General features: G+C 49.1%; 2 protein-coding genes, 1 long non-coding RNA gene and 1 other non-coding gene across 8 annotated transcripts in view; 2 read left to right on the top strand and 2 right to left on the bottom strand.

Annotated features, from left to right (window-relative positions):
- Znf236 (zinc finger protein 236) overlaps nucleotides 1-14096 on the top strand; it is a 106318-nt gene extending 92222 nt beyond the window's left edge. The window contains exons 27-31 of one of the 3 annotated variants that reach the window (XM_085833658.1): nucleotides 221-298; nucleotides 3228-3425; nucleotides 6283-6412; nucleotides 8584-8760; nucleotides 9939-14096. In XM_085833658.1, coding sequence (XP_085689784.1) covers nucleotides 221-298; nucleotides 3228-3425; nucleotides 6283-6412; nucleotides 8584-8760; nucleotides 9939-10060 — 705 coding nt within the window. In that variant the 3' untranslated portion in view covers nucleotides 10061-14096. Of the gene's footprint in view, nucleotides 1-220; nucleotides 353-3227; nucleotides 3426-6282; nucleotides 6413-8583; nucleotides 8761-9938 lie in introns of all 3 variants that reach the window. The other 2 variants (XM_085833657.1, XM_085833659.1) reach the window with 2 other exon arrangements.
- A 15168-nt stretch (nucleotides 14097-29264) lies between these two features.
- On the bottom strand, nucleotides 29265-139990 carry Mbp (myelin basic protein). Of its 3 annotated transcripts, XM_021150283.3 has the most exons (10): nucleotides 139775-139990; nucleotides 114414-114489; nucleotides 93016-93103; nucleotides 60055-60485; nucleotides 53046-53123; nucleotides 41913-42014; nucleotides 39985-40020; nucleotides 39559-39591; nucleotides 36227-36349; nucleotides 29265-30778 (listed from the first exon to the last, which is right to left on the bottom strand). In XM_021150283.3, the coding sequence occupies exons 2-10, from the start codon at nucleotides 114462-114464 to the stop codon at nucleotides 30734-30736; spliced, it is 987 nt and encodes a 328-aa protein (XP_021005942.1). In that variant the 5' UTR covers nucleotides 114465-114489; nucleotides 139775-139990; the 3' UTR covers nucleotides 29265-30733. The 3 variants fall into 3 exon arrangements, with proteins under 3 accessions (XP_021005942.1, XP_029327677.1, XP_029327675.1); XM_029471817.2 differs by lacking the exon at nucleotides 36227-36349; XM_029471815.2 differs by lacking the exon at nucleotides 53046-53123.
- On the bottom strand, nucleotides 116110-116243 carry LOC115029964 (small nucleolar RNA SNORA8). The gene has a single exon (XR_003835516.1). It is a non-coding gene; the product is annotated as a small nucleolar RNA SNORA8 (small nucleolar RNA).
- On the top strand, nucleotides 139891-140434 carry LOC115029866 (uncharacterized). Its single transcript, XR_003835425.2, has 2 exons — nucleotides 139891-140015; nucleotides 140152-140434. It is a non-coding gene; the product is annotated as an uncharacterized LOC115029866 (long non-coding RNA).
- Nucleotides 140435-143422: the final 2988 nt, after the last annotated feature.

Here is a 143422-nt window from a genome sequence, read left to right as displayed (position 1 = left end):
TGCAAGCTTGTGTGTGTGTGGTATTCATGTAGATGTCAGAGAACAACTCTTAAGAGTCAGTTATCTCCTCCTCCTGTGTGGGTCAAACTTAGGCTGTTAGACTTGGTAGCAGATGCCATTACCCACTGAGCCACATTACCAACCCCTAAAGGTCTTTTAAAAAGATGGCATGTCTGATAATGTGAGGAAAACTTCTAAAACAGTCGTCATCTTTTGGCAGGGCCAGCAGTTCCCAGCATTGCTCACGGATCCCTCTCTCTCAGGCCAAGGTGGAGCAGGCTCACCACAAGTCATCTTGGTGAGCCACACCCCACAGTCCTCCTCTGCTGCTGGGGAAGAAATAGCTTACCAGGTATGGCACCTGTGCAGCTCACACTCAGCACCAGGAACAGTGAAAGAGTCCATGTGGGTTGGCCCTAGTGAATGGGGCCAGCCTCTGACAGACCCAGAGCAGAGGTACTGAACTCTGTTGGTCTTGTGGGCTTGGAAAATGGTGGCTCCCAGATTTTGGTCAGTGGTAGGTGTGGCTTAGAGCCATCAGCTTTGATGTGGCCAACAGTGAGCTGATGTACTTTCAAACTGGTGTTTGCTCTCCGCTTCCTGCTCAGTCTTACGGCTCTTTGCTTGTACTAACTAGTTCTTTGGTGTATTTCCTGGAAGCATCTATTGTTTCTTTTATCTCTGCCTGTATCTTTACATGCATGCACATATGTATATATATATATACACACCTGTGTGTGTGTGTGTGTATATATATATATATATATATATATATATATATACACACATATATATACATATATGTATATGTGTATATATATATAAAAAACTTTTTTTCTTATTTGTTTTTGTTTTTGTTTTTGTTTTCCTTTTTGGTTTTCCAAGACAGGGTTTCTCTGTGGACCCTTGGCTATCCAGGAACTCATTCTGTATAGATCAGGCTTTCTTGACTCATGGGAATCCACCTGTCTCTGCCTTCTGAGTGCTGGGATTAAAGGTGTGCACCGCTACCCTGGCTGATTGGTCTTTTTCTTAAAGCACATGTTTTAGGAACCAAAATTGTAGTAAATGATTGTCTGAATGTAGACAAGTGTATAAGCATTTTCTAATACTTTAATGAGTCAGAGCTAAAGAATAGATCGATGTTGACCTCTGACTTTGGGGAGCTTTAAACTTTGCCTGACTCTTGCTAGGAAATGAGACTAGTGTCCTAGTTGTCCACTAGGACAAGGACTTAGTTATTGTCATAAAGAGATTAAATGTCAGTGATACCCAGGAGTTCCCTGATTTTGTTTCCGTGAGAAGAGCTTGTAGCTGCATCTGTGTGTAAGTGTAATTCATCTGTGTCAAAGCCTAGAGCCACCCCAGAGACTCACGGGACAGAGGGAGATAGTGTGGTCCTGCTGGCTCCTGCCTTGCTGCCTCGGTGGAAGGGTACAGAGTAGACGCAGCAGAAGGAAGGAGTAGGGAGGAACTCAGAACTAGCACTCAGGCTTGCCTATCCACCTCAGTGCAGTGTCCCAGGCAGTACTGGAATTGGCTAAGTAGCTAGGGAACAGCCTTGTTCATCCCTCTCGCTGGCTTAGTGACCAGCTGCGTTCACCCCTGGGTCAACAGGACAGAGGGAGCCCAGGGCCCCAGGCGAACAAAGCCAGCTATCCACCACAAATGACAGTTACCATGGCTACCTGGAATGTCACTATCATAGTGTACTCTACCTGATCCCCCAGGGTTTAGAGGGGCTGCCCCAGGAGTCCTTTCCTTAGGGTGCACTGTGGGGTTTCAGCCCAGGCCTGAGTTGCTCACCATGTACCTGGATACCAGCCGCAGCCCTGACTCCTTGGTTATCACCTCAGGGTCCAGTCTCTGTCTGACTTGTCTCGTCACCTGACAAGTTCCTAGTTCCTAATCCAGTGCCAACATCAAGGCGCCCAGTACCACTTCTTGTTTTATGCAGCTAGTAAACTGCTGACCTTTGATCTATGGCTTCTCAGCATTCAGTTTTATATCGCTCCAGTGCTCAGAAAGCCTTGGGTTAAAATTAATTTGAAGTTCCTCTACTCCATTTGAGTATTAAGTACTAATGAAGTGATCTAAATACCAAAAACTTGATCTAGCTTGTGATTCTTTTTTTAAGAATTTAAAATATTAAATGCAAAAATGGGGGAGGGCAGTAAATGTGTACAAGTGAGCAGTTATGAACCATTTTCTTAGTGTACTCATGAGTCTCTCTGCCAGGGCTCTGCCTGCTCTGCCACTGTCAGTGTTTGAGCCCTATCCATGCCTTGAGACCGCTAGGCCCTGAGTGTAGTCTGCTTACTCCTCATCAGTAGACCATAGCAGCAGTGTGTGTAAGGATTCTGAGTCCAGGTCCTAGCAGAGCGCATGGTGAGCAGGTGGTGACTGTTACAGGATTGACAGGTAGGATCTGGCTGTCCTGCGGTCAAATCCTTGAGCAAAAAGCTTATCTTTTCTTTCTCTGTTTCTTGATGGTTCTGGCGCTGCATGTCATTTACTCTATCACCATAGTCTTTTATCTACTGCTGCAGAACCACACTGATATCATTTAGTCCAGGGTTTTCACACCCTTCTCATTGACATGTGCTACATTTTATGTGAGTACCTTAGTGTGTTTGTGTTTTTTCCACTGACATGAGCATTGCATAACACCATCTCTGCGGTATCTTTTCTTCTTTTCTGTCTTTTCTTTACAGTGTTGTGATCCACTCAATATTTTGGTATTTTGAAAAAGTATTCAGCAAACTAGTAATAAAAATGTTGGCAAGTCACATGCATATTTCTTATAATTGTTCCATTAGATCATTACTTATCTCTAAACTGAGGCCCACCATTTTTGTGGGATGCACAGTTTATCTTCTCTGTTTTGCTGGTTTTGTAAATTCTGATGGCATCCCACAAAATTGACTTGGAAAGCTACTCATTAGTTGGGATCCACGGTTCAAGCAAGCTAATTAAACACTATTAATTACTTTTGAGGTTTTTAGTATAGTATATGGAGATCTGAACCACAGCATTTTTATTGTATTTGTATGTTATGTGTGTGCCTTGTGCGTACGTGTGTGTATGTGTTGTGTGTGTGTGTGTGTGTGTGTGTGCAGCAGCACATGGAATATGGTGTGTTAGGCAGCACAGCGCTTACCTTGCTTGCCTGGCAGCCTGCAGTCTACACTCTTGTCATAATCCTCCTTTCTCCTGACTCTCTGCAGGTGGCTGATGTCTCCGCCCAGCTGACCCCTAACAGCCAGCCTGAAAAGGAGGGCCTTTCCCACCAGTGCCTGGACTGTGACCGTGCCTTCTCCTCAGCCGCCGTGCTCATGCACCACAGCAAGGAGGTGCATGGGAAGGAGCGAATCCATGGCTGCCGGGTTTGCAGGAAGGCCTTCAAGCGTGCCACACACCTCAAGGTACACCCTGGGGACAGGGAACAGCCACAGCTGTGAGTCCACAATGCTTCTAACCAAAGTAAAAACTGAGTGACACATGTCTGCTACATTTCTAGAGATGGTGATGTAAATGTGTGTTCCAATTGTCGTAGGCATTGGCTTGTTGGCTGTATATGTATAGATTGCAATTCAAAATAAGTTTTTAATGGAAACTGATGCCAGACTATCATGTCTCACATATCTGTCACACAGACAGAACTGGGAAAAGCTCTCATCATGTTTGAGGCTGTGGGAAAAGAAACTCATGAGGGCTGGCATCCACGGTGTGACAGGACATTCTCCGAGGAAGTACAGGATAACTAACTCCATGTTTACCTTGGGGTACCTGGCAGGGACCGGACCCCCTTTGGCCATGAAGGGTGAACATGTAGGATACCTAGAGCTCTGCAGAGAGGTGGTGGATAGAGGATAGGTATCCCTAGGGAGAGCCTTCCATATATGCACCAGGGATGCAGAACCCTGGGAAGAAATTTCAAGCTAGGGTTCCCCACCTTGTTTGGGGGAGGGAATAGGGGACAAAGTCTCATACAGTCCTGGCTAGCCTGGAACTCTGTGTAGACCAGGCTGGCTTTGAAATCACAGAGACCCACCTGCTTCTGCCTCTCCCAGTGCTGGGATTAAAGGAGTGCATCATCATACAGCCTTTCCTCTTTCCTTTTAAAGGGAGCCCCGTGGACAGCAGGGTAGCAGGACAGAGAGTAGCAAAAGCAGACGGATGTGTAGTGGGAAAGCCTGTGAGATGCTGCTTGACCCTGGCATGGCCGGCACCACCATCATAAAGCCAGTGATGAGAGCCAAGCTGTGCCCTACATGGGGGAATCGCCAACAAGTCACAGTTTGGACATTCTCTGTAATAGCTGAGAGCCCTCCCAGCAGAGCCCACTGTGGCCAAGAGGGAAGAAGTATGTGTCATCCAAGCACACAGAAATATATCCCTGCTGTTCTGAGTCACAGCGATACTGCATGCCAGTGTAGACGGGAGAGATGGCGCACCTGTGACTGTGTGCGAGGATAGTCAGTGACATGGGCTTCCCTGTATGTCCATCTAAACCTGCCCTTGTCGAGCTGTGTCAGTCACATAGATAAGGAGAGCTGCTGTGAGCCTCAGCTGTGGGCTTGCGGTGAGGCTCCAGCAGACTGTGTAGACAGCTTGATGATGCTTCACATTCTCTGTGCACACTCAAGCTCAAAGCTTGTTGTCCTCTTGGAACTTGGACTCTGAGACTCCATTCTCACCAGTATCTTTCCTGTGGGAATTGACCTCACTTCCGATGGTGTTCTGGACATCACCCTATAGACATTTGAGGCTGAGATGTGAGCTGCCCCAAACTCACTCAGCCTAACACAAGGGCTCTTATACACACACATGCACCTTCTTCATTGTCTTTTACACGCACACGCACACACGCACCGTCTCCATGCTCTCCTTCCTTACCTCTTACTCTCATTGAGCGCACTCGGAGGCCTCTGAATGCCGTCTGCTGATGCTCGCCAAGCCTCTGCTTTCACATGGGAGCTCCAGGAACGTGAGCAGCCATGGTTGCGGGTGTAGAAGAAGTTTGTCAGAGTCCTAGGAGGCCTCAGCACTGTGATAAAGAGCAGAGCCACTCTCGCCTGGCCCTCTGACAAGAACTCCCCTGTTTGGGGAGACTCTCAGTTTCCGTGTAGCAAAGCCTGCCTGCTCTGATGAAAGGATGCAGCCTGTCACTGCGTCTTAAAAGCATCAGCTCCAGATAACAGCTCTGATCCTGCACACTCCTGGGGCTATCACAGCAGCCGTCCTCTCTAGAAATGGCCTATGGAGTTACAACATGCTCCTCCTGAATACTGGGTTGTCCCAAATAAGAGGTCCTCCGAAGGCATGGTGTTCACACAGCTACACTTACAGTGTCCGTGTTTCTCAGATGACGTAGGGAAGCATCAGTGTTAGCAGTAGGCACAGCACAGTGTTGGAATTACTGCTCAAGTCTCAGGCTCTGCAGCCTGTCCTAAACTTTCTGACTTTTAGCATCTAGGCTAAAAACAGTTTTCTTATTTCCTGTTTGTCCTTTGAGCTACCTCATAGGCTATGTGGGTGCAGTGATGTTCTTTATAAATCTGAGATGTATGTGCAAACAGTGCCCATGTCTACTTCTGTCTGAATCTGCTTCAAGGGTTAGGGTAGCATAAAGACTCTAGCAGGGTAGTAGTGTGATAACGTTGAAAATAGCCTCAGTGCCAGCCTTCAGAGGACACAGCACAGTAGCTGTCACATTTCTGAGGTCACCAGATCACACAAACGTAGAACAGTGACAGACAGGCTGAGTCACACACCGCCCAGAGTGCAGTTATGGGATGCTGTCAGCAGATGGGAAATGTATCTGTGAATTATGGACTTCTGCACAGGGGAGTTGTGTAATTGGTAGAACAGCTACACGGAGTCACAGGGCTTCTGGGAGAGTTGTCAAAACAGTTCCCATCTTCTTGGACTTTTAGGCCAAGCGTTTGTGAGCTGGCTGTGGGCCTTGGCTTTCAGGTGGACTTATAAAGTGTGGGGACAGAGGCTCCTCACAGAGACCATCAGGCTCCTCGCTGGCGAATGCTGCATGAGGGTGACAGTTTCCCCGAGCCATCACTGTAGCCTGAGGAGGAGAGAGAGTGCCACTTGTGTGGACTCGATTTCTTACCTTTCTGACACTGACGGACTCCAGGTCCTGACATCCCAGTCAGAAGGTCACCCGTGAGGTTGTCCCAAAAGGCGATTCCTTGTCTAGTTCTGTGTCAGAGCTCTCAACTCTAGCAGGGCCTAACGTTGGCTGTTATCTGTGTGTTCTGCCAGGAGCACATGCTGACCCACCAGGCCGGCCCCTCGCTCAGCTCTCAGAAGCCCAGAGTGTTCAAGTGTGACTCCTGCGAAAAGGCATTTGCCAAACCAAGCCAGCTGGAGCGACACAGCCGCATTCACACAGGTAGGGATGAGGTGTGCTACTCGTGTGCTGGGAAGGAGGTCATCGGTGAGAGAAGCAGTGAGGTATATGGATACCCGTGTGCTATGTGACCTGTTGGTTACGGACAGCATCCAGTGTTCCACTTTCTCTAGTTTTTGATCAACTTATACCATTGACTAACTTTTCCACTTGAGATTTGGCAGTTGTTGTGAGCTTGGGAAATGAAGTGTGCCTGTGCTGTGCCCCTCCCTCCATTGGGTTAGGAGGTGGAGGGCACCTCTCCAGCCCTCCAGGCTGCTGTGGTGCTCTGCCTGCTGACAGTTCCAGCCTCTTCTCACAGAGAGAAATGGTCACAGGAATTTTCTCACTGGGGAGGCAGAGGCTGGAGGATAGATACTGTGCCTCACTGCCCAGGCAGCCTAGACTCCTTGACACATTCCAGACAGTAAGAGACTTTGCATTAGAAAGCAAAGAAGCTGGGCATGATGGCTCACAACCTTGATCCAGCACTAGACAGGCAGAGGCTGGTGGATTCTCGTAAGTTTGAGGCCAGCCTTGTCTACATAGCAAGATCCAGGCCAGCAGGATTTCCCTGTCTCAAAAGAAACAAGAGCAAACAGAAAAAATAAAATAAAATAAAACACCAAGACAGTTGGTGACGATTGTCATCAGAGACTGTCATGTCCCTTCCACTCCCAAATGCTTGTGTACTTCTCACATACAAACACACACGTGTTCAGATACACACACAGCATAGGCACGGCTTCCATTTGATTTTTGACGATTGCTTCTGAGTTTTTCATTTTTTCCTCTAGTGGGCACTATGACAACAGCACTGTCCCCTCTAGAGCTGTATGGATGATGGTATTGGACTTTGAACAACATTTTAAAGATCTTTGCCAGGAAAACATTGAACATGACTGTGGTTACCTTATGCCCTCTGAGATGCATGGGGATATACAGTGGTGCCCTGTTGTCTTCTTGGGGTAGAGATACTGCTTGACTGGCAGGGCCCGAGCCCTTAGTACACATCCTGGGAAGGATGTCTGTGTGCAGCTGAACAGTAAGGCGGTCCCTCCTGCCCTGCTGCCTGACTCTGCACAGTCATGCCAGGGCTGCCTGCTGGGATTGCTCTCCCTGCAGCTGTTCTTACCTCTGAGGTAAGATCACTCCTGAGCTGTTTGAAGTCCTGATAAATTAGCTGAGATCTTAAAGCATGCAGGGCTGGGCGAGTACTCTGCTACTTGTTGTCCCAAGGCTGTTGCCGCAGCATCTAATGGATCCCTGCTCACCTCCCAGTGCTCGGGATCATTGGTGCAGCTGGGTTGCTCTGCTCCGTTCCTTGCTTAGTCTTGTGGGGTAGAGTCAGCTACCAGCCCTTTGGTGGGGCGTTCTGGAGAAAAGGCTGTTTCCGACTTGTCTAAAAACTTGACATAGCCTAGCTTCCACGTGTGTGAATTACTCCCAGCTAGATGAATGCTCTGAGAAGCTGTGCAGTTCGCCAGAGCCACCTGTCCTTTCCTCCTCCCCAGAGGCTGCTGAGAAACAGGCTGGAGTCACTGCAGTCAGGTGTGTGTGTTGGGGGGGTTCATCTGCAGTGCATGGCCACTGAAGAGAAGGAATATGGGGCTCTGCTGTTACCCTTGTGGGGAAGGACCCTGACACTACAGCAGGAGGCTGCCATATAGGAACAACTTGCAGGCAAAAGCAAGAAGCCACACCTTACCCAGATGGTTCAGTGATTGGAGGCAGGGCCAGCATAGCTTGCCAAGGGAGACAGTGAGGTCTGGTGGGAAGCTCCCAGCAGACGTCAGGCTTGGCAACTCTCTCAGGTGCTACATTCACTTGAAGGTAATTGAGTGGCATTTTAAATATTATAGAAAATTATACTTTATAATAAGGAGATTTGATATTCTCATGTTCAAATGTCTTTTCCTTGTGTCATATAAAATATATTAAAACATTTTGTTTAAATAATGTGTGTTGTATTTCTGGACGTTACTTTGAGTCTGGGTACCTCTTGAGTCAGGTTTCATTTTTGTCTCAGCATGGCGTGGCTTCACCAGCATGTTGCTTCCTGGCACCGTGGTGGTCTTTCTCAGCACTGAGCTGTCTGGAATGAGTGACATTGTGCTCTGCTAAAGTGTGTGATCTTGAGAAAGGTACTGACTGTGCTTGCACTTTGCATGCAGGGGAGCGGCCATTCCACTGCACTCTGTGTGACAAAGCCTTCAACCAGAAGAGCGCGCTGCAGGTGCACATGAAGAAGCACACGGGCGAGCGGCCCTACCGGTGTGACTACTGCGTCATGGGCTTCACACAGAAGAGCAACATGAAGCTGCACATGAAGCGAGCACACAGCTTTGTGGGTGAGAGACCTGCCCTGAGAAGACACTACTGTGGGACGGTTAGGTCGCTGGGTATTTTCCAAGTGTTCCTTTAGCCCATTTCACAGTAGCCATGCTTCGTGGATCCTATAAGGACTGTACTTTATAGACAAGAGTTGAAGCCTGTGCTGTGCTCCTTTCCCTGGTCCTGTTCCCTACTTCCCCGTTTCTTTCTCCTGAGACAGAGTTGAGGTAAATAGTCCAGGCTGGCTTCCCACTCTCAGTCTTCCTTCCTTAGCCTCCTGAGTCCTGGGCTACAGCCGGCTTCAGGCAGTGCTTCTATAGCACGTGCCTGGCCGCAGGAGCATCATGGCTGGCTGTTTTCAGTCCTTCTGGGGCCCTTTGGTAGCATACAGGTCAGAGGTCACCTGAGTGTCAGCTGGGAGTCTGCACAGAGGCGGGCAGTGTCTGCAGACTGTGTTGGATACCATCGCCTCCATTCTGTCTACTTAGTCCAGGCTACACAGACCCTGCCTTCTCTGTGGCCTCTACGTAATAACGCCATCAGAGTCGGGTTACAGGTTATGAATGGCTGCCTACCCTGCTTGAGGCCCTCTTTTGGACCTTATGGTAACATAGCCGTAGCATTTTATTAAACAGAGTAAATCGTTTAGGCTGGGTTGCACCAGTGGCAGGAGCTATGCAAAACGGTGTGTGACATTAAGATCCAAGTCAAGCCCAATACAGCCGTGTACTGTAGGTTCGTTTTGTCGCAAGATACTAGTCTTGCTTAGTGAAGGTAGTCATCCTCATGTGGTCACTGCAATTGTGTCCAGACATGTCTGCCCAAGGGTAGGATGGCTGTGGCCGTCAGTGGCTGCATGTTGTTAGAAGTGTCTGTGATGCGAGTTTATTACTAGTGGCTCATCACTGGTTGTGGGTTGGCATAGCCCACAGTGTACAAGTGCCCACATCACAGTGGCTCTGACCCACACAAACTACCTTAGGCTTCAGTCCTTGCCTCCTGTATGCATGAGGCCCAGAGTCCCAGGACTGACATCGCAAGGTCAAAGGCGATTTACTTGGCTTGGCTTATTTCACGTCACTGAGACGAGGAGTAGATCAAGCCAGAGGTTTCCCTGTTCCCACGCACTCTTGTTTAAAAGTACACGCTGGCCTGCTTCTGAGATTTGAGGCCTTCTTTCTCTTTGCATCTGCAGGGACCTTGCAGGCAGCCACTGTGGTCCAGGAACAGGATGGGGATGAGCTAAGGACCCTCCACTTGGAGGAAGTGGTGCCGGAGGCAGCGGGTGAATGGCAGACCCTGACCAATGTGTTCTGATGCCGTGGAAAGAGGCCAGAGCATCCTCCATGGAGCTGCACGTGAGGGCTAGAGCCCGCAGAGGCTCTGTTCTGAAACTTCAAGTGGTAGTTAGTACCACACTAATGTTTTAGCTAAAATTATTTGAAGAATCATTGTCATTCAAAGACTCACGGGAAAGCGACTGGGAAATGCACAAATGTAGCGTTGTCATTGCCGACAAATGACAGAGCTGGGCACTGCCATGGGCACTCACCTTCTCATGGCAGTGTGTGTGCGTAGCAGATGAACTGGGTCTGAATATCATTGCGGTGAGATTTGTGTTAGCAAAAGACACATCAACATGGGAAAACACGCGTATGGTAGTGCATGAAGTTCGGAGGCAGTGCTGTCACATGCGGCTGTTTCTCCACTTTTTACTCTGCATTTTGCTAATTAGTAACAATCAGTTCTTTTCTAGCCCGCTCTTAAGTTCACGCAACTGATGCCTTGAGAGACGGCTGGGCCAGCTCTCTCCATCACAGAACCTGACCCCTAGTTCTGTGAACACAGGCGCTGCCTCAGCAGGGCTGTGGAGGGGGCCTGACCTGCAGGCGAGGGCCAGCTGCTCACACAGATGAATCTGTCCGGTCACATGGGTTAGGTCACTGCAGAAGCACAAGCCATACCCTGTATGGACAGTAGCTGTCCCTGTCCACTCAGTAAATGTATCCGTATTTTAAGGCTAAGGACACAGAGCCCTGCGACTGTCCTCACGCGTACGGAGGTGTGTTGTCTCAGGGGACTGTTAGCGTCATCAAGCAGTGCCCCAGGGGACACAGACGCATCCCAAACCAAACCCTCCTGCGCCGAGCAGTGTGCGCTTCAGCATTCCAAAGACAGACGGTTCCCACTTGACAGCAGTCCCTTGACGCTATTTATATGTTCCATATGTAAATACCTGTGTACATAGACAGACACGTGGGCCTCCCTCCGTGTGGCGTGGCTGCGGAGGACGCGTTGTAAATAGAAGCAGTCCTCCTCCTCACAGAGCGCATCTGGGGCCACTCCCCGTGCACCTCAGGCCCGTGTCCTGTTCACTGTTAATAAATGGAGATCTTTTTCACTGTAACAGAAAGCTGGGCTCTATTTTTTTTCTGAAAAAAAATAATTGCCTTTATTTTCTCTCATTGCCTCCTTGGTGTCAGAAGAGAGCAGTTTTATTATGAATGTTATGTGGACTTGTTCACTAGAGTCCTGAAGAGAGACATTTCACTGTTATTTTGAAAGGGCATCTTTTGATTCTGTTCACTTTTGTCATCTGTATATAAGTAATATTGACAGTGACATAAAAACTTTTGTTATGTGAAAATATTTAAGTCAGAGAACTGTTAAATATTATTACTTTTTTCCAAACTGATTTCTGTATTGTATATTTTTTTAAGAAGAAAAAAGCCTTACTTGACTTCTTGTGATACTGGACTTAAAAACCCAAGGCCCCCAAATGTCAGTGTGCACACTGGCTGTGGTAGTGTTTTCAAAAGAATTGTAATTGTGCGAGAGTTTTAAAGTCTCTGCTATCCATGCACTTTTTCTTTTATAATTTTGTATTGAAATATTTTAGAAATATTAATTAATTTTAGTGGACAGGTAGCCCCCACATTGAAATTATCGGATTTAAATTTTTTTGCTCTGTCTGGGTTATTTATTTTCCTCTCAGCATTAAGTGTCATCTCAGGTCATCTGTAAAGAGGCTGGCTACTTCCTGGTTGTGTAGTGAATGCAGGGCGCTGACTGGATATAGTCAGTTACCTATGTAAGTAAGACCTGACCAGGGAAATCTGAAGCCTGCTTTTATTTTGGTTAAAGAAAAGAAAATCTACCAGTAACCCATTTTGTGTCTTTTCTCAATTTATTAGCGAGCGAGCCTGACATGTGTATATTTGATTTTACTTCCTCCCCATCAAAGCTGCTTCCTTACCAACATTCCTTGAGAATACAAGGTTTTGAGAAGATAACTCACTTGAATATTGTGGTTTACAGGTTGATCTCTGTATTTTAAATGTTTGCGATGCTGTTTTAGGAAAGTGGTTTCTAGCCTCATGTGTAACCAGGGTTTTGAGGATAGAGAACTGTATTTTTAGAACTCTATATAACATAAACTGTTTTGAAATAACTAAATGCAAAATGGCATTAGGAAATGTGGTGTATGTGTGGTTTTTGTTTATTTGTTTGTTTTTAATCATGTTTCAGATAGACTAGTTGGGGGAATAAATTTCAATTCAGGTATTTTTAGCAGAAAACAAAAACTGTTATGATATTTCTTTTACCTGTGCGAGGTCCAGAGAATGCACACCCTCTTGGTGTCCCCTTGAAGCACATGGAGCTGACAGCCAGGCATGACCCTTGACAGCAAATCCCGTGCCTGGTGCAGTCTTGACGGTGTCACTCCTTCAGCTCTGCGGAGCCACTCAGTCCTTGGAGGAGGCTCCTGGTTGGGAGAAGAACCGCTAAGCCTATTCCTGAGGCGTGCTGCTGCTGGCTCTAGAATGAGTACAGCTGAGGAGACCGAGGGAGCAGGAGGGTGTGGCGTGCACAGACCCCGCACAGGGCCATAGATAAAGGTGGGCGGGGCTGGGAAAGAAGCCCCTCACAGCCAGTCAGGCGAGAGGTGCTCAGAGAGCAGCCTGAGGAGATGAGGGGGCAGAGTAGCCGGGCTTAGGAGGTTAGAGAGGCTCCTCAGAAGTTGCTTCCATAGTGAGGTACCAAAATGGTAGGCCGTGTGCACCAGAAAATTGTATGCCCCGCACACCATTTATAAGGAAAGCTGAGTTCAGTTCCTCTGAGGTCTCATGAGTACCTGTGAGTTTAGCACATCTGTGTAATCCAGATTTCCGAGAACAGCTTGTGGTACTGTGGGCTGTCTTCTGAGAAGTGTATTCACTTACTAAGACTCATGTTCCAACCTACATGGCTTCACACAAATGTATGTACGTAGTATTTTATAAGGGAGTTACGAATCTGTAGGCCCTCTCTTAGGTTCTGTGCCCAGGGATATCTCATGCCTCCTTGCATAAGGGGTTTCTCTCAAGCCAGTTTCAACCCCCTGCACCCCCCCCCAACACACACACACCCTGTCCCCACACCTCCACGGAGAGTGACCCCAGGGCCTGGAGCTGCTGTGCTGACTCGTGACCCATGTACAAGGCGAAGGTGACCCATAGCCCCTTCTTTTTCTGCCCTTGGTTTATACGCATGGGATGTGGGTAAAATCCGTATCATTTAGAGCAAAGTCTTAAGTGGGTTGCAACACGTATGTGCTTTCAAACACTTGTGACCCCAACATTTGGGAAATGGAGGCAGTCAACCTCTACTTCATAGCATGCTCCAGGCCAGCCTGGGCTACCCCCAAACCAAACCAAAAGCCAAGGAAAATGGAGCTGCACAGGAGCCACCCACAAGAGCCCGATTGGGTCTCACTTGCCCTGGTGTCACTTTTAAACCTTATTCTAGTGAAGTAACTTGAAATCTGGTTGCACCCTCTTTACTGTCTAAAAATTAGAGCTACACAATTCCTGGGAATTACGGCAGTGCACTGACTGGCCACTGCTGCCTTTGACCGGCTCTTCCCATGCGTGCTCACCGTTAGGTGAACATTATATTCCACTCCACACTCTACCTGCACAGGCACTGTGGTCATTTTTTGTATGGACTAAATGGTATAGATCTGTTAGTGTGTCAGGAGCAATAGGCAGTAATCAAAAAATCGTGCTATTTAAATCTTTTCTATGTGTAATGCTTAAGGCATGAAGACTTTTGTATTGAATCAAGATTTGTATATTTGACAGGTTCTAAAATGCCATAGTGATTGTTCTTCAGCCCCACCAAGAAAATTCAAAGTTAATTTTTTAATTTACCGAAAAGTTCTCTTTTTATCTTCAGAATTGTCTCATGGTCTATTTATACATTGGATGATATTTATTTAATCCAGTTTTGTATTAGAAATTGATAGTTATGCCAAAAGCCACTGTGCTGGCTTTTAAAAAACAATAAAAATAGTTTTTGTATTATTTTAAAACTCCCGTATATTTACTTCTTGCGGCCTGGAGTGAGTGGTAGCCATGTGCCCAGCGTGTCTGTAGGGCATGAAGCTGATGCGACTCCCTTGTGGGGTGCACTCTGGTCCTCTGCCGTGGGGATACAGGCGTGATGACAGCGATGGGGAGGCATCATCTGCTGATGTACGTGCCCTGAAGTCTGTGGGGCTCCCTCCTCAGAGGATGCATGAGTGGCCCTCCAGTACCCATGGCTGTGCCTGACTCTACCACTTCCCCAGGCTGCGAGGAGGAACCGATCGTTCCTGCTCCTGCCTGGTTGGGGTCAGGCTGAGCAGCTGAAGGGCCAGATGCAGGGTGGGGAGGAGGGATGCCGAGAAGTGGATCATCCATCCTGCACGCTATTTCTCGTCACACACGATCTCTGCATTTGCCGGGGTGCTAGAGACTTATAACCGATCAGCTGCTGTGGAGCTGTTTCAAGTGCCTTTCTGTGTTGTGAGGTGACCCGAAGGCTGCCTGCCTTGCGGCCTACCATAGAGCGGTACAAAAGCCTCATCTATAGGCTAGGCTGCTCAGGTTACGTCCTGCCCAGGCCTGCCCGCATCCCTGCCCTCAGGTAAAGGGCTTTGCGGTTTGGGAGACTCCACAGGTGCTCCATGGCTACCAGTCCAGGGAGAAAAGCACTGCTCTGGCTCCTTCTCCAGGTTGGGTGGGTTGGGCCGTGGAAGGCAGAGGCAGCCTGAAAGGCTGATGTCCTGACCTTGATGATGGAACCAGAGATCAACCGGGTTCCACGACCAGGTTCTCTGTGGGCACTGTGGGCAGCTTCCCTGGCTCACTCCTGCCCTCTAGGAATTGTGGTAATGGCGTGGGTGCTTAGACTATCCCTTGTCTCAATCCTGGTGGTCTCTTGGCTTTGCTGGGCTGGGGGCTAAAGCTACGGCTGCCACAGGGATAGTGTCAGAATGTAGCAGATCCCCTAGGGCTTACAGATAGCTCTGGCTCCATCCACAGTGAAGCTTTACACAAAAGCTGAGGACTGGCTTCCTCCACGCCATCCAGCTTAGAGCTCCAAATAACCAAAGGTTCCCCCAGGAAAGGCTCATGCGGCATGCAGTACTTGGCCAGGTCATTCTGCTGTCCCATGGCATTCTGGATTGATCAGGATTCTGCTAAAGCTTCAAAGCTCCTCAGAGGGTGAAAGCCACCTTACACTTAACCCTGCAGTCCCAGGTACACAGCAGCCAGCCATCCCTATACCTTCTTTGTTGTTTAAACAGCTCTGGAAACAGTAGGAGCAAGTTTCTCCACACACACATCTTGTCTGTGGGCGGCTTCACAGGCTTGGATTCCATCACCCCGAGAAGATTTAAAAGTGGCATCTGCACTGGGCACCTGCAGTATCTGCACTGGGCATCTACAGGGTTTTTCTCACCTGCTCCCTAGTGCTGCTGCAGAGTGGCAGCTGTGCACACAACACTCCAGTGTGTGTTAGCTGGAGCATAACCAGAGAGTGTGTGTGTTTTGTTCTCGGTAACTGGAATGTGTGAGTGTTCGCTGATTCGCCCGCGAATGAGGACACCACACACGATAGGGTTCTTCTGCAGCAAGCTTTATGCGTCTTGAGAGGGAGAGCATAAGCTTCACAACCGGAGACCCCAGGCAGTCCCAGCCCCTCCTTTTTATAGGAATTCTCCCCGCCTCGGACGTAGCAAGCCATGATTGGCTCAACACTGATCACCCCATCCCTGAGGCGGAGCTGCCCGGGGCGGGGATTTCCAGCGCAGGCGCAAACTAGGTGTTTACTAGTTGGTGCTGAGGAAATGACTCAGCACCGGAAGATTAGCGGCGCCCCACATCTCCCCCTTTTTTGTCTAATAAAACCAACTGGACACCCAATATGAGAGGACGGGAACATTGGCCGAATCCTCTTACTCAGAGATGTAAGAACTATGTCCGCAAGCAACGACTAGGCTTGAGTGGGACCCGAAGTTGCTCCGACCTGTCCCTCTGCCATTTTTTCGAGGAGGGGAAGACTAGGGCAGGAAACCCCCACTAGACGGCATATTCCCCAGGTGGGACGGGGGGACCACCTGTGCGATGCATTGCTCTACAATCCTCTAGGGCTGCTGAAGCTCACCCGCTAAGGCGTGGGCAGCCAGCGACCAGTGGTGCAAATCAATTTTGTTTAAGCGCCGCCAACCATACCTGTGCAGATTGCCCCTGCTCCAGGGCAGCAAGCGCCTGGGATATCATGATTTTGTCTCTATTGTTTTTCTTATATAATTTGCAGATTAACCCTAAGCTAAGTGCCAGTCCAAAGCAGAGGAGGATTCCGAATAAGCCCACCCCCACCCATTCTTTAAAATAAGAGAAGGCTGATGAAATCCAGGACGCGAAGCCTTCAGTCAGGGAAAAATCAAGTCGCGTGGAGTTGATCTCTACTATAGCCATCCGAAGCTCTTGGAGAGTCTGATCAAATTCCATCGACCAATTATTTCTCAGCTGTAAGGACAAATTCTTAGAAAGGTTTGCAGCACGGGTAAAATTTTTAAATTGTATGGAGGTAATACAGAGGCCTGGCAGTTTCATTTCACATCCCAATTGGGCAATTTGCCAAAGAATGTCTATTTGTTCTTGAACCAAGTCTATACGTTGGTTCACCAATAACAGACCCCCTTGTAATTGGGAGTATGCGAAATGCCCCTTATCCATGGCTACAGTGATTGAGGCCGAGAGTTGGTTGATGGTATCGGCCGTTTGTATTGTCCCGCTCAAAGCTAACGCACGAGGCAGTGATCCCCACTGCCGCTAAGGTACCAACTATAACTGCCGATACTCCAAAATCTCTTTTTTCTCTAAACAAGGCCAAAGAGCTGGGCGCCACCACCGGGACCGGAATAAATCGGGGCAAGCGCATTATCAAAGCTAAAGGAAATTTAGTAGCATTCCAGCACATCACATAATAACAGGCATTCTCACTACAATTTAACTGACTAGAATCATGTGAGCTGGTGGAATTACTAACTACCCATAAAAAAGGGGGCCAAACGCATACAGGCACCGGCCCAAAATCCTTAGTCTGTTGGAAGGCCCAGGGGGACTTATCGCCAAATGACTGTGAGCATAATACCCCCTTTCTAATACGTGCTCCTTGCACAAAGCCTATGGGGGTTAAATCTGTGCAACTGCCATTAAGGCCGCACAGCAACCACAAATCAAAAGGGTTGCCGGTGGCCCTGGGGTTATCCAGACCATTGAGTTTTGCAATATGGAATGATCCATTGGCCAGAGGGGGAGAAAAGGTAAAGTGATTCCCAATAGTCCCTGTTCTGCGAGATTGGCAACCGGACCATGGTAAGATTGACAATGTCTCTTCCTTGGTAGAGCAAAAGGGTGCCAATTTGGGTTGTTTAACAAGTTGGATAATGCTTTTAGGCCAAACTGCTATAATTGAAGTTGCATTTGCACACCAGTGGGTTCCATTAGCGGCCCATACATTGGAAATGAGTGTAGAGACCTGTGACAATAACCCAATACAGTAATTTGATGGGTTGCCGCTGATGAAACACAAGCTCCCTTTAAATATAAAGGTTCTATTATCTATTACCCGTTCAGCTTGTGGGTCCCATGGTAAATATGGTAAACCTAAGGTATCTTCGGTCACAAACAAGCGGGGGAATACTTGCGCATCATGTGTCACTGGCATTGGCAGCGGGAACGTCGACATTATTCCCCATCGGAGCTCCTCCCGTTTGGATGTCACTTGCAGGGGCAGGGTGATTCCCAATATCAGCAGGGCGATCTTCATCATCTTGGGGTATTGATCGTGTTAGTCTTTCTGGGACCCAGAATGGATTTTGTTCGTTCTGCGGGAAAACACAAACAGCTCCCCTGGATCTTATTAGAATAGGATCCGGGCCTCTCCATTTGTTGGTTAGGACATCTTTCCATTTTATTAATTCTTTGGGTCTAGTTGGTTCAGAACAATGTCGTTCTGCCGCAGTACGGCCATGTGCATCAAGATTTAAAAAATTGAGGGTGAATAGTGCCAATGACACAGACACTTTTGGCGTACGGGGTATAGCTTCGTCAGCGCCCCCTTTTTGTTTAACAACATAAGATTTAAGGGTCCGATGTGCTCTCTCAACAATGCCTTGACCTTGTGGGTTATATGGGATACCAGTTAGATGCGTTACTCCCATTTGGCGACAAAAGCTTTGAAATTTTTGTGAAGTATAAGCTGGTCCGTTATCAGTTTTAATAAATTTAGGTTGTCCCCAAGCGCTCCAAGCCTCGAGGCAGTGTTGGATCGCATGTGTTGCCTTTTCTCCCACATGGGGAGATGCAAAAATAATGCCAGAGCAGGTATCAACGGACACATGAAGATATTGTAATTTGCCAAAGGAGGGGACATGTGTGACATCCATTTGCCATATTTGTAAAGGCTGAACGCCGCGGGGGTTGATCCCCACATGAGGGAGGGGCAGAAATTCACAGCAATTTTGGCAGCTAGTGACGATGTCACGAGCTTCTTTCCTAGTCAAGGAGAAGCGACGGCGCAACGTTTCTGCCGTTACATGAAAGCGATTGTGGAATCCTTTTGCAGCTTCCACAGAGGATGACAGGGCTGTGGCTATTAATTTGGTGGCTTTGTCTGCCAAGTCATTACCCAGGGACATGGGGCCAGGTAGGCCTGAATGAGCCCTGATATGAGTGATGAAAACTGGGAATTTTCTTTGAAGCAACACTGATTGTATTTCTTGAAAAATTTGTGCTAAAGTGCTAGAGGGTTTGATTACTCCAGCCACCTCCAGCAAGTTTACTGCATTTACTACATAACTAGAATCTGACACAATATTGAGGGGTTCAGAGAAGGTTTTTAATACCTCCAGAACCACTAGACACTCTATTACTTGAGGTGATGCTTCTTTATATTGTTTGGAACATATTTTGCCATTGACCACAAAAGCCCCTACACCATTCTTGGAGCCATCGGTATACACCATGAGCCCTTCCTTAATTGGGTTTCTTACCGTTACATGCGGGAACACAATTGACTGGCTCTGGGCAAAGTGTAGGATCGGGTGTTTGGGATAGTGATTGTCTATGCTTCCAGGGAAAGTTGTAACTAGTATAGCCCAGTCATTGGATGTGGCGGCCAAGGTCTGAACTTGCACAGAGGTATAAGGCACCACCAAGAGGTGGGGGCTACGCCCGAAATGGGTGATGGCTGCTTTATAGCCTCTGAGTGCAAGCTGAGCTATGGCTTCAGGATACCAATGTATTATTTTTGCTGGGGATATATTTGGGTGAACCCATAGCAGGGGCCCATTCTGCCAAAGAACGGCAGTTGGCAAATGGGCAGTTTGTAAGACACACAGACTAAAGGGTTGTGATTCTTCGATACGGAGCAGCTGCGCTTGTGTCAGGGCTATTTCCACCTTTTGTAGGGCCAGATCAGCAGCTGGAGTCAATGTTCGGGGGGACGTGATGTGCGAATCTCCTTCTAAGATATTGAACAAAGATCTTAATTCCGAAGTGGGGATTTTTAAAAAGGGTCTAAGCCAGTTAATGTCCCCCAACAATTTCTGAAAATCATTTAGGGTATGGAGGTGGTCCCTTCTTATCTCTAATTTTTGAGGTATGATGTTATTTGGTGTCACCATTGTACCCAGGAACTGTCCAGTATCTGAAATTTGGACCTTTTCTACAGCTATTTGAAGTCCCCATTGACTCAAAGTTTTAAGTAAAAGGGGGTAGGCCTTTTGAAGCAGGCCAAGGTCCTTGTGGCACAGAAGGATGTCGTCCATATAATGGAGCATGACTAACGAGGGAAATTGATCCCTTACTGGAGAAAGGGCCTCCTGCACATAAAGTTGGCACATAGTAGGGCTGTTGGACATTCCTTGTGGTAAAACCTTCCATTGGTACCTTTTATCGGGTTCCATGTGATTAACAGAGGGTATGGTGAAAGCAAATCTGGGCCTATCTATTGGACATAGAGGTATAGAAAAGAAACAGTCTTTAATATCTATTATAATCAAATTCCAACCCCTGGGCAGGGCGGAGAGCACAGGAAGGCCTCTTTGTACAGGGCCGAACAAATGCATTTGTTCATTAATGGCTCTAAGGTCATGGAGCAACCTCCATTTCCCTGATCTTTTCTTAATAACAAATATGGGAGTATTCCAGGGGGAGGTAGAAGGTTCTATATGATCCAATTTTAGTTGTTCATTTACTAATTGTATTGCGGCCTCCATTTTTTCAGAGGATAGGGGCCATTGAGGGACCCACACCGGGTCCTCTGTTTTCCACGGTATAGGCCGAACCGTCCCCATGGCCCCTAGGAAAAACCCAGTCCTTGTCGGGCTATATTTCCTACTGGTGAAATAGGCTCAATTCCTCCTTGCTCTGACCGTCCTAATCCTTTGCCTGTCCTGTAGCCCATCTTTAGCATCATGTTTTTTGCCTTGTTCAAGCCTTCCCCCAACACAATTTTTTCATTGGACAGGGTTAGGCCCAAATGTTGCATAATGTCTCTCCCCCAAAGGTTTACTGGGAGCGGGAGCACATAAGGTTCAAACTTACCCTTTTGTCCCTCAGGAGCCTTCCAAGTCAAACTCATTGAGCTTATGGCAGGGCATGAATGATATCCCAGGCCTTGTAGAGAGTGGGACGATTTTGTAGTGGGCCAAGCTTTTGGCCACCAGTGCGTGGATATAATACTTTTGTCTGCCCCGGTATCAAGAATACCTTCAAACCTTTTTCCATTTACTTCGAGGCAGAGTTTGGGCCTTTGATTCAGGGATACAACAAGGTAGGCTGAATCAGTTCCTGACGACCCCATCGTTTTGGGACTGGGGCCTGGGGAGCCCTCCCAGAGGGTGTCGGGGAGGAGCAGCAATTGAGCTATCCTATCCCCTGCACTGATGGAAAACACGCCCCTGGGGCTAGAACATAAGACCTGTATTTCGGGGGAATGTAGGTGGTCAACAACCCCAGGATGGACCACTAGGCCCCGTAGGGTGAGTGACCCTCGTCCGAGGATAAGGCCCATGGTCCCAGGGGGCAAAGGTGACATTGGCTCTATAGGTACTGGTTGGATACTCATTTGGGGCATTAGTAGGAGGTCGGAGGCGGCGCGCAGGTCCACCCTTGTGGGTCTTCCTGGGTCGCTTCTTCCGCCATCCCGGAGGTTCTGACAAACCGGTTCCCATATCTTTGAGGGCCCTGGGACCGTGGGCCCAATGACCCGTTTTTTGACACATTGGGAGCAGGAACATTTAATGGAGGCAAAAGCCTTCCCTGTATATCTCGCACTGAGCGACATTGATCTGCTCTATGGTACCCTTTACCACACCTCGTGCAGAGGGTCAAGACCCCCCCTTTCTTTTCTGGGGCTTTGCAATCTCTTTTGAAATGTCCAGGCTTACCACAATTAAAACAGGTCCGTTCACCGGTCTTCTTTTGTGGAGGATGCTTTTGTGCTAACATGATGGCGGCCGCGAGGCCAGTATTGCTAAGTGGACCTCCAAGCTCTCTACACACTCTTAGCCATTCTTGCAACCCTTTTGATTTTCTAGGAGCAATGGCATTCCTGCATTCCTGGGTGGCTTGTTCAAAAATCAGTTGCTCAATAAAGGGTCCTATCCCCTCTGGGTCCCCAAAGATTTTCCCTGCCGCCTCCATCATGCGTGCGACGAAGTCGGCAAAGGGCTCCTGGGGCCCTTGAACAATTTTTGTAAGCTGATTGGTGGTTTCTCCCTTGCGATTAAGTGACTTCCAGGCCCGTATGGCTGTGCTGGAAATCTGGGCGTACGCCCCCCAATGGTAATTAATTTGATCTGCGGCCCACGGGCCTTGGCCTGTTAAAAGGTCAAATGTCCAATCCCGCTGCTCTTGCGTAAGGGCTATTGCGTTGGCCCTGGCCTGGGACTGGGCTGCCTCATGCCACAAGGCTTTCCATTCTATGTATTGTCCCATAGTAGGCAAGGCGGCCTTAACCACCATTTGCCAATCACTAGGTGTCATGGCAGTTTGTGCCATTCTTTCAAGAATCATAATAGTAAAATTAGCATTGGGACCATATTTTCTTACTGATTCTGCAAGATCTTTTATCTGACTATAGTCTACAGGAGCGTAGATTCTCCCCCCTTCTTGTTCATAAACAGGAAACGCTAATTGTAGCTTGCGGAGGATCTTTTGGGGAAAAAAGGAAGTTGTGGATGACCGGGCCTCATAAGGTGGGGGAGCGGAGGGAATGGCGGCAGCCAACAATCTCCTATCCTTAGAGGAGACACCGGACGCGGGCTTACTTGACTTAGGTCGCCCGCCTTCATCTGGGTGATACCTTTCTCCTTTATATCTAACTGCTTCTTCTTCTAACTCGCCCTCTTCCTCCGAGGTCAGTTTACTGTCCTCGGTTTCGGAAGAATCCGAGGTATCTCTTAGGTGGAGGGCAGCCAGTTCTCGGGTCGGATATAACCCGGGCCTGCTGCTCCCCTTCTCTCCCTTTCTGTTTCTCCCGGGAGGTCCTTTTTCACTTCCCTTTTTTGCCTTTTTTACGGTTTTTGTGCGCACACCCATCCTCTCACTACGCTCGGATTCTGACATACCTTCCTGCATAGCTTCTAAAACCTTTTGCCCTTTCCTTCGCTCCTCCTCACAGGCCTCATCTTCAAGACAACTCTTAACTAGTTTCCATATGGCCTTAACTCCCAACCTGAGATCTGAACAGGTTTCTAGATCGTTGCCTAGCTTATTCCATGACAGCAGCGTCAGAGATCCTGACACCGCATACCAGGGAGCTACTCGATCAACTTCCTCGACAAAGCGGCGAAGAACTCTGTCCCCAAGCTTCAGGTCCCTTCTTTTGAGAAGTTCTTTTAATGAAGTTTGTACTGATTGAGAAGCCCCCATGATACTCTAAAGGAGACTGCAGTTTTATGTCTCCGAGATCGTAAGAACTTCAATTTAACACAACCTTCTATGTTCACAAAAGAAGAGGGCTAGGAACCATACAACCAAGGCCACGAGGACGATAATTAAAGCCTCGGGCAATCCCTCCCACGGCCCAGTTAGTTGAAGGGAGTGCGAAAGGGTCAGGTAAAATTCAGGCATACCTTTCCGAGACGTAGTTCCTGCAGTTCTGGACCCTCCCCGTCACCGAGGGATCTCCGAAGGTGCTCGCGATGTTCTTCTGTTCTTCGTTTTCCCGGGATTTCGGCACCAGATGTGAGTGTTCGCTGATTCGCCCGCGAATGAGGACACCACACACGATAGGGTTCTTCTGCAGCAAGCTTTATGCGTCTTGAGAGGGAGAGCATAAGCTTCACAACCGGAGACCCCAGGCAGTCCCAGCCCCTCCTTTTTATAGGAATTCTCCCCGCCTCGGACGTAGCAAGCCATGATTGGCTCAACACTGATCACCCCATCCCTGAGGCGGAGCTGCCCGGGGCGGGGATTTCCAGCGCAGGCGCAAACTAGGTGTTTACTAGTTGGTGCTGAGGAAATGACTCAGCACCGGAAGATTAGCGGCGCCCCACAGGAATGTTTCCAGTTTGGGTATGTAGAGTGGGTTATCTCAGACCAGAGGCTGCGGTTCCCCCTACCCTGACAGGTGGGTCCCCCGAAAGAAAGCATCCTCTCTCTCCCACACTCGTTTTCTCCTCGGCTGATGTTGCTTGAGCCTCTGCTTCACTCCCCTGAGCTGCTGTAGCTGCCGTAGCTGCTTCTAGTGAGATGTTCCCAGAAGCCCGGATTTCTACCACCAGGAGCTCTCCCTCGTAGCTTTTTATTTCCTGAGCACTTTTCTCTGGCACAGTCAGTTTGTTCTTTCCCAGCCCTGGGCTCTCAGCCTTGCTCCTAGAAGACAGTTATTTAGTAACACTGGTAGGTATGCTCACTATTTTCTATTGGTATGTGTGTATGCATGTGTGTGTGTTTATGTGTGTGTGCATGTGTGTGCCGTGCTCCCAGGCTTTTTTTTTTTTAAGATGTATTTATTTTATGCATGTGAGTCCACTGTAGCTGTTTTCAGACACACCAGAAGAGGGCATCGGATCCCATTACAGATGGTTGTGAGCCACCATGTGGTTGCTGGGAATTGAACTCAGGACCTGAGCCATCTTTCCAGCCCTACATTTCCCTTCTTACCATTTAAATGTAACTGCTTCATCCAGGTACCCCTAGTTCTAGACAGCACTACACAACTCCCCTAGCCCACCCCCCTTCCATATCTGCTTCCCCTCTGTCACAAGGAAGTACAAGACCAACCTACCACCTGTAGTCCCTCTAGGTGTCCTCGGCCAGCAGCCTGGGTCACAACCCTACTCTAGGCCCTCTTGCCAAGGCCATATCTGGCCATCACAGCTCTCTAGAAAAGGTAGAAAAGGGTTACCCTTTTAACCACCTTATTTCCCAGTGACTCTTAAGGGACTAAGTGCCACGCAGCCTTTACTGACTGCAGTCACAACTTTGTTTGGTTGAGTGATAGTTGAAAGTGTCTCCAAGGAGCCTTGGAGGCTCATGGCCAGCTCTAGCGGCAGGAGAATTGTCCAGAAGGTCAGCAAACACCTGTTAGAGGACAGGTGGCAGCAGTGGCAACCGTGCCCCTCCCCCATCGCCATTTGGACCTCAGAGGGTAGAAGGGACCAGTGCTGAGCAAGCTTGACAGGAGCTACGCAGAGCTGCAGGAGTATTCAGCAGATACTCATGGTCTGCAAGTGAAAGCGAGTCCCAGCATTTGTATGATAGTTCACAATGGAGGGCAGTCCAGTGGAGAGGAGATGGGAGAGTGGGGTCCCTCCCCTGCCTCATAGATACCTGGTGAGCATGCATAGCCTTCTGATCTTGGCCTCTGACTTACACCGTAAACACTGGTGTAGACCGTATGGCCAACAAGCCACGTATCCTTGGCTGCACATACTGATTGGTCATTCTTACCTAATATCACGTCATTTGCCATTCCAGTGACTGTTCAAGGTCTGCAACAGGCAAATCCCAATATCAAGATGAGGCATCGGTACTGTAGAGTCTTAGAGCCCAGTGTGGGGTTGAGGAGAATAAGAAATACTTGGGTAAAAATAAACATGCATCATTACGGCTGAACGCTGCTGTTCATGCCTTGAAGTGTTAACTACCACCGTTACTATGATTATGAGACAGATGGGGCCAGCATGGGCACTGGGCAGGAGTTAAGAGCCACTAAAATAATTATTGTCGATGGAGTTCTTAAATTTGTATATTAAATGTCGTGTGTGTGTGTGTGTGTGTGTGTGTGTGTGTGTGTGTGTGTGTGTAAACACACTGTGTAGAAGTCAGAGTGCAAATTTCAGTTTGTTTTACTCTTCCACTATGGAGTCCCAGGGGTCCAGCCAGATTGTCCTGCAGGGTAGCAATCACTTTTACCTGCTGTGTCATGTCCCCAGCTCAATAATGAGTTGCTATTGTAAGCATTTCTTCTGACATTCATTTCCCTACAAACAGTGAAGACATTGGGGGATGGGCTAACTTGAGTACCTAATTAGTTCCTGTCCCAGCTACTTTGACTAATGGGACTGCCAGTTAAATGACCAACAGGACTATCTTTATGCTAGCACCAGTCAGAAGGCTTCATGGTGATGACATCTAACGGCCCCAGTTCCTGTACGTATATCCTCAGCTGGGCTGTTTGAAGCAGTTCAAACCAGACTTTTGGCTCTGAGGAGCCTAGATGAACCTCCTTTGACACAGCAATCAGCCCCAGCTATGCCGGAAGAGCAACACCGCCCCTGGTGGTCGAGCCGGGGAATAGCTTCATTGGTACTGCGTGAGTGGTCAAACCTCCACCTTTGTGATTGGAGCTAAGCAGAGCCCCAATCCTGGCTGGCTGTTGAGGACTGGGGAATCCTGCCTTCTTACACTCACACAAGTCCAATACGTGTTTCTCTCATATTCTTGGATGTGTGGTCTTCCACTGGGGCGTGGTCAACTCACCAGAAGCAGCACTCTCAAAGAAAACTGGCTCTCCCTTTCTTAGCAGCTACCACTAGACTAGGGCTGGGAAACCTCACACCACCTTTCTCCATACCCAGGTTTTGTCTGGCTTGCGTGTGTGCAGGCTTGTGTTTCTATCCATAGATGAGTGCATCTCTCAACCCATCAGAGAAGCTTCTCTTTGCAGCTGATGGCATCTTGGTGTGGTTTCTCTTCCTGTGATAAAACACCATGTGTAGTCATATTTCTCACAATCTACTTTAATAAAGGTTCAACTTCCTCTCTAGCCCTCCACCCACCAGAAGTTCTGGAGTCCACCAAAAGACCCAAACTCACAAAGATCACAGAGACCTACATTGCTGCAAACCGCAAGGTTTTTTTTTTTTATTCCAATGCAATTCCCTCCTCAGCACACAGGTAAGAGGAGAGACCCTGAACAAACAAAAAACACACTTTTTATACCTTGTAAGGTACAGATTTAGGCAACAGGGCTAGCTGGCTTATTCTAATTGGTGTAGCAAGTGTAACTCTTTCAGGCATTGGTTGGTTTGCATGGGGTGACTACCTTTGGCCTTGTCCCTCACTCTGCCTGCCCTTATGGTTTTTCTCAGCATTGTTTGGTCAGCCAGCTTCTTTATCTGGCTCTGCACTTGGCCTGCTAGTATAGTTTGTAAAGTCCCTTCAGAGGGTGAAGGGGCTGGGTCGTCTTGAATTTATTTTGTATTCTATAGAAGTAGGTGGAGAAGAAACGTTATTGTGATACAAGGGAAGTGGACGTGTTTAGAAATAGTTCTTTGGGGGTGATTTCAGTCTTCATTATTCAGAAGCTGCATCCAGTCTACTTGGCAGACACCACGCACGAATTAGCAAGGGGCAGTTCAATCCAGAAGAAACCCTCAAGGCTGGCCAGCCTGCCCAAGTATGCAGAAGTAGCAAGAAGCTTCAAGAATCTCACAAGAGGCTCTCTGCCGAGTTTTGTCTATGAAGTCACCACAAGCTTGGCTCAGCAATGCAATGTAAGGTGAACCAATATGTGTGTGTCGTCAGGGAAGACTAGTGAGGTGGGCAAGTCAAACCAACGCTCGAGCTCCTCCTGTTTGTGGGGTCATAGTTACATTCCTTCTAAACATCACACAGCCTTTCACGTGTCTGCTTTAGCAAAACATCCTTTCACCTGTGTGCCCCAGCAAATCATCATCTGACATGACTGACTTTCCAAAGAGACCAGAAGTTTCCTCTTCAACCATGACCAAAAACAGCTCGGGGAGGAAAGGGCCAATTTCACCTTATAACTTACAAGTCCATCATTGAGGGAAGTTAGGAACTTGTAGGCAGGAGCTGGAGCAGAAGCCATGGAGGGGTACTGCTTACTGCCTTGCTCCCTGGGGCCTGCTCAGCCTGATTTCTATCCAGGATCACTTGCCCACAGTAGGGAGAACCCTCCAATATCAATTATTAGTAAAACGCCCTACAGGCTTGCCTACAGGTCAATACTATGGAGGTATTTTCTAAATTAAGATTCTCTTTCCCAAGATATGGTTAGGGTTGTGTCAAGTTGACAAACCCAACCAGCACAGGGTGATGAGTGCAGAGACTAAAAGATGGCAGAATGCTCTGCCCTAAATGGGAGATGGATGTTACATCCCTTTCTCCCGCAGCTCATGGTTCATTGCAGGAGAGATGGCGAGATGGTGGAAAGACTTTAAAATAAAGCCAGGGGTGGTGAGTGACCACAGTGGAGCAGCCACTCCTATGAGGTCACGGAGATTGCGGCAGCAATGCATCTTTAAACAGTGCACACATCTTTGTATTTCCAGATCCTTTATTTGGGAGGATTTTGTTGGCTAAAAAGGACAAGGAGACGAGTGGACATCAGCCTTTTGTTATCTTTGTAAGATTGTAAAAATGTTTTTATGTGTGTGAACACCTGCCTGCATGTATATGTGTGTGTGTGCTTAGCTAGTGTATGCCTGTGTGTATGTGCATCTTGTGTGTGTGTGCCTGCATGTATGCATGTGCATCTTGTGTGAACCTGCATGTATGCATGTGCATCTTGTGTGAACCTGCATGTATGCATGTGCATCTTGTGTGTGCCTGATGCCTGCGGAGGCCAGAAGAAGGTACCAAATTTCCTGGAACTTTAGTCACACACTGTTGTGAACTCCACGTGATTACTGGAAACCAAACCCAGATGCTCTGCACGAGCAGCCAATGCTCTTAATGGCTGACCAGCTCTCTAGCCCCTGGTGGGTTTTTGTTGTCTGTTTTGTTGTTGTTTTTGTTGTTGTTGTGGTGGTGGTGGTGGTAGATGTGTGTGTGTATGTGTGTGTGTGTGTGTGTGTGTTGAGACAGGGTTTTTCTGTGTAACAGTCCTGGCTGTACTGGAACTCGCTTTGTAGATCAGGCTGGTTTCAAACTCACAGAGCTCAACCTCTGCTTCCCCAGCGCTGGGATTAAAGGCATGCATTTTTGAGACAGCGTCTCTTGCTTAGAACTCATTACATAATTTTGGCTGGCCTCAAATTCATGCAATCCTCCTGCCCCCACTTTGTGAGTGCTAGAATTATAGATGTGAGCCCCGAGCCCGACCTGGAGGTTAGGTTTCCCGTCAGTCAGTGGACCCCAGGAACCTGCACTGGCTCCCTGGGTTGGAACAACACGCTCCAGAGAAAGACTGTAATGTTGGCCCATGGCAAGCCTTCCTTCCACAGCTCACAAATCTGATGGTTTTCCATAGCCTGCCTTGGAAGCTCAGAAAGGGGCCAGGAGCTCTCTCAAAACCAACAGGAGAAGAGATTTCGGGTAATCCTTTAGAAAAAAGAAGTCTCATAACCCAAATCAGTGGCAAGAAAAACAAAGGACAAATGGGGGGAGGGGGGCGGAAGAATGGATGACTTAATGCCCGTCGTGGATAAAGTGTGTGGCCTGCTTTTCTGCAGTGTTTCCTAGGACAATGGCTTTGAAAATTGTCCTCAGAGTGACTGAAAATCCTTTTCCTTGTGTGTTGTGGGTCACTGTCCCATGTCACCTCTACTCCATCTTCTTGGCCTCCTCAATGTGCCCCTTGAGGTATTCTCCCAAGGGCACCGTGAAGCAACCTGATGCTCCTGAGGAAGAGCCCTCCACCCTGTGACGAGGCTGTGCTTCACTCGGGCTCACGCCTACAGGCCGGCGTGCAAAATCAGACACCTGGGCAAAGATCATTGCAAGTTTATTATTTTATTTCAATATTCAAGAACAGTAGGTGTTTCTGTCCAGCCATACTGCAGCTGTGCTGTCTGGACGAAGCCATGGGCAAGGTTGTTCAGTCACACTGGAGGGCAAACTCTCCCGTGGGACAATCTCGAGGGATTTTTTTCTGGAAATTTCTTCCCTGCTTTTTCTCTTACCCTCACATTATTGTGGCGATACATTAATCGGTGTTATCTTAAACCCACACTCTACTCAGAGTTAGAACAGATTAACAAGATGCAGTATTGGGCTACATCAACCATCACCTGCCTTCCTAGGGGTGACGGTGCCAGTGTGGGGCTCTTTGGAAGGTCTACAGAAGGCATGCTAAATCAAAAGACATAGTACGTTAGAGGGATAAGGAGGTGTCCATGGACATTATTAGACTGGGGTTCTCAGCGCCTCATCCCTGGAGTGTCGCCCAGGCCAGCCCTGCATCCAGGGCAGCGACTCGATTCAGTGACAGGAACCCCCTTAAAGCTAAGAATGAGTCCTTTCTAGGAGGCAGGGAATGGTTATTTTTCCGCCGAGGTTAGTGTGTACCAATGGGCACTGCCATGGCGAGCTGCCGCTGACCACCCCACCATGAGAAGTGGCCAGAGGGACAGCACGAGGCCACCAGAGAACTCCTGCAGTCCCACTTCCAGATGCGCCATGTCCTTGGACTCTCCCTGGGCTCTGAGAGGAAACAGGGTTCTTAAAAGCACCTGCTCTGGGGAGCCACTGAGGAGAGATGGTGACATTTGGCGGCCACACACATCTCCAGAGTGTCCCCCTAAGTCCCCGTTTCCTGTTGGGGCCATTGCCCAGCCCACTCGCCCCTTTCCTTCCCTCTGTCACGCTCGAAATCAGCTGGTGGGGTGCAGGGGATAGCTGGCCTGGAAGCATCCCCAAGGCCACCCCACTCTGGACTCTCACAGCTGCCCAGCCTGTGCTCACATACCACAAGCCCCCGTTGTATAAGCCACTCCAAGACTGTCTGATCCTGTTAGGAAAAACAAAGCTCTTTAGGGGGAAGAAAACAAAGGAAGGCTGGACCACACAGTCCCCTGCGCCATGCTCTCTGGCTCCTTGGCGGTGTGCCTGTCTATCCGCAGTGCCCACGGAAGCTGGAGGGGTGTGCCTCACCGTGAAAAGTCTAGGGATGGAGTAGGGGTGAACTTGGAAGGGTGTCCGTGCACCTGAACCTCCGGAGTCGAACAAGGTGCACGGGGGAATAAGTCAGGGCTGAGAAGACCCCGAGAAAACTCAATCTTCAAACGAAAAGGGACGAATAGTTTTAACCAGTCGGGGTGCCGTGGGCCTGGCCCCACCGCAATCACGGCTCCACGGGATTAAGAGAGGGTCTGCTCTAACTAGCTAATCCGTGCAAGTAGAATTAAAAGTTTAAGGCAGTTATATTAAGAAGCCGAGGGCAGGATTCGGGAAGGCTGAGCAAGGAGGGCTCTCAGCGTCTCGCCATGGGAGATCCAGAGCGGCTGTCTCTTCCTCCCTGGGAAAAGGAAAAGACAGGAGTTAAGGCACGAGCCTGTGTGGCTGCGGGGCGACACTTCCCCTCCACAGTGCTGGTTCTGTGGTTGTCCAATCACAAGCTGTTCCGGCCAGAAGTGATATCCCAAGGACACAGAATAGTCCCTCGATTTGTCACACCACCTTCAGAAAGCCCTAAGTGGAGTTTGTAGCTTAAGGCAAAGCCCCTTGACTGTGAGTCACAGGGCGTGGCTAGGTCTAAGGCGCCCACAGCTTTGCCTTTGCAGGGAGAATGTTATAGTTTCGTTATCTTGCTCCAAACAAGCTGCTTATTTTCTCCGCTTGAAGACTGAAGGCAGTTTGGGGCTGGGATCACTGTCCACAGTGTGTTCTAGAAAGTGGCTTCAGTGCTGATGAGCATAAGAGCTGCCCCCCACATGGGGAAAGCGCCCTGCCAGTGCTACCAAAAGACACTAGCAGCACACGGGGCGTGTGTGAATGAGGGCATGATAAGGCTCTTGAAACTCTGAATTGATGGGTTTTCTAGAGACCAAGTTTGCAATTAAAAATGAGATGTGCCCAATCAGCTTGAGAGGTAGCACAGCCTACAGCAACAGCAGCGGCGTGGAAACCAGGGAGGCAGGCAGACCTTGGTCACACCTTGGGGGACTTCGCTTCTTTTCCTTCTGTGTTGTTCTTTTTTAATCGTTTGAATTCTTCCCAGCTTCTGTTTCCTATCTTATGTTAAAGATACTACATACATCTTTTAATGAGTTAATTTAGATTGTGAGCCCAGAGATGGAGGCATACACACTGCCGTCCCTCAGTAGAGACCGAGGCAGCACATTCCTAAACACGAGTGTGTAATGTCTCCCCAGCTCAGCCAGACAGCCATATAGCCTCAGAGTATGGAACAAGCCCAGTGGTTTTCACACGGCAGCAGCCGCTCAGGCTGAGGTGAAGCCACTAGGTGCCTTTCTGAGCACCGGTTAGCCCCTTGAGGGACTGCCTTTCAGCAGTGTGACTGAGGTCTAGCTATGAAGTCACCTCTGGGGCGATGTCCTTCTCCAGGATAGGGGCCCTGGCCTCACCCGGAGAGCTGTCTTGCCCTGACCCAGTTTTTTCTATGCGGATCATGGGCAGAGCTATGCCTGGGCCCTGCAGAGCACTGACTTCTTGGGAAGTCTTAGAATCTCTGTTCTAGAAAACACAGTGTACCTGGACTGAAACGCAGGAGTCCAGCCAAGCCTCAGGTGACTTCTTTTTTGAAATATAATGGTAGACACATCAGTGCTGTTTTCTAGTAGCTGCTGAGCACCTGCCTGGAGCACCTGCCTGGAGCACCCGCCTGGAGCACCCGCCTGGAGCACAGGCCCTTCCACCTGATGTCCTGCTTGTACTCACAGCCAACCTTGAGTACACGCTTATTTTATATGATAATCAAAGATCAGAGAAGTTGAGTCATCTTCCCAAGGTCAGCCAGCAGAGGGAAGCAAGGGCTAGAGCCAGCAAGGTGGGCACCCACCGTTGCTTCCATTTTCTTTCATGCCTTTTGTCTCTCGTGCCACTTGCTCTGTCTTTGGTGGGCGTTAGGCCCCATAACTGATAAACCTGTGCTCACCAGGTACAGGTTGATTTAAACGTGTACCTGCGATGTGAAGTGAGCACTCTCTGCTGGATACCTTTGTCCCCATGAGACCCTACAACCTCATGGGGACACTACAAGAGGTAAAGGGTCCTTTTATCCACCTAGAAATAAGACGTGGGTCCCAAAGACACAGAGAGCCACTGATTTGCTCCAGCCCAGGTGCTAACTGCCACACTGAACTAGCGAATCAGAACCCTTCCCTCAGAACCGGCTGCTAAGAGTTTAAAAACAAAAACAAACAAACAAAAAACAAAACAAAACAAACAAAAAAAAAGCAGACAAGCAGGAAGCGGTTTGCGTAGAGTGGTGTTAAGAGCCAGGGAGCCCTTTGAGCTCTTCCCGCCTGGTCACGCAGCCTGTCAGCCCACATGAGCTATCTAGGTAACACGATTTAATTATATAGCCACACACACTGGAAATCATCAAAGCTTCCTTGGTCTACATAGAAATTTAAAGCAATTTACAAAACTGTTTACAGAAAGAAGACCAGGTGTTGAGCCTATTTCAGAAATGTGAGTCTCACACACTCCTGAGGCCAGCACACAAGTCACATAAGTGGAGCTGTGGGGACTGTCCCATCTCCTGAGCATCCTTTAGGCACCACCCAGGGTCATACATATTCCCTCGGAGCAGGGCCCTGTCTCCTGGGTGGAAGGAGGCACTGAGCAATCCAAGCCTCACACACCAGGTTGATTCTGCCACACACCACGTGCCTGAGGTTTCTGAGCCAAGGGTGAGGTTATGCAGAGGGATGGACTGGGGCTTCCCAGGTGGGTGTCGTTGCCGAGGCAACTGCTAGCATCTGGAGCAGGAAGGTCTAGGAAATCCAAGACCAGGATGGCAGTGAGGTTATTCAGCACCGGTGACCCCTGGCTGCATTCAGAGGTCACTGGAGAAGATGTCTTCCCACGCCCTCTCCTACAGCCTTCAGAACCTAGGCAGTTGGCCGAAACGAGTGTTAACGTGAAGGTCTGGGGTAGAACTCATTTTTTACTTTGATCTACCTTGGGTAGCGCCTACACTTTGCCTTGGCACAGAAAGCAGGTGGTCACTCGCTTGCTTTCTGCTCACATACCCGGGTGTGAGGCTTTCTCCCTGACTGTCTTAGGTGTGTGGTTCTCACTGCACATGACACTGCGCAGTCCATATGCCCTGCCCTGTCTGGGCTCTGCGGATGCTCATGTAGGATGCAGAAGCCTGTGTCGCCTGCTCTCTGTGTGTGATGACCATGGGCACACCCTACTAGTAAATGCCTGCAATGGAAGGCCCAGGGGGGATTAACTCCATGAGCCTGTGTTACAGACCCAAGCAGTCACAAACCATGAAACCTTGATGCAGTGGTTCTCTTAGGAAGCATATACCTCAGATCCGAGCCTCTGCACAACCCAATGTCAGCCATGACCTGAGAAACGGCTCCAGGACAGAGCTTGTCCCCTCATTCTTATCAGAAACAAAGGCACTAGAATCTGAAGTATGAGAATTCCCCTTTCCAAGTAAGCAGCCCCCTCAGGTGCCAAACATGAGAGGTGGACTACGAATCCAGCAAGGCGTCTCCCATTCACCACCCAAGGTCGGTCTGTGGGAACGATGCAGCTGGTGCGGATGCTACAAGATGGGCATCAAGAGTGCACAGATTCTCACACTGTCCCTTGAACCATCAGCCACCTCTGCTTGGATCCCATCCAACAAGAATATTAATCTTTCATCCAAGAAAGAAGCAAGAACTGGGGGTGGTGGCGCCACGGTAGGTGGCACCTTAAGGTTCACGCCTGCAGTGGGGGCTCTGGTTCACAGGCCTCTGTAGTCCAGGTTGTTCATCTTTGCCTCAGAAAAGAAGCTGGCTGCAGAGAGCAGAGAATAGCTGACTGTGAGTGAGTTTGCTATCTGTGATGTCAGAGCCCAGACACAGGTCTCCTCGCTCAGACGGAGTGAGCAAAAATGGTAGCTTTGAATGTCATACTAGGAAGCAAGGGGACTTCTTAGATAATGCCAGGCCAGTCAGGAGCCATGGACTCAAGGATGACAAATGCCACAGAGCCTTAAGTTAGCATGGAAGCCACCTCTAATGGCTGCCAGTAATGACACTGATGAGCCTCACCCTGCCTCTCTCCAGCCTAGAAGCTTCTGTGAGATAGATTCATAACTGGAGAATCAGCCATGTGACTATATTCCTGGATCTTTATAAACAAAAAGAGTTCTGTCTGTATCATCTAGCCCAGAGACTCCGTAACCCAGTTGCTGCTTTTCTGTCTCTGCCAGCCAGACAACTGTCACCCTGACACCTGACTGCAAGTCTCATCTGCCACCATGTCCCCAGGATCAGGGTCAGAGTCAGAGCTCTGTTTCTGGGGGGTTGACTCCTTCTCTCCTCCTGGCCCAGCATGTCAAGGGCGACTCAGCTGGTCTCTGTCTCCTAGAACCCTCTGAGGCCTTCTTCACATGCTGTTCCTACACGTGTATGCTAGCTCCTCTTCTGTATCTTAGCAAGTGTCACATCTCTGCTTTAGAGATACAACCACCCCATTCCCTCCATGCTGAGCATGGCACCATAGTCTCAAGGGGTGTTGGTCCTGCCTGCCAGGCCTCTAGGCCTCCAGCTCCTTCCATGAAGGAAGCTATGGCCCATAGTATCCTGGATGTCCCGACAGTGGTCACTGTGGCCATTGGGGATGTGGAGTGCTGCATAATTGCCAAGGTGGGAGGGACTTTGATCTATATGAATACACTGTCTTTGTCTTCAGACACCCCAGAAGAGGGCATCATATCTTATTACAGATGGTTGTGAGCCACCATGTAGTTTCTGGGAATTGAACTCAGGACCTCTGGAAGATCAGCAATTGCTCTTAACCACTGAGCCATCTCTCCAGCCCAAGGGGAGCTTTTATTAGGGGAAAATCTGGGACTTGGTTCAAAGTCAAAACCTAACCTGGGTATTCATGTTCCTCCGAGATAGACCTCATCTTTGGGGTTCCCTGGGAAGGGAACACAGGGCATCTCTGAGCTCCGGTCATCACTTTGACCTTTTTAGAGCTACATTGTGAAGTTTTCTACACCAGGCCGGCACTGCTCTATAAAGGTGCCATTTGGCTTGTGCTGGAGTCGCAGTCCCTTCCATGCCTGCCGTGTGCCCCACCACCAGCTCACCAGACCTGAGGTAAGTGGGCACATCATCCCCTTACACCATGGATAAGGAAACCACGTCTCAGAGAGGTCAGGAGCTGAGGCCACAGGACCAACAACAACAACAACAAAAATGACCCTGACATCTATCACTGGGTCTGTATGATTCTAGCACCTATGCAGCTAATTGCAGGCCTCTTCCTGGGCTTTTTCTGGGTCCCTTTTGAGTGATTTTAGTGAGGCCCCCACTCAGGGGGTTCCCCTCAGCTCCTTCTACATACAGGTGCCATTCATTCTCACCTAGGCCCTTGACTTATATCTCTAGGGAGAGAAGAGACACAGTATGGGCTTACAGTGAGGCCCAGAGAATGCCTGTGTGTAGCATGACAGCATCGTTTGAAAAGACTCTTGGCTTCACATTAAGTTCCTAAGATACCCAGAAGGAAGACAGAACTATGTTGGCTAAGAGCAAAGGAGGGAAGGTAAGTTGTGAGTGAAGACGGTCACTGAACCCTTGGCTAAGTTCAGCTCGGGATTCTGGAATTCGTCTTTCTGCTAACACTCTTCCTGATCCCTGGCATTCCCCTGGGAACACGGTTTTGCCTGGAGGAGTGGGGCACAGTGAACAGAGAGCACGGCTCCAGGCCCCCACTTCCCGCAGAGGTGCCCAGGTGTTTCCCCGTGGTAGGAATGTTACATTACCAGCTTAAAGATTTTGGAAAGCGTGCCCTGGGCGTCGTAGGCCCCCTTGAATCCCTTGTGAGCCGATTTATAGTCGGAAGCTCTGCCTCCGTAGCCAAATCCTGGCTTCTGCCCCTCGGCCCCCTGCAAGAAAAGACCAGAGCTCAGTGTCTGCTCGTGGCTGCCACCAGGGACTATCCAGGAGGACATTAGCCACCAGGTGGCATCGGCGAATCATTCGGGAGCAAGAGCAGCACGGAGTTCTGATGGAGAGGGGCTGTAGAAGTGCCAGTCCCCAAGTCTATCCGTGGGTGTTGCTGGAGAACAAAGGGCCTGGGCCAGGGATGCTGAATATTCTAGGGCACAAGCGCCCAACTTTACAGACAGCTGCAGAGATCCATGCCAGGGCATCCTTGTGAGAGAAAGGCAAGCATCTCTCAAATTCCCACCAAGGGCCTCCACCCTCATCAGCAGAGGAAGCACACCAAAGGTGCTGGAGCCCAGGGGCCAGGAGTGTCACCCTCTGCCTGGCCCTTAAGTTTTTCTTTGCTGGTCTTTCACAGCTCAGATTCTGCCTAGCCATGCTGTGTGCCCCAGAGGAAGAGAAGGAGGAAGAAGAGGAGGAAGAAGAGGAGGAGGAGGAAGAGGAGGAAGAAGAGGAGGAAGAAGAAGAGGAGGAGGAAGAGGAAGAGGAGGAGAAGGAAGAGGGGAAGGAGGAAGAGAAGGAAGAAGACAAGGAGGAAGAGGAGGAGGAAGAGAAGGAGGAAGAGGAGGAGGAGGAGGAGGAGGAGGAGGAGGAGGAAAATTTACCTTTCCTAAAGTAAAAGACAGATTTCCCAGTCTTTGGTCCAGGGCAGCCTCTCAATGGTGGCCATGGTGGGACCTAGATTCGGGTTCTTATCTGGTGCCTTGGGCAATAGACAGCGAGGCCTGGGATGTAAGACTCTCTGGGTCCCAGTGCTGGCTTAACTACAAAGGATGCTCTCAGTAACCCTGAGCGATGACACTGGCATTCTGGGTAAGGTCTTCATCAAGCCTCAGTGTGAAGTTCAGCAGGCTGACCCTCACAGGGCCCCGCCCCAAGGGCAGGGCACAAGACTTTGTTTGACAAGGAAATGGGAAAACAGCTGTCACTACTAACAGCTCCAGCATCAGGACCAGCCACCAGCCTGAGCTGCACCTAGCACCCTCAATGTTCCGTGCTGACTCACAGCAAGCTTTACGCAAGTCGGATGTTGAGAAGCAACCTAGCCACCTACCATCTAAGACGCGCTGAGGGCAGGATTAAGACACTTCCAGGCACTTCCACATACCTGGCCTCCTCGAGCAAGATGGAAGTTAGACCCTGGCCATATGAGCCAACGTTCTCCCCTGATTCCAGCTACTTACATCATTCCCTCTCTTTTGCCTGTGTTCGGGCAGAGGTCCCTGGCTGTCAGGAGGCTGTTTCAGTTTTAGGTGTTCTGTTGGGGTAGGAGCAAGGACACGAGGGGGACAAGGTCTAAGCTGAACGTGTGCTTGGGGCAGACAGAGCTACCCATGCATCCTGGGGGTTTCTTGGACACAGAGACTCCCGGATACCACAGAGAAGGGTTGTGGCACTTGGGGAGTGTGACATCAAGCAGTCAGGCAGCCAAGTGGCAGAAACAGGCGTCTCTGGATGAACTCTGGCCCCCAGAGCATGGCTTTTCTTCCAAACCAAGAATTTCTGAGACCTGAACAGCTCAACTTTCAGATCAACACTGTGGGACTTTCCTAGTCGATTTCGCCTTGGAAAACAGACAGTATCAAGACATATTCAACAGAGTTTTGAGAGAATAAGAAGGAGTTTCTGGAAGTCCAGACAAGAAGGCCATCCTGAAAAGAGGCGATGAAAACCCGAAGGAACTTGGGACCAAGAGAGACCCAAGGAGGCCCTGTGATACCCAAACTAGAGATTGCAGAGAGAGAGACACCAAGACCTTGCCTGTACGCCAGTGGGCAAAAGGGCTTCTCCTCCTCCTCCTCTCACAGTGTTTCCACAATGCCCTGACAACCCACGCCTAAGACATACAGTAGCTAAAATAAGAATTTTGGATAAAAAGAGGTGCTGTTCTTCATATCATCCTTATCCCTCCTGGCACAGAAAGTTAAAGACAGAAAGAGGCCATGGGTGGGGGCTGTGTGGGGGCTGGGTAGACATCTTGTTGTCACCAGTTCCGAAGATTTGACGTGTGAGAAAAACATAGGTACATTTACATCAAGTGGTTCACAGCTCAGTATGAGGACATCTGGGAATGGTCCAGGAGTTCCACAAACTTCCTCTTTCAAGCAATCCTTTCTCTTATATCTTTTCCTCTGTTTGACTTATTTTTACTTTCTGAGACAGGCCAACTCTGTTGCCCCACAGTCACTTTGCTCTTTCAGCAATCCCCCTGCCTCTGCCTACTGAATACTGGCATTATAGATGTGTGCCCCATGCTTGACCCTATCTTCTACCTACTGTTGTTTCTACTGTCCCTCTTCTCTCTCTCTCTCTCTCTCCCTCCCTCCCTCCCTCCTCCCTGCCCCTCACCTCTTCTCTTGTGTGTTGTTTGGTTGGCACAGATGGGTTCTGTACCACACTGCTCCCATAGATAAGACAACCTCTCACCCCACCCCACCTCTGGCTAACAGGCTGGTGTGTGTGCATCTGTGTAGCTCTGCAAATTACAGCTGTTTAACAATGAAGAGAAAGAACCATATCTAGTATTTGCTAGCATCAGGGATCAATACACTTGATTAGGACAAATCAGTAAGCATTTTAAGCTGGCGTAGACATGAAAACTTGCAAATATTTAGAAGCCAAGCTGTTCGACCAGTTAAAACCATCATCGGAACTTTGATCTTGTGTCTAAAACCCTAAAACCCTTACGGAATCTTTCTTGGAGGTTTAGTGGATCTGTGTTAGATGCCACTAACACACAAACAAAACCCCAGATCTTCTGGATTAACAGGTAGAAGGGTTATTGGAGATGGAACAAGAGTTTAGCATCATTATTCTGCATCAGCAGAACTGTCGTAAGGGGTGGGCAGCAGTGTATTTTGGTCTGCTGAGCCTTCTTGCAATATGGCCCTTCCTTGGGAAGGATCTCAGAACACTTGTGGGGAGGAGGTACAGGGCTCTGCAGTGCCCGGGATTCAGCCTGGCAGCAATCCACAGTGAAAGGCTTCCTGTTTGCCTGGAATAGAAAACAGCCTGCCAAGCATGGTGGGCGAGCTGGGCTGGGTAGGACAGAAAAAGCAAGTGTTAAGCAACTGAAAGAACTTAGAAGTCAGTGGTGTGCGCGGGCTGCAGGGGATGAGGAAGCAGAGGAGACGCAGACATCACCTACCCAGCTAAATCTGCTGAGGGACAGGCCTCTCCCCTGTGAGGAAGAGAAAGAAACAGTGACGACAGAAACATTGATGTGGTGATCGCCCGGGACAAAGTCCTGAAACCAACAGGAACAACCAGGTGGCATTCCTCCCCCCAAGAGAAACAGGCTCCCTCAAATGCACCACATTCAGGGATTGCCAGGCCTGCCCAAAGCTTCAAGGCCAGGATGTGAATCCCAGCTCAGGGGAACACTGCCTGGAAGCACTGGCCGTGGACGCAGAACTAGAGACCTGCTGCATCTTTGTCCCAGTGGGAGCCTCTGGGAGCAAGACTTGGGCAGATTCAGGGAGCCTTGAGCCCAGTTCCGTTTGGAACACATTTTGGGATTTCAGGATAATCATATGAATGAACTCTTGATGAATCAAAACATCGAAGGCCTTACCTTCCCTTGGGATGGAGGTGGTGTTCGAGGTGTCACCTGGAAGACAGAGAGGGGTGGGCTGCAGTGACTCACTTTCTTGTAGGAAGCCCCACGTTCTCCCAGAGGGTCCCACATGACATACTTCATGTCCACAGACATGGCTCCAATCTACCAGGCATCAGAAGCTAGCACATGCCTCTATATCATGCCCTTCCTGGGGCTGGAAATGGCACAGCTACTGATGCTCAGTTTCAATATGATGCCCCATTTAAAAAAAAAAATCTCGTGTCTGTGTGTGGGCATTAGTGTACAGACATCCATGGAGGCCAGCAGCCACGTTGGGGCTGAAGCTGTAGGCAGTTGAGCCACCAGCATGACTGGTGGGAATGGAACCCTGGTCCTTTGCAAGAGTGGTGTTCTGGCTAGTTTTATGTCAACCTGATGCAAGACAGAATCATTTATAGTGTATTTTCTTAATTAATGATTGGTGTGAGAGAGCCCAGGCCATTATGGTTGTTTGAATGAGAGTGGCCCCCACAGGCTCGTATATGTGAATGTTTAGTGGCTAGTTGGTGGAACCATTAGGAGGTGTGGCCTTGTTGGAAGAGGTGTGGCACTTGGGTGGGCCATTCCCACTCATTGCTCTATCCATCCATCTATCCATCTATCATCTATCATATCTTTATCTATCTATCGATCTATCTATCTATCTATCTATCTATCTATCTATCTATCTATCTATCTATCCATCTATCTATCATGCATCTATCTATCCATCCATTTATCCATCTATCATCTATCTATCATATCTATCAATCATCTATCACATCTATCAATCTATCTACCTATTATATCTATTTATCTATCATCTATCTATTATATCTTCCTATCTATCATCTATCTATCATATCTTCCTATCTATCATCTATCTATCATATCTTCCTATCTATCTATCTATCTATCTATCTATCTATCTATCTATCATCTCTACCTCTCTAACTCTGTATCTATCTATCTCTATTGATCACTTATCTGTGTATCCTCCTATCTCTGCCTCATGGTTGTGTCTGAAGATGGGATTTCTCAGCGACTGCCCCAGCACCATGCTCCCCACCATGATGGCCACTGATTCACCCTTTGAGCCCCAAATAACCTTTCTTCCATTCGTTGCCTTGGTCATGGTGTCTTGCCACCACAATAGAGAAGTAACTAAGTCATTTATTTTGTGGAAGAGTTTAGATGTACACAGAAATTGTAACGAAGTCACACATTTCCCCTGTACCCATAGGGCACTCCCACACATCTGCTCAGCTTCTGCTGTTTTAGCACCAGCATTAACGTGATTTGCTTGTACTAAGTGATAAACAAACATTGGGGCATTATCATCATTGTCCATCATCATCATCATCATCACTACCATCATCAGCACCATCATCAGCACCACCATCTTAACCATAATCACCATCACCATCATCATCACCATCATCATCATCTGGATACATCAAGGTTCACTCTATGTGGCACGCATCCTATGTGTATTAACAAATATCATGTGTCTTATGTTACAATGCCGTGCAGATCAGTTCTGTTGGCCTAACGCACCCTGCATTTCTCTGTTCATTCCCCAGCCCTCCTGGGCAACTCTGACTCCCACCATTTTCATTTCTCAAGGTTATAAAGTCTATATTTTTAATTAAGCACCTACTAGCTGTCTGATTTCAGGAATACTAAATTCTTATTACAATATACAGGTTTTTAAAAGCATGGCAGATGCACCCACGCGTGTCCTTTAGGACCTGGGATGACCCAGGTCCTCCTGAGGTTGGTGTCCCTCAGGCCAGTGGCACCCTGAGAAGGATCCATGGATGTTAGGTGTGAGCTAAGACCTCTTTTGGATCCACAACCTTTCCCTTGATGATTTCTTGGTTCCCCTGTGCACAGTCACTTACAATGTTCTTGAAGAAATGGACTACTGGGTTTTCATCTTGGGTCCGGCCGTGCTGCGACTTCTGGGGCAGGGAGCCATAGTGGGTAGTTCTTGTGTGTGAGTCCTGAAAGAGAGAAGCGAGCAGTTGAGGATGGAGAGGGCTTAGGTGGGCCACGTCTGCCCTTCTGAGGAAGGTGAGTCTCTACTCCATGCCTCCTGGGGATTTGGAAGCTGCTGGTGCGCCACCAAACACCTGAGTCCGGGGCGGGGCTTAGTGGAGCATGCGTAGTGCATAACCACAGCTTGCTGGGTGGCTACTCTCTATTTCTCAAGCCATCACTGGCAGAGGGAGTCTGTTCATTCGCTTTGGGGCTGTGCACTATGAGCTAGCCTCGTCACCTCGTGTCACCGGGGTTCTGAGTCTGTCGACAGAGGACTATCACGTTCCCATCTTGAGTCAGATGGAAGTAACACCTGCTCTGAGCGTCCATCTGGGCCGAGGAGTCATAACCCACAGAACCAGAGGGCTCTAGGCCAGTGAATATGGCCAATAAGATACTCTAGCAAGCACATGGCCAGTGATTTACCTCAAGTGAGAGCAAGCTTGGAGGGGAGACTGAAATAGCTCTGCTTTCGCCTGATGCTGTCCTCCTGGCTGTCACTCTCTACCTGTGTTCGACACAGGGGACGTGCACAGAGCCACAGAAACTGTCTACGACTAACCCGGAATCTTTGGAAAGACGCTGTGAGGGGATTTCACAACGTCACCGTCCTCAGAGAGGAACAGACAGGGAGTTCTGGAAGAGATCACACAGGTTTCATTGTTTCTCCCTCTTTTGCTCCCAGCACTCAGAGTCAACCTTGTGCTGATTCTGAGGAACCTCAGCCAAACAGCCTCAAGGACAACAGGAGTGATATGCATAGCCTGTCTGCAGGGGTCACAGCCATGTGTCTGGGATGGCAATCCAGTCATTTGAAGCATCCTGTCTCTCTGGGCTCGGGTTGGGAGAATCCGCTGGGGAGTTTGCCACCTAGAAAGGCAAGAGCTGCTTCTCGAGAGCTTGAGAGGCCCTACGGCTGTATGTAATGGGCGTGGCTCTGTGGTGAGAACTGGAGCTGCACCGGTGCCATTTGCCTAGCACTTGGCTTTCTTCCGGGTCGGCTATATCATGATCCTCGTGATGAACTAAGCAGCTAACATAGCTTTACCCTCTGCGTTGTATGTCCTGAGGCTGTGGACAAATGGCTACTCCATGTAGGAAGTGATCCTAGCTGTGGGTTTGATCTCTCCCCATCACCCCGACGCTGTTCACCCACTTCCTACATCACAGACCTTTGACATAGTTCTTGCCCTCCTCCTCCTCCTCTCTCTATTGTGCAGGGACCAAAGCTCACTGTTTCCCAGGGACCACATTCTAAATCTGCTCACTCTTCCAGGCCAAACTCCGCCTCCCCTGACCCACTCCAGTGGGCCAGAGGGACTTTGTAAATGGCTTCCTTTTCTTCCTCTCCTCTCCCATTCTTTCTCCTCTGACAGTGAGCTCACATCCTGAAAAACTCTCAAGGGCGGCGCCTCTTCACTTCCCACATGCCCAGTGGCCTGCCTTGGTTACAGAATGGCATTTGCTCTGCCTCGGCTGCTGTGAGGAGCCAGACCTTCCCAGACTGCCATACGAATGCTCTGTGGTCTCCTTGTCAGCTGCCTCTTGGCAACGCCATAGCTGTGGAGCATCAGCTTGGAGAACCCTCTGGTTAATGTGGGTACCAGGAGACTGACTATCCTTCTAGGCACATCCCGTCAGCCCTCAACAGTAAATCTGACCCCATTAAAGCTTGACACAGCACGGAACACTGTTATGCATGAACTGACAAGTTGTGGACTGGGAGAAAATATTGCAAATCACATATGAAAAAGAAAGACTCAAACATAAAATATGTTTTAAAAGAACAGCTAAATCGTCAAAGCTCAGAAGTAAGAAAGAGACATGGGGAAAAAAAAATCAGCACGACAGCTGCTCAATAGCAACAGCCATGAAGATCCTGCAAACAGGCTCCATGAGATGATGCTATTACCACCTATTCAGATAGCTAAGAAAATACGATAATAACAAGTGTTAGCTAGGACAGGGAGCAACTAGAACTCTCCCATGCACTGCAATGGGAGTACAAAATCCTGCAGTCACCAGGAAAAACAACTTGGCAGTTTCCTACAGCACTGATTATGTGTTTATGGTATGACCCTCCAGTCCCGTTTCATGCTTTGAAGAATGAAAGAGAAATGCTATATCTTTGAAAATAATTTTTGCATGAATATATTGGGTGAACATATATCTTTTTGAAGGAAAACAATTTAAATCTTAGATGAAAAACTTACATTCACTTGAAGCCTGCACTTGAAGGTTTGTAGAACTTTTTAATCCCTGCAAACTACAAGAGACTCAGATGTTCTTCATCAAGAGAATCAGCATAGCCCGACAGTGCTCATTCAATGGAATCCTTCTTAGCAATAAGATTAACGTTTTGAAAATGTAATAAGACACCTCTACGTCACGCTGCATGGAAGAAGCCATTCAAAAAGATTTCATATAGACTATTTTTTATGTGTATTCTTGAAAGGCCTATCCTATGGGAAGGGAGACTAGAGCAGCGGTGGCTGTAGTTAGGAGATGAAAGAAAGGGGGGGTTGTGTACACAAAGAAGGGGTGGTCTTAGGTTGGTATATATTTGTGGTAGTAGTTATACAAGTTTATAAATTGGTCAATACATATAGAACTCGAAACAGAGCGAGTCTACTTTGTTATATATTAGTTTATAAAAACAAAGCAAGCCCATTTGACATGGTTTATGACTGCACAGCATGCAGTCATTGGAACCATTACACTGTTTTGTGAGTTTCCCCACCAGAACCTTTGTGAGAAGGCAGCCCGAGCCTTGCTTCCACCCAGGAACTTTTCTTATAGGTCACTTTTGCTCAGTTAGTTACAATGGCTTACTCCACATTCCCTGTAGACATGGATATTCCAGATTTTCTGAGTGTCTACCAGAGGACACTGGTGATGGGCAAGGTTGCCTACAGTCTTGTGAGCTGGTATCTTTGGGGGGAAGGGCTTTCATCTTGTAGCTTTTTATCAGTTATATGCAGGTATGTATCTGGCAGATAAAACCTTGCTGTGCTCTTGGTTAAGCAAAGAGCCCACAGTGGGGGTTTTAGTGCTGTTCCTCAAGAGCACAGTCTGTCTATGCTGAGCATATCTACGGTAGATCATCGCTCTTGTAGGTTACTAACAGCCATTGTAACCACGTCAGTTCTCCACCAGCAAGAAGGGCCACAGAGCAAAGGCCGTGGTTGCTGGCCTGCCAATGACTACTGGAATCTGAGTGGGCTGGTGGTCTTGCCATCTGGCCCCCCTGATGCCAAGGCCTGGCCAGTGAACCCCATGGTTGTGTTTGGAGCCGAACATTTGGTACAAGTGATGGTCTGCAAATATAATCATGTTTTCAGAAATAAAAAGTTCAATTGTTTCGAAAATGGTGTATACTTACAGGAAGGTGTTTCATACATGGCAGTTCTGCCATGGGTCAGCCAAGGCTGCAAAGGGCTTTAAAGGAGCTCCTATCACACAGCCTTCTCTTTGTCTATTTTTTCTCTTTTCCTAGTGTTACGTCAGGAACCTCATTTTGTGTCAGTACAGCTTTGTATTAATAAGCAAAGATGGCAAACTTTTGCGGCGACATAAAGTAAAATTATGATGAATCGTTCTATAACTATGGAAGGCAACCCTGGCCAACCACATCATCGATTTCTAAGATCCATTCTTTCTCCATTAGCCTCTTTGCACTATTTTTGAAAAATTCCAGTTTCCTTCAGTGGGAAACAGTGCCCACCACCAGCAGGAGGCGCTCAGAGGCTCTCTGCAGAGGTCCGGAAAGGAATTTTTCCAACCTCACCAGCAGGGGGCGCTCAGACATGCTCTCTGCAGAGGTCCGGAAAGGGATTTTCATGTTTTCCAACCTCTTGTAGGTTGGAAGGTTGGGGATGGCTAAGCTTGGAAGTTCTATCAGAGGCCAGTGGTCATCAGACTGGGCGTCTGCTTGTTCTGCGGAAGACAGGCTGCTTCCTAAGAGCGGCCTGGGACACATCATGAGCTTTAACAATAGCCGTTTCACAAGGAAGTGGGGCCTGGGGTTTCATGGTTAAGCAAAATAAAGAGATTCTACTTCTTTATTTCTGGCCCGAGAAGGGTTCCCCTTGCCTGGGATCCAGACCAGCTTTACCCAGGTTTTTTAGAGTTATACTTTCTTCTTTCTCCTGTCTCCAAGCAGATTTGTGTAAACAATGAAAAACAACTGCTGACTCACGTTTAAGCAGGAGGTGCTATGTCCCCTCACTGACGCCAAACCCTTCACCCAGCTCTACTGCCCTCCTCCGCTTCATTTGTAGGGCGACACTGAGAGGCTAAAGCCTTCCCGCCGAGGCCCCGAGGAGTCCAGGCCCAGTGCTGGAGACAAGGCAGCGCGAACCAGGTAGACTGGGTGTGGAGAGCGTGGGAGGACCACGTGATTAGTGACAGCCACAGGAGGCTGCTGGTCTGTTATACAGCAGGCGGTAAGATGCGGGAGAAGAATCGAGTTTAAAATCATGGGTTTCACCCATTCATTTCAAGGTTTGCAGATGTTAGGTTCTGAAGCCGTGGGCCAGAAAGAAATTGTTTATATCTGAGGGAAAGAACTGAACAGATAGATGGAGCCCACTGGGCTTGGGAAATCCTAATTAAGTAGGACTTGAAAATGCAGTCGCAGGTAAGGTTAAAGACAGGATTTCCCGTCATGCCATCATCACTGAAAACGTTTCATTTCCATGGAATTAAAATGTAGGACCCTGCCAATTTCCATCGAAGAAAACACCAGGCCTCGACCCCAGCAGGTAGGAACAGTCTGCTCTGCTTATGGGAGGCAAAAATCAAACCAAGTTATCTTTTGATGCCTGTTCCTTTCTTTCCTTTACATTTAATTTTGAGCCCTGGTTCCCACAGACGCTGGGCAAACCCTGTTCCTTCACCTAGCATCACAGACTGTTGCACACATCTCAGCCACACGGTGGCGTCAGGACACTGTAGTCAGCACTCTTACTAGAGCAAACTGGAGCGAGTACTTAACTGTCTTAATTGAACTCAGGGGCTGCTCTGTATGGGCAGGTGGCAGCTCCCACCTTGAGATACACTTTTTCAGAACAGCCCCCAGAGTGAGTTCAGATTTGATACTATGTTTTCTCCTCTGCGCAGGTGAAAGTGGAAGCATACGTCTCCTCTCATCTGCACTCCCCCGAGTCTGACACCCACAGAGCCTCTCTCTGGTAGGACTGGCCTCTGCTGCTTCTTTGAGCTTTTGTGTTCGTTCATGCTCTCCATGCCTTGGAAATCTTGTGAACAGCTCTCCTCATTAACACAGCTTCCAGGGGAAGAAGGCCACAGATAGTTCCCTTCTCTCATGGTCTGATTGTCACATCTGTTTCCCGCTTGGGAGCCAGTGGCAGGGTCAACAGCCAATCTATCTGTGAACCATTTCAGGGAGAGGTCATGGCTGAAATGAGTGCCGACATGTTTGACAATGGTCTCAGGACGGTGACAGAACATGTCCACAGTGGAGGCCATCTTTCCTGACTTCTGACTCCCCATTCTCTGGCCACCCAGATGTTGTGGCTGCTTCAGGACGCATCTCTCTCAGCACTGGATGCCCCAGTTCTGGTCTGGTCTCCACGTCCACAGAAGAGACTATGATATCATTTGTGATCAAGCTGCTTGGAATAATCTCAGGAGAAGGTGTTATCTCTTTTTTTTTTCCCCCCTAGCAAAATCCATGCATTTTAAATTCTGCCATCAGGGCTGATGTGCGGCTTCCCTCCTGTTTTAGTTCTTTGCCGGGCATCGGTGGGACAGAACATGTAGGCATCACAGTCACTGATGCCGATGACCGATAAGAGAGACCCTCTTTCTTCATGGCCAGCCGGGCAGCATACTTGTGGCTTTTTCTACTTTCTGGACAGGTATGGATAGATGGAGGCTTCAGGCTGCCCCCTAACTTCACTGTGTTGTATTTGCCCTCAGACATGGCAAGGCAGGGATGGTATCTGCTCTGGAGATAGCCTGGGACCACCGGCGTCCATCTTTGTGTCCCTGGTGGAAGGGGGGTGCTTTGCCACACATTTTAGTGTTGGGTTCCTTAGCGTTTGACCTGCAGCCACGTGTGAAGGGAAAGTTACCATGACACTGCTGCAATGTTGGGGTACCAGTTCCTTCATGTTGTTCCAGGACCCGAAGGACAAAGATCCCTTGGCTGCCTCTGACAACTTTGTGCCCTCTTCTTTGGCAGTGTAACAGTTAACTTCAGAATCCTCTGGATTTCTCGCTCCTTGGATGTGCACTTGAAACAGCTTTGATGATGATGACGATGATGAGAGAGAGAGAGAGAGAGAGAGAGAGAGAGAGCAATGCCAACAAAGCACTTCTAGTGTTAACCGGATGGTCTCCAGGCCTGGGTCTTCCTGGTTTCAGAGGGTCTACGCTGATGCCAGCTTCCACATCTCTCCTGGACAGTGGGTCCCCAGAAGAGCAGTGGCCCTGTGGCATCTGCAGGAAGTCACAGACCTGGCCGTGCTGCCTCTCAGCTTTGAGTAGGCCAGCAGCTAGGTGGCACCTCGCCCCAGCATCCTTCAGTTCCTGCGCCTTTGTCCCCGTTTCCTTGTAAACATGGTGGGAGGTGGGGTAGGTATTGGTCTTAATATTCCCTTTCTTTACAGTTTCTAAGTACCTGTCGCTTTCAATATGTCCAACATGTAACAGTTCATACAAATAGCAAACAGAGGTCACAGAAAAAGCACGGAGCAAACACTGATGCTATGTGGCATTTATCTTTGGGGATAGGGTCATGCTATATAGCCCCAGCTAGTCTTGAATCTGTGATCCCCCTTCACTTACCTAGAGCTGGACGGCAGGAAGCACCTGGTTTTGTGGCTTTGGATCTTTGTGTGTAGGCAGAGTGGAGGGTGGGGTCTGGGAAGGTTTCTTTGCAAGAACAGTGAGGCAACTACAGGCTTTCCAGCAAGCAAAGGCCTTGGGCTCAGCAGCAGGATGGGGTGCATACCGCACCACAAGCTGGGCACTCAGGCAGGCAGTTGGCCTCCTGCCCTGGTCAGCGCTTGCCCCAGAGAGAGAGACACCATGAGCAGCCACAAACTCCATCCAAATCTTACCCAGAGTCATGTGTGGAGCAACCAGGAGGAAACTGGATTCCTCAAACAGTCCAGGCAGCTCCTAGCGCTACTTGTGTGGGGGTAGCCCCTCTGTGTGGACAGGGACCAGGCTCTGCAAGCTACACTTCCTGTGGGTGGAAGATCTAGGAAGCCTAGCACCCGCTGAGGCTCTGCCTTTTAGAGGGAAGGATCCAGAGGTCTTAGGATCCTCTCCTGAAGACAGACCAGTGGGCAATGTTTGTTGAATCTTTTGCTTAACGAAGCCTCTCATTTAACAACGGAGGAAACAAACTCCATAACAGAAAGGAAACTGCCCCAGAGCTGTAGCAGCACAGGGTAGGTGGCTTGAGCCTCTGGGCCTTCAGGTCAAGCACTGCACTCTGGGGCTGCTTAGGTGTTTCTAGAGCAGGTTGGAAATGAACTACACAGAGATGAGACTGCCCATGTCGCATCACGATGCCTGGTCCGAGCATACACCTCTTCCTTGCTTGATTAGCACAAAGCTCTCTCTGGATACCTAACAGGCCTCTCTCTCTGGTCGCAACAGCTTCACAAGTGAACAAGTCTGATTCAGTGAAGGCCATAGCCCTGGAACATTCCATGGCAGACTGGTAGGATGAGACCTAACCCTCAGGCCTTTGCCTCTCACTCTGTGACAGACGATTCCAGAACCCTAGAGCTGATGGGTGTGATGCACTGTGGGCCTTTTGGAAAACCTCTGGGGTTATTTACAGTGGTGATGGGGTATCCTGCCAGGGTGGCAAGGAGCTGAGAAGACTCCAAAGGAAACAGTGGAGGTGGCTATTCCTGTCCACCGCTCCCTCAGGGTTCCTGCCAAGCCACACACGGAGGAATCAGGAGGCTGTCCTTGTGGTTAGGGTCTCCTTACCTCCTAGCTTTGCTCATCATGTTCCCTTCAGCAGAGCATGCTGCCTGCCTGGTACCAGTCCATGGTAGGCTCGAGCCTAGCAAGCCACGATGCAGGAAGGGGGACCAGGGCTGCCCACGTGGGATACACGAGACCTGTCTCTGCATTTCTTGCTTCTCACCCTGAGCTTGGCACCTGTTCCCACTTGGGAACTTTTGTGTTTTATTCCCAAAGGCTCTTCTCTTCGCCTCCAGCTCCTTCCTTTTTGCCCCTCAGGCTCCGAAGAGCAAGACTTCCCTGAGAAAATGACTGGGTCTCTTAGAACAGATGAATGCTTAGTGGGAGGCCTAGTGCTTGAGGGGGCCATTAGCAGTGCTAGGGTCAGCTCCTTCCGTGTGAGCTCTTTCACAGAAGGCGGGTCTTTGTTACAGAACCTGCGGGTGTTTTAGCAAACAGGGAGGAGGAGAAGGAGGGGGAAGGGGGAGAGGGAGGGAAATGGGAACACATAGTAGCATGTTTGTATACCTGCCTCTCTACAGACACAGACAGAGAGGTGCCTTTTAAAAGAGCATAATAAGTAGTGTGTTCCACTGCTAAAGAGAGTGGAAGCAGCACGCTGGGCCACTCAGAGCCAGGACGGCCAGCTTAGCAGTGGTCACAGTATCCTCTGAGTTTTGACTCAGAGTCAAAAGTCAAGTGTCTTATATTTCTGTTTTCCCTCACAGTAGACAAGCAAGCATTACTCGTGACACCTAATAACTGCTGTCTATTTTCCTTTGGTCCTAATGTATGTTCAAGCCAGTTAATTCAAACCCTGTTTGAATTAAAATGGAATTCACAAGTAATAGATGCCAAGAATGTCACGCTGGGAACCCGTAGCATGTTCTAGCATCCGGGGAGAGAGTTTCCACTTCCTGACGCAGCAGTTCTGAACCCTCCTAATGCTGCGACCTTTTAACACCATTCCTCATGGTGAACTGATCCCCAGCCATAATTTCCTCGCTACTTCATAACTGTAATTTTGCTACTGGTATGAATCATAATGTAAATGTCTGATATGCAGGACATTTGATATATGAAAGGGTCACTTGACCCTCCCAAAGGGGTTGGAACCCACTGGTTGAGAAACAACCTAAAGTTTAGGATGTTCTAATGTTAAATTGCTATCCAGGCTGTGGCCTCCACCCAATGGCTTTATCTCCCTGAGAAGACCGTTGATCTGAAGCCATTAGAATACATGCACAGAAAACTTAAAATATATGCATTTGGGATGAAGATGTAGAGAATAGGAGGGGCTGGGTTCTTTCTGCTAAGTAAATTCTAAAGGAGAAAAAGCAAATAGTCTGTTGATGGTTCCTTGCTGTGGGAACCCCCTGGGTTCCAGTCAGAATCTTCATTCTCTATGCATAGGGTCTACCTTCTGTAGCAGAGGGTCTCAAGTCTGGAGCAGGGGGTAGGGTAGGTGGTGTCAGCGTCATTCAGATGAGCCAATGCTCTACGGTTTGGTTCAGTCATCTAGCCCTGTGTACCACAAGCCCCTTATTCCCCTTAGGTGAAGCACCTGCCATTGTTATAGCACTCACACGTGTTGCACTAGCAGCATGCTAAGTCTTGGAGCAGTGGGGCCTGGGGCCAGGTGCTTGCTGGGCAGGTGCTGTTGCCCAAGATGTTTCCCGGTTCAGGAAAGACAAGTGGATGCAGGACCCAGCAGGTCCTAGCAGGTCCCAGCAGGTCCCAGCAGGTCCCAGGAAAGATGAATGCTGGAGGCACAGGGCACCCTCAGAAACTACTCCGGGGAAGTACCCAGAGAAAACTGAGCAGTGGTCTGCCCACACACCCTGCATGGGGCTTCCAGTCAGTCTTATCACTTAAGAGACATCTCAATGCCCCCCAGGGCTCCCAGTACTGCCTATGTCTGCAGTCACACATCTGCCACGGCCCCAGGCTAGACTAACCTTGCTTTCCTCTGTTGCCTTCTCAGCCCTGGCCCCAGACTGGCCATCTTAGAGGCCAGTGGGAATGCTCCTCATTCTTCACGACGCTATGGCAAGGCATGGGACTGTAACCTCCTCAAGTACCCGCTACTTGCCCCCCAGGTCACCTACCTCAAGCTGAGTTCCCGTGCAAGCGTCTGACCCAGGAAGTCCAAAGCCTAGGGTTATGGGCACCCTTCCTGCTGCCCGCCTTGATTGCTGTGGCTCCCTTTTAATACCTTGCAGAAGAATTGTGTGGTCCCCCTGATCCCTAAGCATCCTTCTTCCTGATAGGTGCTCCGTGGAGCACGGAGAATGGTCTACGACTTAGTTTTTTAACCTTTCACCGGCTGCCTTTGAAAAAGGCAGGCATCAAGACTCACACGGCATGTGCCTCTGTGTGACACAGTCACTGAGAGACAGGCTCTGTGTGGTGACATTCAGCTTACATTAGGAGCAGTCCCAACTGTGCTTGACTGAAGGATCTCCTCATCTCTGCCCTCCCCAGCTTCATCCACAGTCTGTTAATGTGGTGGTTTCCATCCTGGGAAGTGAGGGCAGATCCCAACCATGTTATCTATGACACACTCAGAGGGACAGATGGCTGTGGACTGGGCTTAAGGACACTTGCTATTTGAGTTAAACCAAGGTGACAGCTGGAGTGCTTGACATCTGTAGGAGCTTGCTGTAAAAGCAGGCAGGGAACATGGGCAAGCAATGCCTTGCAAGGCTGGTCCTTCCTGGCCTGTCCTCTTGGTGGCTTTTCAACATTCATGGTATCATAGAAGGCCACACCACAAGCCTACAGCTTGTTCCCTTTATGGTGACCTGACAGCTCTGTCCTGTCCTTTGAGACTTTCACACCGCAGACAGGCTCCCTACCTCGGGGCTTTCTTTCCTATCTTGGTTTGGACTCACAGATACCCTACAAACATGTTGAACCCCCAAGACACAGTGAGCCCCTGAAAGAGTTGCCTGTCCTAATGACCCTCTCAAAGGCCCACAGTGCTGACAACATCTCACACCAGGTAACCCTTGGCTGGTGGGCCAGCAGCCGCCACTTACCTTGTACATGTGGCACAGCCCAGGACGGCTGCGGGCATGAGAGGGCAGAGGGCTCCGGCTCTGCTTTAGCCAGGGTACCTGCCGAGGAGGACAGAGTGGGCCGGGTGAGTCCCGCGTGGGCACTGCCTGCAGAGCCAGCCCCACAGTCCTCCGCACATCTCTAGGATCAGTGTAGCCGACCCCCAGCAGGCAAAGAAATGCTTTCCTGTCTGGTGCTGTGGAGGCGTTTGGGGACCTACTATGGAACTGCAATGGAATCATTTCGATTTACTCTGCCTTTTATTTGCAGGCCTTTTCCTTACTGGCAAATGTGGTGGCTTTTGTGCTGGATTTCCAAGTAGGAATCAGCAGTGGGTGGCACACGCTCACCTTCTCAAGGCTTCTACAGAGTATAGGGAGCCGATTTCAGAAGCTGCAGTGCTCAGGGTCACTCCTGAGGACATTTTCTAGCCCAAATTCTTGCTGGTGAAGCTCAGGGACTCCATTTGCATAGGTGCTTGCTTATTCCCCAGCACGGGTCATGTTACCCCCAACTGTACCGCTGTGCTTCTCGTGATGTGGAGTTTACTCCTGACTTAGAATCTCCTATAAGCTATGAGAGCGTGTGCAGACATCCGAAGTTCAAGGAAGCGTCAAGAGAACAGAATCAGAGCACCCAGACAAATGGCCCTCAGGAGGCGACACTTTTTGCCTGTTCACAGCGAAATAATCAGGAGAGATGCAGGGAGTGAAAGACAAGGAGTGGGAGAAATGGAAGGAGAGAAAAACGGGGGAGGGGCAAGAGAAGAACAGGAAGGGGCGAATGAAGAACAGGGATGGGCAAGAGAAGAAAGAGGGAGGAGCGGTGAGAGAAGAACAGGGAGGGGCGAGGGAAGAACGGGATCGGGTGAGAGAGAGAGAAGAACAGGGAGCTTATAGTGGTCAGCCAAGAGAGTCCATCCCTCCAGGATGTTCCAGACTCTTGTTTTGTTACCGATGAATGGCCTTTTTAACCGTGGGCTGAGTGTCCTGCAAGGTGACTATGAGCCACAGAAGTACCACTGAAAGTCAACACCGCAGGGGTGAGAGTAGAAAGTCAGAGGTGACCCGTGCTCAGCAGTCTGTCTCATAGCCAAGAGTCCTCACCCATGTAAGAGAGGCATCTTCTATACTAGCAAGAAATCCTGGTGGATTTCTTAAGTCTCCTGTACTGGGAGCTGAGAGAGGGAGCAACTGAGTATTCCTGTTAGAGCAAACCTCCTCAGGCAGACATGGCTGTCCCCATGAAGAGAGATCCCTCAACTGAGCCAGGGAGGGTGACTGGGCAAGCCTGGGCTACACAGAAGATGAAGGAGCAACTGAGCCAGTGAGGGTGACTGAGCAAGTCCAGGCTACACATTTATGCAAAAGATAAGGGTGCAACTTCAGTCAGTGCCCCCTTTGTGGCCCATGGGGACAACTTTCTCCATGAGTGTCGGTCCCTGTGAGCTCCTCCACAGCCCTGCCAGGCCTGACATCTACATACAGGGTGGAGCAAAATCATGGTTCTAAGAAAGTATGACCTAGTGACACTTACAGAAGTGTGATCTGTACCCTGATGTCACCACTCCCACACAGGGTTAAAGAATGGTGAGCATTCTCATGGCTGTGCAAGTTCACAAGGGTCTGAGGTGACAGAATTACAATGGCTCCCACTGACAGGTGCCCAAGCCTGAGACAACCTGCAGGTTGGAAGGGGTGACAGGGGCGGGGCAAGAACAGCCCTTAGGGAGATACAGAGGCGCTGAGCCACTTTTAGGGGTTCCCTTGGGACACTTCCGGCTATCTGAGCTGCTGCTCTCTGCTTTTTTCTATTTGTAAACAAATAAACAAAATAGAGACTGTGACAAAAGACACAACAGAGAAACAACAACAACAACAACAACAACACAAAACAACCTTAACAACAACAACAAAACATTAAGCCACGGTTTGATGGGAATGTCCAGTCATTCTTCAGTACTAAGCTAATATCTTGGCACCTCAGTGACTTTCAGCATGAGCTCAAAGAGGGACTGTTTCCCCTAGGCTGATCTGTTCTTCAGAGGTCAAGCTGTACTTTCCCTCAACCAGTCAGAACCGCTTGTCACCAGCTGGCTAATCTCTGCCACCCCCACCTCCCTGGAAAGGAGCACCAATGATCAGGAAATAGGCCCCTTAAAGAGGAATGGGTTTAAAAGGCGGAGATGCTACACAGACCACATTCAAATTCACTCAGTTTTAGTTTTATCTCTTACTTGTCTTCCTTCTAGGCCTTCTAGCTTCCTCCAGCATCACCCTGAAGAGGAGTCTGCCTGCCTCTCAGTTCAGCGGGAGGAGCCTTGTCGCCCTTTGAACACACCCTCCCTGGGGAGCCCAGGGGTGGGGGGGCCCTGGTGCTTGTGATGGCTAATGCTGATTGCTGACCTGATACAATCTAGAATCACCAAAGAGACAGGCCTCTGGGCTTATAAGGGATTTTCTCGATAAGATTAATTGAGATGATAAGATCCACCCTATTGAGGTTCGCTGGGCTGGGGTTCTGTTCTGAATACAAAAGAGAAGTCCCTGATTCTGTCTGGACTGCAGTGTCACCAGCTGCCTCAGGCTCCCTCAGCTGAGACGTGCTAGCTGAAATATCTCTTCCTTCAGCCAGCTGCTTTACTCAGGATTTTTATCACAGCAACAGAAGAGTGAGATACTCAGTAACTATTTGCTGGGAGCCCTGGGCCGGTTCCTTTGTGCCCGCTCACACATCCCTTAGCATCCACTGGATACTTCTTAAACACACACAAGGACCATGCCTATGGGAAGGGAAAGAGTTAGATGCTACAGTGCCGTGATGAGAGACCACCCTGAGTCTGTGGTAGAGACAGAGGACTCAGGACTGTGCCGTTTCAGAAGAGGCAAGAACTTGAGTGCCAGACTTACCTGTAGGTGTTTCTCAAAGCCACGGAAACGCCAGTCACACGGTGCCATTAGGAAAATAAAAATACAACTTAAAAAGTCCATGTGCAATTAGTACACCATCTTTGGTCTGTTACAATGTTTAATGAGTGCATACAAAAGCAGATGTACATTTATTTATCTTATGCTGAAGTTTACAACAAAATTGAATTATAGTACAACCACCTAAGGGGATCGACATTAGATACAAACACAAGTTACAAACATTCCCACATTTACAGAGGGTGCAACGCCCATCACATTCCTATTCCAGTGTCAGTGGATGGCTGTGCCGACCGACTGAGGCAGCAGAAAGGCAGAGTTAGACACCAGGGACCCAGAACTGACCAAGTGAGGCTACTCTGATTCACATGAGAAATCTCAAAAGTGTGAACGTGGACACAGATGTTAGTGTGTCCATCCCAGGCTGACTCTTTCCAGAGAGTCTCTGGGAAACTCTTGCCAAGTGGACTGGAGGCAGGGAATGGTGTGTGGGTCCCTAGTTCTCTTTGCTTCTGCCTGGATCCCTGAGTTCTCTCTTATCTGAAGGCAATGACAATGACGGTGGCACTAGACTGGAACCCTGGGAGTACTACTTGGGCACTTCCACTGTGTCCTTCATGTGACCTTTAATGTCACCTTTCACAGGATGGATGGCAAGTTTATCTGGAGCCTTCTGTTGCCACATTAACAGTGAAGACAAAACTAACTGTAGAACGGAGATGCATCTAACAAAACTTAGGATGCCATGGGACAGTATCAGGAAAAAAGATGTTCTAGCTAATTTACAAGATCACCTAGGACTTAGTGGCAGGAAGCATCTTAAACCCATCCTGTCAAAATTAGAGGCGGAGCGGCCATCTGAAGACTGACTGAAATGCCGGCTCTAACGGGTTAGAAACGGAGATCTCAGGTAAAATAAATAGAGGCAAACAGATACAGGTGAAGAGCGTCTCTCCCATCCCGGGAGAATGGAAGAATGTTTTCTTGTGGCCCCTGTGTTGTCTGGATGTGACACTACATGATCAGCCTAGGTCCTCCGTGGGATGCTACTTGCTCTGGGTGGGAAGAGGAACCTTCCTATGATTTGTGTTCTGAGACGCTGGCTGGTGGCCTGGGGACTGTCCCGGGACTGGGCAAGAGGTAATGGGCTCGGAGCAGGTGTCTTTTTTCTTTTCCCCAAAGCCATAGCCTCACAGCCTCATAAGGCCTGGGCATTCTACGGGCTGGGAGACCCATTCCTTGGAGGCCACAGCACAGCCTCCCTTTCTTCCCAAGGAGCATGCGCACAGTAAATGAACTTCCCAAGGAGCATGTGCACAGCGAAAAGCCCTTGGAAGAATATGCCTTCTCAGAGCATTCTTCATGGGCTGCCTTTGAATGCCAGCCCAGAAAACGCACAAAGGCTGGGTGTTGTCCCCACATTCTGGGAGCTGGGGGTGGTGGCTCTGCATGGCACGGAGGCACCACGTGCCCGGGGAGGGAGGATGCAGGAGACAACATGACCAGAAGTCCCACTGCAGGGTGAGGGAGGGGGTTCAGAGTCTCCCAGGTTCTATTTGGAGATCCTTTTCCACATGGGTGGGTCACATAGCCACATCTCCAGGTGGCAGGTGCTGGCCCTACCAGAGCACCCTGCAGTGGTGTTAGATGCACATCTTAGAATGACATCAAGGGTGCTGGCTTTTGCCAAAAGGGATGCTAGCTAGCCTTTGGACTCTCTTCTTTGCAACTTTCTTCAGAGATGGTTGTGGTTGCTGGGAATTGAACTCAGGACCTCTGGAAGAGCAGTCAGTGCTCTTAAACCACTGAGCCACCTCTCCAGCCTTTGCGACTTTCTTAAAGACCTTTGCAGTATAGGAAAACAAGCCCTGCTCCTCCCCATCTATAAACATTAAAATACATACAGAAACAAATCCTGCTGACAGCTCATAGCAGTAACTGCCCCTAACTGCTTCTATGATGATTGATTTATAGCCGGGTGTAGAGTGAGTTAAGCCTCCACCGGCCAGTGTTAAACAACCAAGGACCTACAATCAAAGAGGCTTGAACACCATGACCTGACCCCTGCTGTGTGCCTGGCCAGGGAGCTTCCAGCAGAAGGAGGTACCTTTGCCTATGCTTGGAACAAGCTTCAGGAGGGCAGAGGGGAACAGCAACAAAAACTCTGTATGGAAATGCCGTAACTCTATTTCTGCATGCGAATTTAAAAAACTAATAAACAACGAGACCATAAGGACCACACGTGCAAACGCCGAGGGACTTTTTTGGTACGAAGGTTGTTCATTTAAATAATCCTTCATATTCAAAAAACACAGCAATGGTGCAAAAAAAAAATCGACACCTTAAGTTTCAAAAAATCCCAATTATTTAAAAATTTTCATATATATATATATACATACATGTATGTATATATATATATATATATATATATATATATATATATATAGTATTTGGACTGCTTTTGAGTTTTGAATTTCTTCTTTTAAGAATTGGAAAAGAATGTGATTTGAAAGCAGTGGAGGGAAGGAAAGGCACATCTGTCCACTCTGGGAGAGCCATGGAGCAACACATGAACACACTATGGTATTTCAACTTGAACCATGGCCACAAAACTGGCTCTAGACCCTGTGCCTTCTGGCGACTTCATCTTTCCTGCCCAGTTTAGGTCCTGTTCCTTCGGCTGCCTGGACTGGATGTGGCTGTGTGCATGTGTGGGCTTGGTTATACAGATGGACCTCAGGGGGCAGTCAGGAGCCTCCAGATCTCAAGCGCCTCCCTCGAGATGAGGGCTTGAAAGCCACTACAATGTAAATCGGCCCTGGAAACAAGGTTGATGGATCAGGCTGAAGGCGATACCACTAAGTACAGACTGTGCAGGAATCTGGGGCAGCTTGAATTCTGTTAGCAAGTAAGACACATCCAGTGTTAGTGACAAGTAGCGGTGACATCCAAGGCGAGGGCCAGACTGCTGCTAAGACACCAAGGGGGCTCTGGTGGCCACGGGGCAGGAGAGCTGTCATTAGGTCCAGCAGTTCACAACCATCCCCACTCTCAAAGGTGTGGCTGGAGACTACAGCATTTTCAAAACTGCACTGCCAAAGGCCCTAGAGCCATGGAGGGGCCTCTGCCCTACACCTCAGTCAAAAGCCTCTTGCGTTCTCCAGAGCTTTGACAACAGACACAACTTACAGGCAGAAAAGTTGCCCAGACTGAGAGGGTACTCAAAGACCAGGGCTTGTTTTAATGTCCCATCCACATCTCTCCCAAGAGTTGCTCAGCTATCCAACAGAGAGATGGAAAAATGCCATACACTTACAAGGTGGCAGCCACCTGACAGACAAACCCTGAACCACGGGCTCATGCGTAGCCCACCCCAGATGTTGCCCTTGGAAACTGGACCATCTGCACAATTTTATCTTCTCATACATTTTAATACACAGGGCATTTGCTTTTGAAACATCATGAAACACAAGTTATATTTAAATTAACGGAATCAAACAATTTTTTTTTTGTCATGAACATTCATTCATTCATCCCCACACCCACCAAACTACATAAGACAAAGAGGAAAGTTTGCTGGAGGTGCAGAGGTGGCAGACCTCCTTGCCTCAATTGGACCATTGTTTCACAGCGGCAAGCATAGCAGCCTGTACCCAGCAGAGAATGTGCACAGATGAGGTTCGAAACCGGAAGCACTGTGCAGCGGTGGGATCTGCTGAAGCCCCAGGCATAGGGCATGTATACCTAAGAACCCATAGGCTCAATGCTACATCCTGGGTGCCTCAAAAGTTAGGATGCAGAAGGCACTGCATTCCTGAGTGACACCCAATCGCAGTCCCTTGTGAGAAGGGCAAAGGGAGCAAAACAAGTAGAAATTGGCTAAGTGGCAACCACGCCCACTCCACGCCCAATCCCCCAGGCCATCAGCACTGTCCGATCAGGGCTAGTATCTCAGACACAGGGACATGGTTGCTCTGCGATGGTGACTGGCCCAGTTCCACCTGCCCACCTCTCCTTCCTTTCCGCATTTAAACCCACAGCTTCTCTACGGCTCGGAGCTCACCTTGCCAGAGCCCCGCTTGGGCGCACCCCTGTCACCGCTAAAGAAGCGCCCGATGGAGTCAAGGATGCCCGTGTCTCTGTGCCTTGGGAGGAAGCCATGCCTGGCATGGTCCATGGTACTTGCTGTGGCCAGGTACTTGGATCGCTGTGAGGGTCTCTTCTGTGATGCCATCACATCCAGGCCTCCGGAAGCTGCTGTGGGGTCTTCTTGGATGGTCTGAAGCTCATCGGACTCTGAGGGCCTGTCTTTGAAGGTGTTGTCCTCCCTTCCCGGGGCATCTCGGGAAAAGAGGCGGATCAAGTGGGGGCGGTTCCCTGGGTCAGCTGGGTGGGCGCCTTGCCAGTTATTCTTTGGGTCTGCTGTGTGCTTGGAGTCTGTCACCGCCGTGTCCTCAGCCGAGGTCCCATTGTTCTGGATCGCATCTGCCTCCCCTGCAACAACAATGAGATATGAATGTGGGCCTGTGCGAGGCCTAGAGGGGGACAAAGCCGCTTTCTTCCTGGGGTCTTGAACTAGCTGTCTCCTATAAAACGCACAGATACCCGCGGGGCCCAAGGAGCCTCATAGCACGTTAGATTGCCCCAACCAGAGGGAGCTAACGTGGATTGAGCTTGCTTGGTATACATGGCTCAGGGGCCAATCTTCAGGTTCTCATTAAAAGAACCACCCCAGAGGGCGATGGCCTGAGAGCCCACAGCGCTCAAGCCAAAGCCTTTCCTAAGTTGCTCACTGTACCAGAGAGCCCCGCAGGCTAGGTATCTTGTGGGTTGTCTCTGGTTTAAAAGGCCACCAGTGCACAAGCCCCAGATGTGAATCGGTCGGTCGTTTGACAAAAGGTGCTTTTAGTGTTCTCAGTGGAGAATAGGACTTCCCACATCTTTCTGCAGCTTACAGTCCAGGGAAGCAGGGCACTGAGCAATCCCTCTCCCGGATTCCGCTGGAGGCCTCTGGCTCGGAGACGTGCTTACTCGGGGCATTTGGATCTGGCTCCTCTGTAAGCCGCAGTAACCCGACTGCTTCACGTGGGACATGAGCACTTCACAACCAAGCACACGGGAAACGCAACGCTTTCCTCACCAATGGCAGCAAGTCCATTCCCTCTCAGCTTCGTGTGAGGTTTAAAGGGATATAATTTAACCCCTTCTTCCAGCTCTATTACTGACCTGTAGAAATACGGCTAGCTCACACTTCCCTTATCCTCTTTCTATTGACAACCCTTCCAGTCTATCACCCATCCATCATCCGTTCACCTTATCAATCCATCCCTCTTCTGTCTATTCTAACCATCCATCCACCTACCACCCATCTGTCCACCCAGTGGTATTTACCTGACATCAATCATCTACCCACTTCTTTATCCACCCCCACCTTGTTCATCTGCCCAGCGATCTATGCACCCATGCACGAGACTATGCATGCATGCATCCTACTACGCACTGCCGTTCCTCCATCTACCCTCCCACCCCCCACCCCCCAGCCCCGTCGATGACTTAGTGATTAGAGGGGATGCATTTTCTCTAAGTGTTAAAGCCACGGTGAGGAATAAGATCTGGTCCCTTTTCTCTCAAAGCTTACATTCTAGTGGGGGAAGTTGGATGAAGAAAATGTGAGCTAAGAATTGAATGCCCCTCCCCCAACTGATATTTTCATATCCTATCCCCCTCTCTCTGCCCGTGTCTGTGACTTTAACTGGAAATAGAGTCTTTGCAGATGTGATCCAGTGAGGACGGGCTCATGGCTAGTGGGGGTGGGTGCAATCCTGAAGCTAGGGATCTGGTGAGAGAGGGAAACTGAGACCCAGAGGCCTGGTACTGGAGAAGGAATGTGATAGGCGGAGGAGAGTCAGAGATGCAACCACAGCCACAGGACACCAAGGAATGCTGCTGGCACCACCTGCATGTAGGAGCCATAGCATGGACTCTTGAAGCTTGTGGCTCCCAGACAGCTTAATTCTGGGTTCCTGACCTCCACAGCTGTGTCACTGGACCCCACAGTGCAGCAACACATCAGTCAGGTAGCCTGTGTGTGTGCGCTCTCTCATCAGGAGGCTATGAAGACAGACGGGAGGTGAGCGGCCCACAAGAGGGCCCTTGGGAGGTTATCCCTGCAGATGGACAGTCTAGAGCCAGAGGAAAGAGGCTGGACTGACAGAGCAGACACATCCTGGAGGCCTAAGCAGGAAGGAGCTCCAGGTCCTGAGCCGCACTGTCCTGGGACATGGAATCCAGCAGGCAGAGGGATGGAAGGCAAAATGGGGGACATTGTCTGTTGGTTTTGGAAAGGGCAGAGGTCAGCCCAAGTTGCGAGAGGGCTGGTCCAGGGAAGATCCTAAGAGTGGATGAGCGAAGAGATTTGGGTAGCTCAAGATTTCAGACCCTAGAGACCCTCACAGGACATGGTGCCTGGGTCAAGATGAGGGGACAGGCAGTCCCACGGACTGTCCAGGTTTATACTCTGGGGAGGCTGAGAGAAGGAAGAAGTGAAACCAAGGTGGCTGTGGCAGACACTTCCCTTTAAGGTGTTTTCTGGTAACTGTCAGAGCATCGTGAGCACCCCAGTTTCCATGGCTTATCAGAACTGCCCACAGGGCCTGGACAACTCCACTGGCAGCCCTGGTACATCACCGTGAGGATGGAGCCCAACTCATCAAGAAGCAGATGTGACCACGGTTGGGTGGGGGGGGGGCTACATCCCATCCAATAGCAAACTCGCAGCCACATATGTACAATGCCATTTGCTAAGTCACGACTTGGTGTTTTGTCCTTGGAGTATCAGGGAGAGGGGCTGTCCCTCAGACGTCCTGCCTGGTGAGGATAGAGATTCCAGATGTCCCCAAAGAAGGTGTTCAACCCAGGCACCCTGTGTGTGCACTGACTACCTCTCAAGGAGGTGCACAAGAGCCTGTCAGCTGTCTCTCCATTCACCTCACAGGGCCCAGCTGGCCAGCAGGACTTCCAGAGATAGATGGCCTCGGGCCTGGTGAGGGACCCCACTGCCTTGATGAATAACTTCTGTAAGCTGGATCATATGAACACACTAATGGGAAGAAGATCAATAAGGTTTCACTCTGAACAGTCCCCGTGAGGGTCTTTGTTTGTGTTGAGATGTGACGGCTGAAGTTCATCACCAACGCGCAGAGTCACCTAGGAGATGACTAGAATCACCTAGGAGACGACTAGAATCACCTAGGAGACGGGTAGACTCACAAGTAGAATCACCTAGGAGACAATTAGTATCACCTAGGAGACAATTAGTATCACCTAGGAGACCGTTAGTATCACCCAGGAGATGAGCCTGTGGGCCTGTGTGTAGTTTCTAGATGAGGTTAACTGCAGAGGGAAGATGCGCCCTGGGATGTGAGTGGCAAGGTTCCATCAGCCAGGAGCCTGGAATGAATACACCGGAGAGAGTAAGCCAAGCAGGGCCCCCTCTCTTTGTGTCTCTGTCTCTGTCTGTCTGTCTCCCTCTCTCTGTCTCTCTCTCTTTGTGTCTCTGTCTGTCTTCCTTTCTCTGTCTCTCTGTCTCATCTCTCTGTTTCTTTCTTTGTGTCTCTCTGTCTCTTTCACTCTGTCTCTCTCTCTGTTTCCTGACTGTGAGTGTGGTATGGCCGGCAGCCTTGCTCTTACAGCTAGCTTCTCTTACTATGACTGTACCTTCCAAGTGTGGCCCAGAATAAACCCTCTCCTCCTTAAGTTCCCTGGGCTGGGTATTTAGTCTGAGCCACAAGAAAACTAAGCACTGCAGAAAGTGATCTGGGACATCCTGGGTTTTTAAACAATTCCGGAAGAGGTACAACACCTCGTGAGAATCTACTCTCTTGCCGCTCACGATCCTTAAAATCTTGGTGCTGGTAACCAGGACAAGTCTGCAGCAGGGGTCACCTGGCTGGGGTATCTCTGCTTCTCAGGATTCACACTTGTCAAAATCTTGGTGGGTAACGAGACAGTCTTGTTGGAGGGCTCTCCTGTTGGCTTTCAGCAGCTGCTCTTTGGGGCCAGCATATGTGGCACATGACTCATACCAGGCACTTATAGACTTGGTAAGGGTCAGACTCTCATGTGTACACTCACAGAGGTAGACAGCACACCATGAGAAGTGTGGTACAGCCTTCATGCTTCCCCATCCGTGCTTTGTGTCACATGCTCACACAGAAGGAGCTGCCATACACGACGACTATAGCTATAGCTGCTTACAGGACCAGGGTGACACTGTGCTGGCTTCCTGCTTCCAATGTCCCAGGTGATGGAGAAAAAAAAAAAGGAACATATATAAAACGTCTCCTGGTTGGAAACCCCAGAAGACCTCCGACTCCAGTTGGCTGTCTTATTTCTCAGTGTTATTGTTCTAAGGTTTCTAGGGTAAGCTGAAGTGACCTGGTACTCCACAGCTGCCGGGGCTCACATGGGCTCCTTTAGTCAGATACTGTGTGTGTTCACATGGATGCCAGGCTGCTGGCTCTGGAATGGCTGATGTGAGGCCCAAGGCAGGTCGTGCCCTTGGTGTGTGCATATTAACAGATGTTTGCATAAATACAACACCCACACCCCAGAGGCTTCCAAACTCATCAAAACCGTGTAGGTCTTTAAACTGACCTACAAACGACATCGACGACTGTCGGTAAAGCACAGTCTTATTCCAAAGCTGCACCGCAAACTCATCTTGCAGTATAAATATTTGCTGGTGACAAGGGACTAGGCACCCTCAACTCTGGGAACCAGGATGGCTGTGGTCTCCTTCAGGCCTCTATTGGGTGATGTGTGCCATCATGACGGGTAATGTGGAAATAGGGCCACTCAGTTCAGGGTGTCTAAGGAAAGGGCAAGACCGAGTGGGCGGAGATGTTTGCTGGCACGGTTCCTCATGGCCACTGTCTGGGCTCAACAGGACCCTGTCACTGTACAGTGCTGGAAAGGCACACGTGGCACTCTGAGGTGCTGTGGAGAGGTGGAGTTTGCAGGGATACAGTGCTGACTTTCAGGTGGAGGCCGGGCAGGAACGCCTAGGAGCCTGGTTCTGGAGTTGCGCTATAAATTCTGTAGCTGTCAGAAATGAACGCAGATGAGGAGAGAAGACAACAGCTATACTGTGAGGAATTAAACGCATTAACAAAACACAAGCGCATCTGAATACTAATATTTTTACAACAGTTGGGCTTTGTGTCCTTTGAATACAGTTATTTGTGAGATACAGAGAGGCCTCTGTGTCTCCAAAGTGGCTCCTCCCTTCCTGCAAGAAGTGTGGTAAGGAGTCTAAATCTGCCACCCACGGCCTGCCCTGCGGTGGGATGCACACAGGAACGCTGCCTTGGTCAAGTGAAGCCCGGAGGCCTCCCATTCAGACCTCATTTACAGAAGGGATCTGTGTCATCCTTAGTGACACGCCCACATCTCATCTTACCAAAATGGGCACAGAGAAGATTTCTAAAAGACTTCAGGCTACAGCTAAGCCCTAGAAAGCGTAGGTCAGAAGACAGCCTGGCCATCAGAGGGGTGAAAGGGAAATACTCTTCTGAGGCAACCAGGGTTGCCAGGGACTTGAAGTAGCTCTCGGAGCACAGAGACGCACAGGGCCTTGACATCTGAGGTGGTTTTTACTATTTAAAGATCTCTGGGGCCATGACTCCAGGAGGCTCATCTTTTGCTGAGTTGACCAGCTAAACATCACAGTAGCCCATCTTCTATGTGTCCTTGGCTTTCTGTCCAGTTATCTCCATGTTCAGGGTTCTATTGTGCCCATAACTCTTCTTCAGGGTCTTTTCCGTGTGATGACAGCCACGGATCTCTTCCTTTTCTTCTTCCTTCTCTCCCATTTCTCCCTCTACCCTTTCTTCATCCTCTTCTCCCTCCTCCCCATTTCTCCTCCTGTTCTTTGCATCTCACTCCCACACCCTGTGTCAGAGTTTTTGTCCTATTGATGTATCCCTCAGGACTTACCACAGGAGTCCACCATGTACCAACTTACTGAGTGATCGAGGGCTATGTCAGCACTAGGCTGGCAGCTCCTGGGTCCTCTCCTCTCCTCTGTATCCTCCACACAGAGGACAGGCTCCTCCACCTGCTTTTCCTCTTGTTCCTCACCAGGACACCACATGGGCCACATGTGAGACTTCGCACCAAAGCCCATTGTGGCCAGCCTACCCCTCATGTCTTCAGACGGCCATGCTTGTCTGGATGTTACTTCTTTGTGGTCAGTGAGCAGTTCAGGGTTACTTCTCACTGTTCCTCTGACTATTATTATTACTATTTTATTATTATTTTTATGTTAAAAAGCTTTGTGTGGGTGTTTATGATGTGTGTGGGTGTTTGTCAGGCATAGCATGTCTCTGGGTGTGTGTGTGGAGAGAATCTTGGATGGTGGCTCTCACCTTCTACCTTGAGACAGGGTCTTTTGCTGACTGCTTTCTACACCAGGTTAGCAGGCTTTGGGGGTTCTCCAGACCTCACCCTCCATCCCTCCACGGGGCCCTTACACGCTGTTTCAGATTAGGCTATGCTATTATGTCAGGCTTTCTGTGTGCTCTGAGCTACTGAATTCAAGCCATAACCAGCACCTTATCTATGAAGCCATTTCCCCAACTCCAAGTCCTTTATCTTTGAGACAAAGTTTCTCTATGTAGTTCTAGCTTAGAATTTATGATTCTGAATTGCTGGGGTTACAGATTCACATCATCATATCCAGCCAACGGGTCCTTTTGAAGTGTGGATTTCTCTCAAAGGTTGAAACTCTCTAAACTCACCATTGACTGGGTCTGCTTTAGAAATCAACACCAATTTTGTAGTCAACACAATCAGTTATGTAAATCAACATCAATTACGTAATCCTTTGTGGCTATGCAGAAGGCTTCGTAGATATAATCATTCATGAGGGCTCCCAAGTACCAAGATAATTAATTCAGCACCAGAGCTTCATGAAAAACAAACCATTGCATGGTGCTGGAGTTTGACAAGTCCTCAGCCTGCATGTGGGAGGTGGTCTGTTATATGCAAAGCAGAACATGGGAGTAACAGAGAGCAGACATCTTTACACAGCTATATGCTCCTTCTGGGGGTCTCCAGAGGCCCATAGGGGTCGCCTCTGGGGCTGACCTTGTCCTCCTGCCCACAAACTGTCCTTGGTAAGTCACTGAGTTGAAATGTGCGACACCATGCTGTACTTGCAAACGGCACGGCAGGGCCACCAGTCTCATCTGGAATGTCTAAGGTCCTCCAGCGTCTGTCGGCTGCAGTTCAGCATGAGGGTCTGTCGCACTCACGGTCATCCTCAGATAACACTGTTGTCTCCAGTCAGTCAGGGGTTTAGTGAGTGCTCCATCTGCTCTATCTGTCACATCCATCAAAACCACAACCCACAAACAGCTGTTTGCTTTCTCAGACACCCCAAACGTCCTTCCAGATATCTTCTCAGGGCCGACAGTCTGGACTCTCACTCTAAGGAAATGTGGGAGGTGAAAAAGTGTAAACACAAACATGGGGTTCTGGGTTCCCAGAGGATGAGTTTAGAAGCCGGGGACATAGGAGGAGGGTGTGCATTCTCCTTCCCCCATCACTTCTGGAAAGGCAGATTCTGCTCCGTGGCTCCGTGCACAAGCACAGGTGAAGGAAACCTGAATGGTAGGCAATGTGGGTATGGGATACCACATGGAAGACCTTGGACAGGATCGGCTGCCTTTGGAGCCCAATGCCTTTGCCCAACGAGGGCTGCTTCATCTGGTTATGTTCATCACAGGGTCACAATCAACAGCTGGATTCCATGGGACGGTTGAAGTGATTTTGGCATCTGGCCTAGGACCACTTCAGGAAGTATGGTCAAATTACAGCCGGCTATCTAAACACGCCTGAGCATGCCACTTTAGAACTAACTGTTCAGACCAGTTCCTACTTGCTAACTAAAATTAGGGATGCATTTCCTGCGAAATCTGTAACACGGAGACTGTGTCACTATCTGCTTGAGATTTGGTTTCTGAACTCGTGGTTTAAAGCATGTGCCTTCCTTTCATGTTTTTGGTCAGGTGACATGCTAAGGATCCCTACTGTGCGGTGCACATCAGCATACAGGCCTTTGCCAGCCTTCTCTTACCTGACCCTCTGCCTCAGCATAGGAAGAACAATGAGAATCTGTACCCCAGCCCCTCCCCAAGCCCGTCCGTGTGTGTGGCCACTTGGCTGCAGTGGAAGTAGTCCTGGGGTCTTCTTGAGGTCTTTTGAATTTTCTTTATAGGTGAGAAATACTTGGGAGGTAGAGATGGTCTCAGGCAAAGAAAAGTTAGCTAAGATTTTAGCTGCTTTCAAAACACCAGACACTGTTTTTGTGGCCCCAGGAAAACATACACACATGTCTGTCTGTCTGTCTGTCTGTCTCTCTGTGCTGGGATACAGGACATTAATGTGGAGGATACAGGACACCAACGATGTGAGGGAAGCCAGGACAACTTCCTCTGGGGTCCCTCTAAAGCTCAATTGTTTGCTCCAATCTGTGGGAATTTTAGTTGCAGCAGCTGTACAGACAAGCAGATAAATCTGGAGACTGCCAGTCTGGCCAGCTTGGGAGAGGCTGCTCAGAGCTCTCTAGCCAAGAAGATGCGTGGCTCAGTGTCTCCCTATCCATTAAGTGTGGGTGGGTTGGTGCGAGGGTGCCGGCTGCGAGGCTGGCAGGTGATTTACAGGGGTAGGGACCTACAGGGTCTATCCCCTTGGGATATGGATACAGCAGACCTGGGCAGCAGGACTCTTGGATACTGTCACCAGATGAAGGAGGAGGTCTGGGGCCAGGGCAGGGTTAAGCCTCAGTCACTGGCACCCAGCCATTGATGGAAACCATGAGGTATGTGGTTTGGGGCAAGCTGCAGGCACACAAATACCCCAGATCTAACCTGGCTCCTACCAGGAGAAGAGGGGAGTGGGGACCCCTATAGGCCCTTAACCACTTGACCTACTTGAGAGGCAGCCTAGGCCTGCAGAGGAGCTATGGAATCTGGAAGTGTGGGCCCGGCTAGAGAGGACCTTCCTTGTTCATGGAATACTTCTGCCGCTGGCAGCCTGGGCCTGGGGTCACCTGGGAGGGCCCAGGAAACAAAAAGGCCCATGGTGTAGCCTGTGGACTTGCTATGACAGAAATTCTGCATCTATGAAAGGCATGTGGCTGCCGGCCAGGCTGCCCGCGGCGATAGCTTCAAGGACTTCCACAAACGAATCTTGTCAACCCACCCACCACACACCGAATGCCTCTTTTGTGTGCTCGGAACATATAGTTTTTATGTACTCTAAATAGCTCACTCAGGGACCCTCCCACATCGAGAAAGGGGTCAGAATAACGAGAGAGCCTCAGGCAAGCGCTGGACCGTATTTCTCCCAGCCTACCCACATACTTGGCCGGCCTGAGTCTTGCTGAGTAAGAGGTTCCTTTGCACAAGGAGGGTCAGAGCCACCATCCAGCCACCCTGCTGCAGCCAGTGTAGACATGAGTGGTAAAATGGAGCCCCATATTCACACAGTTTCTCCTAATATGGGTGACACAGCAGCTCTGTACTAGTACGCAGATACAGAGCAGTGCCCCCTCCCCCCCACCCCAGCAAAAGCTGTGTCCCAGGTAGCCCACAGCTGAAGGCGATTCCCAGATCTTGTCAGCATTTTACAGAGCCAGTTCACAGCACACACCAGTAGAAAATTCAACTGAATGTGAACATATGAGCCAGGGGTCTGGAATAAGCCGGAGCTGAGTTCTCAGCTCCACTACCTACAACAAGTGATTTCATGTCTTTAAGGCTTGGCGACCTCATCTGCAAAACTGCCTGAGTATCCAGGGCTTCCTCATAGTCTTGTTTTGATAAGTCATTAGAGCATTAGGTCATAAAAATTCTTATCCTTATTATGTATTTACCCCATCTACCACTTATCCACTCCACTCATCTGTCCATCTATCTGCCCATCCATCCATCCATCCATCCATCCATCCATCCATCCATCCACCACTATCATCTATCTATCTATCTGCCTATTATTCATCCATTATCTATCTTTCCCATCCATCCATTCATCCATCCATCCATCACTGTCTATCAATCTATCTACCATCTGTCTATCATTCATTATCTATTTTTCCCATCCATCCATCCATCCACCACTGTCTGTCTGTCTATCTATATACCTATCTATAATCTGCCTATCATCCATTATCTTTCCCATCCATCCATCCATCCACTGTCTATCTATCCTTCATCCATTATCTATCTCCCCATGCATCCATTCGCTAGCCTACCACCTAATCTATGCACACACACACTGCTTGGCCCACCACGTGGCCACACTTTTACATCTTCTTTTTCTTTGCCTTATCAAGTGTCATTACTTTTACATCTCCAAAATCTACCAAAAGTTCTGGTTTTTAGTCCCACAGAAAGACTGAGCCCTGGATTGTGTGGCCCCAGGATAGCATCCGGTCTGAGATGGCATCCCAACCCCTATCCCTAGGCTCCAAAGGTTCTTTTGTCTTCCGTGTCCTACTTATGACCCATCACCACTATCCCGGTAGTCACTGTCACCATAAATAAAAGTACAATCCTAGTCCACATCCTTCTTCAACTGTCTTCTATGCTGGACTGAAGAGACTTCTTTTGTCAGGCTCCAGGCACCCACTTCCCCCATGACTGTGCATCATTCGACTTCCTTCAAGGAAGTCAAGAGATCCAGTACATACCTCTGTTCCCCTACCTTCATTAGGACATACAGTGCTACCCTAGGGTGACAGCACCCCCAGAACCACGCTTGTCCACCAGTCAATGTGACTTTGGAAATAGGGTCTGAGAAGATGTTATCAGGGAAAGAGGAACTTTCACTGGATTCGGATGGACGCCAGTCAAATGGGTGTTTCCTTGTGAGATGAAAGAAACTCCTGCACAAAGAAGGGACCACTACGGACCCTAGGCAACATCAACTGCAACCATAAGTCCAGGGACGCCATGTGTTGTCAGCAACACCAGAAGTTGGAGGTGACCAGGACTCACTCCATTCAGCCCTCCAGACTCCTGGGAGGCTGTGGCTTGTGAGCATATGAATCTGGACTTGCAACTCAGTGCTGTCCTGACTACGTGCCTGCTACTTGTGGGCCCTACTGAGAGCTCCAAGGAGCTAAGAGGTTCCTGACCAACAGTCTCCCAGTTTCCACTGACAGAGCCCGTGGTATGGGCCTTGTCACCCTTCCTTCCTCGTTACTCCTCATCACCACTGATGTCAGTCATCTGCCTCGCACTGAAACGATGCTGGGGACAGGGAGCTTCAGCAGGTCTCCTCTGAGTGCCATGCCAGCACTCACGCTGGCTCCCCCTTCTTAACCTTTCCCTGCTCCCTCCTGTTAAGTCCTTCTCTGTGGGACATGGGCTCTTCCTTGCTCAGGCCTCTCCATCTCACATCAGGCTTCAGGGGACTTCTGCTTCTACATCTGCTGCCCTCCATGGCTGTGTCCCACGCCTCCCATGTCCTTGCTCTCCCAGCATTCCCTGCTCCACTTCCTGCAGTGCTGGGCCACTGCGTGCAGTGAGAAGCTAATCTTTCCCGTGTAGTTCTGTACTGTACTACATTGTATTACTGTAGTTCATTAATTTGTTCAGGCTGGCTTTGAACTCACTCTGCAGTGCAAGGAAGCCTTGAACCTGCCTCAACCATCTTCCTTCCTGCTCTCTGGCTAAGTGGTAGGAAGATGATTCTGCATCCCCAGGCCCCTCAGAGGTTCTGAGGTGCAAGGGACTCTGAGTTGAAGGACTCATTTCCCTTGTTTATCTGTCTGGGCATTGTTCTCCCAGGTGATGATCAGCTGAGGACAGGCGGCATGGAGCCACAGCTTCAGTGAGATGGAACTGTGCACGTGGCTGTCTTCTCTTCCTCAGACTCCGGTGTTGTTTGTTAGACTTCACTCATCCGACCTATGAGGCCTGTCCTATGGGCACCCTCAGGGTCTGTGTTTTGTCTGCTTGCTCACACACATCATTACCCCGAGTCCTTTAGAAGTTTGTTCCCCTCTCTTACTGGAGTGGTGTGCAAATAGTAAGTAGATGCTCACTAAATACTGAGCAAGTGAGATGGTCACTGTCGTCATAAGTTTTTTTTCTGCAGAGTATTTCAACAAGTGCTTCTGTCAGTGACAGACACCCAGCATGGATGTCTTCATTGGGGATCAGCTCTGATACAATAGGAAATGAGGGAGCAGGGCCACCAGAAGAAGGAAGGGCTGTTGCCTTTACCACTGTAAGTAGACCCTGAGTCTGCTTTGTAGACCCTTGGGGCTGGATCCTCCTGAGACAGGCACCGATAGCAAAGAGGCCCCAGTGAGGTAAGGCAAGAAGCCAAGCTCTGTGAGGTCACAGATCCATCGACTCTGGCGTGAGCTAACTGAGGTACACCTAGGTCTACAGTAAGTTTCTGAGAAAGAATATCTGACAGCAAGAGGCCTAGAATAAACAGGTGTTAGGGCAGCACCACTGCATGAGCACAGCTCAGGAATCCCTGCAGAATGCTATGGCCTCTAATGCTTATCTTTTAAAATCCAGTTGTAGCTGGTCTTTGCTACATTGTGGGTTCTTCTTTCTCCCATCCTTTCTCCCTCCAGTTTTACCTCCATCACTAGATACCTTGTTTCTTCTTTGAGCAGGACTACTAACAAACCACATCCAACTCCCCTTGAACGACCACCAACCACCACCAATGCCTCTCAGGGCCCTAGCATTTGTATACTGTCTGGAAAGTTCCCAGAATTCCAAATGTCACACAGTCACAGACACTATCTGCTGTTGGCAAAACCCTGCCTCCGCTAGAGCACGAAGCGAATCGCAGTCAGCTACTGTGGACAATCTGAAGCAGCCCCACACCTGGGACTAAAATGAAAGCAACATTCTTATACTGTTTCTGTGATTTTTAAAGAAATCAAAGTCCCAGAACTCTCACTACACCCAGTGTTGGAGATAAGACCTGGGGCCTCAAGCATGAGGAGAGGCAAGCGCTCAAACACTGGGCTTCATTGCTGCTGTACCGGACTGTACTGTACTGTATTATACTATATTATATTTCATTAATTTGTTCAGGCTGGCTTTGAACTCACTCTGCAGGGTAAGTAAGCCTCGACTCTGCTTCAATGGCCTTCCTTCCTTAACCTCTTGTAGCTGGCCTTACACATGCATGACTCCAAACACAGCTTTGATATTTTGTGCCAGAAAATACTCACCTCCCCTCTCCCTGAACCACTGTATTGGTGAAGAATTTGCTAGAACAAGCTCTTTCCAGGGGCTGAAGCATCTGTCCTGTTGACAAAGCACCTAGTAGAAGGAAGACAGCAACAGGGCAGCCCCTCCCCCTCATTTCTCATTAGGTCAGTCAGCAAGGGCACCGGACTCCCCGGTGACAGGTGTACCCTGTCCTGCACCACACCTGGCCCAGACCTCTGTTTACTGAGCTTAGAAGCTAAGAATGAACTCTGCCTTCTTCAATGACTAAACAAGTAAAAGAGCATTTGTGACCTGTAAAAAGCACGGGGCGCACAGTTTCCAGCCCTTATAAACAGAAGCCGATTGGACCGGTCATAGCTGTTTTGTCCTAGGGCTGTCTGCTGTGGTTGTGCTCCTGTGGCAGAGCTGAACAAGACAGCTGATGGTGATACCCTGTTCAGTGTCTCCAGGCACAGGACAGTTGCCTTTGTGCCTGTAGGAAATGTCAACCACCACACAGAATGTCAGTAGCTGGAGGCCAACACCACCCTGGAATACACACTCAGGATTTCTAGTGTAAGATGCCAAGAGGAGAAGCCATTGATACTGTTCAAACTTTGTGGCTTTGGGGTGTAGCCTAGTTGGTACAGTGTTTGCCCACCATGCATGAAGCCCTTAGTGTGATCCTCAACACTACATCAACCACATGTGGTGGCACACTCCTGAAGTCCTAGTCCTTGGAGCTGAAGGCAAGAGGATCAGAAGTTCAAAGTCAGCCTATCTACATAAGGGGCCCTAAGTCAGACTGAGCTAACTGTGGGGGATACTGGAGAGAGAGAGAGAGAGAGAGAGAGAGAGAGAGAGAGAGAGAGAGAGACAGAGACAGAGACAGAGACAGAGAGACAGAGACAGAGAGAGAGACAGAGAGAGAGAGACAGAGACAGAGACAGAGACAGAGACATCCATACATACATACATACAGTCACTTGACAAGTGAGGTACTCTTAAAGATGTGGTTGATTTTCATTTTAATTTTATAAGTTAAATTAATGACAATTATTTCTGAATCAGAAGATGAATGTGTGATTATCTTAGTCTGTGCTCTGACATAACTCATATTTAATTCCCACCCCCAGGGTCACTGGAGAGCCTTAGAAGGGCCCAGGGGAGGTGGAATAGCTCCCAAACCCAGGAGGGAATGAGGAGAGGCAGGGAAGGAGGGAAGCAGGGCAGAACCTCACGGAGCTGAGAGCCACAAAGAGTCCTTTTCACAAAGGCGTTGCTTATGTTTATTCCAAACTATTTTCTCTAGTGGTTTCCCAAAATGAAGTTTGAATAGCCAACAAACATAAACAATGTTCAACATCCTTAGTCATCAGAGAAATGCAGATCAAAAGTGCTTCGCTAGAGCAGCCAGCATCAAGAATACAAACAACAACAAACTTGATGCTGACTGCTGAGGTAGAGAAGCTTGGGCTGTGGCGTGTGGTGGTGGGGATGCAAGCCAGCCCTGTCACTATGGAAACCAGTGTGTGTGTGTGTGTGTGTGTGTGTGTGTGGTGGGGGTCCTTACAAACTGGACGTAGAGCTGCCACGACTCAGGAACGCCACCCCTAGAGGTGTGTGTGGTGGGGGGGGGGTCCTTACAAACTGGACGTAGAGCTGCCATGACTCAGGAATGCCACCCCTAGAGAGGTGTGTGTGTGTGTGTGTGTGTGTGTGTGTGTGTGTGTGTGTGTGAGAGAGAGAGAGAGAGAGAGAGAGAGAGTGTATGAATGTGTGTGTGGATGTGTGTGTGTGGATGTGTGTGTGTGTGAGTGTGTGTGTAATGTACCACAGATGAGCTTGTGTGTTGACACTTACTGCCTCACTATTTCTAGTAGCTGAGTTATGGGAGCAGCCTAGGTCCATTGACAGATGATTGATGAAAGAAAACATGTTATATATGCACAATGGAATTTTAGGTATTAAAGAGAATGAAATTATGTTACTTGCTAGAAAATGGGTATAATTGACGATCATATTACTAAAAAAGCAGACAAGACAGATATTGAATGTTTTTCTCAATTTTAGACTATGTATGTATGTATGTATCAAGTATTTTTATCTATGTTTCTATGTATATATGTATCTCAGTATGTATTATGTATGTATCTATCTCTGTATCTATCTATCTCATATTTTTATCTATGTATCTACCTCTGTATCTATCTCTGTATCTATATATGTATCTCAGTATGTATTATGTATCTCTGTATCTATCTCTGTATCTATCTCTGTATCTATCTCTGTATCTATCTCTGTATCTATCTCTGTATCTATCTCTGTATCTATCTCTGTATCTATCTCTGTATCTATCTCTGTATCTATCTCTGTATCTATCTCTGTATCTATCTCTGTATCTATCTATCTATCTGCCCATCCATCTACCCATCCATCTCTCCATATAAAATGAATGACGTGAAAGTACAAGAGGGACTGGGGAGAGGAAGGAGGCCAGTGAGGAAAGCAAGTAGGAGAAGGGGGATGGGGATGAGTGTGGTCAAAGAGAACAGCATGTTTGAAAGAAATTGTTTTTATGAAAGCCAGAGCCATGTACAATGAATGCACACTAAGGGGAGGAGAGAGAGAGAGAGAGAGAGAGAGAGAGAGAGAGAGGGAGAGAGAGAAGAGAAGAGAAGAGAAGAGAAGAGGAGAGGAGAGAAGAGGGGAGAGGAGAGGAATCAGACAGGAATCCAGAGAAAGGGGAGCTAAGAGCCTTCTAGAGAGTATAGAGCCTTCCAGAGAGTATAGAGCAGACAAGGCTGCCACTTTGCAGGGGTCTCTAAAGGGTTTTTTTATTTTTAATTTTATTATATGCCTATCTAGCATTTCCCACGATTGTCCAGACCTCTGGGAGGAGTAGGAGGCTGGTGTCTTCTCCTGCCTTTCATCAGATGGACACATTCCAGAAACCGTGATCTCGATCTCCCAAAGGCTTTGGTTCTGCCTGCTGGGTGATGAAGCGAGAGAAGCCACAGTGATTCAGCCAGACCGGCTTCCCTACCTTCCCTCCTAGTAAACAGAACCGACTCCAGCCACCCCATTTCTTAAAGCAGCCATGGTATTCTGTATATAGCTAGAGATTTCTTTAATCATTTGTAAATATGAAAAAAAATCCCAGTCAGCATTGATTAGCACTTTCACAAAGTGTGGGCTCGCCACATAAAACAAAATGGAGGCACTTAGGACCGGGCATTTCTGAGTTATTTTTAGGTCCTTCTGGGGGACAGTAGCAGATCTGTGTGCAGCACTTACTGTGCCTGGATACCACAGGGACAATGGTGTCAAATGTCTGGCAGAGCACAGAGATCAGGCCCTACACAATGCTGTCTTTCAGTTCCACAATTCACCATCAAGGGAGCGCCCCATGGTGTCAGCCCCGTGTCAGCTGGTGTTAGCCCCTGCTGGGTTTTAAGGATAAAAATAGTCCCTTCAAGTGAGTGAAGAGTTGGTGAAAGTTTTGAAAACCTTTGGGCAATAGAACAGGCCTTTTCCAGATTCTAAAGCCAGACAATTAGTGGAATGCTTTCTCAGACCCTGGTTACAAAATGGCCTCAGGCAAAGCCTGGTCCAGTTCTTGACTGTTGGTGTTCACACAAGGTGTGAGTGAGTGTGTGTGTGTGTTGTGTATATGTTCTCTGTGTGTGAATGGTGTGTATGTGTATGCAGTGTGTATGTATGTGGTGTGGTATGTTTGTGTGCATGGTTAAGTGTGTACACGGTGTGTATGTGCACGTGGTGTGTGTATGTATATGTGAGTGGTGTCTATGTGTGTGCATGTGTGCGTGTACATGCATGTGGTGTATGTGTGTTTGTGTGTTTTGTGTAGGTGAGTGTGTGTGTGTATGTGCATGTGGTATGTGTGTGTGTGTGCATGGTGTGTATCTGTTTGGTATGTGGTGGTGGTGGTGGTGGTGTGTGTGTGTGTGTGTGTGTGTGTGCATGTGTGCACACCTGTATGTGTAGGTGCTTTGGCCTGTGCATGTCCTGACACCGTTCTACAAGCGCGTTTTCGCCTTAGTTTTTGAGAGAGGGTCTGTCACTGGAATTGGTGCACACCACCTCTGCTGGGTTGTCTGCAGGGCCGGGGTCCACTGGCTTTGTCAGTGCTGCGGTTAGAGGTGTGAGCGGCCATGCCTGGCTTTTTCTATGGTGCTGGGGAGTCATGCTAAGGGTCTCATGTTCTCAGAGCAGGCACCTGACTCACTGAGCCCCCTCACTAGCCCTAGAACGCGCCCAAACTGTTAACAGTGCTGCTTTCTCTTTAGTTAGACATCCTGAGGCAACTCCCCTGTCCCAGTCCCATTCAGCCACCACAGACACCAACATGGAGAAACAGAAACTACCCCCAGTCTTCAGCAAACGCAGCCAAACACATTTTAGATTACGTGTGAGAACTCTGACCACACCACAGTGACACTTGCAGGGAGCCATCTTCATCTCGTGTGAGCCTTGCATCAGTTGATAGTTACACAGGAAATGAACACAGGTAGTTATTCAATGCCTCTAGGTTATGAAAATGAACCCCCTCTAGGGCTCTCCACCAATGAGGTGGAACTGGCTTCCACAACTCTTTCTGAGGCCTTTCCCGATCTCATCAGAAACGTCTGGTGTGGTCTCCCGAGCGCCTGGCTTATGTCCCAGGGTCCTGGTCACTGTGGGTCTGAACAGTATGACTAAGAGTGGTCATTTCTTGGGATGCTTGGACAATACCTATACTAAATTAAGACTGCGTCTCTCCCTGGTGGCTTGACAGCAAGCTCAGGGCCCAGGCTGGGGCTGCCCTTCTCTTCTGTGATCACGCAGGTCGGTGTTACTATTAATGCAGGGCTCCCATGGGCCAGACAACCCCTTCTTACTTGAATCTCTGCCTATGTCCAAGTGTGTATAAGAATGTACCAGTAGGTGGTAGCTTACTTGGGATAAGGCTTTGATCTTTGTGACTGCTCTGTGAATTGGGATGGATTGGGTTCTTGCTCTGGGTGGCTTGTGACATTTGCTCAGTGTGCTCCATGGTATTGACCTCTGTACTGAGTGGCAGGCATTAGATTATCTGTCACCAGATCCTCACGGGGGTCCAGAATGGACAGAGCACAGCGTGTAGAACAGCCAGGAGCCTGTGCACATCCACAGCTTGAATGCAGTGTAAGGCACACTTCTTCCCACCTGCACGCAGGGAGGGACACCACACCCCTGCTTTGCGTGGTCCAGCACCTTTCCCTGACCACCTTCTGCCATGGCCTGAGCCGCCGCCACCTCCTCCTCCTCCTCCTCCTCCTCCTTCTCCTCTTCCTCCTCCTCCTCCTGTTCCTCCTCCTCCTCCCCCTCCTCCTCCTCCTCTGGCACTCCAGCCTGCATTCTACACCCTCGGTTCTGCCGCTTGCTCATGCTCATCTCTCCTGCCGTTCTCTCCACGGTGTGAGCTCCTGCTGCTGCCACCCACCACACCATCTGTACAGCATCCCTGCTCCATCAGATCCAGAGATGGTGGCATTGCCATTTCTGACTGCTTGCTGGGAAATCCTTGGAGGAGGTCTGTTTTGCAAGTCCATCATCAAGCAGACTGAGAACAGGGCAGTCAGCAAGGAGTACGACTGGCACCAGAGACAGCACAGAGCTCCAGCTTCCTCAGGGACCTGGGAAGGGACTCATGTAACCAGTGCTCACAGTGATGGCCAAAGGCTCAAAGACAGGCTTCCTAAAGCGCTGTTCCGGAGTCTTGACCTGCCACCTTGGTCCATCCTGAACCAGCACGGTTGGTCTGTGTCCAAAGCTGCCCCTCATCTCCTGTGGACCAGGCAGCTGTGTCTGAAGCTGCCATCTTTCTCTCCTTGGCATCTACATTTGGGCCAAAGGCACTTTCCTGAGCAGACAGCTACAGAGTACTGGGGAGGATTCTCTCAGGACACCTGTCATGTTGTCTCCTGTCACCTTCCTGTCTCTCCACTGCCCGCTCCCTGAGGGGGGTTTCAACTGGCAGCTATGGAATTAGAGCGGGGTGGAGGGGGGCCTTCTCACTATGCTTTGGGGCAGCTGGGACGGTGGTGACATTCTTAGCCCTGGAAAATTTAAATGCTGTCTCACAGTCTCTCTGGAAGCCAGGACCTCTCTCACTATGAAGCACTCTCCCTTCCCTCCTTCATGGAGGAGAGGTTTCCAGATGACAAGGAGTGCTCCATCTAGCATAGGTCCCTGACTGAGATCTCTGCACAAAACCAGGTGAGTGGAATCCCCTAACCACTGGGAGCCAGGAGACCTCTGACCCCAGGAAGCACTAGGCTTCCTTCCTGCCTGCCACAGGCCCACCCACGTGAGGGACTTTGGAGAGTGGGTTTAGCAGCCACCTAATTACAAAGGAGAGACGCACAGGTAAAGCCAGAATGACTCATCCCTGCCCCTCCGAGAGGGCAAAGGAAAGAAGGTGGCCAAAGATCACACCATTTACACAACTGTGCAGAGCATGCAATCTCTTCAACGTAGTCAGTCAGCAGCTTTGCGGCTGCAGTGGCTGAAGCTGGTGTGGGACGGTGACCATAAACACTCTGAGCTCTCTTGCTGGGGAGATGGAGTGCTCTAAAAATAAAAGCGATTAAATTTCGACTTCACTGTTCTGTTACGTCAGTTGACCATTTCAACAAGCCGGAAATAAATCGGAACATAAAAGAGGACGCGAGTTGATGGGTGTGTGCAACTCCAAGAACCGCAGGCGTAATTAATATTTCATACGAACAGGACACAGACTGCGCATCCTTTGCACATCCAGTGAGTCACGCACGTGCTACACGGTAAAGATGTCAGACCTCTGCGTCTTCAGAGGAAAGTTCTGTCCCCAGACTGCAACTGTATTACATACATATTTCATCAACAACCATTAACTAAAGGGTTAGAAATAGACTAATGTTCTGCACTCTGGCCACTGAGCAGGGCTGGGAAGAGCCAGGCAGATGGGCAGCTTCAGGGAGAATCAGATGGCAGGATGCCTCCTGTCCTGCTCCACTGCCTCCCACACTGCTCCCCATATCTGCCTCCTGTTCTTTGACTTGGGTTCCTGGTTCACCTCTGCCTTGAAGTCCCCCCCACCCCAGAAGCTGGAGAACATGTTTCCTGTTTCTGCTACATCCTGGAGGAGTTCTGAGCATTACTCAGACTTAAAAACAGGAACGTTGCAACAGGAAGTGGTTAGATTCATGATCAGGGAGGCAGAGGTGGGTAAAAAATCAGATCTTGTTAACAGATGGTCCCTGTCTGTGGACACTATCATCTCCATTTTACTGATATGAAACTGGAGGTTTACGGGGTCATCAGTGAAATATTTGGTTTATATTTCTACAGTGGAGCTGGAATCTTTACCCGGGAGAAAGATAACCTCTATGCTTGGTGGGAAGTCATGGCTGATGCAAACAAGCCTTCTAGAAGTATCTGCAGAATGAATGCATTTTGTATCTTTTCTTAGTATGTAGTGAAGATGAAGGCTGTGTGAGACAGTCTGCTCAATAGCTGCACTTTTCTCTGGCCTGGATTACTTTACTAGAAAAGGCATCGGTGCTAAGAGTGCATCTGTATAATGGCCAGTGGACAACCTTGGACATTGGTCCCTGGTTTGGGAAACAGAGGTCACCAGGCAGGTTGGACTGGGCAGCTGGTGAGCCCCGGGGATTCTCATGCCGTCTCTCCCCTCGAGCACTGGGGTTGCAAGTATGAACCACTGTGACCGACTGTTTTCCACAAGCGTTCTGGAGATCAGATCGAGGTCCTTGGGCTTGTGAGGTGAATGCTTTACCAATGGAGCCAGCTTCCCAGACCTCAGGTTCAGTTTTATCCCACATTCTTACACAATTAGTTCAAAGGCCTCCTGAGGTGTTTTGAGAGAACAGCAAGGAAGACTTGCCTCAGTGGTCTGGAAGGAATCCTCTGCCTCGTTGCAGATGCTCTGCTTGGATTTAAAAGAGAGATGCTGCTTGCTGTAAGTCCATCTGTTTGGATCACTACTGCTGGCTGCGTGTAACTTACTTCTGCATTGGCCCCTGGTAACTAGGAGCCAGCTTAAACTCGCCAAGCAGAGTGTGCTACTGATACTGTGGAAGCAAGCGCTGTTTAATTTGGGGCTGAGTGTTGAGTGCATCGTGGTCTTCAAAGAGTAAAAACCAAACAGCAGACATCACAGGGCTTCCCTGAGCGTCCACCCTCACACCCCTGTTCATCTCATGACTTTAAGAAGTTCCTGATCCAAACACATGACCGTCTCATGGAAAATCCCCCGACTAATGAATTACTGACTCCCTGGGCTGAGGGACAAAGGCACTCGTGCCCTGACCCTCCAGGATCTTGCTGCACAGAGAAAGTTGCAGAGACAGGAAAGAAGCTGAGTGTGCTGGTACAGCCTGTCATCACTGCTTCCAGGAGACACAGGCACAGGCGCACCAGGAGTTTGAGGCTAGCCTGGTCTACACAGTCACACATCATCCTGATAAAGGAAGAAAGGAAGAGAAAAGGAGAAAGATTTGGGGACCTTGAACACTGAAGAGTGTCAAAATTCTCATTGTAAATGTGAGCTGCCCTGCCTGGCACACGGAAGCTTAGGGCAGCTATGGCTTCCCCTCCACTGATAAAGGGAAAACCTCTGAGGGTGACCGGAGGTCTCACAGGAGAGCTGAGGAAACATGAGGGTCCACTTGGTACCAGATCCACACAGACATCTGTTTATGAGCCAAAGGCTGTTGCGGACGGCCCTTGGTGTCCAAGCTTGGTGTCCTTGGTTCCCAAAGGACCTGGGCCCGCGGCCTCGAGTGTGGCCGAGCAGTTTGAGCTCACTCAACAGATCCCCTCCTTCTGTGCGATCGTGGTCATGATCAGGATGCTCAGAGTGAATATGCACTGGGCCTTTCCACTCTCTACAGGCTCTGCGTTGGAGCCCATGGGCACCTCCTCATCTCCATGTGACCCTGGATAGTTATATACAAGTGCTTGCTCACTTGTGCATGAGCGGGCATGCGTGCGTGTGCATGTGCGCGTGCTCGTGCACACACACACACACACACACACACACACACACACTTGTGCACACAAAGAGAAGAGAAGGGAGGGGGGGGGAGAAGGAGAGACCAAGACAGCCAGAGCTACACAGAAAAACTTTGTTTTAGAAAATGGAGGGGAGAGAGAGGGAGAGGGAGAGGGAGAGGGAGAGGGAGAGGGAGAGGGAGAGGGAGAGGGAGAGGGAGAGGGAGAGGGAGAGGGAGAGGGAGAGGGAGAGGGAGAGGGAGAGGGAGAGGGAGAGGGAGAGGGAGAGGGAGAGGGAGAGGGAGAGGGAGAGGGAGATATCTAAGATGTGATAGGGTCTCTGTATCCCTGAAACAACCAGGCAGACACCCTCTGTACCATTACTCCAGAGGAAAATCTGAGTAACAACTATGGCTGACTCCATATCTATTCTGCACCTCTTTTGCTTTCAGCCACACCCACAGATGTAATGCAGAAGCTTGGCCTACCAGTCAATGCCTTAGAAGACATCTCTACTTCTCCTCACTGCACTGACAAATTCAAAGTCCTTCTACCAGCAGCTACCCACGAACCACCAGAGGGAGGGACGATGAAGCCTCTTTCCCTCTGCCACAGTGGCAGCTGACCTTCCCCGTGCCAGTTAAAGGCCAGTGCCAGTACAGATGATGTCACATCCCTGCAGTGCAGTTTCTAGCCTTGAGTGCGGGTTCCACGGGAACAGCCAGTAGGGCTGGAGGTGGACTGTGTGTGGCACGTGAGTTCACCAGCGCGAGAGTGTGAGTGTGTGCCGGATCCTTTCACTTGGGTGAAAAGCTGCACTCTCTCAGGAAAGAGATGGCGTTGCCACTGATAGGATTTCCTTGGAGGGAAAAACCATTATGGATTTATTTATTAGTACCACCATCTCAAAGACTCCCAGGGAAGTGCTTGCCACTCTTAGTCTAGGGAAACAGCAGGTCCGGGAGGGGACACCTGCTGGGCTGTGCGTTTGGATCTGAATGAAGACCCCAGTTAAGCTTATGGAACTGGAAGGCCCATTCTGTTCACTTCAACGAATTCCAGTGAAAAGTTTTAGCTAGAGGAAAGCCTTAAAAGAGATAATAAAAGAAAAATAAAATTCTCCAAGCTAGGACGAGAGGTGGAGTGCTCTCTCAGCTAAGTTGTAGTTAGTTTGTGAGCAACTGTGGCCACGAATAAGAGTGACCAGTAGGCAGCATAACACTGCATTCTGATTCTAAGGTCTATGCGTCTCAGCAAGTCACCCAGGGTTCATTTGCTGTTAGACGCACCATAGGAACTGCTGCCTAACAGCGGACCTGGCTCCGTTAACAGTTCAATAAGTTAACAGGAGGTCACCTGCCAGGATGACCAGACAACCTAGGTCTCATGGCCGCTCTCATGAGGGACCAGCATCCAGATACATTCTTGGCAGGAATGTGTGACACAGGATGTGCTATAGGGTAGCACCAAGCCTGACTTAGCTACTGAGTGGCTGGAGCTGTGTCCAGGGTCTGTGTCCAGGGCAGGAAGGTTACCGAGAGCTTTCCAAATAAGTGCCAGGTAACCCTCTTCACAGGATACGTGGGAGTGTGTCGGCTTTGGGGAGACGGGCCAAGAGCATGGGACAGGAGAGGGGCAAGGAACACCTGCTGAGTCCCAGGATGGTAAGGCAAACATCTTCCATCTTGACTCATTGTTTCTTCTTCCGTGTGAGATGTTGATGTGAACGTGCCCCTGAGAGAAGAGACACCCATTCCCTTAACGATCCTCCTGGGAAATCAGCAACATCCCCACTCTCACGCTGGCGATGGCCCACACAGTGCATTTGTATAAGCTGAAGGGTTAACTGAAAGAGTGTGAGCTTCTTACAGGACATACCAACTCCCAAGTCCAGTGACAAATTCAGACAAGGGCGAGACAATGTGAAACAGCCCTGTTTACTGTTGAAGACCAAACTCTGGTGTTTCTGAATTAAGATCACACCCAAGACACTTAACATACTCAAGGGGACCCTGGTGCTGGGTACAAGATGTCTGGGATGAGCCTTGTGCAGGGACAGCTCTCAGCATTCCTGGGCTGCAGGCATGACACGTTGCTTCCCAACTGGCCACAGCCCATCACATCTGCTATTTGTGCTTGGGAGACTGTATCCCTCTTTGTTCTCACAACTGCTCCCTGTCCTATTGTGGCTCTGCTGACCCAAAGTGACTCGGGGGCATTTCTAAGGTGGGGCTCTCTAGGGCACTCGAGCACACACACACACACACACACACACACACACACACACATCTGTATGCACATGCTGCACACGTGTACACACTCATAGATAGGTACATGCCAAACCCATGTGTGTGTGCACTGGTTTGCACTCAACATATGTGTACACACCACACATACACACACGATAGCCTAGGCCCTAAGAGATACAGAATGAGGAATTTGGTGGATTTCAGAAGTCTGCAGAGGCTATGCCCAAGGGAGGTGATGTTTGAGAGAGGAGGTGTCAGAGGGAAGCGGGGAGCAGAGAGCAGAGGGTAGAGTTGGGCTGTCCTATCCTGCTCTTAGTATTGAAAAAGCTTCTCCTAGGGCAGGCATGGCATCGTGGCACATGCTTTAATCCCAGCACTTGGGAGGCACAGGCAGGTGGATTTCTGTGAGACTGAGGTCAACCTTGTCGACATAGCAAGTTCTAGGTTAGCCAGGGCCAAGGCTACAGAGAAACCCTGTCTCAGAGAAGAGAAGAGAAGAGAAGAGAAGAGAAGAGAAGAGAAGAGAAGAGAAGAGAAGAGAAGAGAAGAGAAGAGAAGAGAAGAGGAGGGGAGGGGAGGGGAGGGGAGGGGAGGGGAGGGGAGGGGAGGAGCTGCCCTGAAGCCCCACCCTGTTTTGAGATTTAATAGTGCCCACACTGACAGTTATTCTCTGTTTCCCAGGGGTTTATGATCTTGGGCAAGGACCAAGCAACAAATAAGAAGAGGCAGTGCCCACATTCTGTGCCCCTTTTCCTAGTGCCTTGTATGGAGGAGGGGCTGTCTGACACTTCTGGTCAGAGGACCGAGAAGGAAATGATGGATGCCAGCATGCTTGGCGGTAGCTCCTCCAGCTGATGGACCACCCTTCCCATGTCTGTCTTATCAGACACTCTCTGTTCTGCACTCTGAGCCGGAACACAGGAGCATCTGGGGTCCTGAGCCTCTAGGATTGAGGAGTCCTGACAGGTTGTGTCTCAGTTCAGGGCGGGTCATGGAGAAGGGACACTGAGTTGAGACTTGCAGGGGCTCCCCTCATGGATGGATGCTGGTGTTGAGGAGAAGGTTAGCCTGCTTGTACAGTGCCCTCTAGAGGTGCGCTGACACAAGGTCAGGCACCTAGACACAGGCCACTTCCTGTGGTGGAGCTTCAGTGGCTACGAGTGGCTACAGCTTGAGCTGGAGACAGACCGACCATGCAGGGTGTAAGGGTTAAAAGGTCACAGAGGGTTTTCTGGGGAACACCTAGGAGCGCAGACAATGTGTGGCGGGGACAGGGTTCTCACAGGAGGTCCCCTGAAAGCAGAAGTCAGGAAAGTGTGAAGAGGTATTGAAAGATACAACAAGAACCCCAAGAAGTTAGAGGTGCCAAGGAAGATGTCCTATCTTCTGAGAAAAGGCACACGCAGTGAGCCCAGGTAAGAGGTCTTGTGGGCTGCAAACGGCAAGGACTGAGGGGTGAGGATGCCTAAGCCTGTTGATCGTGTGGCTGCTGGGCATAGCTCACATGTCCTAATGTAAGTGTGTGTCTAACCTGGGAGGAGGGCACCGAGTGAATGGGGACAGGGGATGCTGCAGCTTGCCTCTGAGGAGCAGGAGTCAGGAGGTGCCACGTTCATCCATCTCTTGCCCCGTGTGTTACAGCTCGGCCAGGGCAGGGTCTGTGCTGTTTCAGTCTGATCCTTCCCTGCTGTTCTTGGCGTTTCTTTTTGTAGTAGAGGGGTGGGGTGGGGTGGATTTAGTTCAGCAATTCCAGAACAGAAGAAACGCTATCATCTAAGGGATTAAACTGTGGACGAGCCTTATAGGCAGCTGAAGTCACTGAAGCATAAAGGCCATGGGAATCTCTTAAAGAAGTCTTAAAGATTAAAGTCTTAAAGTCACAAACTCAAAGGGCCTATAGGGTTGAGCAGGTCACTCTGATGAGGCCCTGGTGCTGGGCACCAGGCAAACGTGATTACACCAGAAACTGGCTATTTCTGGGTCCTAATGCTTCCAGAGGGCTGGAGTTAGTTCTACGCTCTCAAATTTGACTACCTAGGAGAGTGAGCTGTTTTCAAAGGAATATTAGTCTGGACTGTTGGAGCCTTATAAAACTTCAGTGGTTAAACAGGTCAGAACCTAAAATAGTCTGTCAGATGGTTGGAGTATAGCCTTTAACCCATCAATTAATTTAAATCCTTTAATCTAGTAATTAAGTATACCTATGTAAAGTAATGAAATAAACACAGCACAGTATTTATTTTAAAAATATAGAGAAAAAATAAAGACTGAAAATCCTACATACAGAGTACATTCTCTGGTCTTGGGGAGTTCTGGGCAAGTTCATGCCGACACCAAGACTCCACTTAGAAGTTGGTTAAAATAACACATGATCAAGGGCCCAGATAAAGAGCCCAGAGTAGGGCAGGAGGCGGGAGGGGCCCACACGCATGCAAGAAAGATTTCACACCTGCAAACCCAGCTCAATTTGTCCTCACTAATAAGGCAAATTAGGCAGCTGAGTCAATTAGGATGCCTTGGGGTAAGGGTGCTCTGGGGAGCACCTAGGGACTCCCTCTCAGGAATGGATGCTGAATGTGTAAGAACAGCCCAGCTCTGTCAGCTAGAGAAACGGACTTCCCTCCTCCTCCTCCTCCTCCTCTCCCTCCTCTTCCTCCTCCTCCTCCTCTCCCTCTCCCTCCTCCTCCTCCTCCTCTCCTTCTTCCTCTTCCTCCTCCTCCTCCTTCCCCCTGCCCTCCCCTCCCCCTCCCTTTCCCCCTCCTCTTCTCCTGCTCTGCTCTTTCAGAGGCTTGTCTTCTCTTGGAAGGGATAACTCCCAGTGGACACGCTAGTGGTCAGGTACTTGGTGAAGGCACAGTCCCTTTCTTCCCATCTCTTTGCAAAGGTTTCCTGGCTTCTGCACCTCCTCTTGCTGAGGTGGCCTCTCAACAACAGAATGCTCATCTGCTACTTGAAATGCAACAACAGCAAAAAAAAAAAAAAACAAAAAAAAAAAAACAAACCAACAACAACAACAAAAAAAACCCCACCTGTTTTCCAGCCATAGTATCTGCAAGACTCAAGGTTGCAAATGTTCACAGCGTTTGCCATAGATGACAACTTTATAGGACGTTCTGGGATGCCAGTGACTATACTCGCTGTAACTGCTGTTTAGTTCTTCTCTAGCCCATGAACCATGCAAGATGGGCACATGTCCCCAGCTATGGGTAGTGGAGAGCAGCAGAAATGCCAACGGACCTGCAACAGGCCCAAACATGGCTGAGCTCGGGGTTTGTGATGTGCTTGTCTGTAAGCAGGGTTCTCACTGCCTCTGCCTCCTGAGTATCAGGATTACAAGGGTGTCCACGACAACCAGATTGCCTACCCTCTCTCTCACTGATGCCCTTGCTGTTAGGATGGAAGTGGGCACCTCTGGCAGGAAGTGAACGGGAACAGTATAAAGTGTAAGCTGGCAAGTGAACCAGATAACACCTCTCAGCTTGTAGGCAACCTTCTCTTGTCCTTTGCCTGGGACCTGCCACCCACCTCTAGTTGGACAGGGACTTGAGGAGGCTTCAGCTTCTGGGAGCACTGCCTCCCTAATTCTGGGTTTTATTCTAGCATGGGAGCCTGCATCCCTATCCCATACCCATCCAAGTCCTGGCTCAGCAAGGTCCAGCTTTGTCTGTCCAACTCTCCGTCTTTGGGTCGGATCAGGTCTGTTGACAGACGGCTGAGGCTTTGACAGAAGGTTATCCCAAATAAAGAAGCCAGTCGGCAGGACAGTTTGTGGCCCGTGACCACCATGTAACTGTCATCTCTAATAAAAATGTGAGCTGGAAAATTCTTAGAATTTGTTAAGCGCAACTTTGCATCCTTTAAAATGGCTGTGTACAACTCTGTAACTATAGGGATGGCTATAACTGTACGGGACACACCGGGAAGCATAGCTCTCGGGAGGATGAGGACGGAGGATTGTACTGAGTTCTTGGTTATCCTGGGCAACATAGGAAGATCTTGTCTCAAAACCCAAATAAACAGGGCTGGGAGGATGGCTTAGTGGTTAAGAGCTTGTTGCTCTTGTAGAGGGCCTGAGGTTTGGTTCCCAGCACCTACATGGTGGCTCACAACCATCCATAACTACAGTTCCAGGGGATCCTAGGTCCTCTTCTGATCTCCTCAGGCGCCAGGCGTGCACATGGTGCACATAGATGAATGCAGGCAAATGCCCATGTGCATAAAATAAATAAAAACTAAAACCGCCAGAAACCTAAATAAAGAAATAAATAAAATCAGGAGCTGGCATAGCCACACACTTCTGGCTGTGCACATGTGGACGCTTTACCATTCACAGAGGTTCTGCCCTGCCCCCCTCCTCACATCCGAGGAGCCAAAGAAGCAGGAAGCAAAAATCGCACAGCTCTGCCACATCCCGTGTGACACAAGACATCTGACTTGCCATGTCGTTGGCCACATCTCACACTTAAACCCCAGCACAGCAATCACGGTTGTCATAGCTGCATCTTTATGTGATCTAGACCTCATTGTCTTTGGCTAATCTATTGCTTCCTGTGTGCCGCCTTACTATAGACCGACTCAAGCCGTGGGCAACAGAGACAAGTGCTTGCAAACATTTCTGACGAACATGTTTTCCACCAACACTGAACACCTGCAGGTTCGTCTCCATCACCTGGACCTTCTGGTAACTTTCCATAAGATTTGACCTCACCTGTGTGCCTGACAGACGCATGAACTAGGGCAGCAGTGGAAGGAAGAGGTGACCCTGCTATTCAGCCATCCTTGCCTGGACCACCTGTCAAACCTCCGCAGCTTGCGCACACATCGAGCAGTGTCTGAGTCCTGGACTGTCTAGAAGGAACCAGTCACTCCTGCAGAGCAGTGGCGCCCTCTTCTGGTATATGGTATATATTACTAGAGTTGCTAGTCTTCAGGAGCCACCCTGTTTTGAGAGCTCTGAAGGAAAACGGGTGGGGCCTGTTGCCTTTCTTCTCCACAGCCTTCAAAAGACAGGATGGTTTGTGCAGTGTGGGTGTGTGGCTCAACAAAGTTTAAAACCTGGCCAGCTGAAAAATACTCTGGTTCCTCAAAATGGGGTCAATGGGGTCACCATGGTTCCCTAGGCTACCGTGCTGCAACATTTCCTTCCTCCTATGTATCCAGGCAACCAGGCCTGAGGTGTAACCACAGTGCCGACAGAGGAAGAGGATGGAGAGACTTAACTCTGTGCCTGCTGAGACACTCCCCTGAGACCGAGGCAACCTTTCAGTGGTATTTTACCCGTTAACTAAGGTCTCAAAGCTTGCATGCAGGATTGCCTCTGGACTGCAAGAGGCACTGAGGAAGTGAGGCTGGATTTCGTTCATTGCCTTAGCTTGGGCCTTAGAGCCATCAGAGGTAGCACTTGTGCCCAGTCAACCCTGCCTGCAAACTTCTCTCTGGCTGTCCAGTTCATCCCATCCAAGAGCATTGTTTTAATGGTAATAGTATTTCTCTTCCGACCCCGTGATGTCCAATATCCTAGGGTATGTGCATCCTGTAAGAACGTGCTGGCTACAGGAGACAGGTATCACTAATTTCGACATCCTTCGCCTGTCCTCTGACACAGAAGTGAAACGATATCTGAGAGTTTAGAGATGACCACAGTAGGGCTGCAGTTGACTCCATATTCACAAAACGCAGTGAATTTGTCAAGGGGGCTTGCTTTTCTGGAATGCTATGAGCCCCCTGGACGGCCAGAGAAGCCCTTATGAAGCGGAGGGGGCTGGTTTCATCTGGAACCACTATCAGTTTATAAAGAATTCTCTGATATATTTCCTAGGTCTATGGTCCATGTTCAGGCTGGAGGGATGGCTCAGTATTACAATTAATATGAAGCCCGGCAACCTGAGTTCAATTCCTGGGACCCACATGTTGGGAAAAAGATTCAGCTTCCAAAAATTGCCCTCCTCTGACCTACACCTCTGACCTATACCCACACACACACACACACACACACACACACACACACACCAACCACCAATGAAAACAATAAAACAGCAACAAAACCAAAAAAGCCCCAACCAAACTAAACCAAACAAACAAAACAGAAAAGTCAGCCAGGGTCACTGGAGTTCTTTTCTTCATGTGTCATTTTTCGTCGTTAGCCTGGAACCCGTGTACATCCCAGAGAGGGCCAGGAGGCCAGGTTATCAAGATCAAGGGCAGGGCTTCGGCAGCTCACCGGATCTTTGGTCTGTACTGCTGAGGATTGCTGAGGACTCCTTGGGGCCCAGCCTCCCTGACTCAGGGTTGAGTGAACCTAGGACACATCTGCAGGCAGCAGGTTCCTCACACACCACTGGGCTCTGACTCACCAGTACCGGTATGAGTTGTGCATGCGTGAGGGTGACTCGGATCCTACTGTGTCTACACTGCAAGAGCTCTGAGGTGCCTTCATGCCACAGGCGCGAGTATATCTGTGTCTCAGACCTCAGGAACAAGCACTAGCCACCATGTTGTGGAGAGACCCGCAACTTCTGCACTGCTCTACCTTCAGTCAGGGTGAAGGCGGCTTCAGGGCAGACAGCTTCAGGAATCAGTGTTTATACAGTCAGAGGAGGATGCTCACAGAGGCCTCTTGTAAGACATGGTTTGTGCCTTACATACATTTTGTATGTGTGTACACACACATATACGTATATGCACAATGTTACACAAGGGCTGCTATCATTATAAGTAAACTAAAAATCGGTTCATTGGGACTAATGCCACAGCTCAGTGGTAGAGCAGTCACTTAAACATGTGTTCAACTCCTGAATTCAACCTCTACCATAACAAAATATCATAACGAATACTAAAGATGACACTAAAGAAAATGCAAACTTGAGCATATATATTATGCCTTCCCTTTGGTACCCCTGATACTCCTCTGTGTATATAGATGTGTGTTACTTCTATGGACATACTTAGAAAACACAAGTAAAGGGTCCCAGCAAACACAGTATAGGCAGGCATCAGGCTCTGTGCCATGCCTTGCCCTGAATACTTTAAACTGTATACTTTGCTGTCAGGTAGCCACAACTACTATCTTTTACTTTCCCCTCCACCACTAAAATAAACAAATAAATAAATAAACACCCCACTTCCTAAAGACAGGAATGCCCTCGGAAAATTCCCGTGGAAATGGACACAGCCAAAGAAACGGGAGAGCCCCTCCCCCACTGGCCTGCCAGTCACTGTATTTCCAGCCCCCGGTCATGGTTTTCAGTCCTGGGGGTCACATTGATCTCAGAGGCTTTTCAGCCACAGATATCTGCTCAGGAAGGACAAAGCACAAAAGAAAGACATTTTGAAGAAACCAAATTAATAAGCACGAACAATAACGAGACAGCAGGGTAGATGCTGCTGCCTAGTGGGGTAAAGTGTGAAGAGAGACCTTTGCATGGGTAAGTGGGGGCTAGGGAGTGTGGCTAAGGGCACTGGCTTTGAGTGACCTGGGCCATGATCCCTGCGGTGGCAGGGCCTGGCTGCTGTGTCCTCTTGGGACAGTGGGTTCTTACCATGAAGGCTGGCTCCCAGTTACACTTCCGTTCTCATGTCTTCCTAAGGGAAGACGAGACATAGCGTGCCCCTAGGGCTTTAGATAACCGCACTCCTCAAAAAAATCAGATGTGGGTGCTCTGATAGGAAGAACCAAAACCCGTGTGCAGGGAGGTGTGTGCCCGTGAGGCAGCAGAACGGAGTGTTTCGTAGACCACAGTTATTCCAACAACAGCTGAGTCACTATCTCCAGGCAGCCCAAGTACACAGGCTTTGGCAAGCTCACTTCCCCATCAGCGCGCTTTCAACAATGTGGGGCTTGCTGGTGTTCCCACACACTGGCATGGAGGGAGGGAGACTGCGAGGAACCCGAGGGGTACAGGGAGCAAAAATGAACACAAAAATGGAACAGGGTCCTAGGTCACGTGAGAGAGGGTCTCCCGGAGGGCAGTGATTGCCACACCCCTGCCCAGGCTTGTTTACAAATAAAGACAGAGGTGGAGAGATAGCCCAGTGGGTAGAATGACTGGCTACACACGTGAGTCATGAGTTTGGCTCCCTAGAATCCATGTAGAACCAAGTGCAGCAGTGCACATGTGTAATTCCTGTGCCAAGGGAAGGAGACGGAGGTGGAGACTGCTCTCTGGAAGTTCATAGATGAATTAGCCTGGTGTAAGCAATAGTGAACAAGATACCTTGTTTCATATAAGGCAGGAGGTAAAGACTCACACTCAGGATGTCCTTTGGCTTCCCCACAGGCACTGTGCCACGTGCAAGCTTGTGTTCACATCCGGAAACACGCGTACACAAAGACCAAACAAAACAAAACCAGAAGCAACAACAATAACAAAACCCCACAAAAACATGGATGGACCCAGGCCTCTGAAATACAACTTCCCCAGTAAGAATGCGTGGGCTCACAGTCCAAACATGATCGGGGGCTTTCCCCTTTTAGCTGCTACATACCAAACACATCACTGTCCTCTGAGGCCGTCTGAGAAAGCTTGCCCACGCTTCTCTTCTTTTCAGCCTCTCCTCGGTGAATCTCACCATCCTGAAAAAAATAACACACAAACAAACACAGTTAGACACATTCAGATCCATGTGGTTACATTGTCTTCAGTGGGCGATGGGGCTCAGCTCCGGGGACTCCTTTGCTCTGCCACAGCACTCACATGTGCTCTGGCTCCATCCCTGCAGATGCGTTCACAGGAAAGGGTTTCAGTGTCAGCCTGAGTAGAACATAGTAGCCAAGCAATTCCTGCCTGCAAGCAGACAGGCTGCCTTAGGTCACTCTTAGATTTCAGAGGGCTTACAGAGGCAGACTTGACATAGGACCATATTTCTTTGAATTCAAACTAAGGCTATTCAGAAGCCAATCAGGACTCTGGGGACAGAACCAACACTAACACTCAGTGATGCTTTGCTGTGGTAATAGTTAATCTCAGTCAGGGGTTTCTACCCCACCTTAGAACATTCAGTTCCCAGATAAAAGACACAAACCTTTATATTTATGATGAGCCTTTAAATAAAGCACCAGAGCTGGCCACAGTATCTACCCTCGAAGCTCTCAGTGCCTACTTCCTCATCAATCACGCTGGGGTAGGACTTGCCACGCCCCACCTGGGCTGCTCTTACTTTGACTGGGCAGCCTTCATGGCCATGTTTTCAAGGTTCATCTACCCCATGCCATCTTCTCCTCTCTCCTCCTCCTTCTCTCTCTTCTCCTCTGGTGGAGGTCCTGCCTCAGAGCCCAAGCCTAGGAACTGACACCCCGCCTACCTCTCTTCTGCCCAGTCATAGGCTGTAGGTATGTTTATTCAACCAATAGTTTTAAATTAAGAAGCAAGGTTACATAGCACCCCTTGATGAAGAGTTCCTCATTGGTGAGGAGACCAGACCTTAGGGGCTAGTATTTAGGATTACAATAAGTAGCAAAATACCAAACCTCAACATTGTGTTCCTGAGAGGGAAGGAATAGCCCACGGTGGGAGGGCTGGGCTGCCCCCCACTAGGTGCCTGGTACTCCCCAGGGACTCTATGATGGGAGCAAGGGAACATTTCCTGCCTGCTCTTTGGGCTTCCGCTGAAAATAAAGCATAGTTATGTTTTATTTTATTTTACTTTTTTTTTAATGTGTGTATGCATGGGTGTACATGAGGCCCCCAGGAAGCATCCACCTGGCTCTCTGAGACAGCATCTCTCCCCTGCTGGAAGCTTGCTGATTAAGCTAACTTGGCTGATCAGCAAGCCCTGCGGATCCACTGTCCTCTCTAGCACAGAGATTACAAGCAGACACCACCATTACTTTGCTTAACTTCAAATTACTTTGAGACAAAGTTTCACTCTACAGCTCTGGCTGGACTGGAACTTGCCAGGCAAGTCTTGAGCTTGCGGCCCCTCCCACCTCTGCCCCCTAAGTCAGATCATAGAAGTACACTACCATGAGTGGCTTCTGAGCTTTTGCGTTTGAGTTTAAATGCTTACCGTATAGTTAATTCGTAAATGTAGGGAGCAGCTAGTGTTCTGTTTCCTTATGTGCGTGCAATCACCTCACTGGTTAACTTTAATGTGCCATATTCAGAGAGCATATTGAATTCAGACCCAGCCTGGTGCTGGTGTAGCACTGAATCCTGCCTGCCCCTACTCCAGGCTCCCTGCAGTCCTCAGAGAGTGAGTCCCTGGGCTGCCTGGAGACCCTGCTGTTTGTTTCCAGATGGTGATTTTAGTCATAATTGGTTCTACACCAACTCTGGGTGGCTTCTCACAGCCGCAGCACCTCTGGGCAGGGAAACGTCTGCAGCCAAGAGAACAGGCTGCCACCCTTCCCAGACTCAGCACCCAGGTCCCTGTGTGGTTGTCATCGGCCACCAGTGCACAGCACCTGTCTGCACCAGTGCACAGCACCTGTGCCTCCACACCAGTCTGCACCATTGGTCAGTCCCTCCGTTCCTAAGAGCCTTTAGCCCAGGTCAGATACACAGTTTCATTTTTCTTTCTTCGCATGGGGTCTGTGGGAGGTGGAGCGGCAGGCAGGCAGCAATTGAGATAACAAGCCCCACCGTTCTAGCCTAGGTGTACAACGACTTAGACACTTCTTTGTTATCTTTGTTACCTTAGGCATGGACTTAACCTCTTGACCTCAGTGTCCTTTATTTTCCCCCTCCTTTGCTCTCCCTCTCTCCAGTGCGCCCCCCCCACCTCGCTCTGGCCTATAGGTTATTTGTTTCTCATTACAGATGGTTGTGAGCCACCATGTGGTTCCTGGGATTTGAACTCACGGCGTCTGGAAGAGCAGTCAGTGCTCTTAACCGCTGAGCCATCTCACCAGCCCTCAGTGTCGTTTTCTATGAAGAAGAAATGAATGCTCTATTAAAGGAGATGGAATAGAGGTGGATGCCTTCCAGGTATACCAGCTCCTGGTGCCCGTGGTGCTCTCAGCTTGGCTCCGTGTCTTTTTCTCTTGGTACGTGCATGTGGGATGCTGTTACCTGGCTCCCCTTTCTTGGTGTTCTCTTCCCTTACTCTAGCAGTGCTCTGTGAGGATAACTGGCATCCCTGGGGGCCAGAAAGCAGGTCCAAGAACAGCTCCCACTACCAACAGGCACACAACCCAGTCATCTGTGCACCTTGCCTTCAGAATGCATGGGGCTGCAGCCTAGAGAAGCGAGCACTGCAGAGGCAGAGAAAGGCTCCAGCGTCCTTGGATGTCCCGGGTTGGGCTGTGTATGAGTGATGGCTGGTGAAGCACTGGATATTTCCTGTATCTGGAACACCCCCACCCCACCCCCACAGATCTCTTGGTAGCGGGAGCCCAATCTGATGCCTGCAGAGGAGATAGGATTGACGACTGTGTGGGATTCAGACGTGGAGTCTGCCACTGGTTGTGATAGGAACGTGCATGTACTTGGGGTGGGTGGTGGTCCACAGGCAGTGTGTGTGGGGGATGCTAACATTCCACAGCAGACAGTCCTCATTAATGGAGGACCCAGCTGTAGCATCTATCTGCCTGGCCGTGGATGAGAGTCTCAGCCAGGGATCCCTTAGCAAACAAGTTCTGGGTGCTTACAGCATCAGTTACACGGAGGGTGCCTGTAAGGCTCCCCAAAGCAACTACCGCCAGTGTGGTGTTGTCTATGAGGTTAACCTACATTCTAGAAGCCAAGGCTCGCATGTGCCTGCTGAGGCTGGTGGTAGCAGACGCACGAAGCTTCCGACCCATAATCATATCTGCTATGTGTCTTTCCTCTCTTTTGTTTTTCAACAAACTTTATTCCTAGGGTCTTTGGTATCTATTACCATTCCCAAATCCTCCCCGAGTCTTAGCTGCTCACCTTCACTGCCCTCTATGGGGTTCCCTGTCCCTTAAAACATGTCTGTGTTGTAATTCCTGTCGCCCGGGACTCTGACCTTGTATGGAAACAGGGCCTTCAGAGAGGCGATAAGGCTACGGGTGATTAGTGTGGGCCTAGTCTACTGAGTGGAATCCTTGTCACAGGGAAAGCACACAGCCATGCAGAAGGATGGCCCTGACACAGACAGAAGCCAGGACACAGGAAAGACGACGGGGCATCTAGAACCAGGGAAGGCCGGGAGACACCCGCTCTGGCCTTTCAGAATATCGAACAAACTCCTTAACACTTCATTAAGATCAAAGTCTGGTCATGTAGGTTTCTGATTTATGTGACTGTTGTGGAAGCCAGCTTCAGACAAATGCTGGTCCACACAGCCAAAGATGGTGGAGAGAGGAAAGCAGTGACCTCAGTGCCAAGGATATTCTAGGATTCTAACTTATCAGGAGCCAGTAATCCATCTCATCTCTGAGAAAAACAGGAAAGAGAAACTCCCGTGGCCTTTGACCTTTCCAATGTCAGGGAGCCTTGCATGAGGCCTGAGAGAAGAGACCCGGGGGCTCCCAGCTTCATCCCCACCTTCTTCTTTGTCTTCCTCAGACCTGCTGTCCGTGACGGGCCTTCCTGAGACTCCAGACTGGAGCTGCCAAGCCAGATTTAGGCTGAATGCAGTGGAGGAATCCTGGTGTGACTCAGGACCAGGCACCTAGTGATGTGCTCCGAAGTAATCAGTGTCCAGGCACCTGGGTGACACACCATCCCAGAGGAGGGTCACCTGCCATTCAGTCATTCATCTAGTGGACATAGCCATTAGCATACTGCGTAGGTGCACACGTAGAAACACATACCTGTGTACATACATCCATGCATCCACTCACTGACAGCGTTTCTGAGTCTACTCACTCACAAGCGGCAGGTGGTTTACCTGGCATTTCGGGAGGATTAGTGGCCTGGTAGTGACAAGCATTGGGGATGCGAATGGTCAGAGGATACCTTAATATATACTGTATAAAGTTCTGGGAGGTAGCAGAAGAGGCTCTGGGAGAGGAAGATGTTTCAGTGTTCTGACTCACTCGGAGACCACTTAGGAGAACAGAGCTGTGCTCTGAAGCATGGCCACAGACCACCTAACTCAGAAAGCACATGTAAGAATGGAGTTTGAGAGTTTTAAATCCCTTTAAAACCCAATGGGTCATCAAGGAACAGGTTATAGACAGAAGTTAACTTCTCCCCTCCATAGAGGACGCCCGAGACCTTGGCAACCCTGAAGCATCTATGTCTAATATCCAAGACCCAAAGCAGATCTGGCATTCAAGGCAGGGACATGCACTTAGAGACCCTGGTGTCTGGACAGAGGACCACACACGTAGCCAGCAGACAAGCCTAGCTTGGCTACATGTCTTGGCAACACCACTTCAGAAACAGTTAGAGGGCTGGAAATTTAGCTCAGTCGGTAGAGCGCTTGCCTCCCTTGCTTGAAGCAGTGTGTTTGATCCACAGCCCCACACGGATGAGTGTGGTGCTGTCATCTCAGACCGAGGAGGTAAAGGCGGGCGGGGTCAGGGGTCAAATGTTTAATGGCTAAACATGCAGTCAGTTCAGGGCTACATGAGATCCTCTTTGTAAACAATGTTCAAATAGACATGAGTGTCAAAAAAAAAAAGAGATAGAATTTTCAGGAGAGCGGGGGAGGGGGGAGGATAAACATTAAAATATAAGAAGACTATCTGTCAGAGCTTATGAGCTTTGCACCCTTCCTCTCAGACATCTGGGATAAGTCGATGTGGATGCTGTCCTCTGGCAAGTATATAAGCAAGGACCATCTGCTGGCCCTGGGTAAGCACGGTGTGACACTCATTCCTCTTTCCCTCCCCTCCTCCTTTTGTCGAGTAGGTTCTGCTTGTCAGATCCTGTTATCTCTACTCCAGTTGTCACTTGGTACCCCGACTGGAACTAGGGGTGGGCTGTAGCCCTCAAGCACAAACCTCATGTCAGACCTCTTGGCTCCTGGTCTTCCCTGTGGCTGAGAGCTAGGGACTCTGACATGTGCTCAGCCACGGGGCTGTGGAACCTGGGCCGTGCCAGGGCACCCTGCCACGGTCTTCCCAGAAAGGCGACTCGGTGAGTCTGCCGGTGAGTCAGAGGCGCAGGGCCATCGCTAAAACCTACAGAGCCACAGATTTGGGACCCAATGCCTAAGGAGGTCACACACTACACAGCCCTGGAGGACACCTGACATTCCCGGCTCCCAGTTCCGGCTTCAGTGCGGGAATCAGCAGAGAGGTGTCCAAAGTGACCAGGCAAGACATCACGGACAAATGACAATGACCTAGTACTGCTCAGCTGAGAAGAGATGTCATCAAAGAGCTGCCACCCTGGGGCCCTCAGGTTGAAGGGCAGCTGAGTCCATCAGGTGAGCCTATGACAAATCCAGGAATGGAGGTGTCAGTAATGATGGCACAGCAGGGCATGCAGCCTAAGGCCACATTTGTCTCCACTGTGGTGAACACAGTTTAGTGTCCATTCTCAGTGCCTGGGATTGGAGACTGGAAGCTGGGCCCTCCCTCATTTCTGGGACACATGGAGGACCAGTGGAATGTGGCCTTTCTTGTCCTCTGCCTTTCTCCTTCACATACAGGATCCAAATTCTCTCTCCAGTGTCCTTGAAGGCACCTCTGGGCCTCCGCTGCTCCTTGAGCCCCATGTGATACAGACAGGGGCAGTACCTCCCACAGGGCACATGTGCAGCAGACGCTGGGTTACTATGTGATGGAAAGACTCCTGTCTATTTTAAAATTTAAATCTGGTGACAATGGGGCCAAAGTCGTTAAACTGCTGAAGAATCATCACAAGAAAAGGTCCCGTGCGTGTTAGTCAAAAACTACAAAAGTAAATAAATGAATAAATAAAAGTTATAATTTATTCCTGTTCACTGCCCCCTTCTTTCTTTCTTGACAGGGTCCCATGTATTCCAGGCTGACCTCAAAGGCCATGTAGGGCTGAGGGTGACCTGCAACTCTTGCTGCTCACAGCTCCACAAAATGCCCAAGTCACAAGCTTGTACCACCAGACCGAATTTTATTTTCTCTAAAGCAGATTCTGTTCTTTTTTCTGACTCTACTTTGAGTTAGGATGGGTAACAAGGGAACTGGCTGGGGCTAGTGAGTAGGCTCAGACAACAGGAGTCTGATTTCTGGATTCCAGGGTGGAAAGGGAGGCCTGCATCCTGAAAACATCCCCCTGACTTCCACTTGTATGTCATGGCACCCTCAAACACACACACATACAAACACACACATACACATACACACACATACCCCTCATATACATGTACACATAAACACTCACACACACACACATATACACACATTCACATTCACACACAAACACACACACACATATACACACATTCACATTCACACACAAACACACACACACACATACACACATTGACATACATCACACACACACATACATCATACACATACATACACACATACATCACACACACACATACACACACATATACACACATTCACATTCACACACAAACACACACACACACACACACATACACACATTGACATACATCACACACACACACATACATCATACACATACATACACACATACATCACACACACACATACACACACCGGACCACTCTATATTACACAAGAAAGTAAAAGAAAGTGCATAGAATGGGAGAAGTCCTTGGAACTCTTTTATCTGATGTGTATCAAGTATTTATAGAGTAACAACTCCCACAGGTCAACAGCAAACACAAAGTCTAATTTAAAAAGATGGTGGAGGGTGTTTTCTCAGAGAAGCTGACCAGTAGACTATGAAAGATGTTCAATATCCTTACCTCTCCACCGTGCACATCAAAGCCACAGTGAGACCTCCATCTCACACACTAGGAAGACTGTGAGTGTGGGTGAAACTGCACCCCCAGGCCCAGCTGGTGGGCATCGCAGATGGGAACTTCAGAACCAGCCCTGGGCACATGTGATGGGACCCTTAGATATAAATGCAGCACACATCAAATGGTCCAATCATAACTAACTGTAGGATGTAATAGGGGATCCTCAGACCAGTTCTGCATCAGGTTGAATGGTACAGCTGCTGTGGAAAGTTCTGGCAATTTCTCAGAAAGTTAAACACAGGTGAACAATGAATTATATACTGTATTCCTAGGTGTATTCTTGAGAGAAATGAAACACAAGTTTATCCTAAACACCTGTATGTAAATATCCATGGAAGCATTATTTATAATAACTTCATGGAGGAAGCATTCCATATACCCATCAACCTATGAGCATGTAATTAGAACGTAAGATATCTAAACAATGGAACTTTAGTCAGGAGAGATGGAAGAAGGGAGGGAGAGAGAGAGGATAAGGAGAGAGAGGAGGAGAAGAGAGGAGAGGAGAAGGGAGGACAGAGGGAAGGGGATGGGAGGGAAGAGGAAGGAAGGGGAGAAAGGAGGTGAGGGGGGAGGAGAGCAGAGAGAGAAAGAGAGAACGGGACAGTAAGACACATATGGCAGCATGGACAAACTTTTAAAATGTAGTATTTTAGGAAAGATGCCCCACACCAAAGGCTACCCAGGTGATCCCATCCAAGTGAGCTACTATAACGGGAAAATACAGAGACAAAGGACTGGTGGCTTCTGAGAGATGGGGAGACAGCTGGGAGCAAGGTGTGGTTTGTCCTAGTCGGCAAGTTGTAAAACTCGATGGTGTGATGATGTCATAGGATGCGCTGAAACTGCACGGAGCCTTCTCAGTCTGTAGGTGGACGAACTACATCTTAGCAAAGGTGTTAAACACACACACACACACACACACACACACACACACACACAAATGCACACACGTGCACACATGGACACACACGCATATGCACATGCACACACATATGCACACACATGCACACACATGCACAGGCATGTGTACACACACACACACACACACACACACCCTACAGAGCTGGAGTACAGCTCACTGATGAGCTCTTGTCTAGCATGAGAGGCACCAGGTTCCACGCCCTAGCACTAGAAAAAGAGAAGATTAGAGGAAAAATGTCCCACACCCATTAAACTGTTTGCAGGTTTGCCCCAAGTGAGAGCTTTGGTGCACTGTGTGCAGCAGTCTGGTCTCAGGCATCTCTGAAGCCACTTTCCAGTGGAAACACCTCCTTAGCTTAGTCCTGTAATACCTTAGCTTTACAGTACAGCAGTCGGGAGATCTCTTTGGGATGTGATTAAGAGTGCAGAGGTCTTTAAATAATGAATGCAAAGAAATGTGCTAGGGGTTTTTGTTTAAGCTCCGGTTTTGGGAAGTCACAGCAGGATAAACATTACTCAGTGTGGCACTGAAACTGCTCATTGAGGTCTGTTACGCAACTGGACAAACTGGCTTCTATTTTAGGAGCACAGATACCTTGCTGTTTATTCCTGGTTGCTCCTGCTACACCCCAGCTGGCCCAGTAAGTGAGCAGGATGGTCCCTTCAGGAGGGTGGAAGAGAGAGGGATGTGTCTGCTCAGCCCGGTGCTGTCAACTGCAGTTTAGTGCCCAGTGAGTTTCATGATTAACAGAAGCCTAAGACGAACTCATCACTAAGTGAATCGAGTCAGCCTCAGAAAACCAACCACCACACACATTCTCTCTCTCGTGGGCCCTATATTTTATGTAGATTCACAGAGCTATAGGGACGGCACAAAGCAAGACTATCTAGAAAGTGAAGCGGACGAACAGAAGAGGGTTCGTGACACACCAGAGGACAGGGGGCTCAAAGCATTTTAAATACTTGTGTGACAATGCCCTTACATAGCCCAGAATGGTAACTAACAAAGTAGGTTACAGAAGGATATTTATTTAATTAAAAAGGAGCCACCTTTTAGCAACAGAATAAGGTGACAGAAGCCTTTGCTATCTTTTGGAAGGCAAATGCTTTAGTTTTGGGTAGTACACAACTGTTTTGGTTATCTTCCTATTGAATAGGAACATTCTCCTATGTTTCTTAGCGGTCCCCCATTTAACGGCTTTAAGTCAAGTCCTGTCTTTGAGATAAGGCCTATCTCTGTTTAAAACAAAACACTAATATATCAAGAGTGCAGATGTCTCCCTGAATATATGTGGATCTTCAATATGCAGAATCTTCCCGGGTTCTTCCCTCTTGCAGAGCAAGCAGCTCACGTGGGCAAACCCGGTACTGTCGAGGTAGGTAGGCACCCGTTGCTAGATGACAATCAAAGCAGCTCAGGAAAGATCAGAAAGACACAGAAGGAACGCATCAGTGCAATGAGATTAAAGGCGGAGCCAGAGAGAAACTCCCTGGGTTTTGCCATTGTGGCTGCACTCTGCCCTTTTGCCTCAAAGAACCACACCCAGGTTGTGAAATGGATCTTCCATTCTATCTCAGCAGGGCATCCTTCAAAGCCATCTCTGTGGTCCCGGGGCCTCAGGGCGAATCATGGGGAGTAGCAAGCCTTTTTAAGCTTGCTGGGAGGGCTGGGGTATAACACAGCTGGCTGGCGTCAGGTCCACACAATCCAGGGCACAGTCAATCACTTGAGCTTTGGGAAGGATGGACTGTGGGTGGAGAATATCCTGCACACAGCATGGAGCTGCCGATCACCAAGATCAATTAAGGCCAGCTCCTCCCTCGACAGCATCTGAGTGTGGAGTTCTTTTCAAAAATGCACTCAGTGGAAGGCGCCTGTGCCCCAGATGCCTCTTGGTTTACACGTGGTGATAAAAATCAAACCACAACGTGGTTACCAGAAGATCCAAGTTGTAAAGGTACGAAAACCTTCTAGAGCTTTCTACCCCTGTGCACAGGTCACATGACAACGACCCAGGAAGCACACACATGGGTTCTTCTGAGCTAGTTGTGGAGCGAGGCTTTTAAGCAGGACCTAAAAAGATGTTGCACTCAGTTCCTTCCATGGGGTTTGATCCTAGGTGCTGCGTGCTCAGTAGCTGTCTTGTGACCGTTGAGGTGTTGACTGGGAGGGCGGGGGCTGGGCTGTCCTTCCTCAGAGTGCTGAGGTACTGTGGATTCCAGCATGGAAGGAGAAGAACTCATGGGTTTCGGAAGACCTCCTCAAAAGCAGCACCCTCTCCCGAGAACCAAGAGCCCTATGCCAGATTTCCTATGGAAACACAGCAAATAATCTACTTCGAAAGCATCGAACTCCACCTCCGATTGCTTTAATTCATGTTATTTAAAAAGTGTAAATGCAATTGCTCTCCCGGTCACTGTGGCCTTTTGGAAATTAAACAAAACAAACGGAGTCATGAGTGATGAAAGTAAATGGCAAAGGCTAAAAGTGCAACCTGGGGCCATGACACGACCTTCTCCTGGTGGAGGAGGGGCAGGATGAGGAACTGTGCCCAGTCTATACCACTGAGTGTGTGAGGGGCTTCCTTAGCCTGGGGGAGGGCAGGCGCACCTGGTAGCCTTAATCTGTGCTCTGACCCCCGCTTCCATTTCTTTGTCATCTCTTCCCACCCTGGAAGAACCCAGAGTGAGACCATTGTATTTTATATTATGGAATTCCGCTGCTTAGTGTAGGCAGAGGCTCCCAGCACAAGGAACAAGCAACAAAAAGCTTCGGGAACGAGAGCTCAGCTCCAGGATAGGGGAGAGAAAGCTCAGAGTAGCTCTTTTCTCTGCTCATGAGGATTGCCAGAAAGGAAATGGCCTCTCAACACTCCCTAACTCAGCTTTGCCCTGCCCCCATTTACCTGTAAGGTTCTCGGTCATGTGCTCAGTACAGTTATGAACTGGTACAGGGTGAATAATCTATGTGGCCGCGATCCTCTATCACCACAGGCTGTTTGCACAGTTGGGGCCGGCCTTGTTTATTTACTAAGGTGTGTGTGGCTGCTCAGGGCTTACGGAGGATAATTAGGAGACATTAAATAATGAGGACTCTGTTCCAAGTACCAGAGGCAGAAGCATGAAGTTGAACTTTCTCCGCAATAATTACATCTTAAAAGTTTGATTCTTAGATTAGCAGAGCTATCAGATTGCAATAGGGAGGCGGGTTTGAGCCATCCAGATGCAGAACTGTGAACTGAGTATAAGAAGCCTTCTCTGCAGAGTGTGGTGGTTCAGGGCTGACGTCTGTGAGGGGGAATCACAGCAACATAGTGCATACACACACACACACAAACACACACACATACACACACATATATACACACACACATAGCATACATACATAGCACTCATGTTTGCATATACATACAGCATATACATACACACATATGCATACAGCATGTACATAAACACATAGCACACATCACAAACACACACATACACACACGTAGTTCAGATCATTCACACACACAAGCAGACACATGCTCCACACATAAACACAGACATTCACACCATCACATATGTCCACAACTCATGTGACTTCTCACCATCATCTCCACTGCATGTACAATATTTATAAATGAGAGACCCTTTTCCACAAGTGCACCCTGTCATATTAAAACTCTTGCTTCTGAAACTGGGAAGAGAATGGCTCAGGACTTGAGGGTGTGCTCCGCTCTTGGGAATGATCAAAGTTCAGTTCCCAGCCCCCACATCAGGTGGCTCATAACTGCCTGTGACTCCAGCTTCAGGGGATCCAAGACCTCTGACCTCTGTGGCACCTGCACTCATGTACTCGTGTGTGTGCACACATTTAAAAATAATAAAATTCATCTTTCAAAAGTCCTTCTTGAGTCCAAGGGTAAAGCTTTACAAAGCAGGCTGCTGAGGATAGAAACCACCATAGGAAGGACACATTCTACACTTTCAGAGTCTGAAGTAAACACGGCCTCAACAGTCCAGTCACCGGTGGTATTTCTGGGCTTTCTTGACATAGGACAATAATACGTGAGGTTCACAAGCAAAGGGACAGGGGAGCAGGACAGTTGCCATGGAAACAGCTTGCATTCAGCCACACCCTGTGGCATTTGAAGGGGGCAGTGCATATTCCGCCATGGCAGAAGGCCAAGTCCCGCCTACCTTCCTGAACTGGCATAGTGGCATTCTGGGAAGTTACCAAGAGGTCTAAATGGACGCCTGCTCTGTCTGTCTTGCAGTCCTGCTGTCAGTCAGGTGTGAACCCGAGTTTGAATGGGTAACGATTTTTTTACATCAGTCCCTCATAGACTTAATGCTCTCTACCTTCATTACCCTGTTTCATAAGGCACCAGACACCCTGCCCCATCTGGGTGGGGCGTTCCATCTCTGATGACTGCTGTATTTCTGGCATCTGTGTCTGCCTCTTCTTGGGGCTCCTGCCGATGAGCATGGGGAACCCTCAGAGCTTTAGGTCCTGGGTTCTTGGATATCAGCTACATTCTTCTGTTCCCCAAGGCTCCCCAGTGGGGAGGACCTGGGAGGGCACAGAGGACGCTGGAGCACATCCTGCTGTTTCTGTTTTACACTGCTGCTAAGTCTATGGCATTCACACTTAACATCCAGTGCCAAACAGACTATTTGTATTCAACAACTGCTGTGCCCTGGAAGTTTTGTGACAGGTGCTTACAAACTGTGTTAGTTTCTAACAATAATAATAAAAAACTTTATGATATCAATTAGCCAATAAACTAATGAAAATCAACTCTAAACCAACCAATTAGCCAACCAACCAATCAACAAAAATTTGTCAGCTACTGAGACAAGTAACCAAAGAAATTAAACCAATCAACGACCCAAAACCAATGAATCAACCAACCAATTAACCGATTAACCAACCAACCAACCAACCAACCAATCAAACAAAACCAACCACATTATCAGCTAGACAAAAGCAGCCAGACAGCCAGACATATCCTACAAGGTGAGTGAAAGAACAGATGTTATCTTCCCTGGGCTCTGAGTGCCCTGGGGTTTTCTCAGCCTTCAACCCTCTAAGGCCCCAGGCCCAAGCTGGAGTTTTGATGTCATCCCAAGACTCACACACCTGACTCTGCTGAGCATGGACTCCACAGGGAGAGCTCAGAGAGAAAGTGTGAAGACGGAGAGTCCCTGCCCTCCTCACACTGTGCCTTCTGGTGTCACATATAGCTACCTGACAGGTAGCACAGCACCTCCTGGAACACTCCTGACAGCTTGGCTATAGTGAAGAGACCCAGAGATCCCTAACGGCCAGCTGGAGACAATGGCTGCAGTTGGGTCCAGAACCTGAGAGGAGCGGAGCCTGGGGCTGTGTTTCTAGGTCATGTGATTGGGCTGCTGGCTTCTCCCTGTGCTGGAGAAAGCTTAGTAACCAGAGGCAACCTTGTAACCAGCAGCAGGAGTGTTCTCAGTTCAGGTGTGGAGGCCCTGGATACACTGGCTAATTACACAGCCTGTTGTTAATAATTACACTTCATAGCTGAGACCTGTGGCCACCCTTGGTTTACAAAGGTGTCTGTGTTCCCCAGCTGTCAGATAGGCAGAACACCTGCCACGAACACCAGAATCTACCCTGTGGTCATTCTTTGAACATGAAGCTGTGGGAAAAGCCTTTTGTCTGAATTCACCAAAGAGGAAAAACATTTGTGACTCAACACACCCAAGAAGGTTTTTACCAGGAACCCTGTGGGCACTACCTGGCACTTCCACATGTGTATCACCTAACCCGTGCCTTCTAGCCCCCAAGCTCTCATCCATTTTGTGGTAACTGGGAATTGCCTGAGTTCTCAAAACACAGTGTTTAGGCGAGTTGCCTAAAAGGTGGAGATTCCACATGCATGGATCTAGCCTTGCCCACACAGTGGCTCGATCCCTATTCTACCCACACAGGGGATAAGCCCCCACCCACACACTGCCGTCAAGTGGAAAGGTAAAATTCCCCAGCGAAACTGGTGTCTACCAAGCACAGTCTTCTCACCATGCTGTGGGTGTCTTCAGGTGAGTGTGTGGGCATCGTCTGGGCACTTCCTGCCCCTGTTCTGTGGTAGGGGAAGAGTGAGGGTGTAAGCAGGAAAGAAGAACAAAGCCTGTAAGTTCTGACTCCTTTCCCAGTGTCCTCTGAGCACTGAGGATGGAGAGTCCCCGCCCTCCTATCACTGTGTTTCCTGGTGTCACCAGTAGCCACCTGACAGGGAGTGGCGAGGCACAGCACCTCCTGGAAGACTCCAGAGAGCTTGGCTATAGTGTTTGGTTGGCCATCCAGCATGCCTAGACACCAGCATGACCCGGGGCTGTTGACAGCATGGCTGCTCTGCCTGAGTGGAACGTATGCGTGGAGAGCAGGCTGGGCAGAGCAGGGTGAGCCAAGCTGGTTAGAGCCTCACCACTTCTAATTCCAGAGGCAGGCTTGAGGGAAGGAACAGCTTACTGAAAAGCTATAGATCTGGCAGCACATCCTCTGAACAGCGAGAAGCTGCAAGCAGAGAGAGAGGCCCCGGGAGCAGGCGTACACCCCTTACAGCTGGGATGCCAGCGTTGTCATGGAAACAGATTTTCCCTGTCAGAGGGAAACACTGTTTCTTTCACCTCAGTGGCAAGCTTTGTGCTGCTTCTGACAACTCTGCCTATATTTGCAAACTAAGTGTCTCATTTCTCAGAGTGTCTCTTTAATATCGGTCTCAATGAGAGAGAGCTAGCAGGGTTGTGACAAGGATTAAATTATGCAGATTATTTGCTAAAGGTGGGGTTACCCCAGGGAAAGGACCAAAAACTTCTTCGCCCGAAGGCCAATATGAGAGGATTTTAATGTCCAAGGAAAGTTCCAGAATGTCATGAAACCCAGTCTTTCAGGTGGGTGGGAAGGGAGGCCACAAAGAAGGCTGAGGGTGGACCCAGACAGAGGCCAGAACTATTCCAGAACTTTCCAGTGACTTCCCCTCACCAACAGAGCAAAACCGGTGAACTGTTGAGAGAACACTCTGAGCTCTGATAATGGTGTCATCGGCTTTCGAGGGTTATGCTCAGCGTGGCCAAGCAGCGGCCTACTCTCTCGAAGGCAGAGGTAGGTGGCTGAAGGGTCGCATGCTGACTTACCTGGCCCATGGCCTCTTTCTCACATCCCCCTTTATCTATTGACTGTCTCTAATGATGAATCTGCCCACTGCACTTCACAGGGTGACCCCTCTTCTTTGTAAGATGCTGGTCTGGGCTATAAAGAACAATGGTACTCATGTCTCCAGGCCCCTCCGAGGTGCGGCTGAGCTGTGGGGATGGATGCCCTTCAGGCTGTCTCCTCAGCAGTATGTGCTGAGGGATAAGCACCCCCTCTACCTGGCACTGTGGAAAAAATGGAGATTCCAGGGTGTGAAGATGCTAGCCACCTCAATAACAGCAATCCTTAAAATGGATCCAGGTTCCCAGAATCCTCTATGACAGTGTCATGATGAACTACAGAGCCAGGATCTTTAAGGACATGGGCTCTGCCTGTCTAGGAAGCTGGTATGGGGGAGATGTTAGTTGAGTCACAGACTCCAAGGCCCCCAGTGCTCTGAAGAGGTTTGTGGGAAAGGTTGCGGCTGTGAGCACCAAAACCTCTCCTTTTCTTTTCTTTTACAATATTTTAACACACTTGGCCCAGGCCTCAGAAAGTCCTGATCTCTGCCCAACCCTCAGATCCACAAAGGTGCCACATCTCTTCTCTAAGGCCCAAGGCTCCTTTGGCCTTGCTCTGTGGTCCCACTCTGCAGCACTCTGTTTGCCTTCTGTTGATATGATTGAACCTTCTGGCCCTATTGCAAGGGGGAGGAGAAAACAGCTTGTTGCAGATTTGACTTCCAGGTGACAACCCATGACTGATGGAACTCAAGAAGAAACTGAAGCAGAAGCCATGGAGAAAGGCTATTTGCTAGATTGCTTACTAGCTTGTGTACACCTAGCTTTGCTATACAGCCCAGGATCATCTGCCTAGGGGATGGTGCCACCCACAGTGGACTGGGTCCTTCCATATCACCCATTAGTCAAGACAATGTCTCACAGGTCTATCTGACCAAGGCAATTCCTCAGCTGAGGTTCCTTCTCCTCAGGTGATTCTCTGGCCTGTCAACTTGATAAGAGCTGAGCAGCACCAGTGCCTTCTTGCATTCCTGTGACACCTCTGAGTGCAGTGACCTCCACTGGACCTTGTTAGAGAGTGAGGACCCCTGTGTCACTGTTCTTCCATTCAGAGTATAACTTCATGGTCTCAAGGTGGCTGTAGCCCAATGTCATCTAAGCAGCTGGTGACATGAGCTGAGATTTTCATCTGAGTGCAGCAGTGCCAAGCATTCCCTGGGTGTTTAAGAAGACTACTGTGGGTACATGAAAAAAAAAATGCATGAGTGCACTAATCCAAAGCCACGGTAGATATCTGGACTTTGAAGGAAGATAGCCACTTAGGAATTACAAGTTCCATGTCTAGCCAGAGGATGTCAAGAAGATAATATGTAGGAGCCTGCAGGCCCTGTGGGTTAGGCCAGTGCTTGAGGTGTTTTGTATGGTAGAGCCTACACTGTGGTAGGGTCTTTCTGCAGAGAGACAGGATGATCAATTGGGCTGTGCAGTGGCATCTGTCTAACAGGAGGAATTGATAGCTTCCCGGATGAAGGCTCAGATGCTGAAGCCAAGTGCCAAGGTAGGCCTAGAGAGTGCTTTTTGCTAATCTCTCTACTACCCAGTAGTTACCAAGGCTTATCAAGTAGTACGTATGTTGAGACATGAATTGTCTATTCCCAAATCCATCCACTGAAATATATATCCCAGCACCTCAGAAAATAACTATTGAAAGATGGGCCCTTCAAAGACGGGCACCATCAGTTAAGTTTCAGCTCTTAGCGTGGGCCTTGCTTCAATACGAGGAGGGGGAAGTTAGACATAGCTACATACAGGGAACCATGGGAGGACACATGGAGAAGATGCAGCCTACACAACCTGACAGAAGACCCACCCTGTGGACTGCTAGACCCCAGATATCCATCCTGTGACCTGTGAGAATAAAAATGGTCCCAGAGGGCTGGGCTCCTCTATCTATTGAGTTTCAGCATGGCCATCTCCCGGTCAGTTCAGAGAAGGCCTGGCTCCCCCAAAGAGGTGCACATTAGCACCAGTGCTGCATTTGAAGCCACTTGGTGGGTCTTGGACACTCGCTGGGCCATCAGTGGGAGGCATGGCTATCACAAAAGCTCCAAAGAGCAAACTAAGTGGGGGAAGAGACCAAGGCCCACCGTTCTGAGCATGTGCGTCCTCTCAAGGAGTCAGTGGCTTGAAACCTTCATGAACTCTACTAACTATTGGCAATCCACGGTGGAAGGGCTCAAAGTCTTAACACCCAGGACGGCTGGGCACAGGGCATCCATCACTGGCAGGGGTTGCTTTTAGCTCCTGGAAGCACTTTCTTCCTCACCCCCAGAAGCTGTCATGAGTGTGGTTCTCTAAACATCAGTCAGATACTTCAGTGTATCACCTGAACTACCTAGGGCAGTTCAAGTCATTTCCTTCCCTGGTTTTCCAAATTGTGATAGCACAGATGGACACTGGGTGTAGAATGGACAGATTGGTAAAAATCTTGCCAATTAGTGAGGGACAGCTGTTTATGACCCAGAAGGAGCCCCAGAAGATGGGGACTTCCCTCTCTCTGAAAGCAGGAAAAGTACTTGGAGGAACTGATACCCCAGTCTATGAGACGGCATCATGACTCAGGAGCCCAGTTCCCCCACCCCCAACTAGTGGCCTCTGTTCCCCTTTGGGACTCCAGCACCATCCTCTTCAGCTGGCTGGCAGGACCTGGATTCCCTAGCACAGGGCCAGCTAAAGCTTGCCAGTATTACAGCATGGCACACTTGACTGTCCGCCACTTCCTAGAAGTCTTCCTCAGCAGGAGAAGAAGATGGTGATGGCATTCTTAGACCGTGTTTCCCTCTGTGAAAACCTTGCCTGGTAACTTGAGCATGGTGCATAGAGAAGAGGCCAGGGACGCTTTTTGGTTTTGTTTTGTTTTTCGAGACCTGGTTTCTCTTTGACCTCTGTAGACCAGGCTGGCCTTGAACTCAGAAATCTGCCTGCTCCTGTCTCCCAAATGCTGGGATTAAAGGCATGCACCACCACTGCCTGGCAACCAGGGATGCTTCTTGACCAACAAAGCCAACTCTCTGAAGAGTCAGATAGAAGGGCCTCCCTGTAACAGAAGAATGCTAACCAGGCTTTATCTGCCAGGCACCTGAGGGTCTGCTGTAGTGGGTGGGGTGCTCAAGCCTTGAAGACACAGAATTGAGGGCATCTCCTCTATTTTGTGGACATTCAGAGACAAACTGAGAAGACTGTCTGCATTCAGCTGTGTGGCTGAAGTTGTAAGGAGAGACAGGGAAGGCTCGTTAGGTTGCCCCTGTACCTCAGTGTAGGAGGAGGGGGAATTCCTCAAGGGAGAAAGGAGCCTGCAGTTCCCTGGGCCAGTCCCAGTTTGTGGCTCCAGATCAGTGGGTGGATAATGAATGGGGGCAAATTCTCCCCGCGGGGCCCTCCCTAGCCCCAGAGTACAGCTCAGGGCCCTGAAGCAGAGGATCTTTCCCTTGGACTCTCAAGAGCAACAAAAAGCCCACGTTCAGTGGGCAAAGAGCGTTTACATATGGAAACTACAGTTTTAAAGCTTTTAAATCATCAGAGCTTTAAAGAAAGTGTTCAGAGAACAGTGGTCCAAGAAAGGTTTTCATGTGGGAGCTGCCATCTTCCTTTGACAGCAAGAAGCATAACTGTCACTGTGTTGTTTTACAGTGTAGACAACGGGAAGGAGACTGAGGCTTTTTGAAGCTGGGGTTTCAAATCAGTCTCTGAGAGGTGGGAGGGCTGGGTGCTGGGTGAACAATTTCGATTTTGGTGAGAGGAGATTCTAATCAAGCAACCTTGGTCAAAGCACAGTCCTCACGGTGTGTAGACCTGCCAGGGTCCAGTACTACAGACAGGCACAGCCACAAAGCCAGCATCAGCTTAATTTCACTGTGTTAGGGTAGTGCATCACCTCCACCCCACTCAACAGTGGCTGGTCATTTACACGTTTGTAAACCCGTGGCTGAGAAGCTGGGTAACCTGGCTTCACACGCGCAGGTGACCTACCTCCGAAAGCACCGAGCTTCTCACCCCGCTGTGAGGGGCGAGATAGAAAGTTGGGTGCGGTTGTCTTCCCAGCTGATGTAGAAAACTGAGTCTCAGCCAGAGTCAAGGAGGCTTTACTGTTTGTTGTTGTAAAAGAAATGCTATCCAGGCTGCAGCCAAGGGACAGCAGACTTTTGAAAAGTGCTTCTGTGTGGCGGGCACACATCATCTTTTGTCCGTAGTGGTAGGCACAGTGTTTTATGTCGGACACAAGGTGGATGAAAAAGAATTTGAGCAGTTTTTCTTCCTCCATGAGTTAGGTGGTAGTGGGACAGGCGGGCGGGGCTCAGAAAGCTGATCCACTGGGCGTATGTGGTAGTTTGAATGAGAACAACCATGCCCCCAAGGTACAGGCATTGAACACTTGGACCCCAGTTGGTGGTGCTGTTTGTTTGGATAGGGTTAAATGTGGCCTTGCTGGAGGAATTATGTCACTGGAGGAGGTGTCACTGGAGGCGGGCTTTGAGAGTTTAAAGGACCAACACCATTTCAGGTTCATTCTCTGCTCCATGCATGTTCAAGACATGAGCTTTCAGTATCCACTTCCTGCTGACATGCCTGCTGCCTACAGCCACACTTCCCTACCATGTTGGATTCGTATCCCTCTCGAACCATAACCCAAGTGAACGCTGGCTTCCATAAGTTGTTTTGGTCATATTGTGTTTAATCACAATTTTAAAAAGTAACTAGGACTGTATCTCCTCACGATCAGAAATGATTCTTCAGTGACGGAGAGTGGACAAAAATTCAGGCAATAGTACTCTGTGGTCACGTAGGGTTCGTGTGAGGATGCTGAGTGTGGAGACACTTAGAATATAACAGTGACGTCATTGGTCAGACCTCACCAGGAAAGACCGTGCAGAGAAACCCACCAAGGAGAGGAAGCTGGTGTGCACAAGGGAGGGGATGTTTCTAAATCTTAATATTTATTTATTTATTTATTTATTTATTGCTTCACTCATCTGTATGTTCCAAACATTTGTGACAAGCTGTAGAAGGTATGGGGAGGGGGACAGAACTGAAAACCAATAATCTACCAGCCTGTGGCTGGGCTGTCATCAACCTGTGTGTCCTGGGCAATGTGAGGTTCTGAAGGTAGAGAGGACAACCCAAATTCTGGGGAAAAACCTGGGTCATATAAGTGTGGGATATGCGGTAGAGGAAGGAGCCTTGCATATCACAGCTGTGCATCTTCACGTGGACTGCTGGGGGACTCCGAGAGGTACAGACAGGGCAGAGCAAGACCCTGGTGGGAACCAGGAGACATGTTGCCGATCCCCTGGGGAAAAGACCCAGAATCTACCTACATTTCCCACAGCTGACCTCAGCAGGCAGAGGTCTGCCAGCACTAGGCAGAGGAAGCAGCCCACCTGCTTGCCACCCTTTGACCACACCTAAGACTCAGGTTCAGCTTCGCAACCCAAAGTCAGGGCCTTGCTCTACCAAGCAGGGAGGTGCGCTAATTCAGGGAACGAGGTTTGTTACTGATTTATGAATGGGGTTCACAGCTTCAACAGACAGGTCAAGGAGATAGTGAAGTTTGGGAATACTATTACAAATAAGGAATGCTGAACGATAAACGCAAAGGGACCGTACAGTGTCTGTTCTCCCGAGAATACTGAGTCTAGGATGAGTCCAGTGGATCACAGGTGGGGCCTCTTCCTCTTCCCTATCTCCCTCTTTCTTTCCCTCCCACCCACACCGTGTGTGGAGCCATCCCTCTCCTTCTTCACTTGCTTCCCAGGCCATGATGGATGGACCCACTGAGAGGCAATCCTCCTGAATAAATTACAACAATATCTAATATCAACAGCAAGGACCCAGTCTCCACCCAGCCATTCAGCAACTGTTCTTGTTAAGGCTCTACTTCGACTTTGGCTGAACTAATCCCTGGGGCTGGAGAGCAGGCCTCAGCCGAGCCTTACCTTACTGGCCTTCTCAGCAGCTAAATCTCTCTTTCCGGAGTGGTTTCCCATGGCGACCCAATGGGCTGTTCAAGAGCTAGAAGAGAAGAGAAGGTGTCAGCTGCGAAGCCAATGCTTCTGGAGGGCGTTGACCACAGCAAAAAATCCCATGATCCACAGTAGTCCCTGAGAGTTTAAGAGACACATCCAAAGTTGCCAACAAATATTGTTCCTGGGCTCTCAGGGAAAGATCGAGAAAACAGAATGACAACTGTCTAATTCTGCTCAGTGATCGACTTTTGAGTGTGTGATCATCTATAAAGATGTCTGCCCACTCAAGGCCCCGCCGACCATCAAATGTAGATGCAATACCCAGAGCTCCAACTTGTATTTGAATGTAACAGGGTGGGGGTGGGGGTGGGGGGTGGGAGGAGCATGGGCAGGGAAGAGGAGCTGAGGTGTCAGAAATGTTCTGTAGAATTTTCCAAATGGAAGGTGATGGACAGATGTTCATGCCTCCTCCTGGAGAAGCTGGCCATCACGGGTGGCCCAGGCCAGAGCAATGTTGTTTCTTATATAACTATCCAAGGAATGTGCAGAATTTGCAGGGAAGATAAAGTTGAATAAAGACAAGCATGTCCTCCTCATTTCCATTTCCTAGCCCCAGTCTTAGCAGCAAACACACACTATTCTTTTCCAAAAGGTGCTCAGAGCTGAGGAATTTGGCCCAAAGCCATTCCCATCAAAGCAAGTTCTGGCCACGCGATTAACCGATCCTTCCGATCCTTCCGTAGAGTGACACTGGCCTGATTCTTCCAGGAAATCATTTTAGGGTCATTTAAACATGTGAGCACTCCAGAGCTCACTCCCCAGTCAATCCCAGGAAACGTCACAAAAGGAGGCGTTCAAGTCACTTGGATTTTTAAAGTAGGAACAGAGCAGGACACAGCAGCACAGCCTGCGTAAAAGGCGCATTTTGTTCTTTAAAGCTCAGTCTTTTCATGGATGTGAGGAGCCCAGCACCCGACTTTCCATCTCCCCCACACCTGGAGCACTTTGGTAACTAAAGAAGACTAAACGTGAGTGATTGGCACACGTCATCTCAGCACTTGTGATGTGGAGGCAGGAGATCAGCAGTTCAAGGCCACCCTCAGCTATTTAGCTAGTTCAAGGCCAGACAGGGTTAATGGGCCATATGGAGTCCTTTTCAAAAGTACAAAACAAAAGGGGAAACCCTGAAACCCTAAAAGCAACAGCAGCAGCAACAACAACAATGGTGGAAAAGGAAGGGGAAGAGGAAGGGGAAGAGGAAGGGGAAGTGAGGAAGAAGCAGGGGGAAAGAAGAGATGTTGATGCCTGGGCACAGGTCTCCCTCTCAGTGGCCCCACAGCCTGGCTTAACTGATATGAAGTCACTAGACTGGGGTTCCGGTCTTCCAGCCTAAAGGCAGCTATTGTCTGACCTTTGGGGAGAGAGAACAGGGTATGTCCTAGATTGGGTTTCTATTGCAGAGCACCATGACCAAGCAAGTTAAGGAGGAAAGGGTTTATTCGGCTCATACTTCCAGATCATAGTCCATCCCTGGAGGAAGTCAGGACAGGAACTCAAGCAGGGCAGGAACCTGGAGGCAGGGGCTGAGGTAGAGGCCATGGAGGGACTGCTTACTGGCTGGCTTCCCCTGGCTTGCTCAGCCTGCTTTTTTTTTTTTTTTTTTTTAAACTGTATCATTAGAAATACCAGGTTTAACATGCACAAAGCCAAGAAAAAACGATGCCAGATAGTGAGTGTCTATTGCACTGTCTTTTGAACACCTCAGTCTGCTTTCTTATAGAATCCAGGAATACCAGCCCAGGGATGGTCCCACCCACCACGGGCTGAGCCCTCCCCCATTGATCACTAATGAGAAAATGCCTTAGAGCTGGAGCTCGTGGAGACATTTCCTCAAGGGAGGCTCCTTCCTCTCTGATGACTCTACCTTGTGTCAAGCTGACACACAACACCAGTCAGCACAGGGCAGATTCCCAAGCTCTGAGGGTTCCACTTGGTTTATTAGTGCAGCGCCCCAAGTCCTTTAATCCTTAAAAGCCATATAGCATAAACATCCTGATGTGAGCTGTCTGGCTCTCTGACTCCGTCTTACAGGATGGTAACTAAGAAACGGCTGTTCTCCATCTCTGTTACAACCCATCTCTGTGGAATCCTCGGACACTCACTCCAACTTATGGAATAAAGCGTTGCTCAATGTACAACTGAAAACAGCACCAAGAACTTATTCTGCGATTCTGCCTACAGTGTGGCGGTCCCCTCTGGGTACAGGACCCATGTGCGTGGTGGCAACAGCTCTGTGCAAAGGCGAAGCCACTTCTGCTTTTTACTGTGCGGCTGGAAAGGGTGTAGATAGATGGGTCTGAGTGGGGTTTTAAAGGGCTCACGTGAGGCCGCTTCAGTGGAAGTAGCCACCATGCTCTGTCTGGCGAATGAAAGATAAGGTCCTGACAATGACGACCACTGAGGAAGCACAGGGTGACTTCTGTGTTTGGTGTGTGTGGTCTGTAAAAGGCAAAATTTCCTAGGTAGGTGACTTCAGCACCCATGGCTGGTCTACCAATGTCTTCTTCTTGATTTAAACTGTCACAATCCCTGTGAGCAGCAGCCCTGTCAATGGGAATTGGAGGTTTAAGGGCTTGGGGACCTAAAACAATTGGAGAGAGAAAGATTATCAAAGAATGACCCTTCTATATCCTGTGGGCGGACCCAAGCATTCGAGTGGTTTGTGCATGGTCAGCCTTGAGTCATTCATTCTGAACTTTGACCTCTAATTCCGTGCCATTTCTAAAAGCCCAGACGTGATGCTTTCTTCTTCCAAAAGCCTCCAAGATGCGTCCCAAGTTGAAAGTGTGGGGCCACCTGTGTGTTGCGTGTGATTTAAAAATGCACGCTTTTCCCTTGCCTGGTGCCAGCAATGGTCATCTCACCCAACTCCCAAGGCTAGCTCCGCCAAACCTCTAACGACCGCCCCATGGCTGTGTCCTTATCACTGTGAATGGAAAACACCAGACGGCCTTAATATTTTAAAACCAGCCAGAAAACTGCTGGGTGAAGAATATCTTGCCCCATCCTCCTTAGCCTCTGCAGCCACCTGTGGAGGTTACAAACTATCGGTCCGTGAGAGTTACTCGTCTGCTACTTCCTCTCCCTCTACAGCCTGGTCTGATTCCCCAAATTTCTCCTTGTCCCCTTCTTTCCCTCCTGGAACCTGGAAAACCCACCTTATTCTCTTCACCCAGCAATTAGCTTCTGCTGTCTTAATTGACCCCATCAAGAAACAATTAGGGAACCAGATTTTAGTTATCAGCTCCTTCCCCTACACCGATGTATTCTGGACAAAGGGGAACTGGTTTGATTCAGTCCCTTCAAGCTTAGCTGTCCCACCAAGCCAAGGCTTCATCAGACTTTGTATCGAGATTCCATGATGATTCCCGGGGTGACAATTTCCACCAATATTTCAAAATCCTAAGGGTGCCAGATGCAACCACCACTGCAATAACAAAATCACCAACCAGACTTCTGGATAAACTTAGTTCTGGTGAGGGGACACAGTGTACTGGGGAGGCTGAAGCGGACTTCTGGGAGTATCAGACCTGCCTAGATCTATAGTTAAGTTCCAGGAAAGCCAGGGCTATATTGTAAGAACCTGCCTTTAAAGTAACAACAACAATAAATAAAACTGGTGACTAGCCTGCAGTGTATGACAGATGAAGAGGCAGAAGAAAGGCAAGTGACACAAAGTGACCACAGGTGTCCAGGGCCTCCTGAGGCGAGCCTTCGGGGACTGTGTCCTTGCTTAGAGTGTGATAACAAAGGAGCTTGAAGGTCCTTTGTGTTCTGGCCCCCGGATGACAGACAGTTAGTCTTGTTAAATCTCATGACTGCCTTTAGGCCCTGCTTGGGGACTGGGAACTTGAACCACCAGCTGCTACCACAGAGTGCTGCTGGGAAGAGCTGACTGTGTCTGCAGTTAGCCTTATTTTGGGTTCAGTTTTGCAGTGAATTGGAGCAAGAGAGAAAATATGGTTTCAGCAAAGATGCTGCAGGAACCCTGGTGATTGTGCAGGCTGCCCTTGGATAACTAAGGATGTTCTGAATAAAGCGGAGGACTGGGACAAGGGAGACATCCATGTGTCATGCTACTGTGACATTCTTCTACACTGGTCAGCTTCTCAGCCTGCAGGACTTGGGGCAGTCTTGGATAGTGTCTGTCCTAAGACTGTCTCCGATGCCAAGTGGAGCCTGAAACATACTCTTGGGGATAGTTAGTCACCTCCATGTGGTAGGAGGCAACCCAATGTTAACTGTGATATCTGTTTCTAATTATGGGCTCCCCAAATTTGCCCTGGAGGAGCCAGCTGGAGGGGAGTCCCTGGCCATCTGAGGAAGGAAGGCATCAGTGACTCAGGTCCCTGGGTCCTTGGTAATTTCCCACCTGTGTTTTGCAAGGGGCTTGGGCTTTCTGAAGGGCAAACAGGACAAGTGAGGCCCTGTCCTGATGAAGCCTTCAAGGCAGAGTGACCTTGGGTGGGGCTCTGCTCCTTTGAGCCTTAATTTCTTTCCTTTTTTTTTTTAAAAAGCATTTTAAAGAATTTTATTTGTAATATGCCATTTGTTCATCATATTTTGTACTTTAAATAAAATTAAGATTTGCTTAGGGGGCTGGTGAGATGGCTCAGTGGGTAAGAGCACCCGACTGCTCTTCCAAAGGTCTGGAGTTCAAATCCCAGCAGCCACATGGTGGCTCACAACCATCCGTAACGAGATCTGACTCCCTCTTCTGGAATGTCTGAAGACAGCTACAGTGTACTTACCTATAATAAATAAAAAAATAAAAACATAAATCTAAAAAAAAAGATTTGCTTATGGTAAATTTTTAAGTAACTATAATTTTGTGAATCAAATTATAATTTTCATGGACCCTGGTTTTTCATTCTTAATTGGTTAAGAGAATAAAGTTTAATTTCTGGATTCCTCTTAAAATGAAATATAATAAATCAAAGAGAAAACATTAATAGATCTAGGAACGAAACTAAACATTAAAAAGAAGTTTAAGACGGTATGTCATTATGATTGAAGGCAAAATAATGGTGTCGATAATGTCATTATTAGTAAAGACATGAATGTAATATTGGGAATTTATAAATTGTAAATAGTAAAATTGAGAATACATGTAATATCAGAAGATTAAGTTTCATCTATAAGACCCCATAAACTTGATATTAATGTTTATTATTAATTTCTTATGCCATTGAAGTGATCCAAGTTCTCATCCTGCCTTGGAGTGACCAGGAAACCTGGGAGCTGTAGGGGTGTCAGGCTGGGGTCAGGGTAAGGATGTTTGAGGGGTAGATTGTTGCTGTCTGTCCCTAGTGCTTAGGCCTCGCCTCCTGGGAAGAACGGTAAGCAGCTGAGGAGACACCACCTCCTCTCTCCCTTTAATATATTGCTGAGGTTGAGACATGACTTTCCAGCTGCAAGAGCCTCCACTCAAACTGCCAAGGCCAAGGGAAGGGCAAATGCCCGTGCACTGAGAAGTCCTGGCATTATGTAACACCATTAGCCAAGACGCAAACTCCACAGCCAAGTGAAGGAAAGGGCAGGGGGGAGACCCACTGAGAGCCCTGGGTGGGGAGGTGGGGAAAGAGAGAAAGCAAGAACAACTGTCTAACTTCCAAGGGACCTCTGGGTATTACACAAATGTGCATAGGGTGTTTCCGAAATAACGCTGGGTGCAATTGAAAACCAGCCTGCTTCCATCTTAGGCTTAAAAATCCATCATATATATAGTAAAGGAAAGCTAGGTTCATTCCTATTAATGAGTACATCTCTGTTTCTCAAGGATTGGGCTATACCTCTCCTGTAACCTTAGCTACAAATGGTTCTGTCCTGCCTCTTCCAGGAAACAGTTATGTCCTTGTTTCCAAGGGCTCTTATGACTACCTTGTTATGGCCACCTTGTTATAACCCACTTACTTGCTCTGCTCCCGTAACCCCACCTATTTGCCTGCCAAATATCCCACTTGGAAGCCCCGTACTCATGAACTACAAAACCTCTTATCTTACTCATTTCCAGTGTTGAACTCTTGAACTCTGCCTTTAGAGTGAGACAGCCTGTATACACGAATAGCAAACTTGCATTAATTAATTGCCTGCCTTAGTTAGTTTGGCCATGATTTGGGTTTGTGTTCTTTCTCTTCAAAGCTCTGAGATGAATACAATCATAGCGGCAAAGTGGTCTATGGGAACCTCACTGAGGCATACTTATGACAGACATTAGTAGTTGAGAGCCAGCAGACTGGCATCCACGCCACCTTCCCTTCCTCCCAGAAGCTGCTCAAGTGAAAGCGTGACCACAGTTGCTGTCCAGATATCAAATACTCAATGGCCAGGAGCTGCTCATGTGTACGGCTGTGTCCACTGCTTATCAGGGCTGGTGGCTTAGCATGTGTAGGGTGTACTTGCACATGCCGAAGGAGATAGGTGTCTTGTGCGTCACTGGACATAAATGGCAGCTGTACTATTTCACAGATTTCAAGTGCTTTTGGCTCTCTCTCTCTCTCTCTCTCTCTCTCTCTCTCTCTCTCATTAAATGACACGCTGTTGATTGCAAAATGTGTTTTTCTTTTTTCCCCCTGAGTTCATGTACAAGGAAGCGGTCCTAAAATAGGCGTTTCCATGGAGCTACGGGGATTATTTTTTGCCACGGTATGCTTTATCCCTCACGTTTCCGTAAACCTTTGAAACTGAGAAACTTTACAGCAGTAGGCCCTGCCAGCCCCTTCCCAGTGCATGGCTCAGGAAGTGACGCTCGGGAGAGTGAGGGAACCATGGTCTTTCTAGTTACATCAGGCTCAAAACTTGGAAGTGACTTTTGGGGGGGGTTGTGCATCACTGCTGGTGTAGTGGCGAGGACGTATAAAGGAAGATGGATGGCGGTTCTAATTCATCAGATCATTTTTTATCTCATTTAAGCTAAATTCCTGAGGAATCAGACTTTCGTCATGCAGATAAAGGGTCAACAAACCATGACTCACGCATCTGAAATGTCTGGATCTGCCTTGCTTGATTTCCACACACTCTCTCGCTGCTGTGGTCAAGCTGCGGAGTTGCAGTGCACACAGATTTTCAGTCCAGCTCTATAGAAAGGAGTTTCCCCACATGTGATATAAAATAGCATTCTTTGGAGTCCCAAGAAAGCTGGTTTTGTGAGTGTTTTCACAGAAGAGATCCCGGGGCCATCAAGATAGCTCAGTGGATAAATGGCACTGGCCACCAAGCTGGAAGATTTGAATTCCACCTCTGGAACCCACATTGTAGAAGAAGAGAAGTAGTTCCTGAAAGCTATATATATATGGAAAGAGAGAGGGTGGAGGGACAGAGGGAGGGAGGGAGGGAGAGAGGGGAGAGAGGGAGAGAGAGAGAGAGAGAGAGAGAGAGAGAGAGAGAGAGAGAGAGAGAGAGAGAGAGTAATAGCTAGTAATATGCAGGGAGAGGACCTTCTCCCAGCCCCCACCCTTTCCTTATTCTTTAAGACAGAGAATCACACCTGTGGTTATCTGCCAACACAGCAGCCCAGGTGGAGACCGTTTCCCAGGATGCCTTGCAGTTTCATGTGGTCATGTCCTGGCAAGGGGCTTTCTGCTTTCAGCAAACACTTAGGAAGCATTTGTTCTGTGCCTCAATGAGTCACCAAATAAACAAGTCTTTCTGTATTTGTGGACTGTAACACGCACAGGATACTCAGTCCCAAAGCCTGCCCACCGAGACAGATTTTTGTAAAACTATCCCAGTATCTGTGACTGAGGAAAAGGGGTGGGGGTAAACATTGGCAAAGGCTTAAAATCCCTTTAAAGGGGTTGCTCTCTCTGCCTTTTCAAGTCCTTGAAACCTCATTCTCAACAGCCAGCCCATGAGTTTCATCGCTAGCTGTTCACGGTTGCCAGTCCTTGTAGACTTAGATATCTGCATTGCCCAGTGGCTCTGCTTTCTATCCCTGCCTAGACCATATGTTCTTAGAGACGGTTTAGCATCAGTGGTGGAACTGTGACACACATGGGGATGCTGTAGTGTTTGGGAGGAGGCAGACACCCGATCCGGAAGAATTCCAAAGAAAGAAAGGATAGTATAGACTGCATGAGTCAGAAGGCTCCTTAAAGAAAACCTGGCTGGGCAGTGGTGGCACACGTCTTTAATCCCAGCACTTGGGAGGCAGAGGCAGGAGGATTTCTGAATTCAAAGTCAGCCTGGTCTACAGAGGGAGTTCCAGGACAGCTAGGGCTACACAGAAAAACCCTGTCTTGAAACAAACAAACTAACTAACCCCAATCAAGCAAAAACAAAACAAAACAAAAACAAAAACAACAACAAAACAACCCAAAAAAAAACCCAAACCAAACCAAACCAAACAAAACAAGAACCTGGGTAGTTTACTTGAAAATGGAGACTGAAGTCCCAGGAATGACTAAGGGAATGTGAGCTGAAGAGGGAACATTTCACAAGTCTAGCATCTTCCCTTTGCAGGACAGGAGGTTTCCTGCTAGACTCTGCAGCAGGAACTCTTCCTGTGTATCAGGTTCTGCAGGCCCACGGCCTCTTACAGAGACTCCTATTCATGCCCCCAAGAGCCCCCAGGACCACAGACTGACATTATGACCTGGACTAAGTGGGGTAGTTTCTCAGGTGCCACATTTAACATGCTGGGTTCTCCTGCCGATGAAATAAGCCCCACCCTGAATGTGGACACAGATGGCCTCACTTGGGAGCAGTGGATGACTCTGCTTCCTTGACTTTTAAAGAAAGACAGGGAAGAAACCCAATAGATCAGGGGACATGCACGATATAAAAGATCTCAAGGGGACAGACGCTGAGTGGCCAGGCTTAGCCCTTGGTGTCTTCTCTGAGCCCGTCTTGCTCTGTCTTTGCCTTTCTCTTTCTGTGTCTCCTCCCTCTCCTCTGCCTCACTCTCTTTTGTCAGCACGCATGAAATCATTGCTCCGTTGCCAACATTCTTGTAACAGCCTGTGCTTAGAGCTCAGACACAGCTAGCAAGCGGCATCACCGAGACGGCAGCAAAACAGCACGTGTATGCAGGCATGCACACACAAGGCATACAGTCACACATATGGACACACATAGACATACATTCATACATGCATGCATATATACACAGGTACACACTCACATATACACACACAAAGGCATGCCTTCATACATATACACACAGACTTATACAGGCATAATCTATATACGCTCAGAACACATGGACATACCCTCACAGATATACTATACCCACATGTACACACACGCGAGCGCACACACACACACACACACACACACACACACACACACACACACACACACGATGGGCTGGTTCACAGTTGCAGGAGGGGGAACTTCAGAAGGTAAACTGACTTTAACTAAGAAGTAGCAGCTGGCTGTTGGCTCATGAGCGTCTCCATCCAGTCAGGTACACACACCACACCTCTGGTGTGTGAGAGTCAGGAACCCACACTCATTAAAGGCTAAGTGGCCTTGTGTTCCTGTCCCAACACTTTCACCTTGTTGGGAACAATCGGCTCCTCTCTCCTTGAGTCTTCCTCCTTACCTACCCTGCCTCTGGCTCTTTGGACTGGGGTCTTCTCCACGGCAGAATGCGACACTGCTTATCACTGGGAAACAGCAGACAGGGCAGGTCCCCTCCCTACCTCTCTGGCTGGTTCTAGCTCTCCCCCACCATCCTGTGCAGACTCAGACTCTCTCTCTCTCTCTCTCTCTCTCTCTCTCTCTCTCCCCCTCCCCCCCCCTCCCCCTCCCCGTCTCTCTCTCTCTCTCTCTCTCTCTCTCTCTCTCTGAGTGTGTGTCTTTGTGTGTGTGTGCACACGGGCCTGAGCTGCTTCCTATGTGGCTCTCTTCCATCCTCTGCCTACATCCTCCCAGCTGAGGATATGTCTCAGTGATGGCTTCTTTTCTAGGTCTCTTCTTCCAGACCTGGGGATTTCTGCTTTGGAGTCAGGGACACATTCATCTGCCTGATTGCAAGCCTGTCTTTTTGAGACTTGTTAGGCCTAAGCATGTCTACAGCACAGAGCAATGTCTGAAGGTTGTTGAAATTCACTTTAGAGGAATGTTCCAGAACTGCAGGAAAATGGACTCTGTGGAAACCTGACTCCCTTCCATCCCTTGAGTTGATCACTTAAGAGCACTGGCTGATTCTGGCGAGCTATCACCAGAGTGAATCAGCAGACGTCTGGTCCTGAGGCTGCCAGCTTGCTCTCAGGATATCTCAGCTCCACAGTGTGGAGCTCATTAGAGACTGCACAGCAGTTCACTCCAGCTCAGGCTGGGTCAGCTACAGGGCTATGTGTGTGTATGTGCACACATGCATAGGCAGGAGTGTGTGTACATGTTCAAGCGCGCGTGTGCACATTCATGCATCTCTGCGTGGGGGTCAGAGGTCAACTTCAGACATCATGCCTCAGGCACTCTCCACCTTGAATTTAGAGACTGGGTCTCTCCCTAGGACTTCGGGCTCAGGGATCAGACTGGTCTGACTCTTCAGTGAACCCTAAGGATCTGCCTGTCTCCACCTCCTCAGTGCTGGGATCACAAGTGCACACCACATACCCATGGGCTTTGGAGACGGAACTCAGGCTTTTATGACTGTGAGGCAAGCACACGCTTTGCTGCCTGAGCCACCTCCACAGACTCCAGCTTGAGATCTCTGTATTTATCTACAAAGGACACTCAACTTCTGCAGCTTTTATGGGAAGATATGGAGCTCTCCAGGAGTAAATAACAGGGTCACCAGGAAGCTGCTGGGTCTGTGAGGCCAGACAGGCTGAGGCAGCACACCCCTGGGGGGCCTGACTCCTGGGAAGGACGACTCACCGAGGGAGGTATCTGAAGTTATGCACCCTTCCCCTGCCATCGCTGCTGGTTCCTAAGTCATGTTTGTCTGAACTGGTCATGAGGAAGCAATGTCCCACCCCGCTGGCTTCCGCTGGCTTCCGTGAGACCGGGTCACAGGTATGCTTTGTATCCCAAGCATGCGCTGTACAGCTGCCCCACCCCAGTTGGGATGGTACTGGAGAGGAAACACCCAAGGCTCTAGGAACAGACATGCTAGGGCAGCACCCTTTGGGTCCCACCTTCCCTGATGTGCTCTGGGGACTTGGCGCCTGTTTCTCCTTATCTGTAGAGGCCCAGGCGACACACTCCATTTCCTGATGGTGCCATGGAGTGCTGGTAATGAATGCAGGCACAGAGACATGAATGAGGCCCTGGTTTGGGATCTCCCTTATGTGTCAGCCCCAACTTTATCTTCGGGCATCTCCCTCCCCAAACGGTGGGTAGTCACACCATTGCTATGACAAGTCTGGCAATGACTGAAGCACATCATGCTAATTACAGAAGACACACACACACACACAACCTGGGCATGGAGTACCAGTGACAACGAACAGAACTATGTTTGTTTGTGGTATTTGCCCTCTTCCAGCTCAGCCTCCCCACTGTGACTACCAGGGGCTTAGCATGACTTATGAAGGGAGCCATATGCTGCCTCATGCACTGGTCACAGTTTGCAGGTGACCTCAGGTGACCTAGAGTTTGGGCCATGATGAACACAAACTTGTCTTCTCTGTACCAAGATGACAGCATTCCAGAGTTGTTGGTCTATGCCGTGCCATGACGTCACCAGAGTCTCATGGGAGACCTGGCCTAGAGCCCATCTCCTGATGGGTGCCATGTTCTTACAGGCACAGGTAGCATTTTTACTGAATAACTTCCTTCTAGGACTCTCTGAAACTTTCCAGAGCCTTTCAGATCATAATCAGGCAAAGGAATGCAATCAGAAGCCGTCAACCCACGGTGACCTCTGAGAGATGGCTTAGCCCGTCTCCTAAGAGCCCTTCCTTTTCACAAAGGCATGCAATTTATTAGTGAGCTAGTCTTCCTAAGATATGACAGAATGATAAAGACTTCTGAGAGCGGGCTGTGGAGACAGCTCAGTGGGTAAAGGGCTTCCTGCACAAGCATGAGAGTCTTAAGTGTGGAGTCCCAGAATCCATTGAAAAAGCTAGGCGTGGTGCTGCAAACCTGTGATCCCAATGCTGGGTAGGCAAAGATGGGAGTGCTCCCTGGTGCTTGCCGGCTAGCCAGTCCTGCTGGGGCAGTGAGCTTCATGTTCTCAGAGGGACTCTGTCTCCAAACATGAGAAGACAGAGATGGAGAAACACACTCAATGACCTTTGCCCCCCCACACACGTGCACACACACATGCATACACATACATGCATGCACATACACACAAACACATATGCATGCACACACAAACACATATGCATGCACACACATATGCATGTACACACACAAACACATATGCATGCACACACATATATATGTACATACACAAACACATATGCATGCATGCACACACACACTACACACCAGCCAACAGAATACTGCAAGTGACAATGGCCTTTAAAGGGACAGTGAGACACGTTGCAGAGGACTCTGGGTGGACCCCACCTTGGCCTCGCTTACCACGAGCTGGATTACCTGAACTTCTGGAAAGGTTCTTTCTTATGTAACCTATGTGCTTTAGGCATGGACATGTGTGTGAGGTTTGCTAACACTGAGTGGCAGAAGTCCACAAAGCAGTCACAGGCAGAGTTGGGCAGAAGTGTCCTATGGCCTACTTGGGCCCTGCTGGTGACTCCTGTGCAGAACGCTGCCTTCAGAGATTTTGTTCAAGTGCACAGACTGAGCAGGGGACTTGGTGTTACAGAAAGAGGGGTCTGGATGGACGCCAGTCTGAGACTAAGGAAAGGAGACAGCAAGTTAGAGAAGTCGCTTCTGCCTGCGTTCCACGCCTAATTGTAACATGACCGACAATCTTCTGCATTCCTTCACGGGGGAAAAATATCACAAGACGTCAACAGATAAGGAAATAGGTTTTGTTGTTGTTGTTGTTCTTTTAAAATCGATTCCATGTGCATGAGTGCTTGCTTAGTTGTATGTTTGTGTCCAGTGTGAGTGCCTGGTGCCAGAGGAATACAGAAAAGATGTTGAATTCCCCAGGACTGGAGTTATGAGGCACCACGTGGGGCTCAGAATTGAACCCCAGTCCTCTGGAAGAGCAGCCAGAGCTTTTAACTGCTGAGTCATCTTTTTAGCCCCATAAGGAAACATTCTAAGAATGCACCATGAAATCAGATGCAATAGTTTTCAAATAGTTATTGAAAAATGGGTTTAACTGAATAATTAGCAAGGCCGCGGGGTGGAGTGTTATGAAAGAGCAGAGTCCAGCTCTCACCGGGCACAGCAGGGTCTGAGAAGCTTGTCCTGTGAGACTGGGCTTCAAGCGTTTTCTGCATGCCACATGAGGTTTAGATAATGCTCTTGGGTCTAAAACGGTGAGGGTCCTTTTGAAGACCCTAGAGTGTCAGGAGACTGAGGATCTATGATCTTATTGCTCTAATGAAATCAAGATGGCTAGGAATGCCTCGCAAAGGAAATTGCTATGCATGTAAAAAATGCAAACATCTCTGTAGGGCAAATCGTCAGTCCTGTCTCTTGCCTGGTAAACTCTGACCATGCCTCTCTCCAGATTACAAAATCTGTACGTGCTCTTTTGATCTCGGTTGTAAAATACAAGTCGTCTCTGTGTGTGTGTGTGTGTGTGTGTGTGTGTGTGTGTGTGTGTGTTGTGTTAAAGGCAGCAGAATCTACTTAAAAGGGTATGTGATGGAGCAGGAGGAAATGGCCTTGGAGCAAGAGGCCTGAATTCTACCTGTTCCTGTCACTGGCAGTCCCCAGGTCTCTCTGAGTGTGGTCCAGTTTTCCTCCCAGAACATGGGGGTGATGGGGGGCACGGCTTGGAAGGCTCAGCTCCCATCGCCTACGCTGTGCTCTGATTTCTGTCGGGATAGGTGTGAACTTGACGCGAGTGCTCAGGGGCAGGGGTATCTTTAGAAGCAGAGCATCTCCTGAGGAGGTGTCAGCAAAGTTGTCTGCTCCGTGTCAGCTGCTGACACTGGATTCACAATGCTGGAAACCAAGTCCAAGGTGAGAGACAACGACAGTCAATGTCACAGTGTCTGCCAAGTGATCAGGGCCAGAGGCAGCCAAGAAAGCAGGGAGGTAAAGCGCCAGCAGAGAGAGCATGCACCTGCTGCCCTGGAGCTCAGCCTGTCCCGTAAGGAAGGGCAGGGAAGAAGACCCAGGCATCCCAGGAAGCCTCTAGACTTGCTTCATTCGACTTTGGATGTTCTGAAAGGCTCAGCAAGGTCTCCAAGCCAGATTCTGCCACCACAGGTCCTTGCAAACACCCAGCCTCAAGTGTTACCACGCCAGACCCTGGGTGCTACTGCTCTATGATAATACCCCGGGCCTTTGCTCTCTTGTCACCTCATTGGGTCGACAGCAAAGTGGGTCCTAGCTTTATGCACTGAGGTGACCTCAGTACCCTGAATTGTGATAGTATACAGCAGGTGCTTCATCCAGTGAGTGAAGCGAAGTGCAAATGAAATTCTAAAGTCACTTTCTCTTACCCAGACCAGGAGCATGTGTGCCAGTGTGCATGCACATGCACTCACACACGCACAAACACACACACACACACACACACACACACACACACTCACTCTCACACACACAGAGAGGGGGAGGAGAAGAAGGAAATGTCTACATGTTTCATAGGTGTCAGACTACCCCTTGAGTTGTAGCATGGCATTAGACCTAAACAGTATGTAAACAAGAGGGGTTGGGTGGGCCAAGGACTGGACAGTGTGAATACTAGAGTCTGGGTACTGTGAGAACCAGTGTCTGGTACTAGGAGTACCAGAGTCTGGGTACTGTGAGAACCAGTGTCTGGTACTAGGAGTACCAGAGTCTGGGTACTGTGAGAACCAGGGTCTGGTACTAGGAGTACCAGAGTCTGGGTACTGTGAGAACCAGGGTCAAGTGCCATGAGGACCAGAACCTACAGGGGCAGTGAGATCCATGCACCCTTACACAGTAGGGCAGAGAGCAGAAGCTGAGAGCTGCAGACTCATCTGGAGCGGGCACCTCTGTTCAATCAGGGGCAGGCACCTCAGCACACACTGTTCCTAGGAGAGCAACCACAGGAAGCAACCTACCAGAGGTAGGTGCCAGTACAAGAGAGGGAAGTTCTGGGTGTTCAAGGCAGACAAACCTGCCTTCCCTTTTATTGGACTGACACCTTCCATGCCAGATGCCAGTGAGGCAGAGGAGCAGGGAAGGAGCAGATGGCTGGTACCTCAGATGTGCTAACGGCCATTGTCAGGGTCAGGCTTAGACCCTTATGTACAGGGCTACGAGGAGATCTCCAGTCACCAAAGGTGGGACTGTGCCCTTCAAAAAGGATCACTTGCCTTTACCGCGCCTGCACTCCCAAAGTCACAAGCCCAGTGTCTCAGTCAACACATGTTAATTCACTCAGAGCTGTGGGGGAAGGATGCTTCTATGAATGAATTATTTCCCCCCTCATCCTACTGTGGGGAGCACACTCTCATGAGACTCCAGCCAGACCTTGCTAAAGCAGAGGCATCAAAAACTGGGTCAGTCCACAGAGTGTCTGGCGCAGCTGTGACCAGCTTTGACACCCGGGGACTGAAGACACATGATCAATTTCAAAAGGGACAGGGTGTGATGCTGGGCAAGTTGCAGCCTGCAGCTGCCAAGGTGCAGAGACCTCAGCTGGGTGCTGTTTTCTTTCTCAAAGCCTGCAGACACCGCTGGTCTCCTCACCCTTGTTCTCTGTCCACTTTCATATTTGGAACAGTCGGCTGCGGCTTCTGACGGTTCAGTGTGCAGTTAGACTACAGTCTGGTTTTCACTCTCAGGAGAGTTTAAGTTAGTTTTATGAACTCTCTCTCTCTCTCCACCACCTTATCATAGAGGAAGTGGCCAGGCCTTGCTGTGCTGGAAGCCGGGATCACTGCAGGACCTTTAGGGACTTTGGGTTTTCCTTGGCTTTATCTGGCGGTGACCCCCATGTGAGTTCAGGAGCTCCGTGTTAGTAAACGGTGTAATTAATCTCTGAGCGCCTCACATCAGCGGCCTGCAGAAGACTCCAGAGGCTGCGACTGGGAATATTATTCCCCAGAGACGGCTGGGCTGATGCTGGAGCTCAGAGCAGCTGCCCCGCCCCCCAATACTTAAGTTCGTTCAACAGAAAGAGGTAGGAGGTAAACCTCTGAATGTAGAATGAAGGCTGAGTCTCACAAACTCTACCTGTGTGGGGAGGGCCAGTAAATGAAGTCCTGAAGACTGGGGCTCAGTGAGGTATCAGTGTGTGTGTATGTGTGTGTGTGTGTGTGTGCATGTGGTGTGTGTGCGTATGCATTATCTATCTATCTATCTATCTCTATCTATCTATCTATCTATCATCTATATTCTATTATTCATTCTTTATATTACCTATCTATCAATCATCTATTTCTACCTATCTCTCTGCCACCTGTCTGCTCTGGTATGTATGTATGTATGTATGTACGTATATATGCATGCATGTATGTATGTATATGTGTATATATGCATGTATGTATATGTGTATATATGCATGTATGTATGTATATGTGTATATATGTATATGTGTATATATGCATGTATGCATGTATGTATGAATTATCTATCTATCTATCTATCTATCTATCTATCTATCTATCTATGTATCATCTATCTACCTATTGTCTCTCTCTCTGTCATTTCTTTATCTATCTAATCTTGCCCGCAGGCCTTATCGTGATCTTCGCATTTCTGTGTTCTACCTCCCCATCTATAACAGCTCCCAACAAGCAGCTTGGAAGCAAACAGGCCTGGCATTTAGCATCTGCTTTAAATCCTTCTCTCTGCAGCAATAGGTCTGGACACATGAAGATGATAATGTAATTAAGACCCACCATCTCCCCTTTAGAGCTCAGTGCTTCAAACACCGCTACGTACAGCGAGGTATGATGGGGTGCATGCATCAGGCCTGTTTCCGAAATAGGGTGTGTATTCCAGTTTCAGCTAGCATTCACACTATACTTCAGGACACCCCAAGGCTATTATGTCATCAGACCTCTAAATAAAAACAACCAGCAGTACTGCTCCCCATCCCTCAAACAGGCACCCCGAGAAGCTCCCCCACATCTTTCCCTCCTATATACAATGCATGTGCACCCCCATTCCCACACACATGCTGTTTCTACCCACCACACACGTACACACACGCAAACATGCACACAAGAGAATGGTAACACTTGCCTATAATCCCAGCACTTGAGAGTTGGAGGTAAGAGAATCAAGAGGTCAAGACCATTCCTGTTCCTCCGAAATGGGTTTGAGGTCAACTTAGACTACATGAGAGCCAATCCCAAAAACAAAACAACAACAACAACACACACACAACCACCATCACCACCACAAAACCAAAGACAACAACATTTTTTCCCCTCTACTGTGAATTTTTAATCATTGATTTAATGGGCCTGGTCTTTTAAGGCAACACTTTAAACCATGCCCCAACCCTTTATCTGGCTTCTAGAGGCAGAAAGCAGGGTTAGACATCTGATTTCTGTATAGTCAGGCTTTTGCTGAGCATTCGATGTAGGGTGAAACCAGATACTGTAGCAAAGCCACTTGTTTTTGCAGCACACACCAGAGATCTGTTGTGGTACATGGTGCAGTGAATAAAATACATTGACTATTCCAGAATGGGGTATGTGTGGAACACAGGGAGATGGTTGAATCTCTCTTCCTTTGGGGGCAAATGTATCTTGTATACAAGGCTGGCCTTGACGTTGCCAGTTGCAGAGCATAGTCTTGAACTTCTGATCCCCCTGCCTCCATCTCTGAGGTCTGGGATACAGACCTTTAGCACCATACAATATCTGCAGTACTGAGAATAGAACCTCACATATTTAAGGCAAACACTGTACCAACTGAGCTACATCTCCATCGCATGAGAGCCACCGTTCAAATGCAGCAGGGAAGTGAAGCCACCACAGGTCTGCCAGGAATGAACTAGGTGTCTCAGCCTGAGCATGAGGACGCTCACCAAGGGACTCTGGGAGGCTAACAGACCTGGAGAGTAAATGGAGGGGAGAGGGCATGTGCCTACAGTTTATCATCAGTTGGTGTCTACTGAGGGCTGGTCCTGTGGCTAAGCCAGCAGCCTTGGCCCCTGAGAAGCCAGTGTAGTCCTTGTGCTTCAGAGGCCCTGTGGGGGTTGGTCTGAACACACTGCAGGGAGGTCAGCAGGTACTTTATGTTAGGAAACGTATTCATGACCTTCTAAGTTTCTTAAGAAAACCGCAATCCCTCGAAGGCAAGAACTCCATCTACTTTCCCTCAGTGCAGCCTGAGATCACTGCACCGTCTCTGGTGTCCAGAAGATAGCTGACCTGTGCCTTTGCTGTACAGATGGAAACCCTCAGTGCATCTCTGTAATTTTACCTCGCAACTTTACATAGACCTCAAGCACATGAAGAATCAAGGGATGTGATTACCCACAGCATGCCTCATGAGATACAGCAGCAGCATATGGGTAGGAAATATGACTAAGTATGGGTAGAGGATCAGAGATGAATGTCAAAAATACACATACATTGTTAGCATAAACTTTATCAATCTCTCCATCAACAAGTCTACAAACATTCCACTTGATAGGGATACACAGAGGGTGTCTTAATGACACTAAGATGGGTTTGTGTACACGTGGAATTATTCAGACCTGCTGAACAGAGCTAGACGCATGGGCCATGTCTGTACATTTCCTTTTTTGAGTTAATCCAGGGGTTCGAAGACTGCATTCCCAGCCCAGTCTCCAGGACTGTGTAAGAATGTGCCAAGGACAAAGCTGAGGGCAATGCACTTAATAAGATTTTTCAGGGAAAGGTGTGCAGGCTATAGACAACCCAAGGGAAGAAACACAATGCGGGCAGGTTGGTCCCTTCTTCACCAGAAGACAGGGATGCAATCAGAGCAGGGGCTATGCTCAGAGTTGAGGATGACAATACAGCCCCTGATATGGAGGGAAAATGACCCAAGTTTATGTGTGTGTGTGTGTTGACCTCTCGACCTTCAGGTTTCCGGGTCAGAAGAGCAGGTGGGAAACAAATCCCACAGAAAAGTCTCTAGATAGGCTTCGTCTCCCCTTTTGAAAGGATAAACTGTCACTTGGCACTCCCAAAGGTGGGCCACACACTTGCAGGGCTGCTATGCAGCGTGAACGAGAGCACCAAGGAGCCTCACCCTACGTAAGCCAGAAGGATGTGCACAGCTGAGGGGTAGACACGTTCTGTTTATACAAATAATGAATCAAAGGAAACAGAATGCTCTGTTCTCAGGCCAGCCCTGACAATCCTACTCAGCACAGCACTCAAGAGCCAAAAACAAGATAAGGAAACAAAAGCAGTTTCTTCATTGTTTGTTTGTCTTTTATTTTCCTTCTGAGACAAGGCTTCACTGCGTAGCCCTGGCTAGCCTGGAACTTGATTATGAAGAAGAGGTTAGCCTGTAACTTAGAGAGATACACTTGTCTCTGCCTCCTAAATGCTGGGATTAAAGCCATGTACTACCCAGCCTGGCTTATGTTTCCCAATAGTCTTTCATTAAACCCGAAAGGCACAATAACCAAAAGCCTCAGCTTAAACTTCATACTTTACACAAAAGTTACTAAAAATGGATCGCAAGCTAAAGTGTGAAAGGAGAAACTAAACTCCGTCAACGAAACAGAAAAAGAGAAGCAGGAGGGTCCCTAGGCCTGAGACAGGTAGGGAACCTGCAGCTTCTGTTTTCTCTTTCCTTTCTGTTTGTTTGTTTGGAGACAAGGTCTCACTATGTACCTCTGGAGGGCTTGGAATTCACAGACATCCCTTTGCTTCTGCATCCCAAGCGCTGGGCTTCAAGGAATATGCTATCATACTCTGCTAGGTGAATAAGCCTTAAGACTTTACATCAGAAACAAAACAAAGGAGCAAAAATCTCCAACCTGCCAACCACCGGGGGGAGAAGGAATTCCCCGAAATGCTTGTCCTGGTTAGAGGCAACTTTCTCTCTGAGCAGTCCGCTCGAGGAGGAGAAAACGCTGGTGAAACTGCCAGGAAGGAGCCAGAAGTCAGGGTCTCCAGAGTAGAAGAACGAGCCAGTGATAGAAACAACCCATCCGATTCAATCGTGAGGGGAAGAGACAAGTAGCCTTTTTGCTGAAGGAGTTGTGAGTGGCAGATGTGTACGCTTCATCTCTGACACTCTCAAAACCACCATGGACTGTCCCATTTGTATGACAGAAGAGCAAACAAAACTCCAAACCAGTGACTCTCCTGCATGTGCGTGAGGTCCATTCTCTCTGACAGTGCTGAGTGGAATGTAGTGTCACAGCATCCTGGAAATGAGATGCCCATTCCTTATAAAATTAAACAGGTCACCACGAGCTTCAGGGACCGCACTCTTGGGCATTTATCCCAGAGGTATGAAAACGACGTTCACACAAGCAGACGGTGGATGTTCATAGCAGTTTTGTGTGCAATAACTCAGAATAATTCAGAATGCTGAAAGGACCCAAGCAGTCTTTCAAGGAGGCTGGATGGCAGGCAGAGCTTCTGCACCATGAAGGCCACAGCAACCACACAGAATAAACCACGGCACGAGCGAGCGCTCAAGCACCTGTGTGCTGGCGGAACTCGAACTGCAGAAAAATGCCAACCCCAGGAGGTGCCACATCGATGTGTTTGTACAGAGATGACAGCACCAGAGACACGGAGGAACAACATCCTGGCAGCCTGCACTGAGTGAGGGGAACAGAGGAAGTTACCTGCCTGCACCTAGGAAGAACAACGTGAGGCACCACACAGAGAGGGCCCCGGGGTTCATCCTTGATGTTGCTAGCAGTCAGATGTTCCACACGGTGACATCACATATATCCTGACAGATAGACAGTCACAAAGCACACAGACACAAATGAGACACACAGAGACACAGACACAGCTAGATGCACAGACCCAGAGACAGGCATAGGGATGCTGGTGTGAAAACTGGTGGAGCCTGCAGTCTGAGCAAGGTGAATGGTTGGTGTCACGGCTAAATGCCTGGTTGTATTGTGTGCTGTACTTTGGAAGATGTTATCATTGGGGAAACAAGGTGAGGGGTGTTTGCATGAGTGAGCTCTGTATTGTTTTCTCTTCCCTTCTCCCCTCCCTTCTTACTTCCTTCCCCTCTATCTCTCTGTCTCTGTCTGTCTGTCTGTCTGTCTCCCTTCATTCCACCTTCTCTTCTCCTCCCCTCATCTCTGACAGAGTCTCACTATGTAGCCCAGGGAGTTGTGGCCAACTCACCATCCATCTGAGCGCTACAGCCAGAGCCACCCACTCCAGCTCCAACTCTCTATGTGATGTCTTGCAGTCATCATAGGGCTGCTATTATCCCCAAACAGAAAAAATTAACAGATTGTCTCAACTAAATATACACGGTGTTATGCATCATTCCAAAGGTTAGGGTTGGGGTTGGGGTTGGGGTTGGGGCTCCATTCTGAATATCCCTCAGGAGATTCAAAAGTTCGAACCTGCCTTAGGCATATCCAACATCAGCTTTCCTAGATCATTCAGTAAAACGTGATCTCTCTCTAATCAATAATGCGAGTCCTTTCTCCACATCCTACTTCACACTTGGCGCAGTCAGGACCTGAGACTCCTCACTGGCATGAGGAATGTGAAACTGTATCTTATGGTCGCTTTAGGTTTCCCCCCCTGAGTAGCTGTGGGTTGAATTCTTTTCGTACTTTATTAAGTATGGGGCTGATCTCTCAGACCTTAGAGATGTCTAATCACATATCTGGTGTCACATGTCCCAGATGTTGCGCTCACTTTGTTGATTCCATTCTTCAGACATCTTTTTATTTTATGTTTATTGGCGACGGGTTTCATGCCTTATGTTGTTCGCTGGTCTGAAACTCTCTATGTGGCAGAGGTTGACCTTGAACTCTGACCTTCCTGCCTTCATTTTCCAAGTCTGGGGTAACAGACTGCTGGGCATCGAACCCAGGACCTAATGCACGCTAAGCAAGCGCTGTACCAACTGAGGTACATCACAGCCCACTGACTTTCTTTTCTTTTCCTTTCTTTCTGTCTCCCTCCCGCCCCACTCTCATTTTTATAATACTGCCCCTAGAACTACTTCTCGGTTTTGCTTACAACGTCCAAAATCAAAGAACCTTCAGAACCATAGAACCACATCTTTAAATCTCCTGAGTGGGGAGATGTCCTGATGGCTTCAGAATATGCAATGTGTTCTGACTAGCCAGCAGAAAAGGTCAGAAAAGAAAGCCCCGAGCTCAGCAGCCTGGGTGTGCCTCAGGGAGTCCAGCTACCTCTTTGTAAGTCTGTCCTAAGTGTAGAGGGCTCCCATGTGTTGGAGCCATTGTCTCCGAAAGGATCAGATTGGGTGGCTAACTGGCCTCTCCTACTGACTTTGTTTCTTGGCTACAGTCTTCCCAGCACAGATTTCAACAAAGAGTTAGAGCCATTCTGGGAGAATGTTCTAGCAGTTCTTCGTTTCTGCTCGGTAGGCTCAGGGACTTTTCCAGTGTGTTACTCCCTCCCAGACTTCCCTTAGTGCACTCAAAAGGACTGGCAAGAGCCCCTCTCTGCAAAGCCATGGCTTTTCACTGTAATGCTGAATGAATCACAGGGACACCTGCTTTTCTTCTTTAATGACAGCAATGGAAGCCATGGAAGGGATATCAACAAGGTTGGGTGTCAGGTCACCTGGAGACAGAGACTGGATGGTTTAATAGACATGGTCATTCACTGGTGGTGGGCTTACATTTTTGGTTTTGGTAATGTGTGTATGTGTGTGTGTGTGTGTGTGTGTGTGTGTGTGTGTGTGTGTGTATGTATGTATGTCTGTGTGAGGGTGCGTGCATGTTGTGAGCGCTGATGTCCTCAGAGTCACAGAAGATGATGCTGGATTCCCGGGAGCTGGAGTTGTAAGCAGTTGTGAGCCAACTGATGTGGGTGCTGGGAACTGAACTACATCCTCTCCCAGAGCAGTAAGGTGTCTTTAACCACAGAGCCATCTCTCTGGCTCCGGGTGGTGGGTATTCAAGAAGAAAGTAAGGTGGCACCTTCAAGTGGCCATGAGGGGTCAAATGGGGCCAGGTGGCACTTCAGTCTCCATGTGCCTGAGAGGCAACTAATGTAATGAAGGGGAGGAGGGGAGGAAGGAGGGAGCTCTCCCAAGGCCGTTAAGATGTAAATGCAGTAGTTAACAGCTCTCAGCAGGGAGTCTGCTGTTTAGTGCGAGGTCAGCCACTGCCACCTGCTCCTGGGGAGGCAGCTGCTGACTTTGTTTGAAAGAACCTGGAGAGGGGTTGGTGAGATGGGTCAGTGGGCAAAGCACTTGCCACCAAGGCCAACGACCTGAATGTGATCCCTGCAACCCACAAACCCACATTGTGGAAAGAGAGCTTACTCTTTACAAATCATCCTCTGACCTGCACACACATTCACACATATTCACACACACACACACACACACACACACACACACACACACACACACACGTAAATAAATGTAATCTAAAGATTAAAATCACAAAGAACCCAAAGAGGAAACAAAATGAGCTTCAGCGCTTCAGAATCAGTCTAAACTGGAACATCCTTGAAAGACAGGGCTAGGTTCTTTTTCCGTATTCACACATCTTTTTTTTCTTAAAAAAAAAAAATCACACACACACACCATTTCCACAAAGAACCAACACTCCACATCTAAACAGGCATTAAATGGATTTACAAAATAGATTTGAGCATACTAGATTTTTTGTTTTTTAAATCTCAAGTTGATAAAAAGCAGTCGTTTTAGAACATTAAATCCTTAGGAGTTGCATCTCACATTCATGATTATTTTAAAACATATCTTCTCTCTCTGGTTTCTGAGAATCTAGCTGGGGATGGCTACCCAAACTGGACTGGTGTGCACCTGTACAGTTGTCTGAGAGAGCACTACAGGCCTCTGGTTCTCAGGTGCTTTGGCCTGGGATGGCCTTGTCCCCGGACCCCGAGTGCTCACACCCTCCCCAGAGGTGTTGGCAGATAAGCTCTATTGGGGAGAGCCATGGGTAGTGAGCGGGTGCTCCTTTGAACTTAGAGACAGACTCTCCCAAACCACAGGTCTTAAATGAGAGCTCACTAAGGTTGCCTTTCTCTGAAAAAGTCGTTCTAGTTGTGTGTGTCTGTGTGTGTGTGTGTGTGCAGGCAGAGATGATTTCTGCCTGATGTTTGTCTCCCACAATCCAGTTCCAAGAGTTTCCCCAACACAGAGATCCACTCTCGTATGTTGCGTGGATCGGCAGCTGTCCAGCTAGCAAACAGCAAGGAGTTAGATCTGATCCTCCGGAGAACCAAACCCTTGTCCAAGCTTTGCTCCGCGTTCCAAACCATGGATCTGGACTACCACCTCAAAATCCCAAGCGGGGTACGCGCGGTAAGTACAAGCCCTAAAAACCAGAGTTTACAACAAACCATAGCAGAACACGAGGACTGTCCCCCGGGAGCCACTGGGACCCCACGCTTAGGCAGGACCAGGAGATCAAGTTACCGCGGGAAGATCGGACTCAGTGCCAGTGCCAGCAGGTGGCCGCAGGTGGGTTGGGGGCTACGCGCGGCGCCCAAGGGCCTAGGAGCCCGAGACAGGCCCCGAAAGGCGGAAGCCTGGACAAGTGCCTGTCGCCGCCCTCTGCTCAAAGGGAAACTGCTTCTCCTCGTGGGGAAGGGCAGGGCAGGGATCGTCCGCTGGGCAGCAGGTGTGTGATCAGCAGGCACCGCAGGCTTGGATGGACCCCTAGTGTGCCTCAGAGCCCATCAGACCCCTCTCCGTAGCTGAGGGCGGTCTCTCTAGACATAGGTCACCTCCTCCCCCTAAACTCCTCCCCCACCTCCCCTCACCAAGCCTAGGCCTCTCGAGTTTCAGCGACCCCGGAGTCCCAAGAGCTGGTTGGAAACCACCCCTATAAACCCCCAGGCTTCCAGTCCCCACTGGTGTGGACCTGAGTCTATACTCGCGTCCACCCTTCCTAAGAAAGATCGGGGCTGTCGACGTGGTATCGGGTCCTGGAGGTCGCCTAGCTGCCACCTGCCGGGCCACCTGCACCTCTGGTCAGGTGTGACCCAGACACTCCTGGCCTAGAAGAAGAGTTCTGCTGCCCTCACGGAGCGCCCCTTCTTTCGCCTCTTTAGGAGTCAGACTCCGTACCGGGGTCTCCCGTTCGCAGGGGCCCCGAGACAAAGGCACCAGGGCCGCCCCTCGCGTCCCTGCTAATGATCACTTACCGGTGCTGGCTGCTGCTCGGAGGCCAAGAAGGGCCCAGGAGCCCGGGATCCCGGCGGATGGGACCCAACGCTGGGCTAGGGGTCGCTGGGGCGCGGGTACTACGTTCCGGGGTCGTGAAGCTCAGGCCGCCTGAGCCAGAGGCTCGTCCTCGCTGGCGCGCAGCGGCGGTGACTGACAGCGGCTGCTCCGGGGACGGGCGCGCACCCCGCTCCCGCCCCGCCTCCCAGTGCTTGAAAGCAGGTAAACGCGCGCCACTGGGAGGGCGGGGGACACGCGGGGACCCGGGGGCAGGGCAGCGCTCGGAGCGGTGGGGCGGGGCTTTGCTCGTCACCGCCCTACGCTCCGCACCGCTGCTCTCTGGACTTTCTTGCTTTAGGAATCTGAAGAGCAGGACCTGGCAAGAGAGGTCTAAATGTCATCGCCTAGAACCACCGGATAACTTGAGCCCTGGAACCTGTCCCCGATTAGGCCTGAGGTGGATCTCTGTGTTCTGGGACTGAAGCTGGAGCTGAGACCACAGGTGCTGGCTGGAGGGCCTAGGACGCCTGTTTTCACGAAGAAATAGGCTCCGGACTCCAGCAAGGAAGCTTCCCCGTTCTGTCACTCAGGAAATCCTCTGTGTAGACGCTGCTTCTTTGAACACACATTCCTTGCTATCACTTGGATCTTTTGACTCCATCAGCCTGGCTCTGGGCGTGTGGGAGGGACTAGTGGATGAGGATCACACTAAGTCTCCAGTTCATGAGATAAACCATACCAGGGAATTATTCAGACAAGCCAGGGACACCTACCATGCATACAAAGGTGAGCAGAGTACAGGCGAACTCAGAGCTGACTCCCAGGGAGTTTCACATCCTCTGGAAGGTGGAGAATCAAGTGACTCTGTCCAATTGCCAGTCTTCCTAAGGCAAATATTTCCACAGCAGTCTAGATACATCTAACTGGTCCTTACTTAGGAAGCGTGTGTGTGTGTGTGTGTGTGTGTGTGTGTGTGTGTGTGTATAGGGATGTAGGTTTTGGGATTTGGAAGTAAGGATAAAAAGGCAAGAAAAAGGTGCTAGTCCAACCTAAGATGGAGCGACTGTAAACTTGTTTTAAGCAAGAGGGTCACCCAAGGACAGTGACATCCAATGCTCACAGCTGCTCAGGTCACCCTTGGTACCCAGGACATTAGAGGATGTTGGAACGCTAGGTCCCTAACTCAATCCATGCATCAAAACTTCATGTCAGCAACCAGATGTGTCCCAGCATCCCTCCCCTACAGATGTCAATGAATCTGGGCTTCAGAGTGCTGCCTAGCTACATTGAGAACAAACCCTTACTGCCCTCCAAGGTTTCTGCTGATTTCTAGAAACAGCAGAATTCTCACAGGGTGGCAGGCATGGCTGCCCTGTTAGACCATTGGCAAAGGATTTACGAAATGTCGCCTGCATGGGGTTTGTCGGCATACAATGCATGTGTAGACAAGAGACCAGATACTCAAACTCCACGGAGACTTTCAGAGAAAGATGTGAGTGTGGAGCAGGCTATCTAGTAGGGCCATTGGTGAGTATTTGAAGGGCCATTCATGGCTTAGCAGCTTCCTGCGGTGCTGGTTAAAGAAAAAAAACACAAGGACCATGGGAGGTGAAGCAAGTCCCACTGTGGAGTCAACTCTTACCCCTAGCAAGATGGCTGCGATTCAGCCCTTTGGGTGAAACTGAAAGTCATCCTTTGACAAGCCTCCTGTTGTCTTTGGTATTTTTAAGGAGCCATGGTGCACAGGGCAGTTATCTTCTCCCACAAAACCTCAAGCCACCAGAGGGTAGGGTGGTCACACAGTCTGTCAACATCTCACACCTCAGCAGGCTGCACAAGCTTGTGTGTGCAACCCGCTCTTAGCACATGCTTGTGGGGTCGGGACTCCAAACGCATCATGGTAGGTTAAGATGCAGATTAAAGCTGGGGCGAGTTTGCCTGAGTCTGAGGCCTCCCTGATCATGTCAAGGCCTAGTGTGATCACAGGAACCTGGGGAACGGGGCATCCGTGGATTTCCAGAGTTCTCTGGTCAGCCAGCTTACTTAAAACAAAACAGTGAGCTTCTGGTTCAGTGAGACTCAGTCTCAAGGGAATAAAGTGGGAAGCATTGGGGGGGGGGGCGGAAGGAGGAGGAGGAGGCCTGATGCACTCTTCTGGCTTCCATGTGCAAACATCAATATGTGCACAGATATGTATATGCCATACACACGCACACAGAAGATTGATCTAAATACTTCTGAGGGTGCTTATATTTGAGTTTTCCGGTTTTCCTTTCAGAACTACATTTATAATTCTATTTTGATTGTGAAAGGGCTGGCTTTCGCTTTCACCCCTGGTCTGTGATTTGCCGTTTTCTTGAGGTCTTCATGAAGTATATAGAACTGACTTGGGGCTGGTCTGTTGTCTCACTGAATGCTCTAGCGAACAACTGAGTGTGACTGGTCGTGTTCACAGACTGTGAGGAAATTAGGTGAGTGACTTACAGAAAGTACAGCCTGAGGAAAACCTGATGCAGACAAAGGTCTACAGCCCCAAGTACAGGCTCACCAGAGCCCCTGTTGCTGCACTTCTTATAAAATTAGGGCAGATGTGTCTGGATGAGAGAAAACAGTTCCCACCATCAATCTGTTATTGTTTTATAAGGTGTAAAACACACTATTTCCATTTAACTATAGCTTCACAATTTCGTCGACAAAACAAAAACCAGAAGGCTCTCGATGACCAATAGAAATTCACGGACTAGTCCCTGTGTTCATGCTTTCTACAGGGGGTTGGTAACTTCTATTCCATTTTTTTTTAAATTTTTGGATTTTCCTATGTGATACCTAACTATGTTTGGTGGTTTTCAGCAAGCCTCTGAAGTCCCCTGGGCCTCTTAGCACTCACAAGCAGACTTTAAGTTAGAGTTGATATGGTAATTTGTTTCCTGCAGTAGGCCTAACACCATCTCCTATCTCACTCTGTTGTCTTCCTGTGTGACTTGGCACTCAGGCTGTGGGGGTGCAGCATCTGTCTCCTCCCTTGAAACTTATAGAGGCTTTCTAATTTCTTCCATCATCATGCAAGTCTCTGCACTTGAGACAAACACTCCACCACTGAGCTACATCCTCCTTGCAAAGACCCTGCATGTCAGATCACAGCAATGCCACCAAGCTTGTCCTTTCTCAGAAGAGCTGTTATGTTTGGAACCTGGCCACCAGGTTTGAGGCAGCCCAGACAGACCGTGGGGTAGCCACGTGCCCACCCTGTGCCTAACAGCTGCGTGAGATGCTTCCAGCTGTGAGAGGGGACAAGCCTTTCAGGAAGTCTGCCTTGGGGTCACCCTCTTCTGAGTCCTCCCAGCTGAGCTCAGACCGCACAGAGCAGAAACAAGCCATCTGCTCACTGTGCTCCAAAGCCCTGACCTACAGAGGCTGCGAGCACAGCTCATTGGTTGTTTCTTCAGTCCATCAAGTTCGGGTGTGCTGTGTGTTGAGGTGGCTGGAAGAGGTGGTGGGAGGATTAAACCCAACAGTGGGGCATGGCAGAATATTGAAGAGGGGTTGTTGCGGTCTGTGTAGATAACCACAGAGAAGGAAGCAGTTTATTAAATGTCAATCTTGATTGTCAAGTATTTCATGATTCCTGC

The sequence above is a fragment of the Mus caroli genome, unplaced genomic scaffold (assembly GCF_978045245.1).
Source record: "Mus caroli unplaced genomic scaffold, Mus_caroli_1 scaffold_19, whole genome shotgun sequence".
Lineage (NCBI taxonomy): Eukaryota > Metazoa > Chordata > Mammalia > Rodentia > Muridae > Mus > Mus caroli.
Note: the sequence above shows the minus strand (reverse complement) of the source record. Positions and strands in the feature narration are given on the sequence as shown.

Bases quoted from the DNA above. Each gene is read 5' to 3' on its own strand.
- Mbp (XM_021150283.3), bottom strand. From the start codon at position 114,464: ATGGGAAACCACTCCGGAAAGAGAGATTTAGCTGCTGAGAAGGCCAGT. The intron at 60,486-93,015 runs GTATGTAGCAGC...TTGTTGTTGCAG, and splicing joins AGAGGACAGTGATGTGTTTG to GGGAGGCAGATGCGATCCAG. The intron at 53,124-60,054 runs GTGAGCTCCGAG...CCTCCTCGGCAG, and splicing joins CCAAGCGGGGCTCTGGCAAG to GTACCCTGGCTAAAGCAGAG.